The sequence below is a fragment of the Cucurbita moschata genome, unplaced genomic scaffold (assembly GCF_002738365.1).
Source record: "Cucurbita moschata cultivar Rifu unplaced genomic scaffold, Cmos_1.0 Cmo_Scf00026, whole genome shotgun sequence".
In the NCBI taxonomy this organism is placed as follows: domain Eukaryota; kingdom Viridiplantae; phylum Streptophyta; class Magnoliopsida; order Cucurbitales; family Cucurbitaceae; genus Cucurbita; species Cucurbita moschata.
In genome coordinates, this window is record NW_019268542.1 from 3,021,692 (window position 1) to 3,163,390 (window position 141,699).

At 38.2% G+C, this 141,699-nt stretch overlaps 9 protein-coding genes and 31 non-coding genes across 45 annotated transcripts in view; 11 read left to right on the forward strand and 29 right to left on the reverse strand.

Moving 5' to 3' along the window:
• LOC111461991 overlaps positions 1-4,834 on the reverse strand; it is a 6,029-nt gene extending 1,195 nt beyond the window's left edge. The window contains exons 1-3 of the mRNA XM_023105644.1: positions 4,653-4,834; positions 3,524-3,631; positions 2,169-2,317 (exon numbers count right to left, since the gene is read on the reverse strand). Of these exons, the coding sequence (XP_022961412.1) occupies positions 2,169-2,317; positions 3,524-3,623 (249 nt within the window). The 5' untranslated portion in view covers positions 3,624-3,631; positions 4,653-4,834. The remainder of the gene's footprint in view (positions 1-2,168; positions 2,318-3,523; positions 3,632-4,652) is intronic.
• A 10,762-nt stretch (positions 4,835-15,596) lies between these two features.
• Positions 15,597-16,268, forward strand: LOC111462128. The gene has a single exon (XM_023105831.1). It carries the CDS (start codon positions 15,633-15,635, stop codon positions 16,119-16,121), a length of 489 nt encoding a protein of 162 aa, XP_022961599.1. The 5' UTR covers positions 15,597-15,632; the 3' UTR covers positions 16,122-16,268.
• Positions 16,269-21,014: 4,746 nt separating this feature from the next.
• Positions 21,015-27,758, forward strand: LOC111462050 (ribosome biogenesis protein BRX1 homolog 1-like). Of its 4 annotated transcripts, none has more exons than XM_023105713.1 (9): positions 21,015-21,316; positions 22,155-22,382; positions 23,719-23,860; positions 24,228-24,306; positions 24,415-24,539; positions 25,535-25,636; positions 26,211-26,279; positions 26,362-26,460; positions 27,427-27,758. In XM_023105713.1, the coding sequence occupies exons 2-9, from the start codon at positions 22,180-22,182 to the stop codon at positions 27,556-27,558; spliced, it is 951 nt and encodes a 316-aa protein (XP_022961481.1). In that variant the 5' UTR covers positions 21,015-21,316; positions 22,155-22,179; the 3' UTR covers positions 27,559-27,758. The 4 variants fall into 4 exon arrangements, with proteins under 4 accessions (XP_022961481.1, XP_022961484.1, XP_022961482.1 ...); XM_023105716.1 differs by having other exon boundaries at positions 22,166-22,382; XM_023105714.1 differs by having other exon boundaries at positions 21,015-21,260.
• Positions 27,759-29,809: 2,051 nt separating this feature from the next.
• On the forward strand, positions 29,810-29,881 carry TRNAC-GCA. The gene has a single exon. It is a non-coding gene; the product is annotated as a tRNA-Cys (tRNA).
• A 54-nt stretch (positions 29,882-29,935) lies between these two features.
• Positions 29,936-32,644, forward strand: LOC111462051 (psbP domain-containing protein 1, chloroplastic). The gene is made up of 3 exons (XM_023105718.1): positions 29,936-30,202; positions 30,494-30,913; positions 32,060-32,644. Exons 1-3 carry the CDS (start codon positions 30,050-30,052, stop codon positions 32,279-32,281), a joined length of 795 nt encoding a protein of 264 aa, XP_022961486.1. The 5' UTR covers positions 29,936-30,049; the 3' UTR covers positions 32,282-32,644.
• Positions 32,259-36,712, reverse strand: LOC111462049 (AP-3 complex subunit mu). 2 transcript variants are annotated; one of them, XM_023105712.1, is made up of 8 exons: positions 36,540-36,712; positions 36,318-36,417; positions 36,013-36,117; positions 35,854-35,943; positions 35,494-35,741; positions 35,067-35,276; positions 34,756-34,963; positions 32,259-32,677 (listed from the first exon to the last, which is right to left on the reverse strand). In XM_023105712.1, the coding sequence occupies exons 1-8, from the start codon at positions 36,572-36,574 to the stop codon at positions 32,432-32,434; spliced, it is 1,242 nt and encodes a 413-aa protein (XP_022961480.1). In that variant the 5' UTR covers positions 36,575-36,712; the 3' UTR covers positions 32,259-32,431. The 2 variants fall into 2 exon arrangements, with proteins under 2 accessions (XP_022961480.1, XP_022961479.1); XM_023105711.1 differs by having other exon boundaries at positions 36,013-36,123.
• A 13,675-nt stretch (positions 36,713-50,387) lies between these two features.
• On the reverse strand, positions 50,388-50,459 carry TRNAC-ACA. The gene has a single exon. It is a non-coding gene; the product is annotated as a tRNA-Cys (tRNA).
• Positions 50,460-50,590: 131 nt separating this feature from the next.
• TRNAY-GUA lies at positions 50,591-50,662 on the reverse strand. The gene has a single exon. It is a non-coding gene; the product is annotated as a tRNA-Tyr (tRNA).
• A 114-nt stretch (positions 50,663-50,776) lies between these two features.
• TRNAC-GCA lies at positions 50,777-50,848 on the reverse strand. The gene has a single exon. It is a non-coding gene; the product is annotated as a tRNA-Cys (tRNA).
• A 235-nt stretch (positions 50,849-51,083) lies between these two features.
• TRNAC-GCA lies at positions 51,084-51,155 on the reverse strand. Its single transcript has one exon. It is a non-coding gene; the product is annotated as a tRNA-Cys (tRNA).
• Positions 51,156-51,390: 235 nt separating this feature from the next.
• On the reverse strand, positions 51,391-51,462 carry TRNAC-GCA. Its single transcript has one exon. It is a non-coding gene; the product is annotated as a tRNA-Cys (tRNA).
• A 235-nt stretch (positions 51,463-51,697) lies between these two features.
• TRNAC-GCA lies at positions 51,698-51,769 on the reverse strand. The gene has a single exon. It is a non-coding gene; the product is annotated as a tRNA-Cys (tRNA).
• A 731-nt stretch (positions 51,770-52,500) lies between these two features.
• On the reverse strand, positions 52,501-52,572 carry TRNAC-GCA. The gene has a single exon. It is a non-coding gene; the product is annotated as a tRNA-Cys (tRNA).
• Positions 52,573-52,874: 302 nt separating this feature from the next.
• Positions 52,875-52,946, reverse strand: TRNAC-GCA. The gene has a single exon. It is a non-coding gene; the product is annotated as a tRNA-Cys (tRNA).
• Positions 52,947-53,205: 259 nt separating this feature from the next.
• On the reverse strand, positions 53,206-53,277 carry TRNAC-GCA. Its single transcript has one exon. It is a non-coding gene; the product is annotated as a tRNA-Cys (tRNA).
• Positions 53,278-53,330: 53 nt separating this feature from the next.
• TRNAC-GCA lies at positions 53,331-53,402 on the reverse strand. The gene has a single exon. It is a non-coding gene; the product is annotated as a tRNA-Cys (tRNA).
• A 70-nt stretch (positions 53,403-53,472) lies between these two features.
• Positions 53,473-53,544, reverse strand: TRNAC-GCA. The gene has a single exon. It is a non-coding gene; the product is annotated as a tRNA-Cys (tRNA).
• A 114-nt stretch (positions 53,545-53,658) lies between these two features.
• Positions 53,659-53,730, reverse strand: TRNAY-AUA. The gene has a single exon. It is a non-coding gene; the product is annotated as a tRNA-Tyr (tRNA).
• A 70-nt stretch (positions 53,731-53,800) lies between these two features.
• Positions 53,801-53,872, reverse strand: TRNAC-GCA. The gene has a single exon. It is a non-coding gene; the product is annotated as a tRNA-Cys (tRNA).
• Positions 53,873-53,942: 70 nt separating this feature from the next.
• TRNAC-GCA lies at positions 53,943-54,014 on the reverse strand. The gene has a single exon. It is a non-coding gene; the product is annotated as a tRNA-Cys (tRNA).
• A 442-nt stretch (positions 54,015-54,456) lies between these two features.
• Positions 54,457-54,528, reverse strand: TRNAC-GCA. Its single transcript has one exon. It is a non-coding gene; the product is annotated as a tRNA-Cys (tRNA).
• Positions 54,529-54,970: 442 nt separating this feature from the next.
• TRNAC-GCA lies at positions 54,971-55,042 on the reverse strand. The gene has a single exon. It is a non-coding gene; the product is annotated as a tRNA-Cys (tRNA).
• A 481-nt stretch (positions 55,043-55,523) lies between these two features.
• TRNAC-GCA lies at positions 55,524-55,595 on the reverse strand. Its single transcript has one exon. It is a non-coding gene; the product is annotated as a tRNA-Cys (tRNA).
• Positions 55,596-56,497: 902 nt separating this feature from the next.
• Positions 56,498-56,569, reverse strand: TRNAC-GCA. Its single transcript has one exon. It is a non-coding gene; the product is annotated as a tRNA-Cys (tRNA).
• A 182-nt stretch (positions 56,570-56,751) lies between these two features.
• Positions 56,752-56,823, reverse strand: TRNAC-GCA. The gene has a single exon. It is a non-coding gene; the product is annotated as a tRNA-Cys (tRNA).
• A 116-nt stretch (positions 56,824-56,939) lies between these two features.
• TRNAC-GCA lies at positions 56,940-57,011 on the reverse strand. The gene has a single exon. It is a non-coding gene; the product is annotated as a tRNA-Cys (tRNA).
• A 116-nt stretch (positions 57,012-57,127) lies between these two features.
• Positions 57,128-57,199, reverse strand: TRNAY-GUA. The gene has a single exon. It is a non-coding gene; the product is annotated as a tRNA-Tyr (tRNA).
• A 116-nt stretch (positions 57,200-57,315) lies between these two features.
• On the reverse strand, positions 57,316-57,387 carry TRNAC-GCA. Its single transcript has one exon. It is a non-coding gene; the product is annotated as a tRNA-Cys (tRNA).
• Positions 57,388-57,503: 116 nt separating this feature from the next.
• On the reverse strand, positions 57,504-57,575 carry TRNAC-GCA. The gene has a single exon. It is a non-coding gene; the product is annotated as a tRNA-Cys (tRNA).
• A 116-nt stretch (positions 57,576-57,691) lies between these two features.
• Positions 57,692-57,763, reverse strand: TRNAC-GCA. The gene has a single exon. It is a non-coding gene; the product is annotated as a tRNA-Cys (tRNA).
• Positions 57,764-57,879: 116 nt separating this feature from the next.
• On the reverse strand, positions 57,880-57,951 carry TRNAC-GCA. The gene has a single exon. It is a non-coding gene; the product is annotated as a tRNA-Cys (tRNA).
• A 418-nt stretch (positions 57,952-58,369) lies between these two features.
• TRNAC-GCA lies at positions 58,370-58,441 on the reverse strand. The gene has a single exon. It is a non-coding gene; the product is annotated as a tRNA-Cys (tRNA).
• A 2,454-nt stretch (positions 58,442-60,895) lies between these two features.
• LOC111462122 (Golgi apparatus membrane protein-like protein ECHIDNA) lies at positions 60,896-66,082 on the reverse strand. Of its 2 annotated transcripts, XM_023105821.1 has the most exons (6): positions 65,908-66,082; positions 65,366-65,422; positions 65,069-65,272; positions 64,893-64,952; positions 63,947-64,073; positions 60,896-61,213 (listed from the first exon to the last, which is right to left on the reverse strand). In XM_023105821.1, exons 1-6 carry the CDS (start codon positions 65,920-65,922, stop codon positions 61,128-61,130), a joined length of 549 nt encoding a protein of 182 aa, XP_022961589.1. In that variant the 5' UTR covers positions 65,923-66,082; the 3' UTR covers positions 60,896-61,127. The 2 variants fall into 2 exon arrangements, with proteins under 2 accessions (XP_022961589.1, XP_022961588.1); XM_023105820.1 differs by lacking the exon at positions 65,908-66,082 and having other exon boundaries at positions 65,366-65,452.
• A 2,327-nt stretch (positions 66,083-68,409) lies between these two features.
• LOC111462045 (chloroplast stem-loop binding protein of 41 kDa b, chloroplastic) lies at positions 68,410-76,185 on the forward strand. The gene is made up of 10 exons (XM_023105708.1): positions 68,410-68,608; positions 69,867-70,001; positions 70,087-70,173; positions 71,706-71,796; positions 71,871-71,925; positions 73,907-73,967; positions 74,052-74,273; positions 75,485-75,601; positions 75,678-75,767; positions 75,852-76,185. Exons 1-10 carry the CDS (start codon positions 68,495-68,497, stop codon positions 76,029-76,031), a joined length of 1,152 nt encoding a protein of 383 aa, XP_022961476.1. The 5' UTR covers positions 68,410-68,494; the 3' UTR covers positions 76,032-76,185.
• Positions 76,186-83,461: 7,276 nt separating this feature from the next.
• LOC111462047 (galactinol synthase 2-like) lies at positions 83,462-85,965 on the forward strand. The gene is made up of 4 exons (XM_023105710.1): positions 83,462-83,804; positions 84,324-84,644; positions 84,724-84,858; positions 85,575-85,965. The coding sequence occupies exons 1-4, from the start codon at positions 83,505-83,507 to the stop codon at positions 85,794-85,796; spliced, it is 978 nt and encodes a 325-aa protein (XP_022961478.1). The 5' UTR covers positions 83,462-83,504; the 3' UTR covers positions 85,797-85,965.
• Positions 85,966-86,526: 561 nt separating this feature from the next.
• On the forward strand, positions 86,527-86,600 carry TRNAI-AAU. The gene has a single exon. It is a non-coding gene; the product is annotated as a tRNA-Ile (tRNA).
• A 79-nt stretch (positions 86,601-86,679) lies between these two features.
• TRNAI-AAU lies at positions 86,680-86,753 on the forward strand. Its single transcript has one exon. It is a non-coding gene; the product is annotated as a tRNA-Ile (tRNA).
• An 81-nt stretch (positions 86,754-86,834) lies between these two features.
• TRNAI-AAU lies at positions 86,835-86,908 on the forward strand. Its single transcript has one exon. It is a non-coding gene; the product is annotated as a tRNA-Ile (tRNA).
• Positions 86,909-86,989: 81 nt separating this feature from the next.
• TRNAI-AAU lies at positions 86,990-87,063 on the forward strand. Its single transcript has one exon. It is a non-coding gene; the product is annotated as a tRNA-Ile (tRNA).
• Positions 87,064-87,106: 43 nt separating this feature from the next.
• On the forward strand, positions 87,107-90,807 carry LOC111462046 (ABC transporter I family member 20). The gene is made up of 7 exons (XM_023105709.1): positions 87,107-87,458; positions 87,548-87,681; positions 88,253-88,372; positions 89,388-89,483; positions 89,563-89,715; positions 90,212-90,289; positions 90,384-90,807. The coding sequence occupies exons 1-7, from the start codon at positions 87,287-87,289 to the stop codon at positions 90,621-90,623; spliced, it is 993 nt and encodes a 330-aa protein (XP_022961477.1). The 5' UTR covers positions 87,107-87,286; the 3' UTR covers positions 90,624-90,807.
• Positions 90,808-141,699: the final 50,892 nt, after the last annotated feature.

The window sequence follows — 141,699 nt, forward strand, 5'->3', positions numbered from 1 at the left end:
AAGTGGCCAAAACTCCTCTTATGAACTAAATATTAAATTCTTTCAAAAAAAAAAAAAAAAACTTCAAGAAACCCTTTTTTTAACAAACAAAGTTACACAGTCTACAAATTCTTACCGAACTAATAATCCCAGAACTAAAGAGCTGAAGAACAAAGTTATTTATTACATTTTAATATCAACGATCTGAAGTCTAATTAAAGCTATTCTATTGTGAAAACTAAAATATCAGTATAAAGTTCATAAAAGCTTGTGAATGAAACTTTAAACCCATTTTAATTAATTTAATTTCTTCACTATAGAAAAGTAAAATGTTTACATATTTCCAATTTTGAAAAGAGAAAACAATCCATAAATATCATATTTATATAAATATTAAAAATCGTGAAGAGGTAGTTTACGCTTTTAAGAGAATCTTAAAAGAAGCTATCGTTCTCCCTAATAACTCTCCAAAAGTAGAGTTATATCGAGTCATTTAGTTAATAATCTTGCACACACTCAACATTCTCTCCTTAGTTGTCTCATATACACTAATTAATTAGCATGAAATAGCTCATTATGGTCCAACATGAAAAGGTGATCAAAGTGCATAAATCTAGTCTACTTGTATGCTTAATCTATTTTATTTTACAGAGTAGCCAAACCATTATGCTAAAGCAAATCTAAAAGCAATTATGTTGGTGATGAAATGGCTGGACCAATATGTTGAACCATGTGCTGAAGCAACTCTTGAGGCAATTCATGTCGACAAGGACACGTGGGCCTTTAATTTGAAGCAACAAACCACGTGGATACTTAACAAACCAATAGGAGGCTACCTATGTGGATGACTAATCTTTTTTCAACCTTAAATGTGAGCAAGGAAGCCTATAAAAGGAAAGCTCCCAAAAAAAGAAAGGGGGAGAAAAAGAGAGGGAGCCACGGAAAGAAAGGTAGCATAAAGCAGAAGACACAAGAAAAGGGAAGCTAAAGGAATACAGGATAAGGAAGAGAGGAATAAGGAGACCAACTCGTGGAAGCTTCCATCAAAGAGCTGCAGCAGGAATCTTGATAACTCTCTTATTCTCCTTTCCTTCAATCGGTTATATGCTCTATGACTAAGATAGAACTTGTTGTATAAACAAATGAATATGTGGAGCTAAATTGTATACGTAAGGCAGGAGGTGTGGCTGTAGCTGAAGTATTCTGAATGTGTGATTTCTGTTTATTAAAGAGTTGTTATTAGTAAAAATTGTGTGTTTAGTTGGCCACTCTGCTCTCATAGTTGTTTCTCTTATCTGGAAAGATAGAGCACAAGTAAACCCCCCTTTAACACTCTAGTTCCATTGCAAGGCTTTCCTTAAGGTAATGGAAGGTTTAGACATAAGTCTTCTCCTAGAGCTTTTCTTTTAACATAAACTTTTGAAATGGTTATGGGCGTAACCAATATGCAAGACTCTCGGAAGGGGGCTTGAATATATGTTAAAAAGAGCAGAATTCACCATAAAATTTCAGCAACTTCTCTATTCCAACTCTCCTAGCCTAACCTCATTGTTGTTAAATGTCTCATTCACCCACTATTTGTGATAGCATAGTTATATTCTGAAATTCTTGATATTATACATGCATCAACACATCCACACTTGAACTCATCTAATTTCATAGCAATAGAAGTAACCAAAAAATAGGTTCCTTGAGAACTTGACACTCTACTTATTGCTTATTGCTGCGAGAGTGTATACTTGCACCAGCACTTGTGAATGCTTCTTTTTTTTAATCGTTTTGCTATAGACCTACACAAACTGTCACTCCCACCTCATTTATATATTCTTTATGTATAGTAATATCTAGAAAGAACTAAAAGACAGAATCGTGTGTGTCTTTTGGCAAACAAACAAAAGACCTGGTCCAACTCTTGTAACACGAGTTCAGTGGGAATCATTAAAGTGGCAGAAAAAAAATGAAAATACATTATAACGATTAGACTAGCTACCAAAAATTAACACCAAAAAAGTTATATGCAGAAGAAAGAAGGAACGCCCTTGGTTACTAGAGTTGCAACCTCCAGAAAGCTTATCAAATACAGGTTAATGAAGCCAATGCCTATCCCTTTAGTTATTTTGGCGATCAAACAAGTCTAAGTCTTGTACTTACAAAAACAATAATGAGAATCAGGCTAAGGAAATACTTACATGTTTGCATGGAATTCCGAGTTTTTTCAGCTTAAGTGTGCGTGTAACAAGCAGCTTCTGGAAGTCACCAATCTCTGATTCAAGTTTAGCCACGTGTGACTCAACCCCATGCCCAACACCATTTAAAAATTCTGGTATCCCGACCTTCACTAGAACATGAATGTCAAAAAATCAAGCGCATATATATCTTATCTTATTGACTCCAAATTCAGACACTTAGGCCCCATTTACTTCGACGGAATGGGAATCAAGGAATGGAAATGGAAATGGAAATGGAAATCCATTGATAGTATTTATGGAATGCGAAATTGGAACCAATAGGTGGGATACGCCACTAGTTCGGGAATCCCTAACCCATAAAAGAGGTACTCTCATCCCTCTCCTAAACCTTCATCAATCTCATTCCATCTATCGCATTTTCATTCTTTAGTTTGTTGTCCACCACCTTTCATTAACTACTTCACATCCTAATCCTTTCTATTTCATCTATAATGAGACCAACAACTTTTTTATTAATTATCTTATAATTTTTCTCTCTGATTTACATTATTTAACATCGATGGGTTTGTGATTCCAGTTCCAAATAACTCCTAGTAAACAACATGAAAAGAATAACATTCCGACTCCAATTGCTTTCATTTTGATTCCAAGTAAGTAAACAATTCTGATCACAGACACAAAAGGAAATCATAGCAACCAAGATGACTGGCAAGCAAGACAGAGATCACAATACTAGTTAAGCATAATATGACTTAGTGTACAGAAAATTAAGTAATACTTTTCAACTTTCGGAAATCTTAGATCATATTTTCTTCTCCCACTCCCATTTAATAGACAGTAAATTCATTAAGAAAATAAAGGTATTTTTCTAAGAAAACAAACTTTCATGGGGGAAAATGGGAGAATGTACAAGGATACACAAAAAAAAAAAGCTCATGAAAGGAATCATCAACTACGAGTCAATCCAAAGAATGATACCAAGCTGATAGTTATAAACAATCCAATTAACAGACACATAGAATGACCCATTACATCTCACATCCTCCCACATGAACACCTCCAGACCTCTCAACTATTTTAAAAATCTTGCAGTTCCTCTCAAACCACTCACAAAATTTCCAGACAACAAGCCTGCCATAAATTCATTTAACAAAGAGATAACAAATAAACTCCATTTCCTTGCCTATTCACATAACCATTCAGGAAACCATACATTCTTCCTCTCCTCTTTTTGGGTGACAACCAAAGTCAGTTTACTATCCATGTTCCAGAAACCAAATTAAGCATAAGGCTCATTACTTGAATTAAGATGAGAATAAAATTTTTGTAGAAATTAAGACAAATAAAGCACTTACCGACGTATGGGATAGATTTTGAAAAGAATCTAGCAAATAAAGGAGCTGAGTATGGTTGCAGTTTAGACCTATGGTTGGAGATAATCTGCCTCCATGCCATCCTTCTTGCTGTGGACAAAAATCCATCAGTCTCAAATCATATGCATTTTTTCAAGGTCCTAAAAGGTTTTAAGCTTTGACGTATCTTACAGGAAGTTTTGAAGTTCTGTAGGTTCATACTTTAAATTTAATTCAGAATGGTAATAAGTAGTATGAAATAACAAACGATCAGTGTATATGGATTAGAAAAGAAAATATTACCCTATCCAATTGCAACGAAGAAAAAAAATATTGAAGAGGTTAATAAACCAGATATCGGTCAATCGCCCAAATGTATTTTTAGCATTCACTTTTCATACCCACACCAAATGTAGATCTAACTGAAATCGCATCTCCAATTGATTCTACACTTCAAAAATAAAACCTCCAACGAACTCTATGAATTAACAGAATGCTTGTTCCACGCCACTAAATATCGACATCTAATTCGCTTTAAATTCAAAATAACACCACAAAGAGTAAGAATTTTTCTAGCCCCAAAAAATAAATCAGAACTTCTCCCTGAAGCCAATCCTTCATTCTGTTTTCAGTTGTTGTTTCATTTCTGCGTAAAATACACAATCCAGTTGTACTATATACTTTTTAACAGAAATATCAATATGAAACTGAACAGAAATATTGCTCAAATCTGCAAATGCTTCCCCATATACGAATTCTGTAATGGTAGCCAATACTCGAAAGGCCGACCACTATATCACACTAGGAAGTAGAAATTGATAGTCAAGAGAGCAGGAAATATCGAACAGCTTATCCCACCGCACCGAAATCGGTAGAAATTGGGATTTGATAGCTTAGAGTGGGAGAATCGACTGAACGCTTCCCAGGAAAAGAGAAACAGAGAGAAATATTTCACATCAAAACGGATTTACAATCATTTCCCTCCATTACGACTTAAAATCTTGTTTGGATTAAAAAAAAAATAATCGATCAGAATTTAGCAGGATTTCTAACTCAAAATTGAAGTCGTTACAAACGTAGCCTACTTAGAAGCTGATTGAACAGGAGAAACAAAAAATAGAACAGAACAGACCTCGACGGTGAGAGAACAATAGCTGAAGGGAATGCAGCAGAAGACAGTAGTTGGCGTGACAGTGAGAGGCTGAAGCAGCGTGGTGGTGGAGGCGTTCCGGCGAGTGGCAAAAATGGGAGATGGAAAGAAACAACGAAGATGAAGACGGGTAGGGTTTAAAGATTTTTTTTAAAAGAAAAGTAAATTCTTTTATCGTTCCCTTCTTATTTTCGGGGGGAAAAAAATGGTTGAATGGTATTAAAAATATATATATATATATTATTTTACAAAAATTCGGCGTCCTTAAGGGCACATCGCCTTATGTCTACCCTTCAGGGAAGGGCCTCCTCGCTGTCACATGGTCAGGTGTCTAGCTCTGATACCATTTGTAACGACCCATGGCACATCGCCTTGTGTCTACCCTTTAGGGAAGGGCCTCCTCGCTGTCACATGGTCAGGTGTCTGGCTCTAATACCATTTGTAACAACCCATGGCACATCGCCTTGTGTCTACCCTTCAGGGAAGGGCCTCCTCGCTGTCACATGGTCAGGTGTCTGGCTCTAATACCATTTGTAACAACCCATGGCACATCGCCTTGTGTCTACCCTTCAGGGAAGGGCCTCCTCGCTGTCACATGGTCAGGTGTCTGGCTCTAATACCATTTGTAACAACCCATGGCACATCGCCTTGTGTCTACCCTTCAGGGAAGGGCCTCCTCGCTGTCACATGGTCAGGTGTCTGGCTCTAATACCATTTGTAACAACCCATGGCACATCGCCTTGTGTCTACCCTTCAGGGAAGGGCCTCCTCGCTGTCACATGGTCAGGTGTCTGGCTCTAATACCATTTGTAACAACCCATGGCACATCGCCTTGTGTCTACCCTTCAGGGAAGGGCCTCCTCGCTGTCACATGGTCAGGTGTCTGGCTCTAATACCATTTGTAACAACCCATGGCACATCGCCTTGTGTCTACCCTTCAGGGAAGGGCCTCCTCGCTGTCACATGGTCAGGTGTCTGGCTCTAATACCATTTGTAACAACCCATGGCACATCGCCTTGTGTCTACCCTTCAGGGAAGGGCCTCCTCGCTGTCACATGGTCAGGTGTCTGGCTCTAATACCATTTGTAACAACCCATGGCACATCGCCTTGTGTCTACCCTTCAGGGAAGGGCCTCCTCGCTGTCACATGGTCAGGTGTCTGGCTCTAATACCATTTGTAACAACCCATGGCACATCGCCTTGTGTCTACCCTTCAGGGAAGGGCCTCCTCGCTGTCACATGGTCAGGTGTCTGGCTCTAATACCATTTGTAACAACCCATGGCACATCGCCTTGTGTCTACCCTTCAGGGAAGGGCCTCCTCGCTGTCACATGGTCAGGTGTCTGGCTCTAATACCATTTGTAACAACCCATGGCACATCGCCTTGTGTCTACCCTTCAGGGAAGGGCCTCCTCGCTGTCACATGGTCAGGTGTCTGGCTCTAATACCATTTGTAACAACCCATGGCACATCGCCTTGTGTCTACCCTTCAGGGAAGGGCCTCCTCGCTGTCACATGGTCAGGTGTCTGGCTCTAATACCATTTGTAACAACCCATGGCACATCGCCTTGTGTCTACCCTTCAGGGAAGGGCCTCCTCGCTGTCACATGGTCAGGTGTCTAGCTCTGATACCATTTGTAACGACCCAGGCCCACCGTTTGCGGATATTGTCCTCTTTGGGCTTTCCTTTTCAGGCTTCCCCTCGAGGCTTTAAAATTTGTTTGCTACAGGAAGGTTTCCACACCCTTATAAAGGGGGTCTTGTTCTTCTCCCCAACCAATGTGAGATATCACAATCCACCCCCTCCACGGTCCAACATTCTCGCTCACACTCTTTCTTTCCTCCAATCAATGTGGGAGCCCCGCCAAATCTACTCCCTTTGGGGCCTAGCGTCCTTACTGGCACATCATCTTGTGTCTACCCCCTTCGGGAAGCCCAACATTCTCCCTCGCACTCTTTCCTTCCTCCAATCAATGTGGGACTCCCCCCCACCAAAATCCACCCCCTTTGGGGCCTAGCGTCCTTACTGCACATCGTCTTGTGTCTACCCCCTTCAGGGAAGGACCTCCTCATTGGCACATGGTCAGGTGTCTGGCTCTGATACCATTTGTAACGACCCAGACCCAAGTCGATATTGTCCTCTTTGGGCTTTCCGTTACGCAGGGAAAGGTTTTCACATCTCCTCCCCAACCAATGTGGGACATCACAAAATCTATCCAAAAACTCATAATGTTCCATGAGACATTCCAAGAGTCATAAACATAATTAGCCACTATTTGATTTTTAATTCGGAAGTTTGAAATTAATGTCTAATGGTATAACGACTCAAGCTCACCGCTACCAGATATTGTCATCTTTGAGCTTTCCCTTTCGGGCTTCCCCTCAAGGCTTTAAAATTCATCTACTAGGAGAAGGTTTCCACACCCTTATAAATGGTGTTTTGTTCTCCTTCCCAACCAACGTGGGACTCTCACAAACAGAGCTCTAAGTATTAAAAAATTAAACTCATTTGAAATAACATATATCAACAAAACCCAATACATATTTCTCGACCAAAAGGTCAGACATTAAAAAATGGAGTCACTAAACTCGGGTTTCTTTTTAAAAAGGGAGTCACTTGCATATAACTCATCTCTAATTAAGATATTCTAGCTTGACCATAACCGACACAGAAAGACAGTGACCACTCAACTCATACGTCAATCATTAGTTCCCGAAGAGCATGGACCATCTATAATGGTCCACGACAAACGCTTTGATGTTTCATAGAAAAATAGGCAATAAGACTAAAGTCCATCTTGTAGGATGACTTGAATCACCTTCTTTCGATAATTTTGATAATTAATTACCTGAGCACACAATATACAACTATCACATAATTATTATGTTTATCGTACTTGTAATAGCCCGAAAATAAATGAATAAATAATAAAAATAAACAAATAAAAAAAATTACTAAAAAATGTCAAAATACTTAAATATATATATATATTATATATATAAATAAATAAACAGAAAAATGTCAGAGAAGATTTTGGTCGGTTATTACTGTAAATCTTATTCAAATTTTCTTTTCCTTTATATTTATTCTTACGTAAGTTAGAATTAGATATTCCGATATGCAATTAATTTTAGTTAGCAGTTTTATAAATCCATATCAGTAGCCAAAAGTCGATTAAAATTGACCAATAATATCTGTTTAGAAAATAAAAATAATTATGAAGATTGAGGGGAGAGAGGGAAGATTTGGTTAACCGAATTTAAAAATAAAATCGAAAATATCAGAAGGCAAGGAACTATATTAAATTTGGTCTAGTAACCATATATTCGTGCAACAATAATAAGATATTTAGTGAAAATAATATTTTATATATATATATATTTCAAGACTTTTAATAATGGACGAATGTAAATTACATAAATAATTTTATAGAGTTCGAATTTGAAATTGATGTCGTGGGCTTAGATAGAATCGAATTTTCATTAAGGATATATTGGTGACATCCCTAAGCTAATTAGGTAAGTGGTCTTACTATCGACATGGTTATATTTGATGTTGACACTGGTTCTGCACGTGTCATATAAACTGATATGTGTGAATTATCTGTGAATCGATATGCTTATATTATGTTATAATATGTGAATTGTATGATAATATTTACGATGTGATGTGTTCAATGATATGTTTGAGATATGATACGAGAAGGATGCACTAAACGTAATGTAACGATAGAAGTAAGATGTGTTCACGAAACGTTAAGGTTAGGTTACGTCTCGAAGTGCTATGGATATGAGAGATTGATAAAAGAATATGGTTAGAATATGGGTAGAAAGGGATGAGATGATGATAGATTGATAGAACGATAGAACGATAGCGTTAGAGTATGTTCATGTAACGATATGACTATGATAGGTATAAGAATGTTAAGGCTATGATAAGTTAAGGAACGATATGGCCACGAAGTGTTTATAATATGATATGATTATGATACGACATGTGAATGATGGATGTATATATATTGTGATATGATATGAAGACGATATGAATATGTTATGGTACGACATATGTGATAAATTGACATGTTTATGATATGATATATTGTGATGCGATATGTTATGGTGTGATATGTATATGATGAAAATTATTATGTCTGGAAGCATGGAATGTTATGATATGATACCCTTATGTAATTTGAATGATATGATAAACAACGAACTAGCATGAAATACAACCCCAGCGTATGCATGAAAGATATGATAAGTGATATGAAAAATGATATGAGATGTACGAAACGCTAGCGGGGTGATATTAAATGATAATGAAAATGAAAAAATGTTGGGACTTCATGCATTATCGTGTGCTCATGCATTGGGGGATACCCCTTAGCCTTTACGATAGTACGGAGGCGTACGTTACGAGGCAGGAATATGATCACTATGGTTATCATAATGCTGCGATGACTGAGCAGGAATACAATCATTATGTTTATCATGATGCTGCGATGATTAGGCAGGAGTACGATCATTATGGTTATCATAATGTTGCGATGACCGAGCAGGAATACGATCATTATGTTTATCATAATGTTGCGACAATCAGGCAGGGGTACGATCATTATGGTTAACCTAATGCTGCCGTGACGGTTACTAGTTCTAACGGGTGGCTGGCCTAAGGAGCTCCCGAAGTTCGCTCGCCTGACAAGGAAGGTGGCCCAGCGGTGTGTGAACTGATTGATGAGTCCATATTCGCACGTATGGATTATGTGTAGAGTATATGGTACACATCCAAATTACCCATTAAGATAGTATCGTAGGAAAATGGATTTAAATGATAGGTTTTGTGATGTCCCACATTGGTTGGGGAGGAGAACAAATCACCATTTATAAGGATGTGGAAACCTTCCCGTAGCAGACGCGTTTTAAAGCCTTGAGGGGAAGCCCGAAAGGGAAAGCCCAAAGAGGACAATATCTGCTAGCGGTGGATCTGGGCCGTTACAAATGGTATCAGAGCCAGACATCGTACGATGTGCCAGTAAGGATACTGGGCCCCAAAGGGGGGGTGGATTTGGGGGCGGTCCCATATCGATTGGAGGAAGGAAAGAGTGCCAGCGAGGACGCTGGGCCCGAAGGGGGGTGGATTTTGATGTCCCACATTGGTTGGAGAGGAGAACAAATCACCATTTATAAGGATGTGGAAACCTTCTCCTAGCAGACGCGTTTTAAAGCCTTGAGGGGAAGCCCGAAAGGGAAAGCCCAAAGAGGACAATATCTGCTAGCGGTGGATCTGGGTTGTTACAGGTAAAGCCTTGAGGGGAAGCCCGAAAGGGAAAGCCCAAAGAGGACAATATCTGCTAGCGGTGGAGTCATTGCATTTGCATGTTCTTGCATTTAAACCCCAATAGTGGGGTCACTCACTGAGTATTTAAGACATTCCTGTACAGCTCACATGCATAGGGTCCTGTACAGCTGACGGAATCACAACTCGAAATCATGACACATGCATAGGGTAGTCGTATTTATTTATTTTATTTAGCCTTTTGTTGTGTCGTCTTTAAATATCTTTTTATTAAGATATAATATTTGGAGAATATATTATAATAATTAGTTATGGAATATATCTTAGATATTCGTAATCCGTTAAATATTTTTTTTTATAGTTATGAAAACATGAAGGGAAGCCCGAAAGGAAAAGCCCAAAGAGAACAATATCTGCTAGCGGTGGACCTGGGCCGTTACAGGATGATATCATTTCTAAGAAGCGAGTGAAGACAAAATATATTGATAGAACTCGTGTTGGTCGGTGGAACTAGTTTCCGCTCTTAGAAGCAATAAGTAAGTGACATGGTTATGTCGATGGGAATACAAGAAAACGTCAGGGTTATCAGATTTGAACTCGAATTCCAAATTTTGATCTAAATCGTGTCGAGAATGAATTTAGGAGGGATGATCTAAGAATACGAGGAAGAAGTTTCACATCGAAGAAGAAGGTAAGGAGTAGGTTTTGGAAAGAAGATGATGACGACGACAATGATGATAAAAGTGGGTGATTGTGGTCATCGACTGTCACGAAAAATAGCAAGGGTAGCTTTAGCAATATCGAAGAACGTATATTATTTTTTTTTTAAATTATTATTATCATTATTTTACTATTTAAAAATTGTCACGCGACTCTCAATTATACTAACAAACGTCCCAAAATTGAGCATTTTCTAAATGCTGGTGACTAAGTTGTTCAATTTTTTAGTATTCTTCCTTTCGGGCCTTTCCCGTTTTAAAACGTCACACTCTTATAAAGAATGTTTTTGTAAAAACTCAGATCCACCGCTAGCAAATATTGTCCTCTTTGGATTTTCCCTTTCGAACTTCCCCTCAAGGCTTTAAAACGTGTCTGCTAGGAGAAGGTTTCCATACCCTTATAAAGGGTGATTTATTCTCCTCCCCAACCAATGTGGGACATCACAATCCGCTCCCCTTCGAGGCCCAGCGTCCTCGCTGGCACTCTATCCTTCCTCCAATCGATGTGGGACCACCCCCAAATCCACCCACCTTCGGGGCCCAGCGTCCTTACTTGCACACCGCCTCGTGTCTACCTCCCTTCGGAGAACAGCGAGAAGGCTGGCACATCGTCCCGTGTTTGGCTCTGATACCATTTGTAACGACCCAGATCCACCGCCAAAGAGGACAATATCTGCTAACGGTGGATCTGGATCGTTACAGTTTTGTTCTCCTTTCCAACTGATGTGAGATCTTCCGAATTGATGTGAGCCATTCTCAGGTTGTATTATATCCGAGACTAAGACAACAATTTAATTCTTAAAATTTAATAAATAATAATTTAGTCTTCATATTTTATCATTTGTAATTATTTAATTCCTATATTAAAAAAATTATGACAGTTTTAAACGACATTTAGTACTCAATTATAAGTTACTATATATATCATATTTAATATTTTATTATAAGACAAATATCTAGATATTTACGTTCTTACCATAGATATCTTCCCATTTATTGTTATATCCATTTATTACTCTCTCCATATCCCGTAATTTATTTAATTATAAATAGATAACTTTCACATCATTTAGGTGTGGTGGTTTAAGCAAACATTCTCGTATAGATATGGTTCTGACCGAAATAATATTTTAATAAGTTTAAAACATTTCAAATAGAATTGGGATCGAAGGTGTGTATTGTCATTCATATTCATAACCAAGCTGCCAACTAATACTTACGAATAAGGAAAATATAAACTAATTAAATATTGAGAATAAAATAAAATATAATATCTTATATATATTCTATAACTAATATATTTTCAAAATATTATATATCAACAAAAATATTTAAAATAAAATTTAAATTGGGTTCATTTATTTATTATTAATATTATTTAAAAAAAATGTTATTATTATTATGAAAATTTCAAATCTTCGTGGCCAGCACTTCTAGTAGAGATCTGAAAATAAATAAATAAATAATTCGAAATGTGGACAACGAGAAATAAAAAAATAAAAAAAAATGTGGATCTAGCTGACGTGGATTGAGATTTGAGAGAGAGAAAAAACGGGACCACATATAGTTGGTGCGGAAGACGTGTTCAATAAATATAATGACGCAAAAACCTATAATTTAATAATTTTAATTTAATTATAAATTTATTTGAATTATGTCGGGTTGAAATATATGATAATAGTATATGGGTCGTAGGAAACAAAACTGTAACGACCCAGATCCACCGCTAGCAGATATTGTCCTCTTTGAGCTTTCCCTTTCGGGCTTCCCCTCAAGGCTTTAAAACGCGTCTGCTAGGGGAAGGTTTCCACACCCTTATAAATGGTGATTTGTTCTCCTCCCCAACCAATGTGGAACATCACAAAAACGTTCTCTGCAATGGTGGGAAAATTTTTCACTAACGGACGCATTTTAAAAATATACCTATTTAATTTCATAATTATTTTATTTATGGTTTAAAGAATAATTTTTTAAATATACGTGGAAATTGATATAATTTATTTTTTAATATAATTCTATATTTTAAAATTTTAAAATAAAAAATCCAGATGAAAAAAAAAATGTAAAGTTATAAATTTTTTATATAAACGTGTAGGTTTGTATCTATTTGTCAAGTTAGATTGTGAAATGACTAACAATATGTAATAGCCTAAACATTTAACTACTAGATATTGTTTGCTTTTACCCCTCCAATGGGGTCTAGTGTCTTCGTTGGCACAGTGTCCCACGTCTTACTCTTATATCATTTGTAACAGTCCAAGCCTACTGCTAGTAAATATTCTTTCCAACTGATGTGAGATCTTATAATCGACCTCTCTTGGGAGCCCAACGTCCTTGTTGTTACATTGTCCGGTGTCTGACTTTGATACCATTTGTAACATTCCAAGCCCACCGCTAGTAGATATTCTCTCCAACCGATGTGAGATCTCATAATCTACCTCTCTTGGAGGCCCAACGTCCTCACTGGTACATTGTTTAGTGTTTGACTTTGATACCATTTGTAACAGTCCAAACCCACCACTAGTAGATATTTTCTCCAACCGATGTGAGATCTCATAATTCACCCCTCTTGGGGGCCCAACGTCTTTGCTGGTACATTGTCCGGTGTCTGACTTTGATACCATTTGTAACAGTCCAAGCCCATCGCTAGGAGCTATTCTCTCAAATCGATGTGAGATCTCATAATTCACCTCTCTTGGGGGCCCAACGTCCTCGCTAGTACATCGTTCAGTGTCTGACTTTGATACCATTTGTAACAGCCCAAACCCACTGCTAGTAGATATTCTCTCCGACCAATGTGAGATCTCATAATCTACCTCTATTGAGAGCCCAACGTCCTCGTTGGTACATTCTCCGGTGTCTGATTTTGATACCATTTGTAATAGTCCAAACCCACCGCTAGTAGATATTCTCTCCAACCGATGTGAGATCTCATAATTCACCTCTCTTGGGGGCCCAACGTTCTCGTTGGTACATCGTCTGGTGTCTGACTTTGATACCATTTGTAACAACTCAAGCCCACAGCTACCGGATATTGTCTGCTTCGGCCCCTCTCTTTCATTGGCACACCGCCCAGTGTCTAGCTCTGATATCGTTTGTAATAACCCAAGCCCACTTTAACAGATATTCTCTCCAACGAATGTGGGAATCTCACACAATATCAAATCTTACTTTTAGATCTTCGATCTTAGACGAAATCAATCTTGTCTTTATCTCTTGGTTGATCCAAATTTGTTTGAAAAATAGAAAAACCAATTAATTTTTAAAAAAAGTTTAATTATAAAATTTTATTAATATTAAATTCATAACCAGAAAAATACCTAATAATAAATAAGTATAAAAACGGTTGTGTAGGTAGTTTGTAGGTGGGAGCCAGCTGATTAGGGGGTGTGGCATTAATTAATAAAATAAAATAAATACAAAATATACACCGACTTTTTTTTCTTCACTGCCCTAATAAATACATTGGCCTTCCTAACTATATATGACGTGTCAACATTTCATTGGCTACCATTACTCCTCATTTAATTTTTGTAATAAACCCGTTCAACTACTTGAATGGCATTCCTCTTCCTCCCATCCCTTTTCCCCCATAAAAATACCATTTCACCCTTTGTCAAATTACCATTTTATCCCTACCGCTCTCCGTTATTGTCTGTTTTAACTTGTTTTGTATTGTCGTCAGTTTCATGGTTTTAAAACGTGTCTACTAGAAAGAAGTTTCTACACATGTATACGAAATATTTCGTTTCTCTTTCCAACCGACGTGAGATCTCACAATCCACCCCCTTTGAAGGCCCAATGTCTTGATTGGTACGGCGTCTGACTCGAATACCATATTTTCAGCCCAAACCCACCACTAGCAAATATTGTTTACTTTGGTTCGTTACATATCGTCATCAGCTTCATGGCTTTAAAACGTGTCTACTAATGAGAGATTTGCACACCCATATAAGGAATGTTTTGTCTTCCTCTCTAACCGAGGTGGGATCTCACAATCCACTCCTGTTCAATGTCTGACCCTGATACCATCTGTAACAGCCTAAGGTCAACATTAGTAGGTATTGTCTGCTATGTTTCGTTACATATCGTCGTCAGTCTCATGGCTTTAAAACACATCTACTAATGAGAGATTTGCATGAATGTTTCGTCATCCTCTCCAACCGAGGTGGGATCTCACAATCTACCCCTGTTTAGTGTCTGACTCTGATACCATTTGTAACAGCCTAAGGTCAACATTAGCAGGTATTGTCTGCTATGTTCCGTTACACATCGTCGTCAGTCTCATGGCTTTAAAACACGTCTACTAATGAGAGATTTGCACACCCATATAAAGAACGTTTCGTCCTCCTCTCCAATCGAGGTGGGATCTCACAATCCACCCCTGTTCAGTGTCTGGCTCTGATATCATCTGTAATAGCCTAAGGTCAACACTAGCAAATATTGTCTGCTTTGGTCCATTACATATCGTCGTCAGCCTCATGGCTTTAAAATACGTTTACTAATGAGAGATTTACACACCCTTATAAAAAATATTTCGTCCTCCTCTCTAACCGAAGTGAGATCTCACAATCCACCCCGCTTAATGTCTAGTTCTGATACCATCTGTAACAGCCTAAGGTCAACACTAACAGATATTGTCTACTTTGACCCGTTACATATCACCGTCAACTTTACGATTTTAAAACACATATACTAAGTAGATGGTTCTATGCTCTTCTAAATAAATACTTTTTTTAAAAAGAAAAATAAATATTTTTCAAATTTCTATGAAGAGGTGGCTTTAGCTGATCAACCACCCCATGCCTCCAAGTGGGGTCCATTCCACACCTACTCATGTGAATTCCGCCAATGGCATTTTCGTAATTATAACAAAAACAAAGGGCAAAAGAGAAAGCAAGGGACTATAAGAAACCGAGTGGAAACTTAAGGGAAAAGAAAAGGAAAATGTCTGTAGCGACGGAGGAAATCAAAGCCAAAGGAGCCGAAGTCTACAAAGGAGACGAGATTTGCCAAGAGAAATCCAAGGAATTGCTGAAGGAAATCGGTCTTCCAAATGGGCTTCTGCCATTGAAGGACATAGAAGAATGTGGGATCGTGAGAGAAACAGGGTATGTGTGGCTGAAGCAGAGGAAGAACACGACCCACAAGTTCGAGAAGATCGGGAAGCTGGTGTCGTACGCGACGGAGGTCACGGCGGTTGTGGAGAAGAACAAGATCAAGAAACTCACCGGAGTTAAGACGAAGGAGCTTCTGATTTGGGTGAGTTTGAGTGATATCTATGTGGATGATCCACCCACCGGAAAGATCACGTTTCAGACTCCGGCGGGACTGTTTAGGACTTTTCCGGTGTCGGCGTTTCAGGTTGAAGAGCCGTTGAAGCAGGTGAGTGAAAAGGAACATGGTGTGGGCGCTGTCGGAGTCAAGGAGGTCTGATCTGTATGTCTTGTGGTTTTATATAATGAAATGAATGTTTTATAGCTAATAAATTATGCGTTGTAGCTTGAGAATTTGGTTTACTGTCTGATACTGTCTGGATTTGGGATCATTGCATTCATGTTTGTTTTAATGGTGCCTTGATCTCTCTGTTTTTTGATGTTATATGGGTTTTTGAGGGGTTGGGAGAAGGCTCGAGAGGGGTCGAGCCTTGCGGGGAGGTAGTTCGAGAGCTCTAGAATGATGTACTTTGTTCGTGAGTCGTGGGAGGAGTAGTCTACATTGGCTGTTGTTAGGAATCACGACTCTTCACAAGGGTATGATATTGTTCATTTTGAGCTTTAAACTTTCATGGCTTTGCTTTGGGTTTTCCCAAAAGGTCCCGTACTAATCGAGATAGTATTCCTCACTTATAAATTCGTGATCTTCCGCTAAATTAACCCATGTGGGACTTACTCCCAATAATCCTCAACAATCCTCCCCTCGAACAAAGTATACTATAAGCCTTAGATGGAGCTCTCGAATAGCCTCTCCTGAGGCTTATGGAGCTCTCGAATAACCTCCCTTTAATTGAGGCTCGACTCACTTCTCTGGATCCCTCGAACAAAGTACACTATAAGCCTCCCTTGAAGCTTATGGAGCTCTAGAATAGCTTCCCCTTAATTGAGGCTCGACTCATTTCTCTGGAGCCCTCGAACAAAGTACACCCTTTGTTCGATACTTTAGTCACTTTTGACTACATCTTCGAGGTTAACAATTCTTTGTTCGATATTTGAAAATTCTATTGACATGGTTAAGTTTAGGGTATGACTATGATACCACGAGAATGTTTGCTTAATCCACCCTATCTAAATAATGGGAAAGTTATCTTATTTATAATCAAATAAATTAAAGAATATGAAAATAGTAATAAATGGAAAGATATCTAAATATCTAGATGTTTGTCTTGTAATAAAATATCAAATATGATATATATGGTAAACTATAATTTATTATTAAATATCCTTAACAGCTCTCCATCGTGTCTCCATATTGGCTTTCGTCTCCCCCACAATGGGTTTTCACTGAAAATTGTTTCTAATTGGGGGGAGGTTATCTTCTCCTTAATGTAGATGCGTTTTAAAATCGTGAGGTTGATGACGATATGTAATGGGTCAAAATGAACAATGTCGACTTGGGCTGTTACAAATGGTATTAAAGTACGAGGGTGTGCTAGCGAGGACGTTAGACCACAAGGTGGGTGGATTGTGAGATCTCACATCGGTTGGAGAGGGGAACGAAACATTTCTTATAAGGGTGTGGAAATCTCTCTTTAGTGAACGTGTTTTAAAATTGTGAGGTTGATGGTGATGCGTAACAAAAAAAAAAGGACAATATTTGGGTCCCGAAGGGGCTGGATTGTGAGATCCTACATCCGTTGAAGAGGGGAATGAAACATTCCTTATAAGGGTGTGAAAGCCTCTCCTTAGTAGACATGTTTTAAAATTGTGAGGCTGATGACGATACATAACAGGCCAAAACGGACAATATCTGCTAGCGGTGAACTTAGACGGTTACAAATAGTATTAGAGTAGATACTGGGCGGTGTGCCAGCGAGGACATTGGACCTCCAAGGAGGGTGGATTGTGAGATCTCATATCGGTTGGAGAAAGGAACAAAAACCTTCATTATAAGAGTGTGGAAACCTCTCTTTAGCAAACATGTTTTAAAAAATCGTGAAGCTGACAATAACGGTCCAAACTTCATAATATTGTTTCATGTGGTCTTCCCAGATATCATGTTCGGAATGAAGTGCCTTCTAGATATTCAAATCCGTCACATCTCCACCATCTTTCATAAAACCAAACAACCACTTTGATAATGGCAAAGACAAGATGAGACCTAACTTTTAGGGTCGGGAAAAACGTAATCACACCCAATCATTGTTCATGATGGGACCTAACTTTTTGTGAAGAATTCTGTGAGCTTACTTTCTTTTCTAGGTAGGGTTGGATGCATAGTACTTCTCTATGCATTGTTCACACACGTTCGCATGAATCCACTAGGCGGGTTCATATATGAAGTCTATAAGCCTGACTACAGGCTAACACATGCTCACGTTGTCGTAAACCAATGGAAAGAAAGGAACTCGTATCATATAATGGTGTATATGTTTATACAAAACATATTGGAGAAGTATCCTAGGCTCACGACATACTAGGGGTGTACATTCAACCCGACAACCTGGACCAACCCAACCCAAACTATAAGGGTTGAGTTGGGTTGGATTAGCATTTCAGGTAGTGTTTGATTCATTTTTCTGAACCCGAATTGAATCGGTTCGGTTTCGAGTTCGTAGACAAAACTTTTGGGTTGACCCGAGCCAAATAGAAATATATAAAATATATTAAGAATTCTTTTGTATTAATGGGTTTGCCAGAGTGATATATAGGCTAGTTTAAGGACACTAACGCCCGCCCGTGTTCGAAACTATTTACATTTAAATATATGGATTATTGTTTTACGTTTTATGACAATGTTAAACTATGTTAATAAGTTACCATTTTATTGAATTTATTTATTTTATATGGTTTATTGTTTTTCGTTTTATGACAATATTGAACTATGTTAATATGTTACAATTTTATTGAATCTGTTTTTTTTTTGTCAATAATTACAGATGGATTTGTGTTTGTTTGTGAACTTTTAATCTGAATAATTATAAATTGTGGATAAATAAGACCCAATTCAAAAATAGAGGGTTGAGTTGTAAAAAGTTTCGGGTTGGGTTGGGTTACCAATCCAACCAACCCTAACTTTTGAGTTGTATAAAAAAAAATCATGGTTTATTGTCTTTAGTTTTATGATAATGTTGAACTATGTTAATATGTTACAATTTTATATAATTTGTTTTTTTTCAATAATTATAGATTAATTTGTGTTTGTTTGTGAACTTTTAATTCGAATAATTATAAATTGTGGATAAATAAAACTTAAAAATTTTTTTGACAACCCAACCCGGACCCACTCCGAACCCAACTTGAAAATAGAGGGTTGGGTTGGGTTGCATTGAGTTGGGTTATGAAAAGTTTCGGGTTGGGTTGGGTTACCAATCCAACCAACCTTAACTTTTGGGTTGGATAAAAAAAAAATCCCGCAACCCAACCCAGATCATGTACACCCCCTACGACATATCATATGCATAAGATCCTGTATTGTCGAATCATGATATATAGTTGTGATGCACATTTTACTTCTATTCTTTTCATGATATTACTTTCCTACGAGACATACTTACATGTACATGACATATCTTTCATTATTATCGTACATGTCTTATCAGTGTCTCATAGGTGTAACGTAAACATGATATCATAATATACATGGATTGACATACTCGAAGTACATGCTGCTGCGGAATATTGGCTAAATAGTTACCTTAGTGACCTTAAATTCTTCCAATTATGTCAAAGTCGGCTCCTTGGTGGAATGTTGTAAGAGATCTTAAATTGAGTTACCTAAGCCATCAAAGTTGAGTTGGAGCCGAACCCACCCCGAACAGGGAGGGGATCAGGAATGGAGGATGAAGTGGAGAACATTTTTTCTCGGTTAGATAAAATAGGACTGGAAACAGAATTATATTCCTTGTCCTGTCCCCCACCCGGCTTAATATAAATATATTTTCAACCCATATAAAAAATATATTATATATAACGATAAACAAGGAAAAATTACCTCGGAAAGTCGATCTGTGCACATTTCTCACAGAGAATCCCTACTTCGATCTCTACAAAAATAAATGGAAAATTTTGCCGGGATGAGAAATGAAATAAGTGATGGGGAAGGCTTTTCCATCCCAGCTCTGCCCCATGACATCTCTACTATCAAGTGTTAGCTCGATTATGTGTTGCCTTTGACCTAATCGGTAGACGCAAGCTTGTAATCAAGAAAACACCGAATGCCACTGCTTCCATTTTTATTTTTCTTGTATTTATTAAGTGTGTCGGCGTTGTCCACACCGCTTAGTTATTCTCACGTTGAAATGTAGGGGGTGTACATGGTCCGGGTTGGGCTGGGTTGGGTTGAAGGATTTTTTTGACCCAATCCAAAAGTTCAGGTTGGTTGGATTGATAACTTACCAATCAGAAACTTTTCACAACCCAAACCAACCCTCTATTTTCAGGTTGGGTTGTCAAATTTTTTTAGTTTTATTTATCCACAATTCATAATTATTGGGATACCATTCTAGAGAAAATATATTAAAAGTTCACAAACAAACACAAATCAATCTATAAATTATTCATAAAAAAAAAAATCGATAAGGAAGAACGAGCAAAAATAGAAAATTGTAACATATTAACATAGTTCAACAAATAGACAATAAATACATATATTTGCCAACAAATTCGATAAAGAGCCAAAATTGTAACATATTAACATAGTTCAACACAATAAATTCGATAAAAAATAATGAGCGAAAATGGTAATATATAGACAATAAATACATATATTTGCCTAACGTCAAATTCGGGCATTAGTGTTCTTAGATTGACCTAGCACCACTCCGGCAATCCCATTAATACGGAAGAATTCTTAACTAATCTAATTTAGCTTGGGTCAACTCGAAGGTTTTGCCCACGAACCCGAAACCGAACCGATTTATTACGGATTTCGAAAAATGAACCCAACCCTATTCGAAATGCTAATCCAATTCAACCCAACGTTCGGATTGAGTTGATCTGAGTTGTTGGGTTGAACATACACAAATGTACTAATAAAACTTCTAGGATATGTTTTTTTTTTTAAATAAAACTTTTTAAAATTTTTTTTAAGGATTTTATTAATGAAAAGTATAAAATTTATAATATTTTTATACATTTAGCCTTTTATTCTTTTAACCATCTGAAATTTCCATTATTCTAAACCCTATTTCACGTCCCGCCACACCACCCTCCCATCACCAGCCACTGCACCCCGCCCCCACCGTCGCCTCACGCCGCTCCTGCCAGACGTCGTCTCAGCGGTTGCCGCCGCACGCTGCACTCTCAACTGTTGCAGTCTCAGTATTCCGTCGAACTCGCCGTTGCTCCCTCCCTCTCATACTCTCTCGCCTCTCCGAGCAGTCAGAAACAGTGGTTCAGCCACTAACCCTCGGCGTCGGTGAGTTCGTGCCGACCACCCTTACGCGCGCTGCCGCTCAATTTTCAGATACTTAGGTGTTGATTTTTTGTTTGATTCTTTATTTTGTTTCGTTGGTTTATGTTGACTTGTTTGGTTTCGTTGTTGATTTCTTCTTCAACCAATGTTGAACTAAGAACGTATGCATTACAGAATAGAGGAAGGACAGATTGAATAACTAAATTTAAAGGTGTTGGATGATATATGTCCTACGTTGGCTTCATGGGTTTATAAACAAAGAATACTCTCTCCATTGGTTTGAGGCCTTTTGGGAAGCTCAAAGCAAAGCCATGAGAGCTTATGCTCAAAGTGGACAATATCATAACATTGTGGAGAGTCGTGTTCGTCTAACATGGTATCAGAGCCATGCCCTAAACTTAACCGTGCCCTAAATTTAACCATGCCAATAGATTGACAAATCCTCAAATGTCAAACAAAGTATTGTGAGTCTCGAAGGCATAGTCAAAAAGTGACTAGAGAACTCCAAAGGAGTCGAGCCTCGATTAAGGGGAGGCATACTTTGTTCGAGGGGAGGTATTGGATGAAAGTGTCCCAATCGGTTAAGGGAATGATCATGAGTTTATAATTAAAGGATACATTCTCCATTGGTGTGAGGCCTTTTGGGGAAGCCCAAAGCAAAGCCATGAGAGCTTATGCTCAAACGAACAATATCATACCATTGTGGAGAGTCGTGTTCGTCTAACAAAAGGAACAACAAGATGTATTATTCTTCATTTGAATCAATAATACATCATTTGAATCAATAAATAAAAAAGCCAAAAAAAAAAAAAAAGGAGAAAAGAAAGAAAGAACAGGGTTTAAGAAGAAGATTTCAATCACTATTTTTTTTTTGTTAACCTCCATTACTTGATTTTATATCTCTGAAGGGGTGACATTCTCAATGGTGAAGAAGAGGAAGCATAGCGAGACTTTGCCGGCGGTATCGGTTAAGAAGGATGATGTTGCCCCTGAGAGATCCAAGCGGACGCTCACGGGTTGGAAAGACAAGGAAGTCATAACAAAGAGTGAATCTGTTTCTGATCATGCTGTTTTTCGAAATAAAGAGAAAGTTCTTGTCACTTGTTCCCGCCGAATCAATTTTAGGTATGAAATATAGACAGGTCAATTTGATTTGCATACTTACATATGGAACATGAACACTTGAATCAGTTGGGCTGCTGATAGTTTCCAGATTTTTATATGATACAAAAAATTCTTATTTCATTTTCTCTTCTGGTTCAAGGTGTTATCCATGAATGTAATCTTTAATTCACTTGTTATTTTAGTGATATGATTGGTGAAGTTGAAGAAAGTAAGAAGCATTTATTGTAATTGTACTTCGTGTTATACTGTTCTAGTGCTCTTTAAGTCGAGTATTGATTTCCCTGCAAGAAGAACATGGTTCAAATGCAATGTGGAGTAGGTTTGAGAGGAAAACTGTGATGTCCCACATTGGTTGGGAGGAGAACAAACCACTATTTATAAGGGTGTGGAAACCTTCCCCTAGTAGACGCGTTTTAAAGTCTTGAGGGAAAGCCCAAAGAGGACAATATCTGTTAGCGGTGGATCTGGGTCGTTACAAATGGTATCAGAGCCAGACACCGGACGATGTGCCAGCCTTCTCGCTGTTCCCCGAAGGGGGTAGACACGAGGCGTTGTGCCAGTAAGGACGCTGGCCCCAAAGGGGGGTGGATTTGGGGGCGGTCCCACATCGATTGGAGGAAGGAAAGAGTGCCAGCGAGGGCGCTGGCCCCAAAGGGGGGTGGATTGTGATGTCCCACATTGGTTGGGGAGGAGAACAAACCACCATTTATAAGGGTGTAGAAACCTTCCTCTAATAGACGTGTTTTAAAGCCTTGAGGGGAAGCCCGAAAGGGAAAGCTCAAAGAGGACAATATCTGCTAGCAGTGGATCTGGGTCGTTACAAAAACCAAGAACTATTTTGATGAATGCTCTTATAGCTTTTCATGGGCTATGTGATTAGAAAGAAATAGTTGATATTGATTGACTGCCTCCATTATGTTCTTGCTAGTTAATACCACTACTTTTGTTTTGGATCTTCCAAATCATTCCCGTGGGAGGTCCGGACCCTTTCTTTTTTCTGATCCTTCGATAAAACGATTCATTCTCTTCTTAAAAAATAGGAGGTAGAACCAATAAATATTTCTTTTTCGATTCATCCCTAATTCTGAATTGTGTTTTTCATCTTTCCTTTTGGTGTTCACTCTCTACACCTTTCTGTTATTACATCATTTTAGTTGAAATACGTTGGTGTAGCTTTTTGTAAAATCTTTTAAGACGTATATACAGTGTCAGTTAGTTAGTGATGCAACATTTCACTCAGCATTAGGAAGTAGTGATGTAACTTTTCACTCATCATTAAAAAGTTTTTCTTCCTTGAGAGTTTTGGCGATTTTATTAAACCTTTGTGATTGATTAGGTATCGGCATTTGATGTTGAATATGGTATCACTTTTGCCACATTGTAAGAAGGATAACAAGGTGGAGTCAAGGTCCACCAAGGGTGCAACACTGAATGAGCTGGTTGAGCTCAAGGGTTGTTCTTCCAGCCTATTTTTTGAGGTTAGAACTTTTTCTTTGCACCTTGTCATGTCAAACTTGGAATTCATTTCATAATCGGGAATTTGTTTGATACAAGGTAGGATGATAAATTTTTGGCTTCTGTTGTGGTGCAAGGTTGCATTAAATTTCCATTTCTTTTCGTTCAATTATCATCCTTCCTGCCTTTTCATCATGTTTTTCCACTCGTTCTGTAACAATAACTTTGAATTAGTTTTTGCGTTCTTGATTTGTAAATGTCTTTTTATTTCCAAAGCTTTTTGCAAGATTTTTCAGTTCTTTTTCTTTCTGTTGTTATTATTTCTAAATTTTACATGCTTTATAGCATTCACATGAGTTTACTTATTGATCTTTTTGTCTATACTTCCAGTGTAGAAAACATAAAGATCTCTATTTATGGATGGCAAAGTGCCCTAGTGGACCATCTGTGAAGTTTTTAGTTAATGCCGGTAATTTTAATGTGCAATCAAATCTTATTACTCGATTTCATGGCAGAAGTTGTATTGGATTTCTTAATTAAATACAGTTTGCTTACTTTTCCATTGTTTTTTTTTCAGTGCATACAATGGAAGAACTGAAGCTTACAGGGAACCATCTGAAAGGTTCCCGTCCGATTTTGACATTCTCATCAAATTTTGATAAAGAAGCCCACTGGAAACTTCTGAAGGAAATAATTGTTCAGGTAGCAATGGAAAAGTTTTTTCAAGTAATTCAATTTTGAACTACTTTCATTTTTTTGAAAAAGAAAACGTATTTCATTGTTGTATGAAATTGGAAAAGGAGTAAAAAACTTGAAACATGAAAAGGTGGATTATAAGAAACTTCTCCAATTTGTAAGTAAGGAGTAAAGGCTATAAACTCTAAATGGATATTTACATTTGCACCTTAATAAGCACAAACATGGGCACGATGATACATCAATTTTAAAAAAAAAGTAGGACTGACACATGGGTGGCATAGTTTTTTTTTATATAAAATGTATATGTTTAGAATGCCCTCTAAGGTTGGGAATGGGCCATGTACAAACAGTCTCTGTGGGATAATTAATAATATTTAGCCTTAATAAGCTTGCACCAAAGGACAGTCTCTGCATATGAACAGCCAAAACCATTTCAATGGTTAACCACAAGTTGTTCCTGCTTAAACTATTTTTCATTCTTACACGTGAATCAGTAAATGTATCAGATATCAGTTTCCTAGTCTTTCTTCTCTGAATTTGTTTGTTTTTCTCTTACTTTGTTCCCTCAATCCAAATTTAAAATGATTTGAAATTAATAAAATAATTTTTGCACGACTGTAGTCGAATTATATTCTTTTATTCTTCTTTATTATGGTTTTTATGCAAAAAAAAAAAAAAAAAAAGAGTAAAAGAAAAAGAAAAATGAAAATGCTCATCTTTCATGTAAAGTATACTATGACATAAGAATATGGAATACTTGTGCCCGATTTCACATTTTTACACTGGTGCCCCAATACTGTCATTCTCTTATTATGCTGCCTTTATTAATTTCCTGATTTGGGTGGTCATATTAGTTTGATTTGCTGCCTATTTACTATGCTGTGAAAAGTAATTGTGGATTGTAGTTGCTTCTTCAAATAATGGCGTTCTTGTTTACAAATCCTATGTAGTCTCATCTTAATTGTCATAATTTTAGCTTAAAATGTTTTTCCCCCCAGATTTTTGGAACCCCGAAGGAACATCGACATTCGAAGCCATACCATGATCATGTATTTGTTTTCTCCATTGTAGATGACCACATATGGTTCCGAAATTACCAGGTATGGTTTATTTATATTTTTACCTGTTACTGAATTTAATTCTCTCTATCGTTGGTTGCATCCAAATACACAACTTCCACATTTCATGCAAATCATGTACTTGATGCAGTCCTTTCTGTTGAATGTGAGCAAGAACTTTATCGATTGCTGGATCGCCTGCTTTCTTTTCTTTTTTGGTCTCAAAACAAGAAAGTTTTCGAAGTTCGGGTGCCTATTTAAAAGGTGTAGCTTGAGTGCAAAGTATGGGGACCTGAGGGACAATGTGTGTTTTTGGTCAAGTAGTGTCTACCAGGATACATTAGGTTGGAGGGGCTTGAGATTAAGCAAATTTTGGCGAATAATTTTTTGGGAGAGCCCAGGTTTCTCGAGGTGGTTGGGATCTTGTAATTTTTCGCCCACATGTCAACAAAACTTTATTAATTTTTAGTTCAATTTCTAGTACCTATCAGATTTCTTAGTCCATTTTCATATAATTGTTGGTATAAGTTCTCGCTCGGGGATTGCGTGGGCGTGTCATCCCCAAAGAACCATTACTTAATGATATGGCTTTGTCTTCTTTGTTTGGTGTGATCAGATAGCTGTTCCACATAATGAATCAGATAAAGTAGCTCGTGGAGGACTAGATAAAATGACTCTCATTGAGGTTATTAAACTTCCTCTCCCCTCTTAGTTTATAAATGAGTATTCACAATTTTCGGTTAACTTAAAAAATTTGTATTTTACAGGTCGGCCCACGATTCTGTTTGAATCCAATCAAGATATTTGGTGGCAGTTTTGGAGGTCCAACCCTATACGAGAATCCGCTCTACGTATCGCCAAACCAGGTTAGACGACTCAACTTTTTGATGATTTGGGATTACACTTCTTCAATATGCCTTTACAATATATCTGAGGGTTTACTAAGGAGGCATTAGCTGCTATGCTTTTATGGTTTCTCTAAGTTCATTTTGTACAAGAGAACTGAAGTATAGGCATTACAGAAAAAGAATGTCATTTCAAAGGCCTATTATTCGTTATCTTTTTCAATTCAAGGCTCTTTGAGAAATGATCTGCTCATCTAATTTAGCATTATGCTTTTAGTAATGTTTTTTCTATTCATGGTTGAATACCTGGAATTGCAATAATCCCTTGCATTCTTTAGAGAACACTAGTAGTGGGAGTTGGGAGGATCGTTGAGAGGGAGTCCCACGTTTGCTAATTAGGGAATGATCATGAGTTTATAAGTAAGGAATACATTTCCATTCGTACGAGGTCTTTTGGAGAAACCAAAAGCAAAACCACGAGAGCTTATGCTCAAAGTGGACAATATCAATACCATTGTGGAGGTTCGTGTTTCCTAACATAGAATACTCAAATGTCGAACAAATAAGTTGTGAGCCTCGAAGGTGTGGTCAAAAGTGACTCAAGTGTCGAACAAATGATGTATTTTGTTCGAGGACTCCAGTGAAGGAGTCGAGCCTCGATTAAGGGGAGGCTGTTCCTGGGCTCCATAGGTCTCATAGGATGCTCTATAGTGTATTTTGTTCGAGGGTAGGATTGTTGAGAGGGAGTCTCTCGTTAGCTAGTTTATAAGTAAGGAATACATCTCAATTGATATGAGGCCTTTTGGAGAAACTAAAAGTAAAATTATGAGAGCTTATGTTCAAAGTGGACAATATCATATCATTGTGGAGGTTCGTAATTCCTAACAAGCAGCTCATGTGATCTACGAAAAGTTGGAACCAAGTTCTATAATTTGAGCTTTAACAATTAGACATAGACTTGCTCATGTTTTTGATGTCTCTCCATAGATTCGAGCGTTGGAGAAGAAGCAGAAGGCTGGAAAATACTCGAAGAAAGTTAAAGCGAAAACGAGGAGAAAGATGCACGAGTTATCAAATCCATTGGAACCGGACGAGTTTGCTGATATGTGGAAGGAATAGTCTTTGGATGGACTTCATCTTGTCTAGACTCAAAATTAAAGTTCCTCACCCCTCCAATGAAATGGGTATTTGTTCTATAATGTACTGTTATCTATAGTGCAAATTTTGGCCTTGTTATTTATTTAAACCTGGAATTCTGTTTCTGTATGTTCAATGTTTGAATGCTTTTAGATATGATTTTATAAGATATGTTACAATGAGTCAGTAGTTCTTGACGAATGCTATCTCTCTAGTGGACAAATTTTCTAGTTACTCGAGATCGTATGGATTCTGATCATGATCTTCTACACGACCTCGTTGGTGACTTGCACAAGCTCTAGTCCTAACAATACAAACTTCATCCCAATATATTAGGAAATTGCACCGTTTTTCATACAAGGTCTCCGAACAATTCCATGCTAATAGTTTCTTGGAAACTATTGTTGTACACGAAATGCAATTTGGAGTCCCAATTACCTAATAAATCCAACACGTAGACACACAAAAATCCTTCCAACGTTTGGTTTAGATGTTCAGTTTGTCTATTTGTCCGTGAATAGTAGACTAAAACCCAGGGTACTTGAAACTTGTGAAGAGTGGGTTAGACTTAGTAAACCCGTAGATCACCCATATCACCCTATAGCCTTTCAAAGTTCTTAGTGGACCTACGATGAAATTCATTTCATATTTTATGTTGTGCCAATAATAAAAGTGTTGTTTGAGATCTTGGTACATCTTAGTATTCATTGGATGCATGAAAAATAATGGATTTTGTGTTTTCGTTAGTATCTCATTCCTCAGCTCATCATCTACTGGTACACATAAACGTCATTGACAGAGAAGTTCGTCATCCGCAAATTGAAAAAAAAACTGTCAGTAGGTCCCAGCGTAAGTTGACTTATAATCTTTGGAAGATTGAGACGCCCCAATCTATAATTCACTGCCTTAGAGTCGTCTCGATCGTGATATGTGCAACAATTTCACCAACCATCATTGCTATCCGTGCTCCTTCCAAGCCAACTTGCATTTGAGTCTGTTGCCATTTCCGCCCGTTGTCTTAAACTTGTCTTATTGTTGGTGATCATAGTTGACGAATGGATTGTCTTTCTACTTGGGACATCAACAACCACATTTGTCTTCTCTGTGTCGTACTGTATATCTATATTGTAATTCTTCACCTCTTCTAGTCATCTTCGTTGTCTCATATTAAGTCCAAGTCCACTCTGGGTAAAAAAGTATTTTAAGCTCTTGTGATCCGTAAAAATATGTGTCTTCTCTCCAAATAGATAGTTTCTCCAGATTTAGCGTGAAAACTACCACGGCTAGCTGTAAGTCATGGGTGGGATAATTAGCTCATAGTCGTTTTCGTCTTGCATGAACACATATCCCAACCCTTTCTTGAAGGCATCACTATAGACCACATATTTTCCTACTCTGACCGATACCATGAGTATTGGGGCTGAAACTAGTATTCGTGAGGCAATAAAATTGTGAGACCAATATAATAGGTGAAGGAGTGAAGCCACTTTACCGAGTTGGAGAGGTGAAGGAGTGAAGCAATGAGACCAGTAGGGAGAGGAGTGAGAGGAGTGCTCTTCGTAGCTAGCTCGAGGGCAGCGTGACACTACGAGTGTTTACAATGGAAAAGTCCATTCTACCTCTTCAAACGCCAGTGGTACCATTTCTTGTTTCGACTACTATTGTATGTAATGATCATTTTTATTTGTTGCTACAAAGTCAGATACTGAGAAAGCAAAGGAATTTGACACTGCATATTCTCACGGTTGGTATGAATTCATCAATGGGGATACCTACTAGTCGGGATGTCTAACTTATATAACCACATTGACAGCTGGAACTTCACAAATCCAGAAAGTTGCTTCATCAGGCCTCGGTCCACACAAATGAACTTCTTTTATGAGTCAACTGTGTGAACGGTAGACCATTGCATATGAGGTAGATCAATGTATCATAAAAGAGTACGATCACAAAGGCGTCACTTGTAAACACCTGAATAATCAATTCCATGAACATAACAATCATATCTATTAAACCAAACGACATGACCACGAATTCATAATAACCATACCGTGATCTGATGTCATGTTTTGTACGACTTTCTCCATTATTTTGATTTGACGGTAACCTGATTGCAAATCAATTTTAAAAGATTCGGTCGCCTCTCTTAGTTAGTCGAACAAATTTGTTCAATAGATGTAGAAGTTAGAGATTTTTTATTTAAATTTAATAGTGTTAAGGGTACAAGCAAAAAGGGTCTATAGCTCAGTGGTAGAGCATTTGACTGCAGATCAAGAGGTCACCGGTTCGAACCCGGTTGGGCCCTTTCTTTTTAAATTTATTAAACAATTTTAATTAGACTTTAAACACATTAATGTTCGAAAATCTAAGTTAGTCTCTTTTATCCGCTTATCTTATCTTATGCATCTGAAAAACCTCTGTTTTCTCTCGTTTCCTCCTCCGTTCTTAGAGCGAGAGAGACAGATTCCCGACAATGGCTGTAATCCTCGATTCCTTCTTACCTCCAATTCACACACTCAGTTCTTCATCTCGGAAATGGATTCCAACCGCTTCCTCGTCTCCGCGATGGCCGCCGATCGATTCATCCCCCAAATGTCGCTTCTCACTGAGTTCTGAATCTCAACCGGTAATTCTTCCAAAATCACTACACAAACTGTAATCTGGAACTTGTTGCTTGCATTTATCGGCATCGCTTTCTAATATGTAACCAGATTAAAGCCGTTGCAGTTCCGAGGAGGAGTGCAATGGCGTTGATCTTGTAATCTGGAACTTGTTGCTTGCATTTATCGCTATCGCTTTCTAATGTGTAATCAGATTAAAGCCCTTGCAGTTCCGAGGAGGAGTGCAATGGCGTTGATCTTGTAATCTGGAACTTGTTGCTTGCATTTATCGCTATCGCTTTCTAATGTGTAATCAGATTAAAGCCCTTGCAGTTCCGAGGAGGAGTGCGATGGCGTTGATCTTGTCCTCTTGTATTTTCTCGAATTCGGCATTGGCTGAGCAATCTGTTGGATTATTGGAATACATTGACACATTTGATGGCTATTCGTTCAATTACCCTAAGAATTGGATTCAAGTTCGAGGGGCGGGGGCTGACATATTCTTTAGGGATCCGTTTGTTCTTGATGAGAATATTTCCGTGGAGTTCTCGTCGCCGTCTTCATCTAGGTATAAGAGCGTTGAGGATTTGGGACCTCCTGAAGAAGCGGGGAAGAAAGTGCTGAAACAGTATTTGACAGAGTTCATGTCTACCAGGCTTGGGGTTAGAAGGGAATCCAACATTCTTTCTACTTCTTCAAGAATGGCGGATGATGGCAGGACTTACTACCAAGTTGAGGTAATGTGAATATTGAGAAGTTTTGTATAATTATTGTCCATCTTTTCCTGCTTGAATTTTATCCATTTTGGAAGGTGGTTTACACAAAATTTTGAGAGTTCACGAACATATTTAAGATTTACAAACTAACTAGAAACTAATACAAATTCAAATTTGTTTGATAAAACTTTTAGATCCCACCTCAGTTGGAGAGGGAAACGGAAACATTTTTTATAAGGGTGTGGACACCTCTCCCTAGTAGATGCGTTTTAAAAATCTTGTAGGGAAGCCTGAGGACAACCCAAAGAGGACAATATTTGCTAGCGGTGGACTTGGGCTGTTACAAATAGTATCAGGACACAGCCCCGAAGGGGGTGGACACTGGGAGGTGTGCCAGCAAGGTCGTTGGGTCTCGAAGGGGGGTGGTTTGTGAGATCCCACATTGATTGGAGAGAGGAACGAGTGTCAGCGAGGAGGCTAGGCCTCGAAGGGGGGTGGATTGTGAGATCCCATATCTGTTGGAAACGAAGCATTGTTTTATGAAAATCTCTCTCTAGCAGACGCGTTTTAAAAACGCGTGAAAGAGGTCAATATTTGCTAGTTGTGGACTTGGGCTGTTACAAATAGTATCAGGACACAGCGAGGACGCTTAGCCCCGAAGGGGGTGGACACTGGGAGGTGCGCCAACAAGGACGCTGGGTCCCTAAGGGGGGTGGATTGTGAGATCCCACACCGATTAGAGAGAGGAACAAGTGTCAGTGAGGAGGCTAGGCCCCGAAGGAGGGTGAATTGTGAGATCCCACATTGGTTAGAAACAAAGCATTACTTATAAGGTTATGAAAACCCCTCCCTACATACACGTTTTAAAAACGCGTGAAAGAGAAAGCCCTAAAATGGGAGGTGGATTGTGAGATCCCACATCGGTTAGAAACAAAGTATTCTTTATAAGGTTATGAAAACTTTTTCCTAGACGTATTTTAAAAACGCGTGAAAGAGAGCCCTAAAATAATAATATTTGCTAGCGGTGGACTTGAATGGTTACACTCGCAGTTGAGATTTGATAGTTCATTCTTTGACATTAAATAATGTAACATCTCTAAAGTAGTTAGTTTACTATTTTTTTTTCATGATTATCAATATTAAATAATACCCTCAATTGCATATCAGGTAAACATAAAGTCATATGCAAACAACAATGAACTGGCAGTAATGCCGCAGGATCGGGTGGTTCGTCTGGAATGGGACCGAAGATATCTCTCCGTTCTCGGAGTCGAAAACAATCGGCTATATGAACTGAGATTACAAACCCCAGAAAATGTGTTTGTAGAAGAAGAAAATGAGCTGCGTCAAGTTATGGATTCTTTCAGAGTGAACAAAGTGAATGCATGAAATGAAACACAAGAGGAGGGCTTGTTTTCAGATACAATAGCTCAAATATTGTACTTTCTATCATCAAATCACTACTGGATTTTACAGTAATTTAACATTGAACCAAAGATTGTGCTCACAACTTCACAATTGGGTAGGTACCGTTATAGCTTATGACCGAACTTCGAACTTCCCAGCTCGTGTTAGAGCTCGAAAGCCTTTGTAAGGATGATTCGGCAAGTTCTTCACGTCGAGTTTATCTACTTGCAGGGCAGAGAGAACTACACCCATGATCTTAAAACGTACTTGAAATGTTGGAAATATATGAAGCTGTTGTAATCCTGTCTCGAGTGTTAATGTTCCAGACATTGAAGGGGTTTTATCTTTTGGCATCTTTCCAATTGTCCAAGAACACATCTGTAGAAATAAAACGGTATTCAATTTTTAGTACATCATGAGAGAATAAGAATAAGAATAAGAATAAGAATAGAATAGAATATAGTTTCCTTAAACAAATGAACGTACATCACTAATTACTCTTACAAATTGCTCTTATAGAAAATTGTTACGAATAGCGAACCTCCACAATAATATTGTCCACTTTGAGTATAAGCTCTCACGACTTGCTTATAAATCCATGATCATCTCCATAATTAGTCAATGTGAGATTCCCTCTCAAGAGTCCTCCCCTCGAACAAAGTATACCATAGAGCCTTCCCTTAATCGAGGCTCGACTCCTTTTTTGGAGCCATCGAACAAAGTACATCCTTTGTTTGACACTGGAGTCACTTTTGACTATACTTTCGAGGCTCACAACTTCTTTGTTCAACATTTGAGGATTCTATTGACATGACTAAGTTAAGGACATAACTCTAATACCATATTAGGAATCACGAACCTCCACAGTGATATTGTCCACTTTGAGCATAAGCTCTCATGGGTTTGCATTTGGTTTCCCCAAAAGACCTCATACCGATACATATAGTATTTCTTACTTATAAATCCAAGATCGATCTCCTTAATTAGTCAATGTGGGACTCTCTCTCAACAATACTCCCCTTGAACAAAGTATACCATAGAGTCTCCCCTTAATCGAGGCTCGACTCCTTTTCTGGAGCCATCGAACAAAGTACACCCTTTGTTCGACACTTGAGTCACTTTTGACTATACCTTCAAGTCTCGCAACTTCTTTGTTCGACATTTGAGAATTCTATTGACATGACTAAGTTAAGGACATAACTCTAATACCATATTAGGAATCACGAACCTCCACAATGGTATGGTATGATATTGTTCACTTTGAGCATAAGCTCTCTCATCACTTTACTTTTGGTTTGCCCAAAAGGCCTACCAACCGAAATAGAATTCCTTACTTATAAACTCATGATCATCTCCTTAATTAGCCAATGTAGGACACCCTCCCAATAGTCCTCAACAATCATCCCCTCGAATAAAGTACACCATAGAGCCTCCCCTCAGGTTTATGAAGCCCTCAAACAGCCTCCTCATAATTGAGGCTCGACTCCTTTTTTGGAGTCATCGAACAAAGTACACCATTTGCTCGACACTTGAGTCACTTTTGACTATACCTTCGAGGCTCACAACTTCTTTATTCGACATTTGATGATTCTATTGACATAGCTAAGTTAAGGGCATAGCTCTGATACCATGTTAGGAATCACAAACCTCCACAATGGTATGATATTGTCCACTTTGAACATTAGCTTTCATGACTTTGCTATTGGTTTCCCCATAAGACCTCATACCAACAGAAATAGTATTCCTTACTTATAAACTTATGATCATCTCCTTAATTAGCCAACCAGGGACTCCCTCTCAACAATCCTCCCCTTGAACAAAGTACACCATAGAGCCGCCCCTGAAGCCTATGGAGCCCTCGATCAACCTCCCCATAATTGAGGCTCGACTTCTTCTCTGGAACTCTCAAACAAAGTACACCCTTTGTTAGATATTTGAGTCACTTTTGGCTATACCTTCGAGGCTCACAACTTCTTTCTTCGACATTTGAGGATTCTATTGACATAGCTAAGTTAAGGGCATAGCTCTGATACCATATTAGGAATCTCGGACCTCCACAATGGTATGATATTGTCCACTTTGAGCATAAGCTCTCATGGCTTTGCTTTTGGTTTCCCCAAAATGCCTCGTACCAATAGAAATAGTATTCCTTACTTATAAACTCATGACCATCTCCTTAATTAGCCAACGTGGGATCCCTCTCAACAATGCTCAACAATCCTCTCCTTGAACAAAGTACACCGTGAAAGAGATCCCAAGAAAGAAACTTACATATTCATCATATAAACACCAGGTATTTTACCAGTCAGAAATTGCCAAATACCAATTTAAAAAGTCACTGCAATGAAACTGAAAACAACCTAAAAAGGCATTTAGCATAACTCTTTTGGTCGATTAGCAAGCATGGATGGAATATAACTCCTTTTTTCAGTTGAACAAAATGATGAAACTATTACCTTATTAGATAGGATGTTCACTGTTCCATAATTTGAAGTAAGGTCAGCTGATAAAATGCACGAGGGCAACTGAAACTGCACATCGATTGAGTCAATCGGCTTTCCAGGATCATGTCGAATTCCTACTAACACACTGACCCGGCACGTCCCAGCATCTGATGTAAACTGAGGCTTTACATATACAGGAGTATTCTTCAACTTTCTAACCCTGAATGAAACTAAGATTTGGTAAGGAAGAAATACTAATAATTAACATATAATAAGGTGAAAAAGTAGATACTTTCCAGAATCCATGTTCAATTTATACATACCTGTAACTCATGAGCTTAAACTGCCCATCAGGAGGCACAAATGATAGGATCTGATGTGATTCCCATGGGCGAAACCGAACACAGGGATGGAATCTCACATCATCAAGAATTGAAGGGTTTGTAAATGAGAGTGTCAAATCAGGAAGACCAGATAGATGAGAATTTACTTGAATTTCACCATAAATTTCACACTTGACCAGGTGGCCATCCCTGAACAAGACAGTTCAACAGCAAGATTCAATATAACATGTCTACTATTCTCATGTGCTTGTTATTCATTACAACTTCAATTGAGATGCATTAGTGGAATGTGTAGGATTTCAGCAGCCAAACCGAATACTAATTTAATGGTAAACGTATAATTGGTGAATGGAATACGTAACGATATTTATTATAAAAATGAAAACTAGAGAAAAGCTTTTAGAACCTGTTTAGAATTGCGTCCATCTCCTCCACAAGATCAACATTAACTTCATTTTTAGCATATTTTGGATCTGTTGTTCTCCATGGAACATGAGATGCGATTGCACCTGGAATGGTGTCGCTCACATTCGAACTGTTACCAGTCACGACACTCAAAACTTTGCTGACAAGGTTCGGTGGAGCTATGATTTCTCTCAGGATATTAGGTTCTGTAGTGAGGGGGAAGCCATTGTCTATCATCTCATCCAGAAGCTACAAATTCCAAATGTCTAACAATGACTTTTTTTGTTGAACCAAATGAAATTAACAATCTAAGAATGAATTAAAATCCGCCATGTTTATACGTGAATTGGTTCGGGCGTACCTCATATACAATGACAAAGTTATCCTTTACCAAATCTTCATTCAACTCCCCAAGATAATCTGTGAGAACATCCGCCACTCTGCAGAGGAACTAAGGATCAAAAGTTAAGAACTCAAATATCCGACCTAATTTCTTGCTCATTCTAGAGAAGAAATTTACCTCAATCCCCATTAAAGGTGGCATTTCAACTTGGGTGCAGGCCAAGAAAGTGATTCCCTCACGAACAACTTGGAAAAGATAATGTGTCGGAGAAGCAATCACCGGCTGCAGCTAAAAATAAATGGGAAAAAAAAAAAAAAAAACAAGAATCAAATTCAATCCAACATCGAATTATCATAAAACGAAAAACCTATCTCCGAACAAATACTTACAAATCAAAGATCCAGATACCAAAATCTAAAAGAAAAACCTACAATTCACAAATAGAGTAGTCTTGAATGGAAATTTTGCGATTCTAAAGGTACCTTGAAGGAATCACCTTGAGATACGGATTGCTCCCAGAACCAAGCACAAATAGATCGGTCGACACGATGGCCAGTGAGCTGTTTCTCCAGCATAATCTCTCTGCAAAATCCAACAGTAAAAGAGGAGCAACATTTGAATTGGAACGAACAATTCAGGGACAAAACTGTGACCGAATATCGGATGATGAATTACTGTTTATAGGTAATGAGATTAACTCTTACCCTGAATCGGATAGCAGAAATATGCATTGCAACATCTCTTAAATCGGCGTCTGAAAACGAGAAATGAGGCTCAAGCGCGCACTTCGCAGAGAGACGAATGACGAAGATCGATTGATATGAGCATAGGAAAGGGGTTCTTCACTCCCGCTGTACATTGATCCCACTTGGTTGAAATTTTGTTCTGGTAAAAAAATATTGATTGTCGTTAAAAAAAATAAATTAAAATTTTTTATTTAACATTAAATCCTAAAATAAAATCCTAAAATAAAATTAAGATGTTTACCAACCAACACAAATCAATCTATAAAAATAATTAGTTTACGAAAGAAAAATTAATATATAAATATTTAAAAATAGTATAAAATATATGAATAATGGTTGGTTAGTTCTGAAATCATGGTTGGTGCAAACTGAGATCTTGAAGCTAAGACTAAGGCCCTTCCTAAAGCCGGAACGTAGTTTCTTGTTCAAATCCAAAGTCTTCAGTCTCCTCTCGGGTTAAGACTGTAGTTCCAAATCCGAAATCTTAAACAATTCAGCTTCATATAGCATAACTTATAATTTGATTCAGCTTCAAAGAAGAAAGAAAAGGGCAGGGCATGTTTCGCTTGACTTTTGGGTTGCGAGTGCATGCGTCCACCACGGTCAGAGCTTTCACAGGTACCTTGTACGTAGTTAAGGTTCAGCTTTGTTCGGCCTTGCTTGATTCTAGACTAGACTGGAAATAACCCTATGACTAACTTAACTCAAATTTGATGTTGATTCGGGCGGAATCTGCGGGATAAAAGGTTTGATTCAGGAGACAAACGAGATTTATTCGTATTATAAATAATTGTATAAAATATTGAAGTATTTTTTTAATCCTAAAAAAAGAGGTTTATGAAATTTCCAAATACAAATCAAATAAAATAATAATATCTAGTAACACTTATTAACAACATCTATGAATATGTTACTTTATCTCAATATATATAATAAGACTTTGTTCGTTTCAGGTTAAGTCGAAATTTGTGTAATGAACCTGAAACTCGAGCTAAACCTATTTGATTCCATAAAATTAACCTAACCCTTATAATTCGAGTTGAGTTGGTTCGAATTTTTAGGTTCAATATTTGTTAGCGGGGGTTTGGACGGTTACAAATGGTATCAGAGTCAGTCACCGAACGGTGCAAGACACTAGTCGGAGTAGGGGGTTTGGGCGGTTACAAATGGTATCAGAGTCAGTCACCGAACAGTGCAAGACACTAGTCGGAGTAGGGGGTTTGGGCGGTTACAAATGGTATCAGAGTCAGTCACCGAACAATGCAAGACACTAGTCGGAGTAGGGGGTTTGGGCGGTTACAAATGGTATCAGAGTCAGTCACCGAACGGTGCAAGACACTAGTCGGAGTAGGGTTAGACGCTCTCTATAGTAAATGCATTTTAAAACACGTCTAGCTGACGACGATACGTAACGGATCAAAGTGGACAATCTAGGCTTGGGCTTAGAGCATAAATCCAACATGGGTCATGGATGCAATTAGAGTTTACGACTAGGCCATTTATTGAGTATTTTTATGCTCACTAACTTCTTTTTTAGGTGATAGTTGATTAGTTGGTTGAGGTGGGGCGTGTTGAGGAGCTATGTGTCACGATCATCTTTTCTTGGTAGCGGATTTGGCGATTGTGCGGCGCTCACTCTTAGCACTGAGTGAGTCAAGTCAACTTCAGATCGCGTTGCCTACGGTCGGGCGACGTATAATCAAGCCTCAGACCCCGATTTGAAAGAAGATCTTAGAAAATGGAGCAGAGAGGTTTTGGAAAAAGAGTTTGAAAGCAAGAATGAGAGAGAGATTGAGAGTGGTGTTATATAGCATGCAACCAAAAAGGCAACAACAACAACTTAAACAATATATAATTTTTCCGGGAGGGAGAGTTTAATAACTAGTCGCATCCCTCTACAGTACATTTTGAGGCATTTCATGTCTACCAAGTGTAGCCATGATTTTCGCTGAAACGTCATACTCTTAGAAAAAACAAGAAGGAAATAATATAACATGAAAGCAGTAAAAAAAAGCGATAAAGTAGTACAAGGCAAGGGTTTTGACGTGTAACGAGCATGCAGCATGGGCAACACGCCTTGGACAAGCATGACCGTGACATCCTTCCCCAGTTGGTTGGCATCCCTGTCAATAGTCTCATTTCTTTGAAATCTGAAATCTGAAGTGCGGCTGTCTTCATGTAGTCGGCACGTTCCTAGTTGATTTTTGCTTATGGTAGTCCTTTCCACTTGATTAAAAATTCTTGTAAGTTGCGCTTTGGGTTTTCAATACGACGGGTTCGCTCAACCAAAATCTCCTCTACTTCCTTTTTACTCGAGTCCTTCATTGTAACTGGGGGTCGTGTCACTTGGTTGCATTGATAGTCGTCGTCGTCTGGGCAATATGGTTTTAGGTTACTTACATGCATGACGGGATGAATCCTTATCCATGTAGGTAATTGGAGACGATATGAAGTCCTTCCAACTTTCTCAATGACTTTGGTTGGTTCTTCATATTTTTGCACTAGTCGCTGGTCCCTATTCTCATGGAATCTAAATTGTTCTGGCCTCAGCTTGATCATAACTTGGTCACCAGCCTAAAACTCTAATGATCTTCGTTTTTGGTCTACCCACTTCTTCATTCTTCGTGAAGCTTTCTCCAAATACGCTCGTGCTACTTCTGAGGTTTGCTTCCACTCTTTGGTGAAGTTGTACGCTTGAGGGCTTCTCCCAGCATAGGGGTGGTTAATGATATGGGGCATGAGTGGTTGTCTACCACATACTATTTCAAAAGGGATTTTTCCTGTCGACGAGCTTTGCTGACAATTGAAGCTAAACGGAGTAACGTCGAGCATCTGTGCCTAGTTTTTTCTGTCGCGCATCGATGAAATGATGTAAGAACTCTTCGAGCATACTATTGAACCTTTCAGTTTGTCCGTCAATTTGGAGATGATAGCTCGAAGAGATGTTTAGGCTCAACCAAATTGCTTGAACTACTCGGTCCAAAAGGTCCCTGTGATTCTCCCATCACGATCACTGATAATGCTAGTGGGAATACTCCACAACTCGACAACTTGTCGAACGAATAGTTGTGCAGTCACTTCGGTAGAGCATGACTTGGGAGTTGGGACGAATGTGACATATTTGGAGAACCTGTCGACAATGACCAAGATGGACTCCATTTCTCCTACCTTGAGGAGGTGTGTGATAAAATCTAGAGAAACACTTTCCTATGGTCAGGAAGGGACCGGTAGAGGTTCCAACAGTCTAGCAATTTTGTTTCGTTCAACCTTGTCTTGTTGGTAGATAAGACAAGTCTTTGTGAACTGTGTCGCATCGCCGTGGAGGTTCGACCAATAGTACCCTTTTTAGGAGGGCATAGGTTCTTTGCCATCCGTTGTGGCCTGCCCATGGTGTGTCATGACATTCTTTAAGTAGGAGTCTCCTTAGGTTCCCCGAACGGGAGACGTAAAGATGATTTCCCTTGGTGAAGATAAATTGTCCTCGACCCAAAACTGACGAGTCTTCCCCTCCCTGGCTAGTTGCATGATGGCCTAGACGGTCGACTCTTTGGCTAGGTGTTCTTCGATACTTCCTCGTATCATCCCGCTCAACTTACTTGCTTGTAGATGAGTTAGCATGCATAGGGCTGCATGTTCGCTCTTCAAACTTAGGGCATTTGCAACTTGATTTGCTTTACCTTGCCTGTGTTCGAACTGAAAGTCATATTCGGCCACACAATCTTGCCAACACGCTTGTTTCGAAAATAACTTGGGTTGGTCAAAGAAGTGACATATGAAACTGTTGTCTGTCTTGACTACAAATTTAGCTACAAGGAAGTATTGTTGACTTCTGGCAATCGAGAGGAAATCATGGACGGAGTAAAAAATGGCCCAAGAAATTTGTTGGAAGAAAATGAAAACAGAAAAGGAAGGAGAGAAATCTTGGGATTTGATTTACTTAAAAAAAAAAAAAAAGTGATTTTGTTTCTCATCCCATTCACCTATTTAAATAATTAACTTATCCTAAAATGGTCGAAAGTGGCCAACTAACTCTGTGACACTTCCTATTCACCTAAAAAAAATTGGTAATCCATTCGAAGGGTTTGTCAAATGGTCAAAAAGAAAATATTCAATAACTCAATAAAACATGTAAAAGCTAAATAAGGAAACCTCAGTTTTTTATCTAACAATCTCCTCCAAAACCTATGGTATATCTACCTTATTATTTAAACTTCGATCTTTGAACGGAGTTCCTCAAATTTTACCTGTGCCAGAGACTTGGTGAATATGTCTCCAAGCAGTTCCTCTATTCGGATGAAATCAATCTTGATAAGCTCCCGATCTGCACACTCCCAAATGTAATGGAACCTGATCTCTATGTGCTTGCTCCGGTCGTGCAAAACTGAATTTTTGATAAGGGAGATTGTAGCTTTGTTGTCCACGTAAAGCATTGGTGGATCGCCTTCTTTTCCGATGAGTTCTATTAGTCGCGCAAGTCAAAACCCCCTGTGTTGCTGCCGTGAAAGCTACAATGTACTCTGCTTCGCAAAAAGATAAAGCAACTCTACCTTTTGCTTAGTTGATTGCCAGCAGATCGCACCGCCTGAGAAGAAGTAAATCGTCCCGCTGGTGCTCTTACGATCATCAACATCACCGGCCATGTCACTATCACTGTAGCCGACCAGCTCAAGCTTCTTCTTTCCTCTCCCTATGCAGTATCTCACACCCCAGTCTCTGGTTCCAGCTACATAACGCAGGATGCGCTTGACAGCCACAAGATGCTCCTCCCTAGGTGCTTTCATGAATCTACTCACGTATCCAACGAAATAAGCAAGGTCAAGGCATGTGTTTACCAAATAGCGCAGTCTCCCGACAATGCTGCGATAATTGGTGGCGTCGACTGCCGTCGTAGTGCAGGCCTTCCTTAGCTGGAACCGGCCTTCATTAGCGTCCTTGTAGGGTTACTGTTTGCAAGCCCAGTTGTGTTCAACAGCTTCTTCGCGTATGCACTTTGGCAGATGGTGACGCCGACAGTACTTTGTTGCACTTTGATGCTGAGGTAGTAGTTGAGCACGCCGAGATCGCTCATCTTGAAGTTCTTTGACATCTCCCTCTTGAATCTTTCGAGGACTTCTATGTCGCCTCCAGTGATTATGAGGTCGTCGATGTACACTCCCACGATCAGCCGCTGCTCGTCGTGGCTGTGCATGTACATGTCATGCTCAGAGGCACAACGCTTGAACTTCAGTGATAGTAGGGTATTGTCATTGAAGTTCAAGCGTTGTGAGGCTCGTGGTGCTTGGTTCATCTACGTTGATGACATGCAGTTTGACCACCTCTTGTTCGAGTTCAGGCGCCCTCAGTCTAAGTGGTTCGCCTCCTCCCACTAGGTCTTCCATCCTCCGCTACCTAGCCACCAGATCATCATCGTGATCGGTATCCAACGTTGAATCCGTAGTCCGTGGTGTTGCAAACTCCATTGGTTCAAGGGATGCAGCTGCTGGCGGCGGCGATTCCCGATGCTGCGCTCCTCCTTCTCTCGGCTCGTTGACAAGGTACTCCATCGTGAATTGATTTGGGTTTTGGTCTGCCTCGATCACGTCATTCCACTACCAGAAGGTGCTTTCGTCAAAGATGACGTCGTGAGACACGTGAGCACGCCCCCCCGCAGGATCATAGAGCCTGTACGCCTTGCTCCCAGGTTCTTAGCCGATTAAGACGACCTTTAGCCCCTTGGGATCGAACTTGGCGAGGTGAGGACACGCTACCTTCATAAATGTGATGCAGCCGAACACTCAAAGATGGTGTACCGTTGCCTTCTTGTTGTACTAGGCCTCATGTGGCGTCTTCCTGTTGAGGCTTTGCATTGGCGATCGATTGAAGAGATAGACGACCGTCATTACCGTCTCTCCCCAGAACCTCCTAGGCATCCCAATCGTCATCAGCAATGACCTTGCTATCTCGATGATGGTCTAATTTTGGCGTTCCACCCCCCATTCTACTGGGGGGAGTAGGGCGTCGTTAGTTGCCGCTGCATGCCGATGTCGTCGCAGTACTTACCGAAGCTCGCTGAGGTGAATTCTCTACCTCGGTCCGTGCATAGCATTAACATCTTCTTATCGCATTCGGCCTCCGCTCGCACTTGAATGCGCTTAATTGCTTTTGTCGCCTCACTTTTCGCTTACAGTAGGATCAGCCACATGAAGCGGCTTTTGTCATCGACCAGCAGGAGGAAGAGGGTCTTGCCGCCTGGGGTCGGCGGCTTGTTGGGCCCGCAGATATCACCGTGCACGAGCTCCAACGGCTCACCGGTGTGTGCTAACACTCGCTCCTCCTTCAGTTGAATTGGCTCCCTAGTCGGTGTCTTTGTTACGCCTAGTTGGAGCTCTTCCTCGGGTTCGACGCTTACTGGACGAGCAGTTACGCCACGTCGAATACCTCCGTGGATTTGGAATCGAAATTGTGGACATCGAATAAAGCCTTGAGGGTAAGCCCGACAGGGAAAGCCCAAAGAGGACAATATCTACTAGCGGTGAATCTGGGTCGTTACAGATGGTATTAGAGCCAGACACTGAATGATGTGCCAGCCTTTTCGCTATTCTCCGAAGGGGGGGTACACAAGAGGCGATGTGCTAGTAAGAACGCTGGGCCCCAAAGGGGGGTGGATTTGGGGGCGGTCCCACATCGATTGGAGGAAGGAAAGAGTGCCAGCGGGACGCTGGGCCCCGAAGAGGGGTAGATTGTGATGTCCCACATTGGTTGGGAAGAAGAACAAACCACCATTTATAAGGTGTGGAAACCTTACTCTAGCAAATGAGCTTTAAAGCCTTGAGGGGAAGCCCGAAAGGGAAAGCTCAAAGAGGACAATATCTGCTAGCGGTGGATCTGGGTCATTAAATTCCTCCTCGGATCAAGCCACATGGGCCTTCTCTTTGTTCCTGAACTTGGTCCAGCAATTCTTGCTCAGGTGGCCCTTCTTCCTGCAGTTCCAGCACTAGCCGGTCAACTCCTTTTGATCCCCCTCTTTCCTTCTTTTGATCCCCCTCTTTCCCGTGCGTGTGCTCGCGAAATTGCTCGCGAGATTTTCATGGCTTCTTACTGCCTTTGTGGCTGGAGGATCCATTGCTCTCACTGGTGTTGTGGCGAAGCTTTAGGCGTGCAAGTCATTCCTCAGTGAAGAGTAGGCGACCCTCATTGTTGACAGCTGAAGCGGCATTCTTCTTCCGCTGCTTGACGTTGTGCAGTCTTCTGATCACCTCTTCCATCATTAGGTCGTTCACGTCAAGTAATGTCTCGATTGAAATCACGACTTGCTCGAGGTGATTGGGGGCGGCCTGCAGCATCTTCTTCACGATTTCTGCTCGCTGATGCTCCCACCAAGAGTGGTGATGCTGTTGGCGAGCCCTGTGATCCGCATTGAAAAGTCATCAACGGATTCTCCATCCTTAAAGCGGATCTTCGAGGTTGATATTGGATTCCCACACTCGCTGCACACCAACCCGACGGGATTTGATTCCCTCCCAGGCCGATTGCGCGGTGCGCTTGGTGGAGAGAGATGCCAACATCTTTAAAGGCACAAACCATAATATGGCGGCGAACGCCAGCCGATCCTCTCGGTACTCGATCGTTTCTCCTTCCTCCAGCTCGACAACGTGCCACAACCGTTTCGCCTATAGGTTGACGGGCATCAACAAGGCCCACTCATTGTAGTTGGACCTCCTCAGCATCGGGTACTGCACAGAGGCAGTCGTCTCCCTTATCACTCGCTCGACGACAACTCGACGTTCATCTTCGCGGCGCCGCCTTCTTAGCGGTGGTGATGGAGATGCCGGCACTCAACGGCGGCGTGGAGGAGTGACTGAACTTGTCAGGGATGGACCCTACGATGTGTGAATTTTCGTGCTCTGCATTTTCTTCTACTTAACCTGATACCTGTGTGTTGTTAGGTCTATGTTCTAACAAGTTGAGCTAATCAACTTGACTTTTGATAAAGTTGACTACTCTGCAATGATATACCACCGGTGGATTAAGCCAGACTATGATACCACTTGTTGACTTTTGGCAATCGAGAGGAAATCGTCGACGGAGTAAAAAATGACTCAAGGAAATTTGTTGAAGAAAATGAAAACGGAAAATGAAAGAGAGAGAAATCTTGGGATTTGATTGACTAAAGAAGGGTGATTTTGTTTCTCATCACATTCACCTATTTAAATAATTAGTTTATCCTAAAAATGGTCGTGGCTAACTAAATCTGTGCCACTTCCCTACAGATGCGTACCTAAAAAATTAGTAATCCATTTGACGTGTTTGTCAAATGTTCAAAAGAAAATATTCAATAACGGAGTAAAACGTTTAAAAGAAAAATAAGGAAACCTTAGGCTTTTATCCAACAGGTATTGCCTCCAAACTCGTAAACAATGGACTACTGTTAGCATTTCTTTCTCAGATGTTGCGTACCTTTTTTCTGCCTCATTTAGCTTTTGACTCTCATATGTAATGGGTTGTCCCTCTCACAATAGGATGCCCCATAGGGCGAAGCCTGACGCATCTGTTTCGACTTCGAAGGGTTTCCTCACATCAACAATCCCCAAAATTGGCCCTTCCATCATGGCGTTCTTTAAGTTGTCAAAGGCTTCTTGACAATGTGGAGTCCAACTCCACTTGTTTCCTTGCTTTAGTAGTTCAGTCAAGGGACCTGACAGCTTCGAGAATCCTTCAACAAACCATCAATAATAATTTGCTAACCTAAGGAAGGAGCGCACTTCTATTACTAGAGAGGGGGTCTTCAAATCATTGATGGCTTTGACTTTCTCTTCTTCCATACCCACCCTGCCTGCTTCGATTACGTGTCCGAGAAAGTTGATTCGCTGTTGCACAAACGCGCATTTTTCCCTCTTCACATATAGTTGGTGTTCTCTCAACTTTTTGAAAACTAATCGCAGGTGGTGTTGATGCTCTTCCATGGTGGAGCTGTCAACCACTATGTCGTCCAAGTAGACTACCACAAATTTATCGAGATATTCGTGGAAGACTTGGTTCATTAATGTACAGAATGCGGCATGACTAGGAATTCAAATGGCCCATATCTAGTGACGCAACTCGTTTTGGGCTCATCTCCCTCGGCAATTTGAACTTGATAGTATCCCGACCTTAAGTCAAGTTTCGAGAAGTACTTCACACCATGTAGTCGATTGAAAAAGTCTATAATGATGGGCAAAGGATACTTATTTTTTACCGTGATTTTGTTTAGGGCGCGGTAGTCTATGCATAGGCGAAGACTCTCGTCCTTCTTTTGAAATAACATCGGGGCTCCATAGGGAGTTTTTGCAGGTATGATGAATCCGATAGTAAGTAGTTCATTTGGTTGTCTTCATAGCTCCGCTAACTCAGGTGGAGTCATTCTATAGGCGTTCTTTGCCGAGGGTTTCGACCTAGGCATCAGTTTGATCTCATGGTCTATGCCCCGACGAGGTGGTAAGGTATTTGCTAGACTCTCTGGCATTACTTCGCAGTACTCTTCTAGTACGCGTTGTATTTCTATGGGAACAAATTCAACCGTTCCCTTAGTTTCAACCACAGGGATGACCATGAACGTGGGTTCGTTACACACAAGACCTCATTTAAACTGGAGCACCGAAATCATCTTGATTCCTTCAGGCTTTTTTAAGCTTGTCTGGACAACGGTAGGGGTTGATCCTGTTATGACTAAGTATTTATCCAAAGGCATGGGGATCACTTTATGTTTCAATAGGAATTTCATCCCGAGTACCACATCAAAGTCGTCCATTTTGACGATCACAAAGTCTACTAGACTACTCCATGTTCCTAACTTGAGGGCAACCTTTCTCGCTATCCCAAAGATTGATAGGGCCACAAAGTTGATGATCTTCATCTTTCCCGAGTCTTGATGCCACTTGATGTTCAACCGATTTGCTTCAGTCTCGATCATGAAGTTATGGGTGGCTCCTAAATTGACCATCGTACTCTTGGCCAATTTGTGATTCATCCATGCTTCTATGTACATGAGAATTTTTTCAATCGGTTCTTTTTGCTCCATAGTCTTCTTTTGATGTGCAAATAGGAACTTTAGGGCTCCCATCCGAGGAGTTTCTATGTTCAACGCTTTTTCAACTTCTTCACCCTCAGACTTTTTGTCTTAGTCTGCGTCTAATGCGGCTTGGAACGCTTGTAGTGACGCCTTCTTTGGGCACTCAAACCTTGTGGTTCCCTCTACATAAGAAGCAAGAGGGAGGTGGCCGACTGAAGTGGTTCAGATTGTGAAGCCCCTTGCCTAAGAAACCAGTCCCCTGTTGGGGTTGGCTTCTCTCTCCCCCTCCGGTCCTCGGTTTGTCCCCTCATCTCAGTCTAGGTGGATTGGATGTATGGTTGCGATTACCTCCACTCGAAGAGGCTGGGTTTCGCCTTGTGTCTTGAGACTATTCATTGCTCAGATCGACCAATCGTTCAACCATAGTATAGGCTGTGGAGAGGTCTTCTATGTCGTGTTCATAAAGTTTAGACTTCACCCATGGCTTCAGTCATTCTATGAACGGCAAGATCTTATCTAGCTTGGACATTTGTCGGATGTCTAACATGAGTAACAAGAATTTAACACACCCTCAAATGCTACCCATGTGTTAAAGATCTTGAAATTTCCTTTTGGCTATGATCTGAACATTCTATGGGAAGAATTTAGACTGAAACTCATGTTTTAGTCTTTTCAAGTGTCTATTATGCATCAACCCTCTTAGATGTCCACACACTTCGAAACCCACCACAATTTCGCATCTTCAACTAAATGCATGGTCGCCATGGTGATCTTTTCTTCCTCTGTCTCAGGGTTAGTCGCCTTAAAGTATTACGACTGAAGGTCAAAGATATAGTTCTCTAGGACCATGGCATCTCGAGCCCTAGAGAAGGGCTTGGGCTCTAGAAGTTTGACCTTGTTGGGTCGCATTGTCCTCTGGGTAGGGGCTTGCTTATCCACCGCCCTTACAGCAACATTTACTCTAGCGCTTATGTTCGCCATTTCCACCTTGACTACGTCAAGGGATGCCTTCACATCTTTAAGTAGCTCAGTGACCATCGAAAACATCATTTTTTGGGAGCTGTCTAAGCCATCGACTCGCTCCTCAATCAGGCTAGCAAAACCTGTCGAGCTGTCTCCTCGCTCGAAACCACCATCATTGCGGTTTTTGTTTCTAGGTTTTCCATTCGATACATCATTTCTTGAATGGACAAAGCATCTAACTGACCCGTTATTGTGTCAACGGCCAGGCTCTTATCAGTGAGTTCCTTCACTCGCTCGTCTAGATATCGAATACTGTCGGAGACTTCCCGCAAGTATTGCATCTGTTCTTCTATTTCAACTAGTCAATCGACGTGGGACTTATTCAACCGTTTGGTTGTAGACATGTCTATCAAGTCACTTTGGAGTCAACTAGGCTATGATACCAACTGTCACAATAGCCTTTTATTGGCAGCAGATTTAGCGATTGTGCGGCACTCACTCTCAGCACTGAGTGAGTCAAACCAACTTTGAATCGCGTTGCCTATGGTCGGGCAACGTATACTCAAGCCTCGAACCCTAATTTGAAAAGATATCTTAGAAAATGGGGCAGAGGTTTTGGAAAAAGAGTTTGAAAGCAATAATGAGAGAGAGATTGAGAGTAGTGTTATATAGCATGCAAGCAAAAAGTCAACAACGGCGGCTTAAACAGTATATAACTTGTCGGGTAGGGATAATTTGAAAACTAGTCGCATCCCCCTATAGTACATTTTGAGGCATTTCATGTGTACTAGGTGTAGCCATGATTTCGCCGAAACGTCATACTCTTAGAAAAAAACAAAGGAAATATTACAACATGAAAGCAGTAAAAGAAAGCAATAAAGTAGTACAAGGCAAGGGTTTCGGCGTATAACGGGCATGCGGCCATGGACACACGCCTTGGACAAGCATGACCCTGACACTGTGCAATCACAAAGGGTATTATATTAAGGTGTCAGTCTTTTAGTATTTGAAATATGGTCTCTTTGTATCCCGTACCCCAATCCCTAGTTTTTTAAGATAAAATTCAAACGCTTCTTTCGATTAGTTAATGTTTTGTTTTCATCTTTTAAATGTTGTTTTGGTTTTAAATTCATACAAGAATTATAGAGTACTTGAATGAAACGTTCATTCCAAACATCCATCAGCTCATATGTTGTAGTCATGCTCTCTAGCTTTTCGGCTAAAACATTAGTTATATGCTTGCCAAAATATAGATTCTTGCCTGTTCATTGGCGGTTATCCAACGATCATATGCATCACAAACATTTCGAGTAACATTAACAATGGTTACTTGAGGATATTCATCAATTAGAATGAATTTCATAACATCTACCACCAATATATCTTTGATGTCATTTTTTAAAGTTGTACCGCTATTACCATTCAGCTTGGCATAATGCTACAGATAGGTCAAGTGTTCGTCCACAAAACTGAGACATTCTCTACCAAATATTAGGATATGTGGTCACATTTCCTTTCGTGCAAACGACATAAAGAAAAGTGTCCATAGCAAAACGAAAAGGAATATGAAATAAATAAAAGGGGCCAAACAAATTCAAACCAATGACCTCTAATCTACAATCAAATGTTCTATCACTAAGTTATGGGCCCATTTTGTATGAATTTAACCTCAGTGATTCCTCGGTAAGTAACCAACTTTAGTGACCTCTTTGTAAGCTCTCGTGTTAGAGTTTTATTCTAATAAATGCGAGTATAGGTCAAGAATTGGAAATAAACTACGACCCTATCTCCCTGTCTTTTTTTAGATGTTCACCCTTGATCTACGCAAAAATCTTCTATAGGCTGACCTATGGACCCATGATTCCTCGGTAAGTAACCAACCTTAGTGACCCTGTCTCATGTTAGAGTTTTATTCTAATAAATGCGAGGATATGTCGAGAATTGGAAATAAACTAGGACCCTATGTCTCGGTCTATTTTAGAAGTTTACCTTGATCTACGCAAAAATCTTCTATAGGCTGAGCTATGGACCCATTTTGTGTGATCTCAAACTTAGTGAACCCTTGGTAAGTGACCAAATAAACTACGAAAAAGGAGACCAAAATTCGCCATGAGGCCCTACATGGATTTTTAAAACATTGATGACCAAGTTCAAACTAGTGACATCTAATGTAGTCAACTGTTCTACCACTAAGCTATGGACCCATTTTGTGTGATATCAAACTTAGTGAGCCCTGGATCTCGGAAACATTGATTAAGAATAAGTGATCATATTTCCTTCCATGCAAACGATATAAAGAATAGTGTTTGATAAGATAAGGAATCAATTACAAGGGGAATAAGATTCGGATTACCTTGTTGATCGAATATCTCGAGGCAAGAACATTGTTTGAGATTCCAATCACTCCACAAGCAAGATCGATCATGTCTAGCTTGAATGATTCTACATACAACCTAAACTACATAGAATTGCAAAGAAACTTAGCCATTGGCTAAAAAAAGCACAAATGCTCCTGGTCATAATTAAACCATTATGTAATTGCAACGTAAATAAAAACTCTTAAACTACATTCTTCTTCAATGTGGCATGAATTGAAATATCTTTTGATAATTTCAACAAATGAGTGAAAGGGACCAACCGAGTTCGAATCAGTGACCTCTTGATTTACAATCAAATGCTTTACCACCGACCTATGGACCTATTTTGGGTGATCACAAACTTCGTGAGCACTTGGAAAGTGATCACATTTCATTCCATGCAAACGAAATAAAGAATAGTGTTCATGACAAAAATTAAAGAAAATAAAAATGAGTGAAAGGGCCCAATCGGATTCGAACCGATGACCTCTTGATCTGTAGTCAAATGCTCTACCACTTAGTTATGGACCCATTTTGGGTGATCTCAAACTTAGTGAGCACTTGGAAAATGACCGAAATAAAGTGATCACATTTCATTCCATGGAAACGAAATAAAGAATAGCGTTCGTGACAAGAATGAAAGGAAAAAAAAAAAGAGTGAAAGGGCCCAACCAGGTTCGAACCGGTGACCTCTTGATCTACAATCAAATGTTCTACCACTGAGCTATGGACCCACTTTAGGTGATCTCAAACTTAGTGAGCACTCGGAAAGTGACCGAAATAAAGTGATCATATTTCATTTCATGCAAACGAAATAAAGAATAGCGTTCATGACAAAAATGAGTAAAAGGGCCCAACCAGGTTCGAACCGGTGACCTCTTGATCTGCAGTCAAATGCTCTACCACTGAGCTATGGACCCATTTTAGGTGATCTCAAACTTAGTGAACACTCGGAAAGTGACCGAAACAAAGTGATCACATATCATTCCATGCAAACGAAAAAGAATTGCGTTCATGACAAAAATGAGTAAAAGGGCCCAACCAGGTTCGTACAGTCAAATACTCTACCATTGAGCTATGGACCCATTTTGGGTGATTTCAAACTTAGTGGGCACTCAAAAAGTGAGTGAAGTGACCTCTTGATCTATAAGTGAAAGGGCCCAACCGGGTTCGAACCGGTGACCTCTTGATCTGCAGTCAAATGCTCTACCACTGAGCTATGGACCCATTTTAGGTGATCTCAAACTTAGTGAACACTCGGAAAGTGACCGAAACAAAGTGATCACATATCATTCCATGCAAACGAAAAAGAATTGTGTTCATGACAAAAATGAGTAAAAGGGCCCAACCAGGTTCGTACATTCAAATACTCTACCATTGAGCTATGGACCCATTTTGGGTGATTTCAAACTTAGTGGGCACTCGAAAAGTGAGTGAAGTGACCTCTTGATCTATAAGTGAAAGGGCCCAACCGGGTTCGAACCGGTGACCTCTTGATCTGCAGTCAAATGCTCTACCACTGAGCTATGGACCCATTTTAGGTGATCTCAAACTTAGTGAACACTCGGAAAGTGACCGAAACAAAGTGATCACATATCATTCCATGCAAACGAAAAAGAATTGCGTTCATGACAAAAATGAGTAAAAGGGCCCAACCAGGTTCGTACAGTCAAATACTCTACCATTGAGCTATGGACCCATTTTGGGTGATTTCAAACTTAGTGGGCACTCAAAAAGTGAGTGAAGTGACCTCTTGATCTATAAGTGAAAGGGCCCAACCGGGTTCGAACCGGTGACCTCTTAATCTGCAGTCAAATGCTCTACCACTGAGCTATGGACCCATTTTAGGTGATCTCAAACTTAGTGAACACTCGGAAAGTGACCGAAACAAAGTGATCACATATCATTCCATGCAAACGAAATAAAGAATAGCGTTCATGACAAAAATGAGTAAAAGGGCCCAACCAGGTTCGTACAGTCAAATACTCTACCACTGAGCTATGGACCCATTTTAGGTGATCTCAAACTTAGTGAGCACTTGGAAAGTGACCGAAACAAAGTGATCACATATCATTCCATGCAAACGAAATAAAGAATAGCGTTCATGACAAAAATGAGTAAAAGGGCCCAACCAGGTTCGTACAGTCAAATACTCTACCACTGAGCTATGGACCCATTTTAGGTGATCTCAAACTTAGTGAGCACTCGAAAAGTGACCGGAGTGACCTCTTGATCTACAATCAAATGTTCTACCACTGAGCTATGGACCCATTTTAGGTGATCTCAAACTTAGTGAACACTCGGAAAGTGACCGAAACAAAGTGATCACATATCATTCCATGCAAACGAAAAAGAATTGCGTTCATGGCAAAAATGAGTAAAAGGGCCCAACCAGGTTCGTACAGTCAAATACTCTACCATTGAGCTATGGACCCATTTTGGTTGATTTCAAACTTAGTGGGCACTCAAAAAGTGAGTGAAGTGACCTCTTGATCTATAAGTGAAAGGGCCCAACCGGGTTCGAACCGGTGACCTCTTGATCTGCAGTCAAATGCTCTACCACTGAGCTAAAAGGGCCCAACCGGGTTCGAACCGGTGACCTCTTGATCTGCAGTCAAATGCTCTACCACTGAGCTATGGACCCATTTTAGGGTTCGAACCGGTGACCTCTTGATCTGCAGTCAAATGCTCTACCACTGAGCTATGGACCCATTTTATGTGATCTCAAACTTAGTGAGCACTTGGAAAGTGACCGAAACAAAGTGATCACATATCATTCCATGCAAACGAAAAAGAATTGCATTCATGACAAAAATGAGTAAAAGGACCCAACCAGGTTCGTACAGTCAAATACTCTACCATTGAGCAATGGACCCATTTTGGGTGATTTCAAACTTAGTGGGCACTCGAAAAGTGAGTGAAGTGACCTCTTGATCTATAAGTGAAAGGGCCCAACCGGGTTCGAACCGGTGACCTCTTGATCTGCAGTCAAATGCTCTACCACTGAGCTATGGACCCATTTTAGGTGATCTCAAACTTAGTGAGCACTCGGAAAGTGACCGAAACAAAGTGATCACATATCATTCCATGCAAACGAAATAAAGAATAGCGTTCATGACAAAAATGAGTAAAAGGGCCCAACCAGGTTCAAACCGGTGAGACCTCTTAATCTACAGTCAAATACTCTACCACCGAACTATGGACCCATTTTGGGTGATTTCAAACTTAGTGAGGCACTCGGAAAGTGACCGAAGTGACCTCTTGATATGTGAGTGAAAGGGCCTAACCGGGTTCGAACCGGTGACCTCTTGATCTGCAGTCAAATGCTCTACCACTGAGCTATGGACCCATTTTAGGTGATAGCACTCGAAAAGTGACCAAAACAAAGTATCTGTGAGTGAAAGGGCACAACTGGATTCGAACCGGTGACCTATTGATCTGCAGTCGAATGCTCTACCACTGAGCTATGAACCCATTTTAGGTGATTTCAAACTTAGTGAGCACTCAGAAAGTGACTGAAGTGACCTTTTTATATGTGAGTGAAAGGGCCCAACTGGGTTCGAACCGGTGACCTCTTGATCTGCAGTCAAATGCTCTACCACTGAGCTATGGACCCATTTTAGGTGATCTCAAACTTAGTGAGCACTCGAAAAGTGACCGAAACAAAGTGATCACATATCATTCCATACAAACGAAATAAAGAATAGCGTTCATGACAAAAATGAGTAAAAGGGCCCAACCAGGTTCAAACCGATGACCTCTTGATCTATAGTCAAATACTCTACCACTGAGCTATGGACCCATTTTGGGTGATTTCAAACTTAATGGGCACTCGGAAAGTGACCGGAGTGACCTCTTGATCTGTGAGTGAAAGGGCACAACTGGATTCGAACCGGTGACTTATTGATCTGCAGTCAAATGCTCTACCACTGAGCTATGAACCCATTTTAGGTGATTTCAAACTTAGTGAGCACTCAGAAAGTGAGTGAAGTGACCTCTTTATATGTGAGTGAAAGGGCCCAATCGGGTTCGAACCGGTGACCTCTTGATCTGCAGTCAAATGCTCTACCACTGAGCTATGGACCCATTTTAGGTGATCTCAAACTTAGTGAGCACTCGAAAAGTGACCGAAACAAAGTGATCACATATCATTCCATACAAACGAAATAAAGAATAGCGTTCATGACAAAAATGAGTAAAAGGGCCCAACCAAGTTCAAATCGATGACCTCTTGATCTACAGTCAAATACTCTACCACTGAGCTATGGACCCATTTTGGGTGATTTCAAACTTAATGGGCACTCGAAAAGTGACCGGAGTGACCTCTTGATCTGCAGTCAAATGCTCTTCCACTGAGCTATGAACCCATTTTTTAGGTGATCTCAAAATTAGTGAGCACTTGGAAAGTGACCGAAGTGACCTCTTGATCTATGATGAAAGGGCCCAACCGGGTCCCATTTTTTAGGTGATCTCAAACTTAGTGAGCACTCGGAAAGTGACCGAAGTGACCTCTTGATCTATGAGTGAAAGGGCCCAACCGGGTTCGAACCGGTGACCTCTTGATCTGCAGTCAAATGCTCTACCACTGAACTATGAACCCATTTTAGGTGATCTCAAACTTAGTGAGCACTCGGAAAGTGACCGAAACAAAGTGATCACATATCATTCCATGCAAACGAAATAAAGAATAGCGTTCATGACAAAAATGAGTAAAAGGGCCCAACCAAGTTCAAATCGATGACCTCTTGATCTACAGTCAAATACTCTACCACTGAGCTATGGACCCATTTTGGGTGATTTCAAACTTAATGGGCACTCGAAAAGTGACCGGAGTGACCTCTTGATCTGCAGTCAAATGCTCTTCCACTGAGCTATGAACCCATTTTTTAGGTGATCTCAAAATTAGTGAGCACTTGGAAAGTGACCGAAGTGACCTCTTGATCTATGATGAAAGGGCCCAACCGGGTCCCATTTTTTAGGTGATCTCAAACTTAGTGAGCACTCGGAAAGTGACCGAAGTGACCTCTTGATCTATGAGTGAAAGGGCCCAACCGGGTTCGAACCGGTGACCTCTTGATCTGCAGTCAAATGCTCTACCACTGAACTATGAACCCATTTTAGGTGATCTCAAACTTAGTGAGCACTCGGAAAGTGACCGAAACAAAGTGATCACATATCATTCCATGCAAACGAAATAAAGAATAGCGTTCATGACAAAAATGAGTAAAAGGGCCCAACCAAGTTAAACCAGTGATCTCTTGATCTACAGTCAAATACTCTACCACTGAGCTATGGACCCATTTTGGGTGATTTCAAACTTAGTGGGCACTCAAAAAGTGACCAAAATAAAGTGGTCACATTTCATTCCATGCAAACGAAATAAAGAATAACATTCATGACAAGAATGAGAGGTGTCCAACCGGGTTCGAACTGGTGGCCTCTGGATTTGCAGTCAAATGCTCTACCATTGAGCTATGACCCATTTTAGGTAATCTCAAACTTAGTGAGCACTCGAAAAGTGACCGAAATAAGGTGATCACATTTCATTCCATGCAAACGAAATAAAGAATAGTGTTCATGACAAAAATGAGTGAAAGGGCCCAACCGGGTTTGAACCAGTGACCTCTTGATCTGCAGTCAAATGCTCTACCACTGAGCTATGGACCCATTTTGTGTGATCCCAAACATCATGAGGCCTCGGAAAGTGACCGAAATAAAGTGACCCATTTTAGGTGATCTCAAACTTAGTGAGCACTCCGAAAGTGACCTAAATAAAGTTATCACATTTCATTCCATGCAAACCAAATAAAGAATAGCGTTCACGACAAAAAGGAAAAGATATTTCAGTTTGAACCAATGACCTCTTGACCTGTAGTTAAATCCTCTACCACTGAGCTATGGACCCATTTTGGTTAATCTCAAACTTAGTGAGCTAGAAAGTGATAACATGGACTCATTTGGGATAAACTTAGTGAGTGAAAGGGCCCAACCGAGTTTAAACTAGTGACCTCTTGATCCGTAGTCAAATGCTCTACTACGTAGTTATGGACCCATTTTGAGTAATCTCAAACTTAGTGAGCCCTCGAAAATGACCAAAATAAACTGTTCTCAAACTTAGTGAGGTCCGTAAGAGACCAAAATAAACTGTGACCCTATCTTCTATCTTTTTTCGAAGTCCAAAAGCCTCCTTGAGGCCCTACATGAATTTATGAAACATTGATGATGAATATATGATCTTATGTCCTTCCATTCAAACGATATAAAGAAACAAATGTTCACGGTAGAAATGAAAGGAAAAAAAATATAATGAAAGAGCGAGTTCAAACGGGTAAACTCTTGATCAGCAATCAAATGCTTAAACTCTTGAACGGACAAAAATGAAAGGAAAAGAAATATAATGAAAGAGCCCAATCGAGTTCAAACGGGTGAACTCTTGATCTGCAATCAAATGCTTAAAGTATTGCGACCCAATCTTTTAAAGGAGTCCAAAACGATATGTGATCACATTTCATGCAAACGAAATAGAATAGTGTTCATGACAAAAATTAAATAAAATAGAAATGAGTGAAAGGGCCCAACCGGGTTCGAACCGGTGACCTCTTGATCTGCAGTCAAATGCTCTACCACTGAGCTATGGACCCATTTTAGGTGATAAACCGGTGACCTCTTGATCTGCAGTCAAATGCTCTACCACTGAGCTATGGACCCATTTTAGGTGATAATAAACTTAGTGAGCACTCGGAAATTGATCACATTTCATTCCACGCAAACGAAATAAAGAATAGCGTTCATGACAAAAATTAAATAAAATAGAAATGGTGAAAGGGCCCAACCGGGTTCGAACCGGTGACCTCTTGATCTGCAGTCAAATGCTCTACCACTGAGCTATGGACCCATTTTGGGTGATAACAAACTTAGTGAGCACTCGGAAATTGATCACATTTCATTCCACGCAAACGAAATAAAGAATAGCGTTCATGACAAAAATTAAAGAAAATAGAAATGAGTGAAAGGGCCCAACCGGGTTCGAACCGGTGACCTCTTGATCTGCAGTCAAATGCTCTACCACTGAGCTATAGACCCATTTTGGATGATAACAAACTTAGTGAGCACTCGGAAATTGATCACATTTCATTCCACGCAAACGAAATAAAGAATAGCGTTCATGACAAAAATTAAGGAAAATAGAAATGAGTGAAAGGGCCCAACCGAGTTCGAACCGGTGACCTCTTGATCTACAGTCAAATGCTCTACCACTGAGCTATGGACCCATTTTGGGTGATAACAAACTTAGTGAGCACTCGGAAATTGATCACATTTCATTCCACGCAAACGAAATAAAGAATAGCGTTCATGACAAAAATTAAAGAAAATAGAAATGAGTGAAAGGGCCCAACCGGGTTCGAACCGGTGACCTCTTGATCTGCAGTCAAATGCTCTACCACTGAGCTATGGACCCATTTTGGGTGATAACAAACTTAGTGAGCACTCGGAAATTGATCACATTTCATTCCACGCAAACGAAATAAAGAATAGCGTTCATGACAAAAATTAAAGAAAATAGAAATGAGTGAAAGGGCCCAACCGGGTTCGAACCGGTGACCTCTTGATCTGCAGTCAAATGCCCTACCACTGAGCTATGGACCCATTTTGGGTGATAACAAACTTAGTGAGCACTCGGAAATTGATCACATTTCATTCCACGCAAACGAAATAAAGAATAGCGTTCATGACAAAAATTAAAGAAAATAGAAATGAGTGAAAGGGCCCAACCGGGTTCGAACCGGTGACCTCTTGATCTGCAGTCAAATGCTCTACCACTGAGCTATGGACCCATTTTGGGTGATAACAAACTTAGTGAGCACTCGGAAATTGATCACATTTCATTCCACGCAAACGAAATAAAGAATAGCGTTCATGACAAAAATTAAATAAAATAGAAATGAGTGAAAGGGCCCAACCGGGTTTGAACCGGTGACCTCTTGATCTGCAGTCAAATGCTCTACCACTGAGCTATGGACCCATTTTAGGTGATCTCAAACTTAGTGAACACTCGGAAAGTGACCGAAACAAAGTGATCACATATCATTCCATGCAAACGAAATAAAGAATAGTGTTCCTGACAAAAATTAAAGGAAGTAAAATTGAGGGCCCAACTAGTGACCTCAAATGCTGAGCTATGAACCCATTTTTAATAATCCCAAACTTAGTAAGCCCTCGGATCACATTTCATTCCATGCAAACGAAATAAAGAATAGTGTTCCTGACAAAAATTAAAGGAAGTAAAATTGAGGGCCCAACTAGTGACCTCAAATGCTGAGCTATGAACCCATTTTTAATAATCCCAAACTTAGTAAGCCCTCGGATCACATTTCATTCCACGCAAACGAAATAAAGAATAGCGTTCATGACAAAAATTAAAGAAAATAGAAATGAGTGAAAGGGCCCAACCGGGTTCGAACCGGTGACCTCTTGATCTGCAGTCAAATGCTCTACCACTGAGCTATGGACCCATTTTGTGTGATCTCAAACTTAGTGAGCCCTCGAAGAGTGAATGAAATAAACTGCGACTCAATCTTTTAAACGAGTCCAAAAGCAGTCATGAGACCTTAATGGATTTCGAAAACATTGATGAAGAATATGTGATCACATTACCTTTCATGCAAACGATATAAAGAAAAGTGTTCGTGAAAAAAAAAATGAAAGGTAAATAATGAAAGGGCCCAACCTGGTATAAATCGGTGACCTATTGATCTGCGGTCCAATGTTCTACAACTAAGCTATGGACTAATTTTGTTTGATCTCAAACTTAGTGGGCACTCGGTAAGTGACCAAAATAAACTACGACCCTATCGTTTTCAGGAGTCCAAAAGCCGTCATGAGGCCCTACATAGATTTCTGAAACATTGATGAAGAAAGTAGATATACACGACAAAAATGAAAGGAGAAGAAATGAATGAAAGAGTCCAACTGGGTTCAAACCGGTCCCCTCTTGATGAACCCGTTTTATGTGATCTTAAACTTAGCGAGCCTCTATTGAAGAAATTAGTGTCCTAAGTTTTCTAATCTTCAAACTTAAGGTGAAAAGAAATAATTTGTCAAAAGGAAAAGGATGAACATCGGGTTTCTAACTCTTAATTTTTCTATAGTCAAGAAGAGAGATAGGAATTGTCTGTAGCTCAAGCGCGATCCCGAAGTTGACTTCTCTAATTAGAGGCAATCTCGGTAGCTCCTTTGAAAACACATCATTGAACTCTCTGACCACTAGTATTGAGGATGCACTAACACAACTAGGTTCTATGGTCGGTGAAGAATGTTAGGAATCATGACTCTCCACAATGGTATGATATTGTCCACTTTGAGCACGAGCTCTCATGGCTTTGCTTTAGATTTTCACAAAAGGCCTCGTACCAATGGAGATGTATTCCTTATTTATAAACCCATGATTATTTCGGACTCTCTCCCAACAATGCTCAACAAAGAACTAAACGTGTTCTATGTCCAAGGTTTCATGTGTGCTTTGCAATATAGCCTATGTCTAGAGTTTTAATGCACCATTCGTGATAGTCTGAGTTCTAATACCCGAGTCCATGCATGCATCTCCTGCTATCCCATAAGGATACCTATGCTCAAGGTTTCATGCATCCTTTGTGACATAGTCTAGTCCATGACATCCTACAAAGTAAGGTATAAGAAACATGGACAACACACCCCACCTTGGTGAGTGACAAAAACACGTGATCTATTAGGAGATCTTAAATGTAACGACCCCGATAGGCAGATATTGTCCTTTTTGGGCTTCCTCTCAAGGCTTTAAAATGCGTCTGCTAGGGGAAGGTTTCCACACCCTTATAAATGGTGGTTTGTTCTCCTCCCCAACCAATGTGGGACATCGCAATCCACCCCCCTTTGGGCCCAGCGTCCTCGCTGACACTCTTTCCTTCCTCCAATCGATGTGGGACCGCCAATGTGGGACATCGCAATCCACCCCCTTTGGGCCTTTGGGCCCAGCGTCCTCACTGACACTCTTTCCTTCCTCCAATCGATGTGGGACCGCCAATGTGGGACATCGCAATCCACCCCCTTTGGGCCCAGTGTCCTGACAGTCTTTCCTTCCTCCAATCGATGTGGGACCGCCCCCAAATCCACCCCCTTTGGGGCCAGCGTCTTATAAATGGTGGTTTGTTCTTCTCCCCAACCAATGTGGAACATCACAATCCACCCACTTTGGGCCCAGCATCCTCGCTAACACTCTTTCCTTCCTCCAATCGATGTGGGACTGCCCCCAAATCCACCCCCATTGGGGCCCAGTGTCCTTGACACATCGCCTCGTGTCTACCCCTTTCAGGGAATAGCCCTTTCAGGGAGCGAGAAGGCTGGCACATCGTCCGATATCTGACTCTGATACCATTTGTAACGACCCAGATCCATCGCTAGCAGATATTGTCCTCTTTGGGCTTTCCCTTTCGGGTTTTTCCTCAAGGCTTAAAACGCGTTTGCTAAGGGAAGGTTTCCACACCCTTATAAATAGTGGTTTGTTCTCCTCCCCAACCGATGTGGGACATCACAATCCACCCCTTAGGGCCCAGCGTCCTCGTTGACACTCTTTCCTTCCTCCAATCGATGTGGGACTGCCCCCAAATCCACCCCCTTTGGGGCCCAGTGTCCTTGACACATCGCCTCATGTCTACCCCTTTCAGAGAACAGCGAGAAAGCTGGCACATCGTCCGATATCTGGCTCTGATACCATTTGTAACAATCCAAATTCACCGCTAGCAAATATTGTCCTCTTTGGGCTTTCCCTTTCGAACTTTCCCTCAAGGCTTTAAAACGCATCGGCTAGGAGCAGGTTTCCACACCCTTATAAAGGGTGGTTTGTTCTCCTCCCTAACCAACGTGGGACATCTATGAAGCAAGTTTGAATACAGTGCTACCCAACTGTCTGAATGTCATGGCAGGCACCCACAATATAGCAAAATTAATGTTTTTTCTACTATTCATTTCATTGGATCATCACAATACAAAACATTGGTAAAAGGGAGACATACAAAGTTATTCAATATTTTTCTTTGTATAACCAAAAAAGAAAGTTCAATCCAGTAATGCCTAAAACAATGCATATTTACATGCCCTGAGAGCTGCTGCTCAACACATCTCTTGCGCTTCCGTCTGCTTTCATTCACATATGGTATGGACGCCTCATACACTAAAGGCTGATTGTAATGTAGAAGAGAACTGAGAAGCAATGGTCTGCGTGGCAAATTGCTGAAACTGTTTCTTCGCATCTGAAAGTTATTAGCAACACCATCAGCCCAAATGCCAATAATTTCATCAATGCCTAAATCAGTCTTAGGAGAAGAGTGTAAAGAAGAAAAAAGAGGGCCGGGTAAGAATTACAAAAATTTGAGTCAACCCACGACTGAGTGGCAATATCTAACTGTAACGACCCTAGGTTGCTACTAACCTAAAGTCGTTACCATCATTATAACCTATGCTCTTATGCAGAATTAAACATTTGAAACTTCATCCTAAAACATTGTCATGGACTTACGTATTTGAAAACATTTTTAAAACAACATAACGAAATACTAAATGAAACAAACGAACAATAAAAGTAAAAACATCCTAACCTAATGTCTAGGAAATAAAATACCACTATCTTAAGATGGTTTTAATGATAGGTCCCTAACTCATGAGTAGCATGTGTTTGCACGGGCGGATTGTGAAATCTTACATCGGTTGGGGAGGAGAATGAAGCATTTTTTATAAGGGTGTGGAAACCGCTCCCTAGCAGACGCGTTTTAAAAACCTTGAGGGAAAGCCCGGAAAGAAAAGTCCAAAGAGGATAATATCTGCTAGCGGTGGACTTGGGCCATTACAAGCTTGATGAGTCTTAGAAGAAAGGTGGGTGCAATTTCCCCGGCAGTTATGAACTATCAGTTTGAGTGCCTAACTAGTTGGCAAATACATCAACATGTGCAGCAGTAGTACTAAAATGGCTGTAATTGGTAAGGGAAAAGTTGTTTGTTCGGATAACTTTGAGAACATGGTTCAAAATCATGGTGATGACCTATCTAAGAAGGTATCCTACGAACTTCCCAATGCCAAATATAGTCCTATTTGAAAGCTGTTTCATGTCAATGCAGAGGCACATTATTTACCAAAAGAATACATACATACGTGTGTGCACGTGTGTGCGCATGTGTGCGCGTGTGTGAATATATGTATATAATGCACGACAAGACAGGTATTTGATTTTTATATCTAAACCCCCTCCACCTATTTTAGTAGTAGGAGACTGCGGGATGCTGGACTAAAGAACGGCCCTATAATGGATGTCCTGAAAATGTTAGGTTCTAAAGAACGGCCCTATAATGGGTGTCCTGAAAATGTTAGGTTCTAAAGAATGGCCCTATAATGGATGTCCTGAAAATGTTAGGAAAAGGGTAACGACAACTGAAAAAAATTTGACTTTCATTATGCACACAAACATCAATTTCATTCGTTGCCCCAGTATAATATGTGAAAAAGGTATGAAGAAAGAGATGATCCTGAGTGGAGGTCGTTTGATATTTTTTAACTTGAAGCCGCCCTGCGAGAAGCGTTAAGATTATAAGTTACAATTAGCTAGTGACCATTATGGTATTGATGATCATGAAAGTTACAATCTTTCAATTAGGTTACCATAAGGTTTATTTCCAAAACTATAAATAGTCATTCATGTTGTTGCTTTAGTACGAAGATTTAGGATATAATGAAAGTTGCATATTATGCTTTTCTTAAGTTATGAGCTTGTTACGTTGCATTTCTTGTGTTTAAATTTGCATGTTAGAGTCATTCAAGTAGTTTTGATCAAACTATCTTGTGGAGTGATTCAAATCACGAGTTTACAAACGAGTTTTCTTTACTTATGATCTTGATCATCAAAGTAATCTGTTCCAAAACTTTCCCTTGGGTTGATTCCATATCATGTTAAGGAGTTGTTGTTCATCTTTTGGTTGGTCTTTCACTTATGTTCAAGGATGAACAATTTCTATGGCTTTTTGGGATCTAAACTATTCTAGGGGAAGTGTCTGAATTTGGAGATCTCTTGGGAAACTAATAGGATTTTACTATTTTCGTGGCTTCCTCATCAAGTTCCTTGTCTAAATTTCTTTATAATCATCCGATTTCTTGTCTTTTGATCACATACTTTTAATTCAATGAGATTTTGCCTCATGTTAAATATTTCGTTCCGTCCATGCAACTTGGTTTCTTGTAGAAAAAAATAATGGTTAAGGGGTTCATTGAAGAAGTTGATGCATTGGATACTTTAGGAATTAACCATATATATATGAGCCATTTGTATCACTATGCATGTCTATGTGTCTAAGAACTACATTACAAGTTACTAAGGTCCACAACAAGCATAAAGGTCACAAACAAAATAGAGATATCTATCTTCTCATATCCTCACATGCTCCTCGTTCCCTTTCGTGTGAATTCCACACTGGCAAATTCTCAATTTGTGGGGTCCTATCTAATTCCATTTCTCAAGCCCAGAACAAAAACCCCACCGACTCCATATCTCCTTTGAAGCAACTATCACTTGCTCCTGAACCTTCACCCACCGTTACGACATTCCTTTCTATTGCGCCTAAGATCTATATTTTTGCTAATATTTTACATCTTTCTATTTATGGTTCCTATGGATCTACATTGCAACAAATCTTCTTTTTTCTACAGTATCCTTTCCAGGGCAAAGATTTAAGCATCAAGTCCCTACTGAACTCAATATCTTCTAACAATGACTGAAATATAAAGCCAGCTAACAAAAATAACAAACAGCAGGCTGGGTTTCACAATGATATATCCCTTGAAGTTTAGAAACAATTTTCTAAAAGCTTCAAAAAAAATTCAGAAGCTTTTCGTGGAATCAGAAGCTATTACCAACAGAGAGATTACTATAATAAATCAGGCTTTGTCGTGCTTGTACGAACACTATAGGAGTTTTGTAGTTCATGGAACGCATTACTTACCTTTACGGCATTTTGTAAAGCCGATAATGTTTGCAATGCTCAAAGTCAAACAAACTCCTACGACGAGGAGATAATCAGCTTGAAACTTTATCAACGAGAATATGCCCAGCACAGTCCATGCAACTGCCTGTTACTCATAGGTTCAGAAGCATAAGCATACATGAATATTGAAGATCATTGTTTTTTATACAAGAAACAGAAAATTTCATTGATTAAATCAAATTACAAAATGAAGAAAATCCATTCTTTAGAGAAAACTATTAAGAGTATGTTACAAAACACTTTTCAGTTCTAAGGTAAGTGACTAATTTTTTTAGTTCAAGAACATTAATTACCATTTATAATTTAACCACTATATTTGCATCTTTGAATAAATGTAAATTTTAAGATCAGCTGAACCAGAAAATCAATCAATAGTAATGTAAGTTTGTATGTCTTATGTGTACTTAGTTCAACTAGTTTGGGAATCAATTTTCCAAAACACAAAATGATTTTCTAATTAACAAAATTCTTTTACAAGTTATTATCAAGAAGGAAACAGCTCAAAATATTAAATCTTTTGTATCCAACTATTTTCATCTTCTTTTTTTTCAGTGCATAATAACTAAATTCCACAGCATACTTTGAGGGAAAACAAAATTTAAAGCATAACATAAAATTGGTTTTTTCTTGAATACGTAATTTCTTTAATTTCCCCCACCCCGCCATCAACAAAAGAAAACATAAAATCAAAAGTGACTGGCCTGTCTCCAGATTTACTAAGCTTTAGACATGTACGTTAACTGCAACGAATAAATCACTATTCTCTTTCAGGTATCATACCTTCTGACATTCACTCGTATCGGTATGATAAAATTTATTTCTCGAAATCACCAACCTTGTTAGATAAAATATTGCAGACATATAATCAAATATCACAATATTTGGGATCATTATAATTTCTTACCGTGAGGTACAAGGTCCACCAGAACAGCCAGGAATCTTTTTTGTTCATCCGAGCCAATGACTAAAGAATAACCAAGGATCCATGAGCATTAGAAGTGAGAAACAGGCATTTAAAATTTTGTCCTGGTAACACAAATGAGAAGCAAATTCTGAAAATGTAAGAACTAGAACACTCACCTCTTGATCAAGGCTTTCAAATTTCCACACACTCTCACCCATATCATCTATTTCATTCCACCACCTTAAACCGACCAATATACGTCCACTCAAATTCTTCACAACCCAAAAGTCGAGAGCAGCGAGAAAAACAGTCACCACAAAAATGATAACAAAACTGCTGAAAAATAGAGAGGAAAGAATGTAAAAAGCCAATGCTCCAGCCTGAAAAAGAAGAACCACGATCACATAAATCCCAGAAAGCCCAGAGATCATTCAAGAATGAAATCCATTGACATCATAGTAACATAGCCTTACCTTAAAAAAGACATGAAAGAAACAAGTCTTCGGGTTAGCATAATTTTCTACGGGTGGCTGCAAAAGAGGCATCGTATGAGTCATACAATAGCAATTACACTGTAAAAACCTTCCAACTCAAGAGGCACAATGTAACCCCAATTTCACAAACTGATACCCAATAACGCGCTCAATCCTATGATTCAAGAACTGGAAGCATTCTAAATGCTAAACAAGTTGAAATTCAACCATTGCTAATTTGAAATTCCATCATAATCTGCCCGTCGTCAGCTCAGATCTTACATTTAATCGCGGATTTTGTTCGTTCAACAGATGTTCTGCCGTTGATCCTCCCAATCAACCGACAAAAAAAAAAAAAAAAAAAAACAACCACCATTGTAGCTCCAGACGGAAATTTTCGATTAGATCTAGCATTCAACAAGGGCAAGGAGGCGGAAATGCCTTAACCAGAAGATTAACAACATTTATAAGCATGTAAAGATGATAATTAAAGAAATTAAAGATGAGGAAGATCTAAAAAAGTTGAAACTAGCGAATTTTACCTGGTTCGGATCCATGATCGGGAAACTGGGAGATTTTGCACAATTTTTTCTTGCTGGTATGGGTTGAATTTGCGTTTGGGGATGCAGAAATGAGGAGTAAACGCCGCTCCCTCCGTCGCTACGCGCTCGCCGAGGAAAATTGAAGCAGCACGGAAACGAAGAAAAAAACTCACGTCTTCATTTAATTTAAGTTTTTTTACTTTTTTTAAATTTCTTAATCAATTTAAAATTAATTCGAACAATATTTCCTTGAAATTATTGTGCCTAAAATTATTATTATTATTATTAAAATATCAATAATAATAATAATAATAATATTTATTTTATTTTATTTTATTGATTTTTAATTTTTTCAAATTTATCGTTGAGGATTTAAATAAGTATGGTCATTTTTATTTTCTATTTTAATATTTTTAAACTTAAAATTTAAAATAAAAAATAGAAAATAAAAATTACCCTACTTAATTTAAATCTGAACTATAGATGAGAGGATTGGTTCACCAAACTCCGACCCAACGTCGATCAGGAGCAAAAGTGGAGTCTTGGTTAGAGCAGCTGTCCTGTTCTATTATCATACATAATTGGGAGAAGCTCGGCCCCTTATTTAGGGCTAACGCGCCAATTATCTATTATTTAGTGAAGCAAGCAACCTTTCGCTCGTGACACTCACTTTTTTTGTTTGGGTGGAGGCGAGCAGAATCAAATTCAATCAAAGAGCTACTACATAAACGTATTTACCTCGTGTTTGAAGGTGAAGGAAAGAACAAATTCGAGACCGGGACTTGTTCTCTCGTGGGTCTCTTACAAGATCAATTCAGATTGGCTCTAGTTCGTTTAGAAAATTTTATTCCCGAAAAAGGCTTGGATCCCCTATTTCTTTTTCTGGAGTGCCCCATGGTTCATCGAGTGCCATCCGTGAAGAGAAATGTCATCAACTAGGGCGCTATTGGCCATTAACCACTCGTTTGTCAGCCACTCGGGCTCTACGTTTCAAGTTCGTTATCCTACACCAAAAATCACAATTCACGAGGAAGTGAAAATCCCTTTAGGATCTACTCCAGCATTTAGAAATTGGTTAATCGGTAAAGATACGTGTACTTGGTGTCCTGTCTAAGGTACCCTGAGCTAACAAGACTTCGAATGGTCTCGAAAAGTCTCATATCTCAAATTTATAAATCATTGGCAGATATTGTCGTCTTTGAGTTTTCTCTTGAGGGGACTCAAGGCTTTAAAACACGTCTACTATAGAAAGGTTTCCACACCCTTTATATAAAGAGTGTTTTGTTCTCCTCTCCAACCAATGTGAGACTCTCACAATCCACCTCCCTTCGAGGCCAGCGTCCTTACTCGGTTTCCATACCCTTTATATGAAGGGTGTTTTGTTATCCTCCCTAACCAATGTGGGACTCTCACAATCCACCCCCTTTGGGACCCAGCGTCTTTAGTGGTTTTCCACACACCCTTTATATGAAGGGTGTTTTGTTCTCCTCCCCCACCAATGTGGGACTCTCACAATCCACCCCTTTCGGGCCCAACGTCCTTACTAGCACACCGCCTCGTGTCTACTCCTTTGGGGAACAACCTTCTCGTTGGCACATAATCCTGTGTCTGGCTCTGATACCATTTGTAACAAATCAAGCCCACCGCTAGCAAATATTGTCCTCTTTGGGTTTTCCCTTTCGGGTTTCCCCTCAAGGCTAGAAAGTTTTCCACAACTATACAAAGGGTGTTTTGTTCTCCTCCCCATCCAATGTGGGACTCTCACAATCCACCCCCTTCGGGGCCAGCGTCCTTACTGGGTTTCCACACCCTTTTATATGAAGGGTGTTTTGTTATCCTCCCCACCAATGTGGAACTCTCACAATCCACCCCTTCAGCCCAGCATCCTTACTGCTTCCACAACCTTTATATAAATGATGTTCTGTTCTCCTCCCCAACCAATGTGGGACTCTCACAATCCACCTCCTTCAGGGCCCAACGTCCTTACTGGGTTTCCACGACCTTTATATAAAGAGTGTTCTGTTCTCCTCCCCCACCAAAGTGGGACTCTCACAATCCACCCCTTCGGGCCCAGCGTCTTACTGGCACACCGCCTCGTGTCTACCCCTTTAAGGAACTGCCTCCTCACTGGCACATAGTCTGGCTCTGATACTTTTTGTAACAACTCAAACCCATCACTGGCAGATATTGTCCTCTTTGGACTTTCTCTTCTGAGATTCCCCTCAACCTTCTAAAACGCTTCTGATAGGGAAAGATTTTCGCACCCTTATAAACCGTGTTTCGTTCTCCTCCCCAGTGCTCAACGTATACCTAATATTAGAAAGAAAGGGAGTCATGGGCTCATAGCTCGGTGGGTAAGGGTAACCAAGCTTGGTCTCTATGTGGTGCTGATGACTTGATGAGTGGTACCGGGCAGGGCAATGGGTTGAAGTTGAATGAGAGGTGGAGGCAAATCATAGTCTTATCCTCAAAACATCGGAACGAAATTCAGCCAGAGAAACAGAAGCCATGCCTTCACAAGAACATCCCTTCAAATCCATTACCCTTTTAATCCCACCACCAAACAGCAAGAACACAGGGTTTCCAAATGGGTATCATGGCAAACCCAATGGCTGCTCACCACCAAAAATCGCCTTCATTCTCTGTTCTTCCTTCTTCACTTTCCGACTTCCATGGCGCCAGACTCCACGCCCAAGTTCAGGTCCCTTTCTCCTACTCTTTCCTTGTTCATTTTTCTAATCTGGGTATCATGTTTTACTGTTGAATTTTGATTCAAACTGGAAATCCTTGATGGGTTTTGTTGTTATGGCATCAAAATCACTGGATATTGATTTGGTTGTCCCTATAAATGGATATTGATTCGGATTTCGAAAGGAAAAGACTCGTTTCTCATTCGAGATAGGGGTAGGGGGAGTTATTGTGAAGCCGTCAAAGGCAGGCAAATAGCTTCTACCGAGTTCCCCAGCCCTTAGATTAGTAGCTCAACTCTTTCGATTGGCGTGATGCTGCTAGATGCTTCTGATCAATATCAGAGCCAGACACTAGGCGATGTACTAGTGAGGAGACGGTTCTCCGAATGGGGTAGCATGAGATAGTGTGCCAGGCCTGGAAGGGGGTGGATTTGGTGGGGGTCTCACATCGATTGGAGAAAGGAACGAGTGCCAGCGAGAACGCTGGGCCCTGAAGGAGGTGGATTGTAAGATCCCACATCGGTTGGGGAGGAAAACGAAACACACTTTGTAAGGGTGTGGAAACCTCTCCTTAGCAAACGCGTTTTAAAAACCTTGAGGGGAATCTTGAAAGGAAAAGCCCATAGAGGACAATATCTACTAGGCGAAAACAACCAATAGCTTCTACCGAGTTCCCCAAACCCTTAGATTAGTAGCTCAACTCTTTCGATTGGCGTGACACTACTAGATGCTTCTGATCAGTATCAGAGCCAGACACTGCGCGATGTGCCAGTGAGGAGACTGTTCTCCGAAGGGGGTTGCATGAGGTGGTGTGCCAGTAAGGACGCTGGCCCCAAAGGGGTGGATTTGGTGGGGGTCCCACATCGATTGGAGAAAGGAACGAGTGGGCCCTGAAGGAGGGTGGATTGTAAGATCCCACATCGGTTGGGGAGGAGAACAAAACACCCTTTATAAGGGTGTGGAAACCTCTCCCTAGCAGACGCGTTTTAAAACCCTTGAGGGGAAGCCCGAAAGGGAAAGCCCAGAGAGGACAATATCTACTAGTGGTGAGCTTGAACCGTTAGAGTCAGGAATAGGAGAATCGAATCTAGTTCGAGTTTTTTATTATGTACCTGTGTCTTTTGTTGGATATGAAGCCCGTAGTGAAAGACGGTAATTCGAGTGTGCATTGTTGTGCGATCTTAACATCTTTTTGCTCTGAAACCGAGTTAAACTAGCTTAAGTCGTTGATTTATATGTATTCTCAATTGGGTTTGGTCTGGATTGCAGTATAAGAGGAAGGTTATGCAGCCAAAAGGGGCATTACATGTTACAGCAAGCGCCAAGAAGAACATCCTTGTAATGGGTGGCACCAGATTCATTGGTATATTCTTGTCTAGACTTCTTGTCAAAGAGGGCCATCAGGTTAAGCCATTCTCCTTCTTCTTGCTTTGCTTGCTAGCTACAGATTCTCATTAGAAAGATTCATAGAGCTTGTTAATTATGGCAGGTGACTTTGTTTACAAGAGGAAAAGCGCCCGTTACGCAACAATTGCCCGGCGAGTCGGATGCAGATTATGCTGATTTTAAATCCAAGGTCTTTTAAGTTTTCATTTATGTGATATCCCACGTTGGTTGGGGAGGAGAACGAAACACCCTTTGTAAAGGTGTGGAAACCTCTCTCTAGCAGATGCGTTTTAAAAACCTTGAGGGGAGTAATGTGCTAGCGAGGAGGCTGTTCCCCGAAAGGGGGAGACACGAGGCGGGGTGCCAGTAAGGATGCTGGGCCTCGAAGGGGGGTGGATTTGGTGGGGGTCCCATATCGATTGAAAAAAGGAATGAGTGTCAACGAGGACGCTGGGCCCTGAAGGGGGGAGGGGGTGGATTGTGATATCCCATATTGGTTGGGGAGGAGAACGAAACACCCTTTATAAGGGTGTGGAAACCTCTCCCTAGCATATGCGTTTTAAAAACCTTGAGGGGAGTAATGTGCCAGTAAGGATGCTGGTCCCGAAGGGAGGTAGATTTGGTGGGGGTTCTACATCAATTGGAAAAAGGAATGAGTGTCAATGAGGACGCTGGGCCCTGAAAGAGGTGGATTGTGATATCCCACATTGGTTGGGGAGGAGAACGAAAGACCCTTTATAAGGGTGTGGAAACCTCTCCCTAGACGCGTTTTAAAAATCTTGAGGGGAAGCTCGAAAGGGAAAACTCAAAGAGGACAATATCTGCTAGGTGGGCCTGGGCCATTACAAATGGTATCAGAGCCAGAGCAATGTGTCAGCGAGGAGGCTGTTCTCTGAAGGAGGTAGACATGAGACGATGTGCCAGTAAGGACGTTGGCCCGGAAGGGAGGTGTATTTAGTGGGGTCCTACATCGATTGGAAAAAGGAACGAGTGTCAGTGAGGACGTTGGGCCCTGAAGAGGGGTGGATTGTGATATCCCATATTGATTGGGGAGGAGAACGAAACTCCCTTTATAAGGGTGTGGAAACCTCTCTCTAGACACATTTTAAAAATCTTGAGGGGAAACCCGAAAGAGGAAGCCCAAAGAGGACAATAAAAAATCTTGAGGGGAAACCCGAAAGAGGAAGCCCAAAGAGGACAATATCTGCTAGCGGTGGGCCTGAGCCGTTACAAATAGTATTAGAGCCAGACACTAGACAAAGTGCCAGTGAGGATGCTCTTCCTCGAAGGGGGTAGACACGAGGCGGTGTGCCAGTAACGACACTGGCCCCAAAGGGGGTGGGTTTGATGGGGGTCCCACATCGATTGGAAAAGGAACAAGTGCCAGCAAGGAGGAGAACGAAATACCCTTTGTAAGGGTGTGGAAACTTCTCCTTAGACGTGTTTTAAAAGCCTTGAGGGGAAGCCCGAAAGGGAAAGCCCAAAGAGGGGGTAGATTGTGATATCCCGCATTGGTTGGGGAGAAGAACGAAACACCCTTTATAAGGGTATGAAAACCTCTCCCTAGACGCGTTTTAAAAACCTTGAGGGGAAGCCCGAGAGGGAAAGTCCAAAGAGGACAATATCTGCTAGCAGTGGCCCTGAGTCGTTACAATTTAAGCCTTATAATTCGGTAGCTCAAGAAATGTGGCTTAACGATTTTATTTGATTCATATGTTCCAGGTTCTACATTTGAAGGGAGACAGAAAAGACTTTGATTTCGTGAAATCAAGCCTCTCGGCTGCAGGGTTCGATGTCGTTTACGACATAAATGGTGTGCATGATTTTGGATTGATCTCTTTTGGTTTGAAGTTCTTCACCCTGATACTCGCTGCTGCTTGATTTCAGGGCGAGAAGCAGTTGAAGTTGAACCAATTTTAGATGCATTGCCTAAGCTAGAGCAGTAAGATTCCCTAAATGATATCCACTTTCTTTTATATGTTAGTTGCTGATATTGTTACTTTTATATGCTTCGAGGTCGTATGTTCGAATCATGGTGATCGTCTGGTTGAAATATTAAATGTTCTTTTAAGTTTCCCGAACTCATTGTTATATTGTTCGGTAGCTGTCCCATGACATTAGTACAGTACATAAGTGTGAGGTCCCGTATCGGTTGGAGAGGAGAACGAAGCATTCCTTATAAGGGTGTGGAAATCTCTCCCTAGGAGATGTGTTTTAAAACCGTGAGGCTGACAGTGATACGTAACGGGCCGAAACGGACAATTACTGCTAGTTATGGGCTTAAGCTGTTACAAATGGTATCAGAACTAGACACTGGCAGTGTGCCAGCGAGGACGCTGGGCCCTCAAGGGGGGTGGATTGTGAGATCCCACATCGGTTGGAGAGGGGAACGATGCATTCCTTATAAGGGTGTGAAAACCTCTTCCAAGCAAATGTGTTTTTAAATTGTGAGGCTGACAACGATACGTAATGGGTCGAAGCGGACAATATCTACTCGTAGTGGGCTTGGGTTGTTACAAATGGTATTAGAACCATACACCGGGCAGTGTGCCAGCGAGGACGCTAGGCCCCCAAACAGGGTGGATTGTGAGATCCCACATTGGTTGGAGCGGGGAACGAAACATTCCTTATAAGAGTGTGGAAACCTCTATCTAGAAGACCCGTTTTAAAACCGTGAGGCTGACGGTGCTACATAACAGGTCGAAGCAGACAATATCTGCTAGCGGTGGGCTTTGAATGTTATAAATGGTATCAGAGCCAGACACTGGATAGTGTGCTAGCAAGGAAGCGGGTCCCCAAGGGGGGTGGATTGTGAGATCCCACCTCAGTTGGAGAGGGGAACGAAGCATTCCTTATAAGGGTGTGGAAATCTCTCCCTAGCAGACGCGTTTTAAAACTGTGTGACTGACAGTGATACATAACGGGCCAAAGGTGACAATATCTGCTAGCGGTGGCCTTGGGCTATTACAAATGATATCAGAGCAGACACCGAGCAGTGTGCCAGTGAGGACGTTGGGCCCTCAAAGTGGGTGAATTGTGAGATCCCACATCGGTTAGAGAGGGAAACAAAGCATTCCTTGTAAGGGTGTGGAAACCTCTCCCTAGCAGATGCATTTTAAAACCGTGAATCTGACGGTGATACGTAACGGTCAAAGCGGACAATATCTGCTAGTGGTAGGCTTGGGCTGTTACAATTGTATCAGAGCTAAACACCGGGCAGTGTGCCAACGAGGACGCTAACTCTTTAAGGGGTAGATTGTGAGATCTCACATCGATTGGAGAGTGGAACAAAACATTCCTTATAAGGGTGTGGAAACCTCTCCTTAGCAGACTCTTTTTAAAACCATGAGGCTAACGGTGATACGTAACAAGTTGAAGCGAACAATATCTGCTAGTGGTGGGCTTGGGCTATTACAAATAGTATTAGAGCCAGACACCGAGCAGTGTGCTAGCGAGGATGCTGAGCCCCCAAGTGAGATAGATTGTGAGATCCAACACGGTTGGAGAGGGGAACAAAGCATTCTTTGTAAGGGTGTGGAAACCTCTCCCTAGAAGACGTGTTTTAAAACCGTGAGGCTGACGGTGATACATAATGGGCCAAAGCGGACAATATCTGTTAGCGGTGAGCTTGAGTTATTACAAATGGTATCAGGGCCAAACACCGGGCAGTGTGCCAGCAAGGACGCTGGGCCTCCAAAGGAGGTGGATTGTGAGATCCCACATCGGTTAGAAAGGAGAACGAAGCATTCCTTATCAGGGTGTGAAAACCTCTCCCTAGCAAACGTGTTTTAAAACCGTGAGGCTGACGGTGATTCGTAACGGGCCGAAGTGGACGATATCTCGACTGTTATAATAAGCTAGTCCAAACATTAGGGTTCATAACAAAACATAGCATGGAATGTGATGTATCTAATTATTCTCAGGTTTATATACTGTTCTTCAGCTGGTGTTTACCTCAAATCTGATCTCCTACCTCACTTTGAGGTACCTTTCAGTTTACTTTCTTTGTCAAATACCAAATAAATGGTTCACTCAAAGCTTGACCTCGACTTTGCTTTCATATCATAGGTAGACGCAGTCGATCCAAAGAGTCGACACAAGGGAAAGCTCGAGACCGAGAGCTTACTGGCATCGAAGGACGTTAACTGGACATCTATAAGACCAGTCTACATCTATGGACCATTGAACTACAACCCTGTGGAGGAATGGTTCTTCCACCGGTTGAAAGCCGGTCGCCCCATTCCGATACCCAACTCGGGCATTCAAATTACCCAACTTGGTCACGTCAAGGTTTGTGCTACTATGTACTAGTTATGTAACATGAACAAATCGTTAAGTCTGTTGTAACTGTGAGATCCCACATCAGTGGGAGAGAGGAACGGAACATTCATTATTAGGGTGTGAAAACCTGTGGAGAACGAAACACCCTTTATAAGAGTGTGACAACCTTTCCCTAGAAGACGCGTTTTAAAGCCTTGAGGGGAAGCCCGTGAGGGAAAGCCCAAAGAGGACAATATATGCTAGCGGTGGGCTTGGGCTTGGGCTGTTACAGAACTTCTCCATAGTAGACACGTTGTAACGGCCCAGATCCACCGCTAGCAGATATTGTTCTTTTTGGGCTTTCCCTTTCGGGCTTCCCCTCAAGGCTTTAAAACCTAGCGGTGGGCTTAGGCTTGGGTTTGGGTTTGGGTTTGGGCTTGGGCTTGGGCTGTTACAAAACTTCTCCATAGTAGACACGTTGTAACGGCCCATATTCTTCTCTTTGGGCTTTCCCTTTCGGGCTTCCCCATAAGGCTTTAAAACCTAGCGGTGGGCTTGGGCTGTTACAAAACTTCTCTATAGTAGACACGTTGTAATGGCCCAGATTCACCATTAGCAGATATTGTTCTCTCTGAGTTTTCTCTCTCAGGCTTCCTCTCAAGGCTTTAAAACGCGTCTGCTAGGGGAAGGTTTCTACACCCTTACAAAGGGTGTTTCGTTCTCTTCCCCAACCAATATGGGACTCTCACAATCCACCCCACTTCGGGGACTAGCATCCTCGCTGACACTCTTTCCTTTCTCCAATCGATGTGGGACCCCGCCAAATCCACCCCCTTTGGGCCCAGCGTCCTTATTGGCACACTGTCTCGTGTCCACCCCCTTTGGGGAACAACCTCCTCACTGGCAGTCCGGTGTCTAGCTCTGATACCATTTGTAACAACCCAGATCCACCGCTAACAGATATTGCCCTCTTTGGGTTTTTCCTTTCGGGCTTCCCCTCAAGGCTTTAAAACGCGTTTGCTAGGAAAAGGTGTCCACACCCTTATAAATGGTGGTTTGTTCTCCTCCCCAACCAATGTGAGATATCACACGTTTTAAAAACCTTGCCCAAAGAGGACAATATCTGCTAATGGTAGACTTGGGCTGTTAAAATAACGGTCCTAGAAAGCATTCACGGCCATAGTGTGAATTGTTTAGGAATCGAAATCGAGTAAATGATTGAACGTTTTTTACGACCGCAGGATTTGGCAACAGCTTTTGTTCAAGTTCTTGGTAATGAAAAGGCAAGCCAGCAAGTATTCAATATCTCTGGTGAAAAATATGTGACATTTGATGGGTTAGCCAAAGCTTGTGCAAAGGTACTTTCTTGGAGACATAATCAGCACACCATGGTATTCATTGTAGAGCTAACATCTAAACTGGCTCACTTCGCAGGCTGGAGGCTTTCCCGAGCCCGAGATCGTCCACTATAACCCGAAGGAGTTCGACTTCGGAAAAAAGAAGCCATTCCCTTTCCGTGATCAGGTAATCTCGTCGATGTAATGATAAGTTCGATGATTCTGATGGCTCGAAATAGCACTGTTCGTATTGATATATAATGTAATGCAGCATTTCTTTGCGTCGGTTGAGAAAGCGAAGAGCGTGCTCGGGTGGAAGCCCGAGTTCGATTTGGTCGAAGGACTTACCGACTCCTACAACTTGGACTTTGGCCGAGGCACTTTCAGGAAAGAGGCTGATTTCTCAACGGATGACATAATCCTTGGCAAGAGCCTCGTTCTTCAAGCTTGAGGCGTCGTTCTCTTTTGTTTTTTACCCGATCTAAACGGGTTTATCGACAGATCTCGGGTCGAGATATCGATTTAAATTTGCATGTATGTAGAGATTTGTTTGAGTTTTTGCTCTAGTTTCATCAAGTGGCAAGCAATTTGTTCATATTTTTCTAGCTTTAGGGCATATCGAGCTCAATGTTGGATAATATTGTCGAGCACGCCGATGTCGTAAAATTTTTTAAAAGTGACAAACAAACCTTAAAAGTTGGTAAATTTTAAGTTTTTTAAAATTAAAATTATTATCAAACACGAGAAAAATACTCGTAAAGAAGAAATATTATGGTTGGTTGGTTTGCTTAAAATTTTATATTGAAATTAATGTATTGATTTCTTTTTAGATATTGACCTCAAACGAAATTTTGATAAGATGTGCATACGGTAGGGGGTGTACATTCAACCCGAACTAACCCAACCCGAACTATAAGGGTTGGGTTGGGTTGGATTAGTATTTCGGGTAGAGTTGAGTTCATTTTTCTGAACCCGAATTGAATCGGTTCGGTTTATTTTCATTATATTCAATTAAAATATTTTTATATATTTTTTATTTTTGTTAGATACAATACTTTTAAACTAATCATTTTTATTGTTATATTTTTGTTATGTTACCAATTCTCAAGAAATGTCGGTAGTTAGTTGTTTTTAGTTTTATGACAATGTTGAATTATATTTGTATGTTACAATTTTCGTTGTTTTTTATTGAATTTGTTTTTTTTTTTAATAATTATAGATTGATTTGTGTTTGTATGTGAACTTTTAATATATTTTATCTGAGATGGTATCCGAATAATTATAAATTGTGGATAAATAAAACAAAAAAAAATTGAGAACACAACCCGGACCCAACTCGAAAATAGAGGATTGGGTTGGGTTACCAATCCAACCAACCCAAATTTTTAGGTTGGATCAAAAAAATTCTTCAACCCAACCCAACCCGGACCATGTACACCCCTAGTATACGGGTTGGGTTGAGTTGGTTAGATGAAATCTTTTGGACTAATCCAAAACCTTGGGTTGGTCGAATTGGTAACTCGAACAACCCAAATAGAGTTTCATAGCCCACCCAAGCCAACCCAACCCTTCTATTCTTGAGTTGACTTAGGTTGGTTTGTCGGGATTTTTTTAATTATTTTTTTACCCTACATGTTTCATTAATAACTAAAATTTCATAAAATTCAAATATCGGACATTCACAAGTCACAACACATCGCTAATATTGATTGTAAAGTCAAATATCATTAATATTCATAATAATCTGAAAAGTAAGATAGATAATGTTGTAACTCTATTTCGAGTTAGTCGAGTTGACCAGACAAAAAAAAGTCAACTAGCAAACCAACCCGAACAAAAAAAAAATCTAACTCAATCCAACCTTTATGATTTGAGTTGGGTAATTCAGATTGGCTGAGTTTCGGGTCATATAAACACCTGATAATCACTACCGACTAGATAGACAAATTTTTTTTTAAAAAAAAAAAAATCATATTTTTAAAAAGAAGAAAAAGTGGAGTAATGGAGAGGAGACAAATGGCAAAATACAGTTGGGGGTTAGGTAAGTTAGGTACCTTCGAAGAAGTGGGAAGAAGGAAATTATTCTATTTTCCTCCGAAAAGAAAACATATTAAAATCCAACAACCTTATCCATAACGAAACTTTGGTCGGTTTGAATCCAAATTCCCAACCAAAAACGAATTTAAAATTTTGCTTTTTTAATGAAATAAAAAAAAGTTAAAGTATTTGGTTAATTTAATGCAAAATAATATAAATTCTTTTTTTTCTCACCGACATAATTATATTATTCAATCGCTAATTTAAAATCAATTTTTGTCGGGAAAAATAAAAAAATTTAAATAATGAATTAAAAATTCATTTCGACAAAACGTTCTAAGATGTTTCATACGTCATTTAATTAAAAATATTTTAAAATGTCGCATCATTATTTTTTTAATTCAATTTTAAATAAGAGATGGACACGTGACAGAGAAGATGGTTGGAGTTAGTAAAAGTCTATGATGTTTTGTTGTAGCAAATAGACAGTTCATGTCTCCACTGATCACGAGATAGATGGAGATTTCGGATGATCTGTAAATGATAATTTTTATCGTGTTTTCGTTGGTCTCTGATCTATACGTAATTGAAAATAAAATAAAAATTTTAAATATGGAAAATAATCAAATGATGACGTCATCATTTACCCCTATTTTAATCAAATGGGTTACTTTTAATAGGAATTTAACTCTTTATGGTAAGAATTAGAATCATATATTGTTCTTTTACTTTATTAAAATAAATAAATAAAGACATTATTCTATGTCACATCTCTTTTTCTTTTAAGGAAATTCCAAATAATAATAATAATAATAATCTTTATCTCGGGTCGAGTTAGGTTACAAATTTAATCTTTTTGGTTTGGAAAAAAACTCTAGTGGGTCTGGGCCGATGGGTTTAGAATGTTTATCAGTTTTCATATTTGATTGTCGGTTTTCAAGCCCTAGCTCTTTATTACTATCTAAATTGATTAAGTCGAGATCCGCTCGAATCCATTTGATATTAAACTCATTTTTTATCCCATTAACTAAATGCAAAGACCATCTTAATAACACGTACTGAATCTACCGGTGATTTTAGTGGTCGAGTGTAATGACTCAAGTTCACTGTTATGAGATATTATTCTCTTTGGATTTTCCCTTTCGCACTTCTCGATACCAGTTGTCACAATCGCACTCTTGATGACAACGGACTTGCGATTGTGCGGCACTCACTTTCCAACGACAAGTGAGCTAAGCCAATTCGTTCTTACGTTGCCTACGGCCAAGCAACGTATGCTCGAGCCTCTGACCTCGGTTTAAGAAGAAGGTTTTAAAAAACGAGGGCAGAGAGAGATTTTTGAATGAGACGTTATATAAGAAAGCAAGAGAGTAACAATAATAACTTACCGTATATAACCTTTGGTACGGAGAAGTTAACAATCTCTGCTGAAAAAAAATAATAATAATATATATATATATTTTTTTTTTTGAAGGACCACTTTTGTTGTCCTTAATTTGAGGCGGCAATTTTATTATTCTTGTTCCTAATTAAAGGGACATAAAATATTTGATTTTATTTTTTTAATATTTATTTATTTTTTAAAGAATTATTTTTTATTTCAGTTAAAAAAAAACCATAAAGATTTAATAATTATGTTTTTATTTTTTTTTCTTTTCAAAAAAAGATATAATTAGATAAAAATAAAATAAAATAAAATGATATTTTATTAATTAATATTTAATAAAAGATATTAATTAATAAACAAATATTTAATAATATTAGTCGTAAATGACATAATCGGATATGTTAAGGTCTAACGTTAAACTTCTCAATATGATATTAAAAAAAAAAACATTATTTTGGAGTATTTAATAAAAAAAAATAATTTGGAGTGATGTAGGTAAGTAAAGAGGTGTCTAGGGTTTTGGCACGTGGGAGATTTATAAATGGGTTAAATAGGAGTGTTCTTGAGAGGTGTCAACAAACGAACGAGATGAGGCGATATCGGATGCATTTGCCTTCCTTCTTATCCTCATCTTACTCTTACTACACGACAATTATTTCTCGTTCCGATATTCGACAATATCAGCACGATCGATCTATCAATTTTTTACAGTTGAATGTAAAAAAAAATTACTGAATGTTTGTTCAACCGTTGTTATCATCACGTATGAAATAAATAATATTTTAGTACTATTAGGTAAGAACTACGAAACTTTTATATTTGTGTCTATTTAGCTTTTATATTTGGGTTTACCATGTTTTTAAAAATTACGAAAATACCCTTATATGAGGTTTACCATGTTTTTTTAAAATTACGAAAATACCCTTATATGAGGTTTACCATGTCTCTAATGCATTATTTCTTCCTTCTCATCCTCATCTTTAACTCTTACTACACGACAATTATTTCTCGTCCCGATATTTGACGACATTGACATGATCGACTACCAGTTTTTTACTGTTGAATGTGGAAAAAGAATCTCAATTTACACTGAGATCGACAGATTACTGAATGTACGTTCAACCCACGTAAGAAATAAAAAATATTTTAGTATTATTAGGTAAGAATTACGAAACTTTCAAATCTATATCTATTTAGCTTTTAAACTTGTGAGGTTTAATCAATCGTTCAATTTTTAAGCTTGGGTTTACAATGTTTCTAAAAATTACGAAAATACCCTTGGATGAGATTTTTCTAATGCATATTATTTTAATGGTTTTTGTTGTGCAGACCGAGGATGAGATATTGTGATCTGTGCTCTGGGTAATTGATGGAAAAACTCCGTATTCCTACGCCATTCTTGGTTAGAATAGTGCAAAGGAGTACCCTAAAAAACTGATCGAGAATAACTTTTTCAGAACTGCCCTAAAAAAAAGAACGTTCGACGAAAAACGACTCAAAATTGGTAGAGAGATAACCAGTGTTTAATAGATGATTCAACTTTTAAGCTTGGGTTTAAAATATTTATGAAATGTTACGAAAATACCCCTTGATACGATTTCTCTCGTGCATGTTATTTTAATGTGTTTCCGATATATGTAGAAGAATGATGAAATATTGTGATCTGTGCTCTGGATAAGTGATGGAAAAACTCCCTGTTCGTGTGCCATTCATGGCAATAGTGCAAGACACTACCCTAAAAAACTGGTCGAGAATAACTTTTCAGAACTGCCCTAAGAAGAAGAACGTTTGACGACAAACGAACTCAAAATTGGTCGAGAGATAACCAGTGTTTAATAGATGATTCAACTTTTAAGCTTGGGTTTAAAATGTTTCTGAAAAATTACGAAAATACCCCTAGATAAGATTTCTTTTATGCATGTTATTTTAATGTGTTTCTGGTATATGTAGAAGAAGGATGAAATATTGTGATATGTGTTCTGGGTAATTGATGGACGAACTCTTTGTTCCTACACCATTCTTGGTTAGAATAGTGCAAGACAGTGCCCTAAAAAATTGGTCAAGAATAACTTTTCAGAACTGCCCTAAAAAAAAAGAACGTTCGACGATAACCGGTGTTTAATAGATGATTCAACTTTTAAGCTGGGGTTAAAAATATTTTTGAAAAATTACGAAAATACCCCTTAATAAGATTTCTCTCATCATGTGTTTCCAATCTACGTGGAAGAAGGATGAAATATTGTGATTTGTGTTCTGAGTAATTAATGGACAAACTCCTTGTTCCTACGCCATTCTTGGCTAGAATAGTGCAAGACACTGCCTTAAAAAACTAGTAAAAAATAACTTTTTAGAACTGCCCTAAAAAAAAGGACGTTCGACAAAAAAACGAACTCAAGATTGGTCGAGAAATAACCCGTGTTTAATAGTTGATTCAACTTTTAAGCTTGGGTTGAAAATGTTTCTAAAAAATTACGAAAATACCCCCTTATAAGATTTCTCTGTGTTGTGTTCTGGGTAATTGATGGACAAACTCCCTGTTCCTACGCTATTCTTGGCTAGAATAGTGCAAGGCACTGACTTAAAAACCTAGTCGAGAATAACTTTTCAGAACTGTCTTAAAAACAAAAAAAAAAAAAAAAAAAATTCACGGAAAATGAACTCAAAATTGGTCGAGAGCTAACCATTTTTGGGTCGGATATAATATCTATCATCGAACTCATTTAGCTAACAGAGAAAAATCTCATTTCACTCTCTATCTCTCTCATTCCTCATTTGAGCGGACAGCCATAGACAACCATAGACATCTTAGGTTTAACGTCTCCTCTAATTTTTGTGAACTCTAATAGATTCTTAATTTTTTATAATTTTATGTCTAATAAGTCGAAACTCGGTAAGGATTAAATATATATATATATATATATATATATATTAAAAATGATTTATTAATAGAAATACTTCCAAAATATTTTTACCTTAAATATAACGGATACAGTGAACGTGAGTCGAACGCCACGTGGACGCCATACTCCGAATGAAATTAATTTTAAAAAAGGGGTAATAAAATACAAATCCGACTTCTGTGTGAACGCCACGTGGACAAGAATTCGTGTACGTGTTGATACCAAAATGGTGGACCCCACAGGGACCAAAATCGTATGACGTTTATATGACCGACACGTGTCCACTACTCTGGACGTGGCTGTCCTTTCAGCAATTCCGCGTGGAGAAATTATCCGCTACTCTCGAACTACTGTGGGCTCTCCCTTCTCTTCGGTCATTATTTGACCTTACAATTTTATTTTATATTTTTTTAATCTTTTTTTTAGAATTAATAATTTTGATTATCAATATATACATTAAATATATTAATAAATTAGATATTATTTATTATTTTAATGTCCACGTGATGTCTCCACCTCTCACCCATAATTAATGAATTAAATAAAATAATTGTAAATATTAAATAAAATAATAATTGCAACGGTCAAAAATAATTATAGGTCAAAATTTAACCATTAAAAAAATTAGAAATTTAATATTTTATTTGAATATTTTTAAACTAAAAAATTAATTAAGAAAATTGGTGCAAAATGAAAAGCTTTACCTTTGAATTAAATTTTTTTTTAAAATTAATTAAAATATCTTTAAATTTTATATTTACGTCTAAAAAAATACTCTAAACTTTTAAAATTTTCGATTATATTCCTAAAATTTTAAAAAATTCTAAAATGCCATTAAACTTAATAAAAAAAATTAAAAAAAAATACCCTTATTGTCAATATTTTTTTAAAAAAATATCTTTTAAATTAAAAAAAATATTTTTTTAACTTTCAAAATTATTAAATATATATATATATATATATATATATATATTCTTGCACTTCCACTTCAAAAATACCCTTAAACTTTTAAAAAATTAAAAAATAGAGAATTTAATTTTTTTAATAAAAATTACCGTGTTAATACTACTCTTAAAATTTTAAATGTATTTATTAAATATAATAATAATAGCTGTCACAGTTAAAAGAGTATTTTTGAAACACTATTAAAAGTATTAATTTTTAAATAAAATATTAATGATTTTCGTCCCAATAAAAAATTTAAATGTATTTTATTAATTTAAATTACTAATGTTTTATCCTTTAGGAAGGTAAAGATGACACCCGTAATTTAATGCTTCGTAAGTGTAACAGGCGCAATCTCAGCCGTCGATTTCGAACTACATCAACGATGACTCTTAGCCTTACATTGTAGAGTTATTTACAGTTATACCACGTTCACACAGTCAAACAAACCCACCGTCCAAATCCACAACACCGCATCCTCCCACCGTCAGATCACGACCTCCGCCACGCGTACGGTCGGATTCCGAGAAATGGTGAATTTACTAAAATAACCCCAAAATTTCACTATATAAACCCGGATCTGCCGCTAAGTTTCTCATCAACGGTCTTCAAAGTGTTGTGGTCAAGCAAAAGCAAAAGAAAAAGCTCATTAGCAATGGCTCCTGAATTTAGCGGTGTTGGCGGAGCGGCTAGGTGCGGATACGTCACGTTCTTGGCCGGCGATGGTGACTACGTGAAGGGCGTGGTCGGGCTGGCTAAAGGGCTGAGGAAAGTCAAGAGCAAGTACCCTTTGGTGGTGGCTGTGCTGCCCGACGTGCCGGAGGAACACCGGGAATTGCTGAGGTGGCAGGGGTGTGTCGTCAAGGAGATCGAACCGGTTTACCCACCCGACAACCAAACCCAATTCGCAATGGCTTACTATGTCATCAATTACTCCAAGCTCAGGATCTGGGAGGTACTAAATTAAGCATTCATCTCATCCGTATTTATAGCAGTGAAAAGTGTCTGTTTTCATAAATTTTCTGGGTTTGTGCCGTTCGTATTCATAAATTTTTTAGTCAGGTTAATAACTACTAAAGGTTTGTGCGGGTCGTATTTATAGTACAGAAAATCGTGTCTGTTTTTAGTTAATAACCACTCATGGGTTTGTGCCGTTCGTATCTATAGTAGAGAAAACCGTGTCTGTTTTCAGTTAATAACCACTAATGGGTTTGTGTCGTTCGTATTTGTAGTAGAAAAAACAGTGTCGGTTTTCATAAATTTTCTAATCAAGTTAATAACCACTAATGGGTTTGTACTGTTCGTATTTATAACCGAGAAAGTCGTGTCTGTTTTCATAAATTTTCTAGTCAGGTTAATAACCACTAATGGGTTTGTATCGGTCGTATTTGTAGTAGAGAAAACAATGTCTGTTTTCATAAATTTTCTAGTCAGCTTAATAACCACTAACAATCTTAGCATTGGGTTTGTGCAGTTTGTGGAGTTTAAGAAGATGATATATTTGGACGGGGACATACAAGTGTTCGAGAACATAGACCATCTTTTCGAGATGGAGGACTCGTATTTGTACGGTGTGATGGACTGTTTTTGCGAGAAGACATGGAGCCATACGACTCAGTATACGATTGGGTATTGTCAGCAGTGCCCCGACGCGGTCCATTGGCCGTCGGACTTTGGCCCCAAGCCTCCTTTGTACTTCAATGCTGGCATGCTCGTGTTCGAGCCCGACTTGCGTACTTACCATGACCTACTTGCCACTCTCGACGCCACCCCTCCCACCCCCTTTGCCGAACAGGTGACTATTCTCATTGATATTTTAAATTTTAAATATAATTAAAAATACCCATAATTTTAATTTTTTTAAATTTGTGTAGGACTTTTTGAACATGTTCTTTAAGGAGAAATATAGGCCAATTCCGGCGGTGTATAATCTTGTGATGGCGATGCTATGGCGCCACCCGGAAAACGTGGAGCTCGATAAAGTGAAGGTGGTTCACTACTGCGCTGCCGTAAGTATATCCTATTCTAACGTGATTACACTTTGAGGTTATGGACTTTCGAAGCTCTGGTTCCATGAGTCTTCACTATGATCCACACCTTCGAGATCGTTGGTCTTCACTATGACTACACTTTCTAAGCTATGATACCACGAGTTTTACTATGTTCCACACCTTCGAGGTCGTGGGTCTTTACTATGACTACACTTTCGAAGCTCTAGTACCACGGGTTTTCACTATGATCCACACCTTCGAGGTTGTGGGTCTTTACTATGACTTCACTTTCGAAGCTCTAGTACCACGGGTTTTCACTATGATCCACACCTTCGAGGTTGTGGGTCTTTACTATGACTTCACTTTCGAAGCTCTAGTACCACGGGTTTTCACTATGATCCACACCTTCGAATCTCTGGTACCATGAGTTTTCACTATGATCCACATCTTCGAAGCTATGGTATCGCGGGTTTTCACTATGATCCACACCTTCAAGGTCATGGGTCTTCGCTATGACTATACTTTCGAAGCTTTGGTACCACGGGTTTTCACTATGATCCACACCTTCGAGGTTGTGGGTCTTTACTATGACTTCACTTTCGAAGCTCTGGTACTGCGAGTTTTCGCTATGATCCATACCTTCGAAGTCATGGATCTTCACCAGGACTATACCTTTGAAGCTCTGGTACCAATAGAGATAGTGTTATTTATATATCTTTGGTTTTGTTGTACAGGGGTCGAAGCCATGGAGGTACACGGGAAAAGAGGAGAACATGGACAGAAAAGACATAAAGATGCTGATTAAGAAATGGTGGGAAATTTACAACGACGAGACCTTGGACTTCAACTACAAGAAGGAAGGAGACGACGACGGTGCAGATGCACGACAACCATTTCTGGCGGCGCTGTCGGATGCAGCCGATGTTCACTACCATACTGCCCCATCGGCGGCTTAATCCAGGGCGGAGGCGCCATATAATATATTTATACATCATGATATAAGTATTATTTAGTATATGCGTCCCGTTAATTTATGTCTTTTTTTTTAATTATTAATTTGTGAATTTTAATATGTAAATTAGAGTGCTTTGTGAGGATTTTAATGTAATACTTAGGGGCTCTTTTATTTATTAATATATTTTTTTTTATAGAAATTGTGTTTTTTTTTTAATTTTCAATATTGAGTATAATTACATATAAAATATAAATTTTTTTATCTATTAGTTTTCAATATGAATAGAAATATTAATAGTTTTCATTATTAATTAAATATTTTTTACACCGACAAATTTTGACCAATAGAAAATTGCCACATCATTAATTTAGAATTAATTGATACTTAAATTAAAAGACATAAAAAATTGACCAATCAAATTAAAAAATATTAAAATTTTGATTTAACTCGAAGTATTTAATAGCTTAGTTGGTTAGAGCGTTGTGTTAATAACGCGAAGGTCGTAGGTTTGAAACGTGCATCGACCATGTTAGTCGGCCTATTAGCTTAGTTAGTTATAGCATTGTGTTAATAACGCGAAGGTTGCAGGTTTGAACGTGCATCGGCCAACGAAGTATGTCAGTTGGTTAGAGCTAGACCTACATGGACATATAATTTTAAACATTAAACTTTTTTTATTTTGAAAATTGAAAAAAGGAAATTAAAAGTAATGCCAACGAAGCATGTCAGTTGGCCTATTAGCTCAGTTGGTTAGAGCGTCGTGCTAATAACGCGAAGGTCGCAGGTTCGAAACCTGCATGGGCCATAATATTTTCAAACATTAATCAACTTTTTTTATTTCTTTTGTGTGGAAATTAAAAGTAATGCCAACAAAACTTTCATTTGGCCTATTAGCTCAGTTGGTTAGAGCGCCGTGTCAATAACGCGAAGGTCGCAGGTTCGAAATCTGTATGGGCCGTAATATTTTCAAACATTAATCAACTTTTTTTATTTCTTTTGTTTTGAAAATTAAAAGTAATGCCAACAAAGCATGTCAATTGGCCTATTAGCTCAGTTGGTTAGAGCGTCGTGCTAATAACGCGAAGGTCGCAGGTTCGAAACCTGCATGGGCCATAACATTTTCCAACATTAATCAACTTTTTTTATTTCTTTTGTTTTGACAATTAAAAGCAATGCCAAAGAAGCATGTCAATTGGCCTATTAGCTCAGTTGGTTAGAGCGTCGTGCTAATAACGCGAAGGTCGCAGGTTCGAAACCTGCATAGGCCAATTACTTTGATTTTTTTTTTTTGCCCTTTTCGCCTTTAAACCATCCGTCTCTGCAAAAGCAATGGCGGTGGAAGAATCGAGTGCCTGAAACAATGCCACGCCTCACTTCGTGTTCTTTCTCCATCTCCCACCCACCGAATTACTCAGATTCAACTGTTTCTCCTTCAATCCCTCTTTTATACTCCATTTCTCTGCTCCTAATTCCTATCCTCCACTCTGCAAAATGCCTACCACGATGCCTGGTTCCACCCCCACCATCGTCATCGACGCCCTCCGATTCACCTACCCTGGAATCGACGGCCATCCTCCGCCTGGTTCCAAGCCCCTCATCGATGATTTCTCCCTCACTCTCAACGCTGGCGATCGTTGCCTTCTTGTCGGATCCAATGGCGCTGGTGAGTCCCCGTTGTAGATCTCTTAAAATGTCGAACCAAATATCTAGGGGATTTTTGTTTACTCTTTTGAAATGTAATGTTGTTGACAGGGAAGACCACGATCTTGAAGATTTTGGGAGGGAAGCATATGGTGGAACCTCATATGGTTCGTGTGCTTGGAAGATCGGCGTTTCACGATACTGCTTTGACTGTTTCTGGCGATCTCTGTTATCTAGGAGGAGAGGTTCATCCTCTTCTTTCTTCTTCCTTTCTTTTCGTTTCTTTGTTCTTGTTGCTCTTTGTTTCTCTCTGTGTTTTCTGAATCTGTTGGTCATTGATCTTGCTTGCCTTCAATTTCGTTCGTTTCCACCATGGTTGAATACGGCATTGTTCTTAGAGGACTGATTTAAATCTCTTGATTTGAGGAACTAGAAATGATTTCTTTGTGTTCTGCTTTGCTTGGAATGGGATAAGATTTGTTGTTTTGTTTTTGTTTTGTGGATCATGAGGATCTTTTCTAGTGTAGCTCTCTGATCATGATATGTGCATAGGAACATTGTTGAACATTGTTGTCTGAAATGCAAAGAAATTCATTTAAATTCTGATAACTGAAAATTACAGGGTGTTCTTGCTTGTATACAGTGTTAGTGTTAAATCTAGGCGGTCGTTTTTCGAGTTTCTTGCATTTACGAAGCAATAACCAGCTTGATTTTGAGAAATTCTTATAAATCTTGTTTGCATGTTCTTCATTTTTTTTGTATCTGCTTATGTGAATAGAAAAGATACTGAAAATGCTGACGATCCCTTTTCTACAGTGGAGGAGAGATGTGGCGTTTGCAGGATTTGAGGTTCCCATTCAAATGGCTGTGTCTGCAGAGAAGCTAATTTTTGGAGTAGGCGGGGTTGATCCTCAAAGGAGAGCTGAACTCATTAATGTAAGGTGGTCTGATAATTTCATGCTTCTGTTATGTGAACTTAACCTTCTTAGCTTGTATTGCCCTCTGCAGTACTATAATGGATGTGTAGCAACCCAAGCCCACCGCTAGGCTAGCAGATATTGTTCTCTTTGAGCTTTCCCTTTTGAGTTTCCCTTTAAGGTTTTTAAAATGTGTCGGCTAGGGAGAGGTTTCCACACTCTTATAAAGAATGTTTTGTTCCCCTCTCTAACCGATGTGGGATCTTACAATCCACCCTCCTTCGGGGCCCAGCGTCCTCGCTGGCACTCATACCCCTCCAATTGATGTCAATCCATCCCCTTTAGGGCCCAACGTCCTCGTTGGTACTCGCTCCCCTCTCCAATCGATGTGGGATCTCACAATCCACCCTTTTCGGGGCCAAGCGTCCTTGCTGGTCCTCATTTCTCTCTCCAATTGATGTGGGATCTCATAATCCATCCCCTTCAGGGCCAAGCGTCCTCGCTGGTCCTCATTTCTCTCTCCAATTGATGTGGGATCTCATAATCCACCCCCTTTCAGGGCCAAGCGTCCTCGCTGGCCTTCGTTCTTCCCTCCAATCGATGTGGGATCTCATAATCCACCCCCTTTTCGCTGGCCCTCGTTTCTCTCTCCAATCAATGTGGGATCTCACAATCCACCCTCCTCGGGGCCAAGTGTCCTCGTTGGTCCTCGTTTCTCTCTCTCCAATTGATGTGGGATCTCACAATCCACCCCCTTTCAAGGCCAAATGTCCTCGTTGATACTCATTTCCCTCTCCAATCGATGTGAGGTCTCACAATCCACCTCCTTTAGGGCCAAGCGTTCTTGTTGACACATTGCCCAGTGTCTGGCTCTGATACCCTTTGTAACATCCCAATGGGGAAGCCCGAAAGGGAAAACACAAAGAGGACAATATCGGCTATTGGTGGGCTTGGGCCATTACAAAATGTTCTCATAAATAATGTCAATGTCAGTCTGTCAGCTCACAACTCCTTTTCTTGTTTTGGGACTTCAGATATTAGACATTGATTTATCATGGACGATGCACAAGGTATCTGATGGTCAGAGAAGACGGGTGCAAATATGCATGGGTCTTCTGAAGGCATATAAGGTATTTTATCATTTTTTCTTGTGAAATATTGATATTTTTATATTTGAAAACGAAGTTGATTGTTCTCTTTTCCTCTTAGGTTCTTCTTCTTGATGAGATAACTGTGGATCTTGACGTGCTGGCAAGGGCGAACCTTTTGAAGTTTCTGAGAAGGGAATGTGAAGAGCGTGGCGCTACAATTATCTACGCCACACATATATTTGATGGTCTCGAAGACTGGCCATCACATATGGTATGCTCAATTCTTTTGTTTGTCTTCTCTCTCTATTTGAGATCCCACCTCGGTTGAGGAGGTGAACGAAACATTCTTTGTAAGGGTGTGGAAACCTCTCCATAGTAGGATGCGTTTTAAAAACTTGGAGGGTAGCCCAAAAGGGAAAGCTCAAAGAGAATAATATCTGCTAACGGTGGGCTTGGGCTGTTACAAATGGTATTAGAGCTAGACACTGGGTGATGTGCCAGCGAGAAAAGCCTCGAAGGGGGGTGGACATGAGGCGGTGTGCCACCAAGGACGCTAGGCCCCAAAGGGAGTGGATTGTGAGACCCCACATTGGTTGAGGAGGAGAACGAAGCATTCTTTATAAGAGTGTGGAAACCTCACCTGGTGGACGCGTTTTAAAAACCTTGAGGGGATGCTTGCAAGGAAAAGCTCAAAAAGAACCATATCTGTTAGTGGTTAGCGGTCAGCTTGAGCGGTTACCTTCTAAGTCTTTGTTTTGCTTTGGTAGGTCTATGTGTCGCATGGGAAGTTGCAGATCTCAATGCCAATGGATAAAATTAAGGAGATTAGCCAGTTGTCTCTTATGGTAAGTTTTTACAACATGGAATCCTTATTTCCGTCGAATTGAAGACCGAACAAATTTCAAATGTTCTTTATTTTCGTTATTTCGAAACTCTCAGAGAACAGTTGAGAGTTGGCTAAGGAAGGAGCGAGACGAGGAGAGGAAAAAGAGGAGGGAAAGAAAGGCAAGTGGTCTGCCTGAATTTGAAGAAAGAATAGAGGAAAGCCGTGTGACGGGGGATCCAGCCCGCGCTGCTGTTCGAGTCATGAACAACGGCTGGGCAGCAGGACGGCTTCACTCCACCGTAGCCGGAGAAGAGAACTTCTTGTTGAGCTCTAACAGAGTTCTCAGACAGTAAGAGTGTTCCTTTACTCTTTGCAATGTTTAGTAAAAGAAGTAGATAAGGCTCAAACAAAATTCATGGAAGCATTTAGTTTGCTTACGTATTTATAGGGTGCTCTTATTTTATTTTAATTCATGATATTGTTAGATCCAGTGTTGTTGAATTGCTAATTAAATGAAGAAAATTTGTTGTTATGAAATACTTCTTGGGTGCTCAAGTACGAATGTGGATTATTCGAGTTTGAACAAGAAAGTAAAACGAACAATTCAATCATCACCTCGTCAAAACTTTGATTCTTAAATCTTTTAATTAACAGATCAAATCAAATCAACGTGAGATCCTACGTTGGTTGGAGAGGAGATCCCACATTGGTTGGGAAGGAGAACGAAACTCCCTTCATAAAAGGTGTGGAAATTTCTCTTTAGTATACACATTTTAAAAACCTTGAGGGGAAACCCGAAAGGAAAAGTCCAAAGAAGACAGTATCTCTTAGCGCCGGAGCGATGTGCCAGGAAGAGGCTGTTCTCTGAAGGGAATAGACACGAGGCGGTGTGCCAGTAAGGATGCTGGGCCTCGGAGGGGTAGATTTGGTGGGGGTCCCATATCGATCGGAGAAAGGGATGGGTGCCAGAGCCTTGAAGGGGTGGATTTGGTGGGATTCCAATCTCGATTGGAAAAAGGAATGAGTGACGGGGCTATGAAGGAGGGGGTGGATTGTGAGATCCAACATCGGTTGAGGAGAGAACAAAACACCCTTTATAAGAGTGTGAAAACCTAAACACCTTTTATAAGAGTGTGAAAACCTTTTACCTCTCCCTAGAGGACAACGGAGGTCAGGGAAAGCCCAAATTAAAATGCATATGAATTATCTGATTTTACCTTGACATCAAATATTTTCCTTTTTAAAAGTCATGATTGGATCTTTCACTACTTCAACCGTTTAACTAAAAAAAAGTGCATATTTTAACTAAAATTAAATTGAGCAGTTATGGTTCTATAAATTTGGAGATAAGTTTGATCTCGGGAGGGTAACATTTAATTCTTTGAATGAATGAGATAATGGTAACATTTAATTCTTTTTATGTCTATCTCTAAAATACTCTCAGTAAACAACCTACTTGTATGTTCTCATTGCATCCTTAATCTAATAAGTTACTACGAGCTTTTCTTTGAGCTCTAAGATGTCTGGATCTTGCTCAAGAATTTCCATGATCCCTCGTATTATCTACTTATGTAGTCTCTCGACCTCTCTTATGACAATTCTATCCTAGTGGTTCCTCATTTTATCTACTTGTGTAGTCCTTCAATCTTTCTCAAGTGGCAGAAATATTCTACACAGAATAGTTCATTGTATTGCCTACTTATGTTGTCCCTCGTCCCCTCTTAAGGTGAGTTTCATTCTATACACAGTAGTAATTGTTTATATAATCTACTTATGTAGTCGTTCGTCCCTTCTTACGGTGGGTTTAGTGGGTTTAGTCTACACACAGTATTGACTTTTCAAGTTAATTATTTATGTATTCTCTCGTCCCCAACGAAGGTGGATTTCATTGTACACACAATAGTGATTAATCAAATCGATCCCTTCACACTGCTAGCAATCTCATAAGTTCTCATAATTTTTCTTTGGTGTCGTGGAGATTTATTAGGTTCTTAGGGCTTCTAAGCGGTTTAGATCTCATCTTGCATTTTTAGGTCGCTTGGAGCTACCTGTTTGCGTGCGAGCATTTCCTACCTTAGGTAGTTAGAATATGCATGTTTAGGACTATAAAGGGCAATTTTGGATGAGAAATGCATTGTATATATGATATAGAAAGTTATTGTTATACCCCTAGAATGAGATTCCAAGATGCATGTTGATTTTACCCTTTTCGCAGAGGTAGAAAGAGAATATGCATCACTAGAATACGAGTTGAGAAATATAGATGAGTAAGCTACGTAAGATGTAAGAAATTACAAAAATGTCCTTATGATGAGATTTGTGATGAATGCTGTTTTAAATGCTTTCCGGTGTGTTAGAAAGGAGGATGAGTTATTGTAATCTATACTCCAAGAGATTGATGAATGTTATCTCGCCGTTAAGATTTTTTTGTCTGCACGGATGTTTTAGTTCATGTTTACCGTGCATTAGGCTATTGATAAGATATCTCCCTAATAAACTTGCATGAATGTTTAGATTATGTATACTATGATCTAGTAGATCAATAGGATAAACTCATGTACAGGAGAACCAAGTTAAGACTAGGGCACATGAGCTAGAGTGGTCTCGAGTCAACCAGGTTTGTACGTTTCCAGTAAACCGAACACCCTAGGATCGTGAATGTCGATCTAAGGTTTAGACTTGTGTGCATTCAAAGTATGGATTAGCCGAGGAGTTAGTCTTAAATGTCCTGAAAATGATAGTTGAAATCAAACTGCCCAGACGCCCCTAAGAACCTAGTAGACCTCCACGATATTCAAGGACGACCAAAGTAGCTCACTAGGCTATAAGAAGTATGAACGATGTCATTGGTATCTTTGTTACCATTTCTACTTTGAAATTAGGGTAGTGCGTGCCCCAACCTTATAAAATTTGTTAGGGGTCTCCTGAACAAGGCCACTATGTTGTAAACTCGTCTTTTAGAGGGGTGTGGGACCATGGAGGTTAACCTAGTGCCTGGCCAACATATGGAGAATTGCTTGCCCAAATTTTTATGATTTTATGGTCTTGTGGGAGGAACGACTAGCTAACCTTCTATGTATGAGGTTCATAATTAGCTGACACCGTATTGTCACACAAAATCTTTATGAGGTACCTCCTCAATCTAGGAAATTGGTCTCTCATTTAGTAAGCAAAACAAGCTACCCTAGGTCAAAGAACAAAAAGATACTTTACCTAGAGATGAGATTTGTCGCTCGACAAATTTGTGATGCAAGAAAAGGGTAAACCACTACCCCGAACCTAAAGTGGGTCTGCGAGCAGCTAGAAAATCACACAAAACTCCGAAGCCTCCCCAAATGCTCAGATAGCAATAGAGATTAGGTCAGAACTCCTTAGTGCTTAGAGCAACCCCGTGGATACCTACTAGGATAAGAATTCTTACGAAATATTTTATACTCGTTCCTTTTTTTTTTTTTTTTTCAGGTGATTGCAGGTACCAATCAAGGTGGGAGAGTGCTCGGGAGCTGCACTATCACAAAGGTGTTAATCCAAGACATCATTTTAGTTTGTATTTTGTGTATTGTTATTTGTATTCATTTTGTATCTCGTCCTCGTTTCCGGTTTCTAAATAATTTAAATATCATTTATTTTGTATTATTTTCATTTTGAAATTTGGGTTTTAAGTATAATGTTTCATGACTCTAAATCGTGTGAAATTTTATCGTGTTTATGCTTTCACTTATTCATCATTTGTCTTGTCTTTTAGTCATGATCCGAGGTTCGATAAGTCAAAAACTAGGTCATAACAAAAACATTCCTTATTCTTTGTTATTTAGTAATGGTCGGTTGATTAGGTATAAAAAGACAGGTCTTTACATAATATAATATATACAATAACGATACAAAATAACAACAAACTATATTTATCGAATTCACAAACCATACGTAAAAAAGGAAACAAAGTTCTCATCCAGTTGAATTCACAACCCGTATGCAAACCATATTTGAAACAAAACGCTAAATATGGAAGAGTTAATTCAATATAAATGTGCACAATACCTAAGCCTTTACTTCTATAGCCATCAAAGGTATTATAGCTTTAGCTTTTCACCGTACTTTTTGTAAGTGTATTATCAATAATGGTCATTTCATAGAGAAGCATGCTCGCCAGTGTTTGCATTCTTTTGGTTGCCATTGAGATTGTAAATGCATCGAGACTTCTTGATTATAGTGATCCAATAGGCGATGTTAGTTCTAATTGTAACACGAGATTTCAAGTTTGTAAACAAACTCGTAAAGGTACTAATGGAGTCGTCACCCAAAATAAGGGAATGAAAGACACTCAAAAGGCAAGTTCTCCCGACAATATGGCTAAGCCCGAGGGTTATACATATAATCGTTCTTAAAGTTTGTTATAAGAAAGTGCTCGCATCATATTGAGTCAGATATATTTATGTATTTTGTTCGATATCATTTTAATACCGTTAATATATTTTTCTTTTATTGAATTATAAAGTTTGACATTCAAAACTAAGTCAACATCAAAGCTTGAATATTACTTTTGTCGGGTAAAACTGTTTATGAAATTTCTATTTTCGTTTATATAGTTAGAAGAAACATATGGTAGCAACGATAATGGATATTCTTGTATATTATGATAAAAAATATTTGAATACTATTTTAATCATTCAATTTACATAATATGACTTCAATTTGATTTTATTAATTTGAACTTGTTGTGTAACGACCCTAAATTTTATCTACCTAAAGTCACTATTATCATCTTAATCTATGCTCATACATGGAATATAACTTTTAAAATATCAGTATTAAAAAAAAAGTTGGAGTTCGAACATAAAAACAAAGTATGGTCTTATGTGTTCCAAACATAATTCAGGGAAATTAAAAACAATAATGAAAATTAATTTAAAACGTTAAATGCATAACAACCTATTCTAATGTATGTCTAGAAAAATTAAATATGCTACTAGCCTATGCACGTGCCATAGTCTCTAATTGCGATGTCGTCGTCAATAGTACATGGGTGCCTTGCCTTTACTTGATAAAGGATGTAGCACATGACGTGAGTATTTCAAAGAATACTCAGTAAGTGACCCCACTATAGGGGCTGTAAAAATGCAAATACAAGCAATAATTTTCTAGGGACTTATAAATAAAAACATGCTAGGGGTGACTTCGAGTCCAGACTAAATTGGATGTGCAGTACTTCCCTACACATGAACCACACGTGCGAGCGTGACTCTCCAGGTGGTTCGCAACCCCCCTGGACACATCATAGTCGAGCTAGCTGTTTGTAGTGACGTCCAGAGATCAGCAGACCCTTGAGTGTCATGCTTGGCATGATCACCACCATCATCGTAGTGTATGCGTCCGTAGTCATCATCATAAAAAGGGAAGTATCCTGATGCTTATGTACATATAAAAATGCATGAGGTCCCTATAGTTTCTCATCTTTGAAACATCTTTAAGACACAACCCTAGTTCCATCCTTGTATTACTATAAGTAATATATGTGCATTAACTTCCCATTTTATCATCATCATTAACGGTATCTAGAGTTGTGTCTTAGGCATAATTGTCGTCATAATACCTATGACATTCACAACATGCTTCTCAACTTAATATGGAAAATAACGTCGTATTAAGGAAATAACATTATCTACATCATCATATCATGTATCATCATCATCTTATAATGCCATCTTAACGCGTCATAATCATCATAAAGCATCATTAAACATCATCATATAACTCATATGCGACATCATGCATCATAAGGCATAAAGGACACGTGCCGGTTCCACTAGGCACGTGTTGTCATACATCAAGCAATTGCCTAGTCTATCCTATCGTAAGACCACTTATTTGATTGGCCTTAACCGACGTTCTCCCTAAATTAAATACGTTAGCTACCATTCCTTGAAAGCTGCTCCAAGTGTCGCTGGAGTTTGTTTTCTATTAGGTGATCTCATTTCTTTCGTTAGTATTTCACAATTCTAAATTAAATTCAACTTGAAATTGTGAAATAGAGAATCGTACTTGCCTTAATTATCTTAATTAGGGTCAAAATTGGCATGGGAGGGGGGTCGAAATGGTGAGAAAAGATGATTTTATCCTTTATCGAGTTGGATAACCCGAGATCCCGATGTAGAGCTGAGTGAGCTGAGCCGTTTAAATCGTTGGAGCCGAAGGAGTGTCTTCTTACGGGTGTGACATGTGCTAGCAGGGGGTGAGGGTCACGTCGTAGTTCCCTCTCGGGTCGAGGCGTAGGTTCGGGGCGGCGACGCGACTGTTGGGCCTAAGTCTCATGCTACAGGTGAATTGGGTCGACACTGAGCTGCCTATTGAATTGTGTCTATGCGCGTGTTGAGCTGCTGCAATGCACGAGGCCGAGTTGTCTGGGCTGGGATGACTCTGGTGCGAGTCATTTGAGTACACCAATATGTCATTGATGAACACTATTACAAACATGTCAAGGAAATCTTTAAATGCTTGGTTCATCAAGCCTATAAAAGTTGCAGGGTGGAGTCAATCCAGAAGACATTACTTTTAATTCAGAGTAGTCGTCTCTTCTTCTAAATGTCTTTTTCTTTTATCCTTAGTTAGTGATAATCAGATCTTAAATTGATCTTGAAAAATATTGAGGTAGCCAGAAATTTATAAAATAATTCGCTAATGTGAGATACTGAATACTTAGTCTTGATCGTCACCTTGTTCAACTCTCACTTATTCTTGATTGTCATCTTGTTCAACTCTCTATAGTCCGTAGATATCCATTTTTTTTTTAACAAATAGCACCGAAGATTTCAAGAGCGATACACTTGGCCTTATAAAGCATTTGTCTAACAACTCTTACAATTGCTCTTGGAGCTCCTTCAATTCAAGTGGGGCTATGCTGTAAAGTGCCTTCGAGATCGGTTCATCCGAGCTCGAGTTTAATTTCAATGTCAATATCCATGGTTGACAGAAATTATGGTAGGTTGTCCGATAACACATCTTCAAATTCTTGTACTTCAAGTTGTAAGGGTGCACTACCTCCAAAGTCTCGGACATCGATCACGCTAGTCAATAGGGTTTAGGTCCCAAGGCTAACCAACTTTCTTGCCTTAAGGTGGAGGTTACCGTGGGTGTAAAAGTTCACTACCCTAAATTTGTAACTCTACCCGTGGGTGGCCTAAATATCAATTCTTGGGCTCCACACTCGATATTGAATGATTTTTCAACCAACCAATGCATGTAGAAAATCACATCAAAGTCACGTATGTCTTGTACCATCAATAGTACCTCTAAAATATGTACCATCAACAATATCTCTAAGATTCTTTTGAATACAACTACTTTATAGGATTAAAAGTGTTAGTATTTTGCTAATACTTCTCTTGAAAGTATGGATACAGACCATGTGTATCGTAAAATATGGATACAGATAATGTGTATTGTAGAGGCTCTAGTCTTAATCATGCATATCTCACAAACGCAACCGGAATTATGAATGTATAAATCTTGAATCAAATAGTACATGAGCAAGGTATCAATGGTAAAGACCTACCACCACCGTGTCACCATCTTCAATCCTCTTGCCTGTGGTTTCGCTACCCATTCGCTTACCTTGCCCTTAACCTCGTGGTTGCCCTATCCTAACTTGGAAGCCCAGTTGTTGTCTTGCCTCTGCATATGGGGGCAATCTTCTAAATTGTATTCTTCAATAGTCTCCTTTCTCTGCATCAGATGCAGAAAAGCAACTTGATTTTGGTATTAGCTCATCATTGAATAATATCTTTGGTAGAATACTTGCTTCATCGGGTGTAAATTGATTGGCTCGTTATCTACTTTATAGGAACTGACACCAATCTTCCACCAGAAGTGAGCTTCTCCTCTGAGCATACAAAAGACACCGTTAACTTTCAGATCATTTAAGTCATTGAAATTTTTGAAGATAATTTCCATGAATTCCACCCAAGCTTCAATTACGGAATTCGTCCATTTAGATTGATTGTCTACATGTGGGATAATTCTTAGGGTTCCCTCATCTAGGATCCCTAGGGAAGAGGATCAAGTTGGCCCTTGCGAACAACTTGATGCACTATCTCCCCTGCTTTACTAACTGATAACTGAGCGATACTGGCTACAAACTGGGCGTTTGCTAAAATATAGAATAAGGATATAGAAACAAGAACCAGTCTCAACGAAAGCACGACTTAGTGGATGCTGATGAGTCATGCTTACAAAAAATCTTCAGGTATTTGGTGATAGAATCACTACTATGGAATTAAGATTTGGATTACCTTGGTTGAATATCTCAAGGCAAGAACACTTATTTGAGATTCGAATAACTCTACAAGTGAGATCGATCGTATCAAGCTTGAATGATTCTAAACATGCAACCTAAACTACATATAATTTCAAAGCTCTTGACAAAAGAAAAGGTAGATTGTTAACCACTTCATTTTAAGATCATGTATAGAAATCTAATGGATAAATATGAATTAAGGAGTCGAGCGATGAGATATGATGTCCCGATAAAAACTTGATTGGGCTAGTTCATTAGAAACTATGAAAATTAAATTAGATGAAGGACGTGTATGACCCTAACATTAAATTAATTTCCATATTATACTTTTAGATTTTTAATTGAGAACTTAGAGAGAACAATAAGCCATAATAAGTTTCAAACATGTATTTTCAATTAAAAAAAAAAAAACAACTTTGTTATCGAGCACGATTCTATTTTTATTATAAACAATAAATGAGAATGTGTTACTAAAGGGGTCCATATTTTTCGATTAAAAAAAACAACCTCTTATCAAACACGATTTTATTTTTATTATAAACAATACATGAGAACATGTTACCAAAGGGGTCCATAATTGTCTTTATGTATGACAAGAATACAAAATATTGAAACAGTCACCCTTGGTCATCAACTTTAAAGTAAAAAGGCCATAACATTACATTCTAGAATATAGAGCTAATGACTAATGGTTAACGATGAGTTATTTTTGAAAATAACTAAAATACTTGTAACAATTGATAAGGTCGTAATATGTGGTCACTTGTCCCAATATAACAGTAATATATTTTTATCAATTAGATTGATGGTAGCAGTTGACAATGAAAACTAATTTTGTAAGTATAAAAGTGAAATAAACCAAGCACAAATATGTTCAAACCTATGTTTTTTCTCTCTCATTTCAACAAAATGAGTTTATTTTCAACACTTGCACTCTCTCTCTTAATCACATTGTTCTTGGGTAAACAATTCCCTGGAGTCGAAGGATCAATCTTTCGAAATCCAGAGATTATTGTCAAGATAACAAATGCTTTGAAAGTAAAAAATCAGCTCAATATTCACTGCAAATCAGGCAATGATGACTTGGGAGTCCACAAGCTGACACCTTGGGCTAGCTATGATTTCAGTTTTCGTCCAAACTTTTGGGGCACAACATTGTTTTACTGTTCCTTCCAATGGCCTAACTCGTTTCATTACTTCAATATCTACATAGATAAGAGAGATAGAAAGAATTGCGATAATATTCTTTGTTCGTGGCATGTGAGTGAGCAAGATGTCTGTATGTTCAACTATAAAACAAATGATAATGATATTTGCTATAAGTGGTGAGGTAAAAAATCCATATACCCATAAATTGGAAGGTTGGATTTTAATATTGAAATAAATTAATGTGTGGGTACTTTTTCTTTTGTTTTTTTTGAAGCTTCATATGATTAGTGCAAGTGAATTATCGATATAAATTATGATATTAAGAATTGTTAACTTATTTTTGTCATGATCAGTAATTACAACAACTATATGAGATGCGAAATTGCATTCAAAGAATTTTGGCTTAGAGTAAAAGTAAGGTCGAGCCTAGTAGAGGCAAGTCGTTAGAGTTGCTATCGAGTGAAAATATACACATGCATAAACTAAATTTTGTTCAATCATTCATGTAGACTGTACAAGTTATGTTCAGTTAGTCAAGAAGAACCTTGCCTAAAGTCTAATGAAGTTGCACAGTCACGTGAATAAGGTTTTTCATGATTGTGTCAAAATCGTGATGTTGTATGGTGTTAGGATCGCACAACAATGCACACGCTCGATCTAGATGAACACAAAAAAAAGGATAGAGAAAATTGCAAGGAGAACTCTGGCTAAAAGAATTTTGTTATTGATGTCTTTAGGTATGTACCACAAGAGAGAGTACAGAGAATAGAAAGTACATTTCCAAAGTTTTACTATATGGTTCAGTCTACTAAATATAGTTTTACCAGATTTACCATCTACTATATATAGCTATTTACCATATATAGCTTTACCGAATATAACTTTACCATATATGGCTTTATCAAATATAGCTTTACCGGATAGCTGTTGACCAAACTAAAAATACAGGGAGCAGACTCCATAACTCAACAATTCTTCCACTTGGAGATTGATTCTACACCATACCAATTAGGGCTTTGCATAACCTTAATTTTCCAACATCAACACATTTTGTCAACATGTCTGCTGGATTCTTTGCACCCTCTATCTTCTCCAAACACATATCGCCTTCTTCCACTAACCTGCGAGTGAAATGGTACCGTCTTCTAATGTGTTTTGTCCTTGAATGATAGACTGGGTTTTTCACCAACTGTATGGCACTCTGACTATCTGTATGAAGGATCTTCTTGCACTGCTTCCGGCCTAATTCTTCTAGATAGTCTGTCATCCATATCATCTCCTTTCCAGCTTCAGCTATGGCCACGTACTCAGCTTCAGTAGATGAAAGAGCAACACATTTCTGAAGCTTGGACATCCAACTCACTGCTGTTCCATCTATAGTGTAGATATACCCAGATGTGCTCTTGCTGGAGTCTACATCTCCACTCAGACCAGCATTCACAAAACCTTGCAGAACTACTTTGCCATTGCCATAACAAAGTGTAGTATTGGATGTACCTCTCAGATATCTCAGAAGCCACTTCACAGCTTCCCAATGTTCCTTCCCTGGATTTGCCATGTACTTGCTAACAACTCCCACTGCATGTGTTATGTCAGGTCTAGTGCAGACCATAGCATACATCAAACTCCCAACTGCAGAAGCGTACGGAACTGATGTCGTGTGCTCACGTTCCTCAACTGTCTTGGGAGATTGCCCCTTTGACAATTTAATATGATTTGCCAAGGGGGTAGTCTTGAGTTTAGCGTTATTCATCTTGAATTTGGACAACACCTTCTCAATGTACTGTTCTTGGGATAGATTTAATGTGCCAGCAGATCTATCTCGAGAAATCCTCATCCCAAGGATCTGCTTCGCTGCACCTAAGTCTTTCATCTCAAATACTGAAGACAAGCTTGCCTTCAGGTGGTTTATCTCCCTCATACTTGATCCAGCAATTAGTATATCATCCACATACAGGAGTAGAAACACATAAGAATCAGTGTATTTCTTGAGGTAGCAACACTGATCCTTTTCACTTCAGTGGAAACTACTCTTGCTCATGAAGGAGTCAAACTTCTTGTACCATTGTCTCGGTGCTTGTTTCAGTCCATACAAGCTCTTATTGAGTTTACACACCATGTTCTCCTTGCTTGGAGCTGCAAACCCTTCGGGTTGTTGCATATATATCCCATGTAAAAATGCCGTTTTTACATCCATTTGCTCAAGGTGCAAATTCTCCGATGCAACAATACTCAGCAGAATTCGGATAGTAGTTAATTTCACAACTGGAGAAAAGATCTCAGCATAATCAATGCCTTTTCTTTGTGAATTTCCTTTAACTACTAATCGGGCCTTAAACCTCCTTCTGCCATCTGGTTCAACCTTGATTTTGAACACCCATTTGTTCAACAGAGCTCTTTTTTCTGTAGGCAACTCAGTCAGCACCCACGTATTATTCCTTTCAAGTGAGCTCATCTCATCATCCATGGCTTGTTCCCACTTGGTTGAATCTTCCACTTGTAGGGCCTCATCAAAAGACTCTGGTTCTCCTTCGTCAGTCAGCAACAGATAATGTAATGAGGTTGAATATCTATCTGGTGCACTGGTAGTTCTGGATGATCTTCTCAACACCTGCTCAGGTGCAACTTGCTCCACGTCTGGTTCTTCAGCAATAGGATCAAGAGTTTCTTGAGCTTCTGTTGTATCATCACTGTGTGAATTTTCTTGCCACTCAAGTTCAACTCCCACTTGCTTCGTAGTCTCAGTGTTTATCTTCTCTCTGTCCTTGTACATGACATTTTCATCAAAGGTCACATCATAGTGTCTTAGGATCTTCATATTTTTCTCATCCCAAAACCTGTACCCGAACATGTTAGAGCCATAGCCTATGAAGTAGCATTTCACAGCCTTAGCATCAAGCTTATCTCTCTTCTCTGGATCAACATGAACATACGCAATACAACCAAAGGTTCTCAAGTGAGAGTACTTGAGTTCTTTTCCTGTCCATACTTCTTCGGGCAATTTGAACTTCAAGGGTACTGACGGCCCTCTATTAATCAAATATGCTGCTGTGTTCACAGCATCAGCCCAGAATGTCTTTGGCAATCCAGAATGAATCCTCATGCTTCTTGCTCGCTCATTCAATGTTCTGTTCATTCTTTCTGCAATACCATTTTGTCTTGCCTTACCGGGAATTGTTCTTATTAATCTAATTTCCTCAGCTGCACAAAATGTTATAAACTCTGATTTGTTGTACTCTCCTCCATTGTCAGACCTCAGGCATTTGATCTTCAAGCCGGTCTGATTTTCAACTTCAGCTTTCCACTTCTTGAAGGTGGTAAACACATCTGACTTGTTTTTCAGAAAGTAAACTCATACTTTCCTGCTGAAGTCATCGATGAAGGTGACGTAGTACCTTGATCCACCAAGTGATGAAACTGGAGATGGTCCCCAGACGTCTGTATGGACCATTTCTAACCGCACTTTCTTCGGTTATCTGGCAGCCTTTGTGAAACTAACTCGTTTCTGTTTGCCCATAACGCAGCTCTCACAAAGACCCATATCAATAGATTTTAAGCCTTCTAAAGCTTCTTTCGCAGTCAGCATCTTCATTCCTTTGACGCTCATATGTCCAAGTCTATTGTGCCATAGACTTGAATTGGAAGCACTCTCAGTAGCAGCAGTCATGTTTATACACTCTGCAGTAGTGTATAAGGTTCCGGATTTTGTGCCACGCGCAACAACCATGGCGCCCTTCACAATCTTCCAGGAACTCTTTCCAAACTCTGCTGCATAGCCTGTGCTATCCAACTGACCAATAGAGATCAGGTTCTTCTTGAGACCAGAAATGTATCTGACATCTTGTAATGTCCATAGATTTCCTGCTGGAGTTTGTATGGAGACATCTCCCTTTCCTTCAATCTCCAAGGTTTTGTTGTCGACAAGATACACCTTCCCGAAATTTCCTGATTTGAAATTTTGAAACAATTCCTTACTTTGAGACGAATGGAACGATGCACCTGAATCCAAAATCCAGGATTCAGCTGGGCTATCCACACTAAGGATTAAAACGTCCTCAGCATCTTCTGTTGTGTATATAAAATCATCATCATCTTCAGATTTATGATTCTGCTTCTTCTTTAGTTTTGTACAATCTGTCCGAAAGTGTCCTCTTCCCCCACAGCTCCAACACGTTACGTTGGGTTTGTTTGGAGATTTTCCCCGGTTCTTTGATTTTGAACGCCCATGTTTGTTTGAGCTCTTTGATTTGCTTCTTCCCCTTCGATCAACACTGAGAGCATTGCCTGATGAATCTCCAGTTTCCCGTTTGCGAATACTTTCGCTGAGAACTACATCTCGAATTTTATCAAACTTCAGTTTATCAGATCCTCGAGAACTGCTGATTGCGGCAACAATAGTATCCCATGACTCGGGTAAGGATGACATCAAAATCAACGCTTTAATTTCATCTTCGAACTTAATTTCCACCGAACCCAGTTGACTTATGATCATATTGAATTCATTTATATGATCCGCAACACGTCCACCTTCAAACATCTGTAGATTGAACAATCTACGCATCAAATACACCTTGTTCATAGCCGACGGTTTTTCATACATATTTGACAGCACCTTCATCAGATCTGACGTTGTCTTCTCCTTGATGATGTTAAACGCCATGTTTCTGGATAGCGTCAACCGAATCATCCTTAAGGCTTGTCGATCCTTGAGCTTCCATTGTTCCGTGGTCAAGGTATCCGGCTTCACCCCCAACAGAGGTTCGTGAAGATCTTTCTGGTACAGATAATCTTCAATCTGCATCTTCCAGAAACTGAAATCGGATCCATCGAACTTCTCAATTCCAATCTTTGAACTTTCCATCTTCACAGATTGTGGAGAATTTTGTCTTGCTCTGATACCAGTTGTTAGGATCGCACAACAACGCACACACTCGATCTAGATGAACACAAAGAAAAGAATAGAGAAAATTGCAAGGAGAACTCTGGCTAAAAGGATTTTTTTATTGATGACTTCAAGTATATACAACAAGAGAGAGTACAGAGAATAGAAAGTACATTTCCAAAGCTTTACTAGACGGGATATATATATGGTTCAGTCTACTAAATATAGCTTTACCAGAATTAACCATCTACTATATATAGCTATTTACCATATATAGCTTTACCGGATATAGCTTTACCATATATGACTTTACCAAATATAGCTTTACCAGATATAGCCGTTGACCAAGCTATAAATACATGGAGCAGACTCCATAACTCAACATATGGTTGAAGATTTACAACTGTAACATTATTCAAAGATGCTACAACAATGTCGTAGGGAGGTTTGCACAATCGAATATATATGAAAAACAACAAAATTATTTTGAATTAATATATAGTGATCATTAGAGGGTGTGTAAATTATTGAGTTGAATCCCATTTATTTAATTTTCCCAACTTCGAGAAAAATTAATAGACAACAAAAAATATGACATAAAAGACACTTAACAATGTGTCATATATGTTAAGATAATAATATAAACATTTTCATTAAAAAATGACATATTAGAGGAGGCAAATACCAACCTACCATATTAAGACATTTCATAATCTATCATAGATGGTAAAATAACAAAAAGCAATAAGCATGAATTGTCTTCAAATAGTTATCAAATGATTTCCTTTTTTAATAAAATAATAAAGACTATCTCAAATAAACCTTATTTAGCTGAACTAAATCTCTTATGGATTGTTTGATTAAGTTTTTGTTCACCATGGGAGAGAATCAAATAACTATGTTTAGTGTTGCATGAAAAATATTATAAAAAAGAGTAAACCTTAGATATTCATGCTATGTAGATGTACGTCATACATGTTAGGAGAATTTGATTACGTTAAAATAGTTAGAATATTTGTAGGGATTAGTTTAAATATTTTTTTTACAGATTTGATTGATTAGGTAACCTAGAGTATTTTTAGGGATTAATTTAAATATTTTTCAGATTTGTTTACAACATTTGTGGTTATTTTATTTGTAAGGCGATAAGAGCTTAGTTCAATATTCAATAATATTAGTATATGTTTCTGGCTGATGTCAAAACCTAACAATGGGTCCAGAGTCACATTTTTTAAGTGATCAAAGAGAGAGTATATGTGAAGACAAAATTTTAACGAAGATCCCTCACTTCCATGATCATAGTCACTATGATAATTTGGAGTGAGCTAATCGAAAATTTGCTCATAACAAAAGGTCTATGGAGTGTGGTGGAGAATGACTTCTCAGAACCAGAGGAAGGGAACAATGTTGACTAGAATGGTTTCTCAGAACCAGAGAGAGATACAATGTAGACTAAGGCACAAAAGGGCCACCTTGATGATGCTAGACTCATAGTCTTCCGGGCAATTGATCGTACTATCTTTGAACAAATCTTGGATCGTCGCACAGCCCAAGATTGTTTGGGACTCAATTTGGTTGAAACCAAAAAGTGAAGAAATCTTTTCTTAATGCATTAAGGGGAGAATTTGAGATTCTAGAGATGAAGAATGATGAAAGTATCACAGATAATTTTGCAAGAGTATAATAATCTCTAACAAGATGAGAAGCAACAGAGAAGATTTGCCAGACAAGAAAATTGTAGAAAAAATTATGCGTACCCTGACTGAAAAATTTACTTATGTTATCCATTGAGGAATCCAAATATACTGATAACATGTCCATTGATGAATTACAAAGTTCATTAGTGGTGCATGAACAAAAAATTCAAAGATTCAGCATTAATGGAGAGGAGCAAGTTTTAAAAGTTGAAGGACAAATCGAAATAAGTAATAGAGGAAGAGGAACTTACAGGGGTAGAGGACGTGGAGAGGAAGATCAACTTTCAACAAAGCATCTGTTGCATGTTATAGGTGTCATGACTTAAGTCATTTTCCATATGAATGTCCAAAGATGAATAAGGAATTGAATTATGCAAAGCTGGAAGAAGATGCTGAAATGCTGTTAATGGCTCATATGGAAATACATGAAGCAAAGAGAAGTGATGCTTGGTTCTTAGATTCTAGTTGCTCAAAACTCATGTGTGCAAGTGAAGGTATGTTTTCAAGCTTAGACAAGACATTTTCCCACATTGTCAAACTAGGAAATAATACAAGTATGAAAGTTATGGGAAAGGGTGCAGTGAAATTAACTTTGCATGAGGTTCGTTGCACTATCAGTAATGTGTATTTGTACTTGAACTCAAAAATAATCTCTTGAGCGTTGGACAACTACAAGAAAAAGGGGTAGCAGTGCTATATAAAGATGGTATATGTAGCATTTATCATCCACAAAGAGGAAAAATAGCACAGTCCATTATGAGTGCAAATCGGTAGTTTATTTTGGGTACTAAACCATCTACCACAACAAATGAAGAAAGATACCTCCAAGTTTCAAATACGGATTAGTAAACACTTTGACACCATCGATATGATCATCTCGACTACAAAAGCTTGTGCACCTTGAAACACAAAAACATGGTGAAGGGCCTACTGCAAATTGGAGCTCCAAACACCACCTATGAGGCATGTATGAAAGGTAAGCAACATCGGACTCCATTTCCAAAAATGGGTAAATGGAGAGCAACAGAAAACTTGGACTGGGGGAAAACATTGAAATTGATAAGAGCATAATCGAAGGAGGAGGAATCACAGAGAAAACGACTGAACCGGTTGCTGAAACAATTGAACCAGTTGCTGAAAATGAAGAAGAAAAAACTACAGAAGAAACGACAGAATCGATTGCTGAAACAATTGAACCAATTGCTGAAAACAATTTTCCAATAACTATTGTACCAGATTTGACAATAAGGGAGGGGAGAAATCGAAATCCACCTATTTGGTTAGTAGATTCCGGGGAAGGCAATGAGAAAAAAGGAAGTAAGGAGATGGTGTACAAACTCCAAAAGGCTCTCTACGGATTAAAACAAGTACCTAGAACCTGGTTTAGTCAAATGGAATCCTATTTCATCAAGGAAGGATTCAAAAACACCTAATCAAGGAAGGATTCAAAAGCAATTCCAGTGAGCAAACACTCTTCATCAAGAGGAAGGGAGGATAGAAAATTGGCAAAGATGAAAATAGTGCAAATATGCAACTTTATATAAACAAATAGTGGGAAGTCTGATGTATCTCACATCTACTCGTCTTGATCTAATGTTCGTTGTATGTTTGATTAGTCGTTTTATGGCATGTCCAACACAACAACATTTTGTTACAGTTTAAGGTACTTGAAAGGTACGGTAGGTTATGGTGTATTTTATAGAAAGGGAGGAGTTAATGATTTAAATAAATTTACTGATAGTGATTATGCTGGAGACATGGAAGATAGCAAGAGTACTTCAGGTTATGTGTTTATGATGGGTGGAGGAGCAGTAGCTTGGTCTTCTCATAAGCAGCCTATAGTCACCTTATCAACCACAGAAGCTGAGTTTGTTTCTGCTAGTGCCTATGCATGTCAAACTATTTGGATGAGGAAACTACTCAAAGAGAAGCATTTCAGAAGTTGCGTGAGAACTTGGTGTGCAGACTTTTTTTTTACTTGAACTAATTCTTAACAAAGAAGAATAAGTTGAAGGGAGGGATGGTTAGAAGAATTTGATTAGGTCAAAATAATTAGATTAAATATTTTTCAGATTTGTTTATAAGATTTGTGTACGAGATTTGTTTCCAAGATTTGTGGTTAGTTCATCGGTAAGGCTATAAAAGCAAGTTCATTATTCAATAATATTATCAATTCAATTGTTTATGTTTCTGGCTTGGCTTAATTATGTCAAACCTAACAATAGGGATTAGTAAAGAGTTAACCAATTGATCTTATGATTATATATAGAATTTTGATGGATAAATATGATTTGAGAAGCCGAGAGATGAGATATGATGACGAGATAAAAGCTCGGTTGGGCTAGGCCATGAGAAACTACGAAAATTAGACTTGGTGAAGGACCTGTACAACCCTAACATAACATTAACTTTGTAACGAACATAATATTTCTACTTAACTTAAGGTCGCCATTGTATACACATCATGAATCTTGAATGGAAAAATACTTTTTTTAAACTTTCATAAAATGTCATGCAAAAATACTTTTTTTAAACTTTCATAAAACGTCATGCTCATCTTAAGACACAGTCATAGACTTACGTGTTTTGAAAACACCTTTAAAAATGACACAAAAAAAGACTAAATAAAATAAATAAACATTTAAATTTAAAACATCATATTCTAGCCTAAGTTAAAGAAAATAAATACGACTACCCTGTGCATGTGCCATGGACTCGAGTTGCAAAGTCGTCGTCAGTCGTACAAGAATGCCTTGCCTTAACATAAAACAGAGATAGCACGATATTTAAGAAATACTCATTAAGTGACCCTACTATTGAAGTTAAATGCAAGAACATGTGAATGTAATAACAGGACCTATCATATAGTAATAATATAAACATTTTCATTAATAAATGACATATTAGAGAAGGGAAATATGAAAGTACCATATTAGGACGTTTTGATAGATGGTAAATTAACAATTTAAAGGTTTATTGTTTTTTTTTTTAAATTGAAAAACAAGACACTTGATATTGTTGTTTCAATTTTTTTTTTAAATAATTGAGGATTAGAAAAAACAATAAACCCTAATGGTTTTCAAATCGTTATCAAATGGTTCAGTTTTTTCAATAAAATAATGATTATCTCAAATGAACCTTATTTTGCGGATCTAAATCTCCTAGGGGTCATTTGATTTAAAGTGTTGTTTATTACGTTTGAGAATTAAATAATTGTATTTCGTGCCGCATGAAAAATATTATAAAAAAGGAGTGGACCTCACATATTCATGATACGTAGATGTCATAGGGACTAGTAAAGCGTTAACCAAATTATCTTAGGATCATATACAGTATTTTGATGGATAAATATGATTTGACGAGCCAAGTTTTGAGCTATGATGACTAGATAAAATCTCGGTTGGGCTAAGCCATTTGAAACTATTAAAATTAGACTAGGTGAAGGACCTATACATCTCTAACTTAAGATTAATTTCCATATTATACTTACATTTTTAATTCAAAATTTTAGAGTTATGAGTTTCAAACATATATTTATCACTAAAAAAATAACTTGTGTTCTCTTATCAAGCGGGTCCATAATTACTCTCATTTATGACAAGAATACAAAATATCAAAAAGTCATCCTTATTCATCAATTTTAGAGTTAAATGTCCATAACATTACACTCTAGAATATGCATTAGGATATTACACTCTAGAATATGCATTAGGATATTACACTCTAGAATATGCATTAGGATTAAGTGCATATGGTTCTCAATGACTCTGATGAGTTGTTTTTTTTTTTTTTTGAAATAACTAAATACTAATAACAATAAATAAAAAAATTCATAACCACAAAATATGTGGTCATCCATCCAAATAATAACAATAATAAACTTTTGACTATCACAACGAGTGCTAACAATTAAATCTATTTTGCAACAATAAAACTGAAACAAACTAAACACAAATACTTCATTGATTAACTCATTCATTTTCAACACTTTCACGGTCTCTCTTAGTGTCATTGTTCCTCAATACCCTTTGTAGATCTTCCAAAATCGACAGATATGTTCTAAAAAGTCATAATCACCTCACTGTTCACTACAAATGTGGCAATGATGACTTGAGAATCCACTAGATGCCACCTTTGGGCGGATACGCTTTTAGTTTTCGACCAAACTTTGGGGTTCATGTACCTTCCAATGTTCTGGCTTGTCATATTACTTTGATATCTACATGGTATTATGTGTATTAAGTTTATATTACATGATTGATGCCTTGGTTTATATCAGTTTCTTACCTTAGGTGGTTAGAATATGCATGTTTAGGACAATAGAAGGGCAATTTTGAATGAAAAATGTATTGTATGTATGATATAGAAAAGTACCGCTAAACCCCTAGAATGAGATTCGGAGATACATGTTGATTTATACTTTTCGAAGAGTTAGAAAGAGAATATGCATGAATAGAATACAAGTTGGGCAATATAGACGAGTAAGCTATGTAAGATATAAGAAATTAAGAAAATGTCCTTATGAGATTTGTGATGAATGTTGTTTTGAATGATTTCTGGTGTGTTAGAAAGGAGGATGAGTTATTGTAATCTATGCTTCAGGAGATGATGGATGTTATCTCGCCGTTGAGATTTTTTTGTGTGCATGGATGTTTTAGTTCATGTTTACCGTGCTGTAGGTTATTGATAAGATATCTCCATAATAAACTTGCCTTAATGTTTAGATTATGTATACTATGATATAGTAGATCAATAGGATAGACTCCCTAGCAAAGCATATACAAGAGAACCAAGTTAAGACTAGGTCACATGAGCTAGAGTGGTTTCAAGTAAACCAAGTTTGCACCTTTCTAGTAAACCGAGACCCTAGGATCGTAAATGTCGATCTAAGGTTTAGACCTATGTGCATTCAAAGTATGGATTAGCCAAGGAGTTAGTCTTAAATTTCCTAAAAACGATAGTTGAAATCAAACTGCCTAGACGCCCCTAAGAACCTAATAGACCTCCACAACATTCAAGAACGACCAAGGTAGCTCACTAGGCTATAAGAAGTATGAACGATGTCATTAGTATCTCTATTACCTTTTCCACTTTAAAATTAGAGTAGTGCGTGCCCCAACCTTATAAAATTGTCAGGGGTCTCCTCAAAAGGTCGCTATGCTGTAAACTCGTCCTTTAGAAGGGGCGTAGGACCATGTAGGTTAACCTAGTAGCTGGCCAACAGATGGAGAACCGCTTGCTCCAAACTTTTATGATTTATTGGTCTAATGGAAGGGACTACTAGCTAACCTTCTATGTATGATGTTCATAATTATCTCACACCATACTGTCACACAAAATCTTTATGAGGTAGCTCCTCAATCTAGGAAACTGGTAGAACAAAAAGGTACTTTACCCTGAGATGAGACTTGTCGCTCGACAAATTTGTGATGCAAGAAAAGGGTAAACCAGTACCCCGAACCTAAATTGTGTCTGCGAGCAGCTAGAAAACCATACAAAACTCTGAGGCCTCCCCAAATTTTCAGATAGCAATCGAGGTTAGACTAGAACTCCTTAGAGCTTAGAGTAAACCCGTGAATACCTATTAGGAGGATGAGATAAGAGCCTACAAGTAGGTTTCTTATGAAATATTTTATACTTGTTCTTTTTTTTTTTTTAAGTGATCGCGTTACAAGTCAAGGTGGGGGAGTGCTGAGGAGCTGCACTATCACAAAGGTTGTTAATCCAAGATATTAGTTTAGTTTGTATTTTGTGTGTTGTTATTTGTATTCATTTTGTATATGTTCTTGTTCCCCTTTCTAAATAACTTAAATATAATTTATTTTGTATTATTCTCATTTTAGAATTTTTTTTAAGTATAGTGTAAAATTTTATGGTAATTATGCTTTCATTTATTTATTATTTGTGTCTTTTAGTCACGATGAGAGGTTCGACAAGTAAAAAACAAAGTCATAACAAAAACATTCTTTATTCTTTGTTATTTAGTAATGGTCCATTTTTTAGCTTTACATAATATATACAATTACCATACAAAATATCAAGAAATTCAAAAGAAAAACAAAAAACAAAAAAGAACCACTAAGAAAGGAAACAAAGTTCTCATCTAATTGAATTCACAACCATATAGAATAGAACGAGTGGTAAAATGTTAACCAAACCTCCGAAACATTATTGGGAACAAAACGCTAAATATGGAATAGTTAATTCAATATAAATGTGCATAATATCTAAGCTTTAGCTTCTATAGCCATCAAAGATATTTTAGCTTTAGCTTTTTCACCATACTTTTCGTAAGTGTATTATCAATAATGTTCATCCAAAAGAGAAGCATGCTTGTTAATGTTTGCTATCCTTTGGTTTCCATTAACATAATTGAGATTGTACATGCATCTAGTCTTCTTGATTATAGTGATTCAATAGGCAAAGTTAGTTCTAATTGTAACACGAGATTTCAAGTTTGCAAACCAATTCGTAAAGGTACTAATAGAGTCGCCACAAAAAATAAGGGAATAAAAGACACTCAAAAGACAAGTTCTCCCGACAACATGGCTAAGCCTGAGGATTATACATATAATCGTTCTTAAAGTTTGTTACGAGAGAATGCTTATATCATATTGAGTCAAAAGAAAAAAAAATCATGTTAGAATGAGATCTCCTTTTTTTTTTTTTTTCTCCTTATCCAACTATTTAGGTTTTGGATAGCATTGTATCCCTTATTATAGGAAATCACTCTAGAATAGTTACCATAAATCACACCAAATAATCAATTAAAAGAAAATGAGCTAAGAATATCTGTGAACAGATAGAGTAAGTTAATAGGAAAATTTTCATAGTTAAAATAAATACAGAAGAGGAGGAAGTAGAGACAAAATGGAAAATTTAATCGAAAGTAAATACATGGATGAAAAAGAAAAAGCGTACCAGAGAATACATAAATGAAATTTAACAAAGTAAATAAAACAAGAGAAGAATAAGAGGGAAGATTTGGTGAACATAATTTTAAAGGCAAAACAGGAAATATGAGAAACTCATCAAATTCTTTAACAGTAACAATATCCTTTCTAAAACAGGAATAATAGAAAATGAAATCTTTAATAAAAATAAAATTATATATATAAACAAAGTCTCTGATGCTCGCATAAAGTATAACACGTGAAGCATTGTATAATATAGAGAATTGAACTTGATATTGATGTCATAGTTCTTATACGTTGACTTGAATACAAAGGACAAAATCGAACTTTCTTAAGGATAAATTGGTGACGCCAGCCTAAGCTAATCAGGTAAGTGGCCTTACTATCGGCATAGTTATATTTGATGTTGACACATGCCCTGTGGTTTTGCACGTGTCATAGATATTGATATATGTGAATTGTTTGTGGATCGATATTCTTCTTATATGTTATGTATATGTTATAATATGTGAACTATAGGATAATAATTACGGAACGATGTGTTCAATGATATGTTTGAGATAGGATACGAGAAAGATGCACAAGACAAAATGTAACGATAAGAGTAAGATACGTTCATGAAACATTAAGGTTAGGTTACATACCGAAGTGCTATAAATATGAGAGATTGATGAAAGAATATGGTTAGGTTATGGGTAGAAAGGGATAGGTTTGTGGTAGATTGATAGAATGATAGCGTTAGGATACGTTCCTGTGATGATATGACTAAGGTACGTTCACGTAATGATATGAATGTGATAAGTATAAGAATGTTAAAGCTCTGGTAAGTTAGGGAACGATATGACCACGAAGTGCTTATGATATGACATGTTTATGACTCTTTAAGTTAACTATTTATGTTGTCTCTCGTCCCCAATGAAGGTGGATTTCATTGTGTACACACAATAGTGATTAATCAAATCCATCCCTTCACGTGATAGCAATCTCATAAGTTTTCATAATTTTTGTCGGGCACCGTGGAGATTTATTAGGTTCTTAGGGCTTCTAGGCGGCTTAGATCTCATCTTGCATTTTCAAGTCGCTCGGAGCTACCTGTTTGCGTGCGAGCATTTCCTACCTTAGGTGGTTAGAATATGCATGTTTAGGATGGTAGGAGGGCAATTTTGGATGAGAAATGCATTGTATGTATGATATAGGAAATTATTGTTATACCCCTAGAATGAGATTCCGAGATGTAGGTTGATTTTACCCTTTTCGCAGAGGTAGAAAGAGAATATGCATGACTAGAATACGAGTTGGGAAATATAGATGAGTAAGCTACGTAAGATGTGAGAAATTATAAAAATGTCCTTATGATGAGATTTGTGATGAATTCTGTTTTAAATGCTTTCCGGTATGTTAGAAAGGAGGATGAGTTATTGTAATCTATACTCGAAGAGATTGATGAATGTTATCTCGCCGTTAAGATTTTTTTGTCTGCACGGATGTTTTAGTTCATGTTTACCGTGCATTAGGCTATTGATAAGATATCTCCCTAATAAACTTGCATGAATGTTTAGATTATGTATACTATGATCTAGTAGATCAATAGGATAAACTCATGTACAGGAGAACCAAGTTAAGACTAGGGCACATGAGCTAGAGTGGTCTCGAGTCAACCAGGTTTGTATATTTCCAGTAAACCGAACACCCTAGGATCGTGAATGTCGATCTAAGGTTTAGACTTGTGTGCATTCAAAGTATGGATTAGCCGAGGAGTTAGTCTTAAATGTCCTAAAAATGATAGTTGAAATCAAACTGCCTAGACGCCCCTACCCTAAGAACCTAGTAGACCTACACGATATTCAAGGACAACCAAAATAGCTCACTAGGCTATAAGAAGTATGAACAATGTCATTAGTATCTCTATTACCTTTTCCACTTTGAAATTAGGGTAGTGCAAGCCCTAACCTTATAAAAGCTGTCGGCGGTCTCCTGAACAAGGTCGCTATGCTGTAAACTCGTGTTTTAGAGGGGGGTGTGGGACCATGTAGGTTAACCTAGTACCTGGCCAACATATGGAGAATCGCTTACCCCAAATTTTTATGATTTTATGGTCTTGTGGGAGGGACGACGGGCTAACCGCTTCTATGTATGATGTTCATAATTAGCTCACACCATACTGTCACACTAAATCTTTATGAGGTAGTTCCTCAATTTAGGAAACTGGTCTCTCATTGAGTAAGCAAAACAAGCTACCCTAAGTTAAAGAACACTTGTCGCTCGATAAATTTGTGATGCAAGAAAAGGGTAAACCACTACCCCGAACCTAAAGTGTGTTCGCGATCAGCTAGAAAACCATAAAAAACTCTAAGGCCTCCCCAAATACTCAGATAGCAATAGAGGTTAGACCAGAACTCCTTAGAGCTTAGAGCAAACTCGTAGATACCTACTAGGATAAGGACGCGACAAGAGCCTACAAGTAGATTTCTTATGAAATGTTATTTATATATATATATATATATATATATATATATATATATATATTTTCAGGTGATCGTAGGTACCAGTCAAGGTGAAGGAGTGCTTTGGAGCTCTGCACTATCACAGAGGTGTTAATCCAAGACATTAGTTTAGTTTGTATGTTGTTATTTGTATTCATTTTGTATCTCATTCTCGTTTCCCATTTATAAATAAATTAAATATCATTTATTTTGTATTATTTTCATTTTGAAATTTGGTTTTTAAGTATAATGTTTCATGACTCTAAATCGTGTGAAATTTTATCGTGTTTATGCTTTCACTTATTCATCATTTGTCTTGTCTTTTAGTCATGATCCGAGGTTCGATAAGTCAAAAACTAGGTCATAACAAAAACATTCTTTATTCTTTGTTATTTAGTAATGGTCGGTTGATTAGGTATAAAAAGACAGGTCTTTACATAATATAATATATACAATAACGATACAAAATAACAACAAACCATATTTATCGAATTCACAAACCATACATAAAAAAGGAAACAAAGTTCTCATCCAGTTGAATTCACAACCTGTATGCCAACCATGATTGGAACAAAACGCTTAATATGGAAGAGTTAATTCAATATAAATGTGCACAATACCTAAGCTTTTACTTCTACAGCCATCAAAGATATTATAGCTTTAGCTTTTCACCGTACTTTTTGTAAGTGTATTATCAATAATGGTCATTTCAAAGAGAAGCATGCTCGTCAGTGTTTGCATTCTTTTGGTTGCCATTGAGATTGTAAATGCATCGAGACTTTTTGATTATAGTGATCCAATAGGCGATGTTAGTTCTAATTGTAACACGAGATTTCAAGTTTGTAAACCAACTCGTAAAGGTACAAATGGAGTCGTCACCTAAAATAAGGGAATGAAAGACACTCAAAAGGCAAGTTCTCCCGACAATATGGCTAAGCCCGAGGGTTATACATATAATCGTTCTTAAAGTTTGTTATAAGAAAGTGCTCGCATCATATTGAGTGAGATATATTTATGTATTTTGTTGGATATCATTTTAATACAGTTAATATATTTTTCTTTTATTGAATTATAAAGTTTGACATTCAAAACTAAGTCAACATCAAAGCTTGAATATTACTTTTGTCGGGTAAAACTGTTTATGAAATTTCTATTTTCGTTTATATAGTTAGAAGAAACATATGGTAGCAACGATAATGGATATTCTTGTATATTATGATGAAAAATATTTGAATACTATTTTAATCATTCAATTTACATAATATGACTTCAATTTGATTTTATTAATTTGAACTTGTTGTGTAACGACCCTAAATTTTATCTACCTAAAGCCACTATTATCATCTTAATCTATGCTCATACGTGGAATATAACTTTTAAAATATCAGTATTAAAAAAAATCTATGCTCATATGTGAATATAACTTTTAAAATATCAGTATTAAAAAAAAAGTTGGAGTTCGAACATAAAAACAAATTATGGTCTTATGTGTTCCAAACATAATTCAGGAATGAAATTAAAAACAATAATGAAAATTAATTTAAAACGTTAAATGCATAACAACCTATTCTAATGTATGTCTAGAAAAATTAAATATGCTACTAGCCTATGCACGTGCCATAGTCTCTAATTGCGATGTCGTCATCAATAGTACATGGGTGCCTTGCCTTTACTTGATAAAGGATGTAGCACATGACGTGAGTATTTCAAAGAATACTCAGTAAGTGACCCCACTATAGGGGCTGTAAAAATGCAAATACAAGCAATAATTTTCTAGGGACTTATAAATAAAAACATGCTAGGGGTGACTTCGAGTCCAGACTAAATTGGATGTGCAGTACTTCCCTACACATGAACCACACGTGCGAGCGTGACTCTCCAGGTGGTTCGCAACCCCCCTGGACACATCATAGTCGAGCTAGCTGTTCGTAGTGACGTCCAGAGATCAGCAGACCCTTGAGTGTCATGCTTGGCATGATCACCACCATCATCGTAGTGTATGCGTCCGTAGTCATCATCATAAAAAGGGAAGTATCCTGATGCTTATGTACATATAGAAATGCATGAGGTCCCTATAGTTTCTCATCTTTGAAACATCTTTAAGACACAACCCTAGTTCCATCCTTGTATTACTATAAGTAATATATGTGCATTAACTTCCCATTTTATCATCATCATTAACGGTATCTAGGGTTGTGTCTTAGGCATAATTGTCGTCATAATACCTATGACATTCACAACATGCTTCTCAACTTAATATGGAAAATAACGTCGTATTAAGGAAATAACATTATCTACGTCATCATATCATGTATCATCATCATCTTATAATGCCATCGTAACGCGTCATAATCATCATAAAGCATCATTAAACATCATCATATAACTCATATGCGACATCATGCATCATAAGGCATAAAGGACACGTGCCGGTTCCACTAGGCACGCGTTGTCATACATCAAGCAATTGCCTATTCTATCCTATCGTAAGGCCACTTATTTGATTGGCCTTAACCGACGTTCTTCCTAAATTAAATACGTTAGCTACCATTCCTTGAAAGCTGCTCCAAGTGTCGCTAGAGTTTGTTTTCTATTACGTGATCTCATTTCTTTCGTTAGTATTTCACAATTCTAATTTAAATTCAACTTGAAATTGTGAAATAGAGAATCGTACTTGCCTTAATTATCTTAATTAGGGTCAAAATTGGCATGGGAGGGGGGTCGAAATGGTGAGAAAAGATGATTTTATCCTTTATCGAGTTGGATAACCCGAGATCCCGATGTAGAGCTGAGTGAGCTGAGCCGTTTAAATCGTTGGAGCCGAAGGAGTGTCTTCTTACAGGTGTGACATGTGCTAGCAGGGGGTGAGGGTCACGTCGTAGTTCCCTCTCGGGTCGAGGCGTAGGTTCGGGGCGGCGACGCGACTGTTGGGCCTAAGTCTCATGCTACAGGTGAATTGGGTCGACACTGAGCTGCCTATTGAATTGTGTCTATGCGCGTGTTGAGCTGCTGCAATGCACGAGGCCGAGTTGTCTGGGCTGGGATGACTCTGGTGCGAGTCATTTGAGTACACCAATGTGTCATTGATGAACACTATTACAAACATGTCAAGGAAATCTTTAAATGCTTGGTTCATCAAGCCTATAAAAGTTGCAGGGTGGAGTCAATCCAGAAGACATTACTTTTAATTCAGAGTAGTCGTCTCTTCTTCTAAATATCTTTTTCTTTTATCCTTAGTTAGTGATAATCAGATCTTAAATTGATCTTGAAAAATATTGAGGTAGCCAGAAATTTATAAAATAATTCGCTAATGTGAGATACTGAATACTTAGTCTTGATCGTCACCTTGTTCAACTCTCACTTATTCTTGATTGTCATCTTGTTCAACTCTCTATAGTCCGTAGATATCCATTTTTTTTTTTAACAAATAGCACCGAAGATTTCAAGAGCGATACACTTGGCCTTATAAAGCATTTGTCTAACAACTCTTACAATTGCTCTCGGAGCTCCTTCAATTCAAGTGGGGCTATGCTGTAAAGTGCCTTCGAGATCGGTTCATCCGAGCTCGAGTTTAATTTCAATGTCAATATCCATGGTTGACAGAAATTATGGTAGGTTGTCCGATAACACATCTTCAAATTCTTGTACTTCAAGTTGTAAGGGTGCACTACCTCCAAAGTCTCGGACATCGATCACGCTAGTCAATAGGGTTTAGGTCCCAAGGCTAACCAACTTTCTTGCCTTAAGGTGGAGGTTACCGTGGGTGTAAAAGTTCACTACCCTAAATTTGTAACTCTACCCGTGGGTGGCCTAAGTATCAATTCTTGGGCTCCAAAATCGATGATTGAATGATTTTTCAACCAACCAATGCATGTAGAGAATCACGTCAAAGTCACATGTCTTGTACAATCAATAGTACCTCTAAAATATGTACCATCAACAATATCTCTAAGATTCTTTCGAATACAACTACTTTATAGGATTAAAAGTGTTAGTATTTTGCTAATACTTCTCTTGAAAATATGGATACAGACCATGTGTATCGTAAAATATGGATACAGATAATGTGTATCGTAGAGGCTCTAGTCTTAATCATGCATATCTCACAAACGCAACCGGAATTATGAATGTATAAATCTTGAATCAAATAGTACATGAGCAAGGTATCAATGGTAAAGACCTACCACCACCGTGTCACCATCTTCAATCCTCTTGCCTGTGGTTTCGCTACCCATTCGCTTACCTTGCCCTTAACCTCGTGGTTGCCCTATCCTAACTTGGAAGCCCAGTTGTTGTCTTGCCTCTGCATATGGGGGCAATCTTCTAAATTGTATTCTTCAATAGTCTCCTTTCTCTGCATCAGATGCAGAAAAGCAACTTGATTTTGGTATTAGCTCATCATTGAATAATATCTTTGGTAGAATACTTGCTTCATCTGGTGTAAATTGATTGGCTCGTTATCTACTTTATAGGAACTGACACCAATCTTCCACCAGAAGTGAGCTTCTCCTCTGAGCATACAAAAGACTCCGTTAACTTTCAGATCATTTAAGCCATTGAAATTTTTGAAGATAATTTCCATGAATTCCACCCAAGCTTCAGTTACGGAATTCGTCCATTTAGATTGATTGTCTACATGTGGGATAATTCTTAGGGTTCCCTCATCTAGGATCCCTAGGGAAGAGGATCAAGTTGGCCCTTGCGAACAGCTTGATGCACTATCTCCCCTGCTTTACTAACTGATAACTGAGCGATATTGGCTACAAACTGGGCGTTTGCTAAAATATAGAATAAAGATATAGAAACAAGAACCAGTCCCAACGAAAGCACGACTTAGTGGATGCTGATGAGTCATGCTTACAAAAAATCTTCAGGTATTTGGTGATAGAATCACTACTATGGAATTAAGATTTGGATTACCTTAGTTGAATATCTCAAGGCAAGAACACTTATTTGAGATTTGAATAACTCTACAAGTGAGATCGATCGTATTAAGCTTGAATGATTCTAAACATGCAACCTAAACTACATATAATTTCAAAGCTCTTGACAAAAGAAAAGGTAGATTGTTAACCACTTCATTTTAAGATCATGTATAGAAATCTAATGGATAAATATGAATTAAGGAGTCGAGCGATGAGATATGATGTCCCGATAAAAACTTGATTGGGCTAGTTCATTAGAAACTATGAAAATTAAATTAGATGAAGGACCTGTATGACCCTAACATAAAATTAATTTCCATATTATACTTTTAGATTTTTAATTGAGAACAATAAGCCCTAATAAGTTTCAAACATGTATTTTCAATTAAAAAAAAACAACTTTGTTATCAAGCACGATTCTATTTTTATTATAAACAATAAATTATAAACAATAAATGAGAATGTGTTACTAAAGGGGTCCATATTTTTCAATTAAAAAAAAACAACCTCTTATCAAACACGATTTTAGTTTTATTATAAACAATACATGAGAACATGTTACCAAAGGGGTCCATAATTGTCTTTATGTATGACAAGAATACAAAATATTGAAACAGTCACCCTTGGTCATCAACTTTAAAGTAAAAAGGCCATAACATTACATTCTAGAATATAGAGTTAATGACTAATGGTTAACGATGAGTTATTTTTGAAAATAACTAAAATACTTGTAACAATTGATAAGGTCGTAATATGTGGTCACTTGTCCCAATATAACGGTAATATATTTTTATCAATTAGATTGATGGTAGCAGTTGACAATGAAACTAATTTTGCAAGTATAAAAGTGAAATAAACCAAGTACAAATATGTTCAAACCTATGTTTTTTCTCTCTCATTTCAACAAAATGAGTTTATTTTCAACACTTGCACTCTCTCTCTTAATCACATTGTTCTTGGGTAAACAATTCCTTGGAGTCGAAGGATCAATCTTTCGAAATCCAGAGATTATTGTCAAGATAACAAATGCTTTGAAAGTAAAAAATCAGCTCAATATTCACTGCAAATCAGGCAATGATGACTTGGGAGTCCACAAGCTGACACCTTGGGCTAGCTATGATTTCAGTTTTCGTCCAAACTTTTGGGGCACAACATTGTTTTACTGTTCCTTCCAATGGCCTAACTCGTTTCATTACTTCAATATCTACATAGATAAGAGAGATAGAAAGAATTGCGATAATATTCTTTGTTCGTGGCATGTGAGTGAGCAAGATGTCTGTATGTTCAACTATAAAACAAATGATAATGATATTTGCTATAAGTGGTGAGGTAAAAAATCCATATACCCATAAATTGGAAGGTTGGATTTTAATATTGAAATAAATTAATGTGTGGGTACTTTTTCTTTTGTTTTTTTGAAGCTTCATATGATTAGTGCAAGTGAATTATCGATATAAATTATGATATTAAGAATTGTTAACTTATTTTTGTCATGATCGGTAATTACAACAACTATATGAGATGCGAAATTGCATTCAAAGAATTTTGGCCTAGAGTAAAAGTAAGGTCGAGCCTAGTAGAGGCAAGTCGTTAGAGTTGCTATCGAGTGAAAATATACACATGCATAAACTAAATTTTGTTCAATCATTCATGTAGACTGTACAAGTTATGTTCAGTTAGTCAAGAAGAACCTTGCCTAAAGTCTAATGAAGTTGCACAGTCACGTGAATAAGGTTTTTCATGATTGTGTCAAAATCGTGATGTTGTATGGTGTTAGGATCGCACAACAATGCACACGCTCGATCTAGATGAACACAAAAAAAAGGATAGAGAAAATTGCAAGGAGAACTCTGGCTAAAAGAATTTTGTTATTGATGTCTTTAGGTATGTACCACAAGAGAGAGTACAGAGAATAGAAAGTACATTTCCAAAGTTTTACTATATGGTTCAGTCTACTCAATATAGTTTTACCAGATTTACCATCTACTATATATATCTATTTACCATATATAGCTTTACCGGATATAACTTTACCATATATGGCTTTATCAAATATAGCTTTACCGGATAGCTGTTGACCAAACTATAAATACAGGGAGCAGACTCCATAACTCAACAAATCTTCCACTTGGAGATTGATTCTACACCATACCAATTAGGGCTTTGCATGACCTTAATTTTCCAACATCAACACATTTTGTCAACATGTCTGCTGGATTCTTTGCACCTTCTATCTTCTCTAAACACATATCGCCTTCTTCCACTAACCTGCGAGTGAAATGGTACCGTCTTCTAATGTGTTTTGTCCTTGAATGATAAACTGGGTTTTTCACCAACTGTATGGCACTCTGACTATCTGTATGAAGGATCTTCTTGCACTGCTTCCGGCCTAATTCTTCTAGATAGTCTGTCATCCATATCATCTCCTTTCCAGCTTCAGCTATGGCCACGTACTCAGCTTCAGTAGATGAAAGAGCAACACATTTCTGAAGCTTGGACATCCAACTCACTGCTGTTCCATCTATAGTGTAGATATACCCAGATGTGCTCTTGTTGGAGTCTACATCTCCACTCAGACCAGCATTCACAAAACCTTGCAGAACTACTTTGCCATTGCCATAACAAAGTGTAGTATTGGATGTACCTCTCAGATATCTCAGAAGCCACTTCACAGCTTCCCAATGTTCCTTCCCTGGATTTGCCATGTACTTGCTAACAACTCCCACTGCATGTGTTATGTCAGGTCTAGTGCAGACCATAGCATACATCAAACTCCCAACTGCAGAAGCGTACGGAACTGATGTCGTGTGCTCACGTTCCTCAACTGTCTTGGGAGATTGCCCCTTTGACAATTTAATATGATTTGCCAAGGGGGTAGTCTTGAGTTTAGCGTTATTCATCTTGAATTTGGACAACACCTTCTCAATGTACTGTTCTTGGGATAGATTTAATGTGCCAGCAGATCTATCTCGAGAAATCCTCATCCCAAGGATCTGCTTCGCTGCACCTAAGTCTTTCATCTCAAATACTGAAGACAAGCTTGCCTTCAGGTGGTTTATCTCCCTCATACTTGATCCAGCAATTAGTATATCATCCACATACAGGAGTAGAAACACATAAGAATCAGTGTATTTCTTGAGGTAGCAACACTGATCCTTTTCACTTCTGTGGAAACCACTCTTGCTCATGAAGGAGTCAAACTTCTTGTACCATTGTCTCGGTGCTTGTTTCAGTCCATACAAGCTCTTATTGAGCTTACACACCATGTGCTCCTTGCCTGGAGCTGCAAACCCTTCGGGTTGTTGCATATAGATCTCCTCATCTAGATCTCCATGTAAAAAAGCCGTTTTTACATCCATTTGCTCAAGGTGCAAATTCTCCGATGCAACAATACTCAGCAGAATTCGGATAGTAGTTAATTTCACAACTGGAGAAAAGATCTCAGCATAATCAATGCCTTTTCTTTGTGAATATCCTTTAACTACTAACCGGGCCTTAAACCTCCTTCTGCCATCTGGTTCAACCTTGATTTTGAACACCCATTTGTTCAACAGAGCTCTCTTTCCTGTAGGCAACTCAGTCAGCACCCACGTATTATTCCTTTCAAGTGAGCTCATCTCATCATCCATGGCTTGTTCCCACTTGGTTGAATCTTCCACTTGTAGGGCCTCATCAAAAGACTCTGGTTCTCCTTCGTCAGTCAGCAACAGATAATGTAATGAGGTTGAATATCTATCTGGTGCACTGGTAGTTCTGGATGATCTTCTCAACACCTGCTCAGGTGCAACTTGCTCCACGTCTGGTTCTTCAGCAATAGGATCAGGAGTTTCTTGAGCTTCTGTTGTACCATCACTGTGTGAATTTTCTTGCCACTCAAATTCAACTCCCACTTGCTTCGTAGTCTCAGAGTTTATCTTCTCTCTGTCCTTGTACATGACATTTTCATCAAAGGTCACATCATAGTGTCTTAGGATCTTCATATTTTTCTCATCCCAAAACCTGTACCCGAACATGTTAGAGCCATAGCCTATGAAGTAGCATTTCACAGCCTTAGCATCAAGCTTATCTCTCTTCTCTGGATCAACATGAACATACGCAATACAACCAAAGGTTCTCAAGTGAGAGTACTTGAGTTCTTTTCCTGTCCATACTTCTTCGGGCAATTTGAACTTCAAGGGTACTGACGGCCCTCTATTAATCAAATATGCTGCTGTGTTCACAGCATCAGCCCAGAATGTCTTTGGCAATCCAGAATGAATCCTCATGCTTCTTGCTCGCTCATTCAATGTTCTGTTCATCCTTTCTGCAATACCATTTTGTCTTGCCTTACCGGGAATTGTTCTTATTAATCTAATTTCCTCAGCTGCACAAAATGTTATAAACTCTGATTTGTTGTACTCTCCTCCATTGTCAGACCTCAGGCATTTGATCTTCAAGCCGGTCTGATTTTCAACTTCAGCTTTCCACTTCTTGAAGGTGGTAAACACATCTGACTTATGTTTCAGAAAGTAAACCCATACCTTCCTGCTGAAGTCATCGATGAAGGTGACGTAGTACCTTGATCCACCAAGTGATGAAACTGGAGATGGTCCCCAGACGTCTGTATGGACCATTTCCAACCGCACTTTCTTCGGTTCTCTGGCAGCCTTTGTGAAACTAACTCGTTTCTGTTTGCCCATAACGCAGCTCTCACAAAGACCCATATCAATAGATTTTAAGCCTTCTAAAGCTTCTTTCGCAGTCAGCATCTTCATTCCTTTGACGCTCATATGTCCAAGTCTATTGTGCCATAGACTTGAATTGGAAGCACTCTCAGTAGCAGCAGTCATGTTTATACACTCTGCAGTAGTGTATAAGGTTCCGGATTTTGTGCCACGCGCAACAACCATGGCGCCCTTCACAATCTTCCAGGAACTCTTTCCAAACTCTGCTGCATAGCCTGTGCTATCCAACTGACCAATAGAGATCAGGTTCTTCTTGAGACCAGAAATGTATCTGACATCTTGTAATGTCCATAGATTTCCTGCTGGAGTTTGTATGGAGACATCTCCCTTTCCTTCAATCTCCAAGGTTTTGTTGTCGACAAGATACACCTTCCCGAAATTTCCTGATTTGAAATTTTGAAACAATTCCTTACTTTGAGACGAATGGAACGATGCACCTGAATCCAAAATCCAGGATTCAGCTGGGCTATCCACACTAAGGATTAAAACGTCCTCAGCATCTTCTGTTGTGTATATAAAATCATCATCATCTTCAGATTTATGATTCTGCTTCTTCTTTAGTTTTGTACAATCTGTCCGAAAGTGTCCTCTTCCCCCACAGCTCCAACATGTTACGTTGGGTTTGTTTGGAGATTTTCCCCGGTTCTTTGATTTTGAACGCCCATGTTTGTTTGAGCTCTTTGATTTGCTTCTTCCCCTTCGATCAACACTGAGAGCATTGCCTGATGAATCTCCAGTTTCCCGTTTGCGAATACTTTCGCTGAGAACTACATCTCGAATTTTATCAAACTTCAGTTTATCAGATCCTCGGGAACTGCTGATTGCGGCAACAATAGTATCCCATGACTCGGGTAAGGATGACATCAAAATCAACGCTTTAATTTCATCTTTGAAATTAATTTCCACCGAACCCAGTTGACTTATGATCATATTGAATTCATTTATATGATCCGCAACATGTCCACCTTCAGACATCTGTAGATTGAACAATCTACGCATCAAATACACCTTGTTCATAGCCGACGGTTTTTCATACATATTTGACAGCGCCTTCATCAGATCTGACGTTGTCTTCTCCTTGATGATGTTAAACGCCACGTTTCTGGATAGCGTCAACCGAATCATCCTTAAGGCTTGTCGATCCTTGAGCTTCCATTGTTCCGTGGTCAAGGTATCCGGCTTCACCCCCAACAGAGGTTCGTGAAGATCTTTCTGGTACAGATAATCTTCAATCTGCATCTTCCAGAAACCGAAATCGGATCCATCGAACTTCTCAATTCCAATCTTTGAACTTTCCATCTTCACAGATCGTGGTGAATTTTGTCTTGCTCTGATACCAGTTGTTAGGATCGCACAACAATGCACACACTCGATCTAGATGAACACAAAGAAAAGAATAGAGAAAATTGCAAGGAGAACTCTGGCTAAAAGGATTTTTTTATTGATGACTTCAAGTATGTACAACAAGAGAGAGTACAGAGAATAGAAAGTACATTTCGAAAGCTTTACTAGACGGGATATATATATGGTTCAGTCTACTAAATATAGCTTTACCAGAATTAACCATCTACTATATATAGCTATTTACCATATATAGCTTTACCGGATATAGCTTTACCATATATGGCTTTACAAAATATAGCTTTACCAGATATAGCCGTTGACCAAGCTATAAATACAGGGAGCAGATTCCATAACTCAACATATGGTTGAAGATTTACAACTGTAACATTATTCAAAGATGCTACCACAATGTCGTAGGGAGGTTTGCACAATCGAATATATATGAAAAACAACAAAATTATTTTGAATTAATATATAGTGATCATTAGAGGGTGTGTAAATTATTGAGTTGAATCCCATTTATTTAATCTTCCCAACTTCGAGAAAAATTAATAGACAACAAAAAATATGACATAAAAGACACTTAACAATGTGTCATATATGTTAAGATAATAATATAAACATTTTCATTAAAAAATGACATATTAGAGGAGGCAAATACCAACCTACCATATTAAGACATTTCATAATCTATCATAGATGGTAAAATAACAAAAAGCAATAAGCATGAATTGTCTTCAAATAGTTATCAAATGATTTCCTTTTTTAATAAAATAATAAAGACTATCTCAAATAAACCTTATTTAGCTGAACTAAATCTCTTATGGATTGTTTGATTAAGTTTTTGTTCACCATGGGAGAGAATCAAATAACTATGTTTAGTGTTGCATGAAAAATATTATAAAAAAGAGTAAACCTTAGATATTCATGTTATGTAGATGTACGTCATACATGTTAGGAGAATTTGATTACGTTAAAATAGTTAGAATATTTGTAGGGATTAGTTTAAATATTTTTTTACAGATTTGATTGATTAGGTAACCTAGAGTATTTTTAGGGATTAATTTAAATATTTTTCAGATTTGTTTACAACATTTGTGGTTATTTTATTTGTAAGGCGATAAGAGCTTAGTTCAATATTCAATAATATTAGTATATGTTTCTGGCTTATGTCAAAACTTAACAATAGGTCCAGAGTCACAATTTTTGAGTGATCAAAGAGAGAGAGAGTATGAGTGAAGACAAAATTTTAACGAAGATCCCTCACTTCGATGATCATAGTCACTATGATCATTTGGAGTGAGCTAATCGAAAATTTGGTCATAGCAAAAGGTCTATGGAGTGTGGTGGATAATGGCTTCTCAGAACCAGAGGAAGAGAAAAATGTTGACTAGAATGGTTTCTCAGAACCAAAGAGAGGAACAATGTAGACTAAGGCACAAAAGGGCCACCTTGATGATGCTAGACTCAAAGCCTTCCGGGCAATTGATCGTACTATCTTTGAACAAATCTTGGATCGTCGCACAACCCAAGATTGTTTGGGACTCAATTTGGTTGAAACCAAAAAGTGAAGAAATCTTTTCTTAATGCATTAAGGGGAGAATTTGAGATCCTAGAGACGAAGAATGATGAAAGTATCACAGATAATTTTGCAAGAGTGATGATAATCTTTAATAAGATGAGAAGCAACAGAGAAGATTTGCCATACAAGAAAATTGTAGAAAAAATTATGCGTACCTTGACAGAAAAATTTACTTATGTTATCCATTGAGGAATCCAAATATACTGATAACATGTCCATTGATAAATTACAAAGTTCATTAGTGGTGCATGAACAAAAAATTCAAAGATTCAACATTAATGGAGAGGAGCAAGTTCTAAAAGTTGAAGGACAAATCAAAATAAGTAATAGAGGAAGAGAAACTTACAGGGGCAGAGGACGTGGAGAGGAAGATCAACTTTCAACAAAGCATCTGTTGAATGTTATAGGTGTCATGACTTAGGTCATTTTCCATATGAATGTCCAAAGATGAATAAGGAATTGAATTATGCAAAGCTGGAAGAAGATGATGAAATGCTGTTAATGGCTCATATGGAATGATGAAATGTTGTTAATGGCTCATATGGAAAGACATGAAGCAAAAAGGAGTGATGCTTGATTCTTATATTCTAGTTGCTCAAACCTGATGTGTGCAAGTGAAGGTATGTTTTCAAGCTTAAACAAGACATTTTCCCACATTGTCAAACTTGGAAATAATACAAGTATGAAAGTTATGGGAAAGGGTGCAGTGAAATTAACTTTGCATAAGGTTCGTTGCACTATTAGTAATGTGTATTGGTACCTGAACTCAAAAATAATCTCTTGAGCGTTGGACAACTACAAGAAAAGTAGTAGCAGTGCAGTTTAAAGATGGTATATGAGCATTTATCATCCACAAAGAGGAAAAATAGCAGAGTCAATTATGAGTGCAAATCGGCAGTTTATTTTGGGTACTAAACCATCTACCACAACAAATGAAGAAAGATGCCTCCAAGTTTCAAATACGGATCAATGACACTTTGGCACCATCGATATGATCATCTCGGCTACAAAAGCTTGTGCACCTTGAAACACAAAAACATGGTGAAAGGCCTACTGCAAATTGGAGCTCCAAACACCACCTATGAGGCATGTATGAAAGGTAAGTAGCATCGGACTCCATTTCCAAAAATGGGTAAATGGAGAGCAACGGAAAACTTGGACTGGGCGAAAATATTGAAATTGATAAGAGCATAATCGAAGGAGGAGGAATCACAGAGAAAACGACTGAACCGGTTGCTGAAACAATTGAACCAGTTGCTGAAAATGAAGAAGAAAAAACTACAGAAGAAACGACTGAATCGGTTGCTAAAACAATTGAACCAGTTGCTGAAAACAATTTTCCAATAACTGTTTTACGAGATTTGACAATAAGGGAGGGGAGAAATCGAAATCCACCTATTTGGTTAGCAGATTCCGGTGAAGGCTATGAGAAAAAAGGAAGTGAGGAGATGGTGTACAAACTCCAAAAGGCTCTCTACGGATTAAAACAAGTACCTAAAACCTGGTTTAGTCAAATAGAATCCTATTTCATCAAGGAAGGATTCAAAAACACCTATTTCATCAAGGAAGGATTCAAAAGCAGTTCCAGTGAGCAAACACTCTTCATCAAGAGGAAGGGAGGATAGAAAATTGGCAAAGATGAAAATAGTGCAAATATGCAACTTTATATAAACAAATTGTGGGAAGTCTGATGTATCTCACATCTACTCGTCTTGATCTAATGTTTGTTGCAAGTTTGATTAGTCGTTTTATAGCATGTCCAACACAACAACATTTTGTTACAGTTTAAGGTACTTGAAAGGTACGGTAGGTTATGGTGTATTTTATAGAAAGGGAGGAGTTAATGATTTAAATAGATTTACTGATAGTGATTATGTTGGAGACATGGAAGATAGCAAGAGTACTTCAGGCTATGTGTTTTGATGTGTGGAGGAGCAGTAGCTTGGTCTTCTCATAAGCAGCCTATAGTCACCTTATCAACCACAGAAGCTGAGTTTGTTTCTGCTAGTGCCTATGCATGTCAAACTATTTGGATGAGGAAACTACTCAAAGAGAAGCATTTCAGAAGTTGCGTGAGAACTTGGTGTGCAGACTTTTTTTTTACTTGAACTAATTCTTAACAAAGAAGAATAAGTTGAAGGGAGGGATGGTTAGAAGAATTTGATTAGGTCAAAATAATTAGATTAAATATTTTTCAGATTTGTTTATAAGATTTGTGTACGAGATTTGTTTCCAAGATTTGTGGTTAGTTCATCGGTAAGGCTATAAAAGCAAGTTCATTATTCAATAATATTATCAATTCAATTGTTTATGTTTCTGGCTTGGCTTAATTATGTCAAACCTAACAATAGGGATTAGTAAAGAGTTAACCAATTGATCTTATGATTATATATAGAATTTTGATGGATAAATATGATTTGAGAAGCCGAGAGATGAGATATGATGACGAGATAAAAGCTCGGTTGGGCTAGGCCATGAGAAACTACGAAAATTAGACTTGGTGAAGGACCTGTACAACCCTAACATAACATTAACTTTGTAACGACCATAATATTTCTACTTAACTTAAGGTCGCCATTGTATACACATCATGAATCTTGAATGGAAAAATACTTTTTTTAAACTTTCATAAAATGTCATGCAAAAATACTTTTTTTAAACTTTCATAAAACGTCATGCTCATCTTAAGACACAGTCATAGACTTACGTGTTTTGAAAACACCTTTAAAAATGACACAAAAAAAGACTAAATAAAATAAATAAACATTTAAATTTAAAACATCATATTCTAGCCTAAGTTAAAGAAAATAAATACGACTACCCTGTGCATGTGCCATGGACTCGAGTTGCAAAGTCGTCGTCAGTCGTACAAGAATGCCTTGCCTTAACATAAAACAGAGATAGCACGATATTTAAGAAATACTCATTAAGTGACCCTACTATTGAAGTTAAATGCAAGAACATGTGAATGTAATAACAGGACCTATCATATAGTAATAATATAAACATTTTCATTAATAAATGACATATTAGAGAAGGGAAATATGAAAGTACCATATTAGGACGTTTTGATAGATGGTAAATTAACAATTTAAAGGTTTATTGTTTTTTTTTTTAAATTGAAAAACAAGACACTTGATATTGTTGTTTCAATTTTTTTTTTAAATAATTGAGGATTAGAAAAAACAATAAACCCTAATGGTTTTCAAATAGTTATCAAATGGTTCAGTTTTTTCAATAAAATAATGATTATCTCAAATGAACCTTATTTTGCGGATCTAAATCTCCTAGGGGTCATTTGATTTAAAGTGTTGTTTATTACGTTTGAGAATTAAATAATTGTATTTCGTGCCGCATGAAAAATATTATAAAAAAGGAGTGGACCTCACATATTCATGATACGTAGATGTCATAGGGACTAGTAAAGCGTTAACCAAATTATCTTAGGATCATATACAGTGTTTTGATGGATAAATATGATTTGACGAGCCAAGTTTTGAGCTATGATGACTAGATAAAATCTCGGTTGGGCTAAGCCATTTGAAACTATTAAAATTAGACTAGGTGAAGGACCTATACATCTCTAACTTAAGATTAATTTCCATATTATACTTACATTTTTAATTCAAAATTTTAGAGTTATGAGTTTCAAACATATATTTATCACTAAAAAAATAACTTGTGTTCTCTTATCAAGCGGGTCCATAATTACTCTCATTTATGACAAGAATACAAAATATCAAAAAGTCATCCTTATTCATCAATTTTAGAGTTAAATGTCCATAACATTACACTCTAGAATATGCATTAGGATATTACACTCTAGAATATGCATTAGGATATTACACTCTAGAATATGCATTAGGATTAAGTGCATATGGTTCTCAATGACTCTGATGAGTTGTTTTTTTTTTTTTTTGAAATAACTAAATACTAATAACAATAAATAAAAAAATTCATAACCACAAAATATGTGGTCATCCATCCAAATAATAACAATAATAAACTTTTGACTATCACAACGAGTGCTAACAATTAAATCTATTTTGCAACAATAAAACTGAAACAAACTAAACACAAATACTTCATTGATTAACTCATTCATTTTCAACACTTTCACGGTCTCTCTTAGTGTCATTGTTCCTCAATACCCTTTGTAGATCTTCCAAAATCGACAGATATGTTCTAAAAAGTCATAATCACCTCACTGTTCACTACAAATGTGGCAATGATGACTTGAGAATCCACTAGATGCCACCTTTGGGCGGATACGCTTTTAGTTTTCGACCAAACTTTGGGGTTCATGTACCTTCCAATGTTCTGGCTTGTCATATTACTTTGATATCTACATGGTATTATGTGTATTAAGTTTATATTACATGATTGATGCCTTGGTTTATATCAGTTTCTTACCTTAGGTGGTTAGAATATGCATGTTTAGGACAATAGAAGGGCAATTTTGAATGAAAAATGTATTGTATGTATGATATAGAAAAGTACCGCTAAACCCCTAGAATGAGATTCGGAGATACATGTTGATTTATACTTTTCGAAGAGTTAGAAAGAGAATATGCATGAATAGAATACAAGTTGGGCAATATAGACGAGTAAGCTATGTAAGATATAAGAAATTAAGAAAATGTCCTTATGAGATTTGTGATGAATGTTGTTTTGAATGATTTCTGGTGTGTTAGAAAGGAGGATGAGTTATTGTAATCTATGCTTCAGGAGATGATGGATGTTATCTCGCCGTTGAGATTTTTTTGTGTGCATGGATGTTTTAGTTCATGTTTACCGTGCTGTAGGTTATTGATAAGATATCTCCATAATAAACTTGCCTTAATGTTTAGATTATGTATACTATGATATAGTAGATCAATAGGATAGACTCCCTAGCAAAGCATATACAAGAGAACCAAGTTAAGACTAGGTCACATGAGCTAGAGTGGTTTCAAGTAAACCAAGTTTGTACCTTTCTAGTAAACCGAGACCCTAGGATCGTAAATGTCGATCTAAGGTTTAGACCTATGTGCATTCAAAGTATGGATTAGCCAAGGAGTTAGTCTTAAATTTCCTAAAAACGATAGTTGAAATCAAACTGCCTAGACGCCCCTAAGAACCTAATAGACCTCCACAACATTCAAGAACGACCAAGGTAGCTCACTAGGCTATAAGAAGTATGAACGATGTCATTAGTATCTCTATTACCTTTTCCACTTTAAAATTAGAGTAGTGCGTGCCCCAACCTTATAAAATTGTCAGGGGTCTCCTCAAAAGGTCGCTATGCTGTAAACTCGTCCTTTAGAAGGGGCGTAGGACCATGTAGGTTAACCTAGTAGCTGGCCAACAGATGGAGAACCGCTTGCTCCAAACTTTTATGATTTATTGGTCTAATGGAAGGGACTACTAGCTAACCTTCTATGTATGATGTTCATAATTATCTCACACCATACTGTCACACAAAATCTTTATGAGGTAGCTCCTCAATCTAGGAAACTGGTAGAACAAAAAGGTACTTTACCCTGAGATGAGACTTGTCGCTCGACAAATTTGTGATGCAAGAAAAGGGTAAACCAGTACCCCGAACCTAAATTGTGTCTGCGAGCAGCTAGAAAACCATACAAAACTCTGAGGCCTCCCCAAATTTTCAGATAGCAATCGAGGTTAGACTAGAACTCCTTAGAGCTTAGAGTAAACCCGTGAATACCTATTAGGAGGATGAGATAAGAGCCTACAAGTAGGTTTCTTATGAAATATTTTATACTTGTTCTTTTTTTTTTTTTAAGTGATCGCGTTACAAGTCAAGGTGGGGGAGTGCTGAGGAGCTGCACTATCACAAAGGTTGTTAATCCAAGATATTAGTTTAGTTTGTATTTTGTGTGTTGTTATTTGTATTCATTTTGTATATGTTCTTGTTCCCCTTTCTAAATAACTTAAATATAATTTATTTTGTATTATTCTCATTTTAGAATTTTTTTTAAGTATAGTGTAAAATTTTATGGTAATTATGCTTTCATTTATTTATTATTTGTGTCTTTTAGTCACGATGAGAGGTTCGACAAGTAAAAAACAAAGTCATAACAAAAACATTCTTTATTCTTTGTTATTTAGTAATGGTCCATTTTTTAGCTTTACATAATATATACAATTACCATACAAAATATCAAGAAATTCAAAAGAGAAACAAAAAACAAAAAAGAACCACTAAGAAAGGAAACAAAGTTCTCATCTAATTGAATTCACAGCCATATAGAATAGAACGAGTGGTAAAATGTTAACCAAACCTCCGAAACATTATTGGGAACAAAACGCTAAATATGGAATAGTTAATTCAATATAAATGTGCATAATATCTAAGCTTTAGCTTCTATAGCCATCAAAGATATTTTAGCTTTAGCTTTTTCACCATACTTTTCGTAAGTGTATTATCAATAATGTTCATCCAAAAGAAAAGCATACTTGTTAGTGTTTGCATTCTTTTGGTTGCCATTAACATGATTGAGATTGTACATGCATCGAGACTTTTTGATTATAGTGATCCAATAGGCGAAGTTAGTTCTAATTGTAACACGAGATTTCAAGTTTGCAAACCAATTCGTAAAGGTACTAATAGAGTCGCCACAAAAAATAAGGGAATAAAAGGGCACTCAAAAGGCAAGTTCTCCCGACAACATAGCTAAGCTTGAGGATTATACATATAATCGTTCTTAAAGTTTGTTACGAGAGAATGCTCGCATCATATTGAGTCAAAAGAAAAAAAATGGTTATTTAGATTTTGATTATCCAATTATTTAGATTTTGGATAGCATTGCATTGGTTGTTATAGGAAATCACTCTAGAATAGTTACAGTAAATCACACCAAAGAATCAATTAAAAGAAAATGAGCTAAGAATATCTGTGAACAGGATAAGATAGAGTAAGTTAATAGGGAAAATTTTCATAGTTAAAATAAATACAGACGAGGAGGAAGTAGAGAAAAAATGGAAAATTTAACAGAAAGTAAATACGAAAAAGAAAAAGCGTACAAGAGAATACATAAATGAAATTTAACAAAGTAAATAAAACATGAGAAGAATAAGAGGGAACATAATTTTAAAGGCAAAACAGGAAATATCAGACACCGAGAAACTCATCAAATTCTTTAACAGTAACAATATCCTTTATAAAACAGGAACGTTAGAAAATGAAATCTTTAATAAAAATAAAATTATATATATAAACAAAGTCTCTGATGCTTGCATAAAGCATAACACGCGAAGCATTGTATAATATAGAAAATTGAACTTGATATTGATGTCATGGCTCCTATAGGTGAACTTGAATACAAAGGACAAAATCGAACTTTCTTAAGGATAAATTGGTGACGCCAGCCTAAGCTAATCAGGTAAGTGGCCTTACTATCGACATAGTTATATTTGATGTTGACACATGCCCTGTGGTTTTGCACATGTCATATATATTGATATATGTGAATTGTTTGTGGATCGATATTCTTCTTATATGTTATGTATATGTTATAATATGTGATTGTAAGATAATAATTTAGATTCGATGTGTTCAATGATATGTTTGAGATAGGATACGAGAAAGATGCACAAGACAAAATGTAACGATAGGAGTAAGATACGTTCATGAAACATTAAGATTAGGTTACATACCGGAGTGCTATAGATATGAGAGATTGATGAAAGAATATGGTTAGGTTATGGGTAGAAAGGGATAGGTTTGTGGTAGATTGATAGAATGATAGCGTTAGGATACGTTCCTGTGATGATATGACTAAGTACGTTCATGTAACGATATGAATGTGATAGGTATAAGAATGTTAAGGCTCTAGTAAGTTAGGGAACGATATGACCACGAAGTGCTTATGATATGACATGTTTATGATATGATATATTGTGATGTGATATGTTATGTTTAGATTGTTTTGTGTGACCATTGAGGTAATTGTTGTATGAATTGCATGTTATGAAATGACATGTTAAAAGCATGGAGCGTTACGTTATGTTTTCTAAATTGTATGTATACAACATGTTATGAATGACATGATATCACGATAAATGAAATGAAATATAACCCGTTAGAATTATGTATGATATGAGAACTAAAAATAAGAAGATATGATATGAATGTAAAATGATAGTGGGATTATATTTAATAATGTCGAAGATGGAAAAATATTGGGACCTCATGCATTATGTGTGTTCATGCATTTGGGGATACCCCTATTTCATCATGATGGGCAGGAGTACGATCATTATGTTTTACACAATGCTGCCGGCAGGGGTACAATCATTATGTTTTACATAATGCTGCCGACATGGGTACGATTATTTTGTTTTAGATCATGCTACCGTGACGGTTACTAGTTCTAACGGGTGTCTGGCCTAAGGAGCTCCCAGAGTATGCTTTCCTGACAAGGAAAGTGGCCCAGTAGTGTGCGAACTGACTGGTGAGTCCATACTCGCACGTATGGGCTGTGTGTAGACATCCAAGTTACCCGTTAGGACAGTACTGTAGGAAATTAGATTGAAAGGATAGGTCTTGTCATTGCATTTGCATGTTCTTGCATTTAATCCCAATAGTAGGATCACTTACTGAGTATTTCTTTAAATATTCAAGCCATGTGCTGTAACGACCCGAAATTTTCTACTTAATTTAAGGTCGCTACTGTATACATACCATAAACATTGAATGCGGAAGACTTCATTTAAATTCCATAAAACATAACCTTTAACTTAAAACACAGCCATGGACTTACGAGTTTCGAAAACATCTTTAAAACGACACAACAAAAGACTCGAAATAAAATAAACAAGCGTTTAAGTTTAAAACATTCTATTCTACCCTAAGTCTAAGAAATAAATGCCACTATCCTATGCATGTGCCATGATCTCGAGTTGCGATGCCGTCGTCAGCCGTACAGGAATGCCTTGCCTTAACCTGAAAAATGTAGTAGCACATGGCTTGAGTATTTAAAGAAATACTCAGTTTACTCCACTATTGGGGTTAAATGCAACAATCACATGCAATAAAATGATGGGACCTATCTTTCGTTTCGTTTCGTTTCGTTTTCCCTACGGTGTGATCCTAACAGGTAATCGTGGACGTGTACCATATACTCTACACGCAGCCCATAGTGCGAGTATGGGCTCACCAGCTAGTTCGCACACCGCTGGGCCACTGTCCCTAGCCGGTGGGCATGCTCTGGGGGCCCACCGGGACCCGTTAAAACAAAAACCGTCACGGCAGCGCTATGCAGGGCATAACGATCGTTGTCCTGCCATTTGGATGTACGCGTCCGTACCCTCGTGATGGGATAGGGGTATCCCCCCAAATGCATGATCACACAATATGCATGAGGTCTCACTAGTCCTACAATCATCATTTAATGAACATAACCCCGTGTCACGTTTTCATGCTTACATGTCATTCTCATTCTCATTTCGTTACATCATACATATTCCTAGCGGGGTTATGTATCATGCAATTTACCGTATTTCATGTCATACAATTCATTCAGTTACATTTCAATACTCATACAACAAGCCATAATCGTACAAGGGCCACACATCGTCACATGCATTTATATCACATCAACTAAGCAGCTTAAATAACATACATTCACGTTCACATGATTTCGTACGTAAGCATAACAATCTAGCATACAATGTATCATATCATAACCAAGTCATAACGTAAACACTTCATAGTCATATCGTTCTCTAACTTACCATAGCCTTAACGTTCTTATACCTATCACAGACATATCATTACGTGATGTACCTTAGTCATATCATCACAAGAACGTACCCTAACGCTATCGTTCTATCAATCTATCACAAACCTATCCCTTTCTACCCATAACCTAACCATATTCTTTCATCAATCTCTCCTATCCATAGCACTCCGGTATGTAACCTAACTCTAACGTTTCATGAACGTATCTTACTCCTATTGTTACATTTCGTTTTGTGCATCCTTCTCGTACCTTATCTCAAACATATCCTTGAGCACATCGTACCATAATTATTATCATACAAACCACATATTATAACATAACATAAATATAAGAAGCATATCGATCAACAAACAATTCACACATATCAATATATATGACACGTGCAGAACCACAGGGCACGTGTCAACATCAAATATAACCATGCTGATAATAAGGTCACTTACCTGGCTCGCTTAAGTCATTGCCACAAATATATCTTTAATGAAAGTTCGATTCCGTCCTTTGAAATCCGAGTCAACCTATATGAGCTCATGACATCAGTTTCAAGTTTTATCTCTATAAAATTATTACCCTAATTTACATTGGCATCTTAAAATTCTGATCTTTTCTAGACAAAATTCAAAGAAGCTCACTGCCCTCTGATGAAAATTCTGAATGTTTTCTATTACACAAAATTGAAAGAGCTCACTGACGTAATATTTACTTGTATTATTAAATATTGTTTAACAAATTTTCCTCAATCTCCCTCCCTCTCTCTCTAATCTTTTTCTGTAAATAGGTTTTTCAATTGTGTAAACAGATATTACTGACCAATTTTAAGTACAGGTTACTATCTTTTCGTTTATAGATTAGCCACCTAAAATTTTATTGAATCTAACTTATAACCTTATTTTTATAATTAAAATGCTAACAAAAATCTAATAATTGTATATGGGATCTGATTATTACAACTGTTAAGATAGGAAAGAAGATTTGATCCTAAATTAATTTCTTATCAGCCTAACTACAAAGGAAAAGGAAATCTGAGATAGGATTTTACCGTAATAACTGACAAACTCTTAATCTGCAATCTGTTGAACGCCATTTTACTTCTCAAATCTGACATTGTTGTTTTTATGTTTCTTTCTTTCTTTTTTTCAGTTGGCTTAAGATGGGTCGAGGAGAGATAATTGTGGGAAGGGATAAGAGGTTAGTGGAGAGAGGTGGGGAAAGTTTTTTTTTTTAATTAATTAATTAATTAATTAATTTTTTTATTATTATAATTTTAACTATTTTTATAATTATTTTTATTCGTTTATTTCTTTATTTATTTTTGGGCTATTATATGTGCTATTACATTTTTTCAGGTTGAAGGCAAGACATTCCTGTACGCCTCATGGAGTATTTCTTTAAATACTCAAGTCATGTGCTATTACATTTTTCAGGTTAAGGCAGGACATTCCTGTACGCTTGATGACGACATCGCAACTCAAGACCATGGCACATGTATAGGGTAGTCGTATTTATTTTCTTAGACTTAAACTAGAATATCACGTTTTTAATTTAAACGTTTATTTAATTTTATTTTGCCTTTTGTTGTGTCATTTTTAGAGGTGTTTTTGAAACACATAGGTCCATGGCTGTGTTTTAAGATAAAGGTTATATATTATGAATTTAAATGAAGTCTTTTCGCATTCAATGTTTATGATATGTATACAGTAGCGACCTTAAATTAAGTAGAAAATTTCGGGTTGGTACAACTTGGCCCTAATTATAAGGAATCACTCCAAGTTAAAGTAAAACTCAGCTTACCTTGTGGATCAAATATCTCAAGGTAAGAACATTTAATTGAGATTCGAATCACTCCACGAGCAAGATCAATCATGTCAAGATTGAATCATTCTAAACATGTCATCTAAACTTACAAATAAACTTAGCCCTTGGTTAAAAGAGTGTAAAAATGCTCTTTTTACAACATTTTTCAAGTATCCTTTATAAATATAATATACCTGACTTTATATAGTAAAAAAAAATGAAATCCTTAACGTTTCATAAGGCATTTCAAGAAATTTGTAACCTTCAAAATAGAAAATGTTGGATTTATATAAGGAAAGGAAAATACACGTACATTATGCATAAATGATAAGGTAACAGTATAAATATTTTCATTAAAAAATGACATATGAGAGGAGGGAAATAAGGACATACATTCTAAAATAATAGCTTGAAGGTTTATTATTTTTTTAAAAAATTTAAAAACAAGAAATTTGATATGTTGTTTCTAAAATTTCTATTTAATATTGGATTAAAAAGAACTATTTGCTTGCGGTGAGCTTGGTAGTAGCATAGGTCGATCCTCAAAACCTGCTCCGAAACAAAGAAAAGGTGCGTGCCGCACTCACGAGGGACTGCCAGTGATATACTGGAGGAAGGTGGCCTATTGAATGTCTAACGTCAAACCTCGGTATCTCTACGCCGCTCTGCTGGATGAGGATACAGCAGTAACCGAAGGAATTGCCACTACGCCTTCGGCTTGTGCGCACAGTGGAGGGTGCCTAACCGGAAAGGAGGTTGTCCAAGCGTCATATCTTCAATCCTCTTCGTTGGGAACCAGTTTAACAAATAAAGGTAAGATGCTACCCAGAATTCCTTCAACATATTCTTCTCCTTACAATTCTCAAATAGATATCAAATGGCTCAATTTTTTTAATAAAAAACAAGAACTATCTGAAATGAACCTTATTTAGATGATCTAAATATTTTAGAGGTCGTTTGGTTTCAAGTTTTGTTTATTATAATTATGAATAAAAAAACTATGTTTGGTGTTGCATGAAAATTTTATCGGGGCTAGTAAAGATATTAGGATCATGTATAGAACTCTAACGGATTCATAATACGTAGGTATTAGGATCATGAAAAATTTTATTGGGGCTAGTAAAATTTTGTCGGACCTAACATATTCATAATACGTAGATGTACAATATAGGGCCTAGTAAAGAGTTGATCAATTCATCTTAAAATCATATATAGAACCCTAACGAATAAATATGAATTGAGGAGCCGAGTGATGAGATACGATGACCTAATAAAAGCTCGATTTGACTAGGCCATCAAAAACTATAAAAATTATATTAGATGGAGAACATGTATGCTCTAATATAAAATTAATTTTCATATTATACATTTACATTAATTTCCATAATGAGTTTCAAACCAAAAAAAAAAAAAACACCCGTTATCAAAATAAATTTCTATTTTTATTTCAGACAATAAATGAGAATGCGATACCAAAGAGGTCCATAATTGCCCTCATTTACGACAAGGATACAAAGTATTGAAAGTCACCCTTGTTCATCAACTTTAAAGGTAAAGGTCCATAATATTACACTTTAGAACTTTAAGGTTAATGGTATTAAAGGTCCATACCATTACACTCTAAAATAAAGTTAATGACCAATGGTTAAAGATTTATGGATCGAGTTGTTTTCTTAAAATAACTAAAATACTAAAAATAATTGATAAGCTCGTAATATGTGGTCGCTCGTCCAAATTTAACAATAATATATTTTTATCCATTAGATTGATAGGTGTGGTTGACCATGAAAACTAATTTTGCAAGTATAAAAGTGAAACAAACCAACCCTATCTTTGCAAAACAATTCCTTGTCACCCAAGGATCACTCTTCCAAAATCCAGAGATTATCCTCAAGATAA

Coding starts and splice junctions, on each gene's coding strand:
- LOC111462046 (XM_023105709.1), top strand. CDS start 87,287: ATGCCTACCACGATGCCTGGTTCCACCCCCACCATCGTCATCGACGCC. Junction 87,682..88,252: donor TCTGTTATCTAGGAGGAGAG/GTTCATCCTCTT, acceptor CCTTTTCTACAG/TGGAGGAGAGATGTGGCGTT. Junction 90,290..90,383: donor TTAGCCAGTTGTCTCTTATG/GTAAGTTTTTAC, acceptor CGAAACTCTCAG/AGAACAGTTGAGAGTTGGCT.
- LOC111462128 (XM_023105831.1), top strand. CDS start 15,633: ATGTCTGTAGCGACGGAGGAAATCAAAGCCAAAGGAGCCGAAGTCTAC.
- LOC111462050 (XM_023105713.1), top strand. CDS start 22,180: ATGGTGAAGAAGAGGAAGCATAGCGAGACTTTGCCGGCGGTATCGGTT. Junction 22,383..23,718: donor TCCCGCCGAATCAATTTTAG/GTATGAAATATA, acceptor GTGATTGATTAG/GTATCGGCATTTGATGTTGA. Junction 24,540..25,534: donor TGAAGGAAATAATTGTTCAG/GTAGCAATGGAA, acceptor TTTTCCCCCCAG/ATTTTTGGAACCCCGAAGGA.
- LOC111462049 (XM_023105711.1), bottom strand. CDS start 36,574: ATGTTGCAATGCATATTTCTGCTATCCGATTCAGG. Junction 35,944..36,012: donor CACCTTTAATGGGGATTGAG/GTAAATTTCTTC, acceptor TTTGATCCTTAG/TTCCTCTGCAGAGTGGCGGA. Junction 35,277..35,493: donor ATGGACGCAATTCTAAACAG/GTTCTAAAAGCT, acceptor TGTCTTGTTCAG/GGATGGCCACCTGGTCAAGT.
- LOC111462047 (XM_023105710.1), top strand. CDS start 83,505: ATGGCTCCTGAATTTAGCGGTGTTGGCGGAGCGGCTAGGTGCGGATAC. Junction 83,805..84,323: donor CCAAGCTCAGGATCTGGGAG/GTACTAAATTAA, acceptor GGGTTTGTGCAG/TTTGTGGAGTTTAAGAAGAT. Junction 84,645..84,723: donor CCACCCCCTTTGCCGAACAG/GTGACTATTCTC, acceptor AAATTTGTGTAG/GACTTTTTGAACATGTTCTT.
- LOC111462051 (XM_023105718.1), top strand. CDS start 30,050: ATGGCTGTAATCCTCGATTCCTTCTTACCTCCAATTCACACACTCAGT. Junction 30,203..30,493: donor TGAGTTCTGAATCTCAACCG/GTAATTCTTCCA, acceptor ATGTGTAATCAG/ATTAAAGCCCTTGCAGTTCC. Junction 30,914..32,059: donor GGACTTACTACCAAGTTGAG/GTAATGTGAATA, acceptor ATTGCATATCAG/GTAAACATAAAGTCATATGC.
- LOC111462122 (XM_023105820.1), bottom strand. CDS start 65,449: ATGACTCATACGATGCCTCTTTTGCAGCCACCCGTAGAAAATTATGCT. Junction 65,273..65,365: donor TCTTTCATGTCTTTTTTAAG/GTAAGGCTATGT, acceptor CTTCTTTTTCAG/GCTGGAGCATTGGCTTTTTA. Junction 64,953..65,068: donor TTGAAAGCCTTGATCAAGAG/GTGAGTGTTCTA, acceptor GTTATTCTTTAG/TCATTGGCTCGGATGAACAA.
- LOC111462045 (XM_023105708.1), top strand. CDS start 68,495: ATGGGTATCATGGCAAACCCAATGGCTGCTCACCACCAAAAATCGCCT. Junction 70,174..71,705: donor ATGCTGATTTTAAATCCAAG/GTCTTTTAAGTT, acceptor CATATGTTCCAG/GTTCTACATTTGAAGGGAGA. Junction 71,926..73,906: donor GCATTGCCTAAGCTAGAGCA/GTAAGATTCCCT, acceptor AATTATTCTCAG/GTTTATATACTGTTCTTCAG.